The 120,088-nt window shown below is 47.7% G+C and overlaps 5 protein-coding genes, 1 long non-coding RNA gene and 2 other non-coding genes across 14 annotated transcripts; 5 read left to right on the top strand and 3 right to left on the bottom strand.

The window, feature by feature from the left end:
• Positions 1-761: 761 nt before the first annotated feature.
• Positions 762-7,487, top strand: ppp1caa (protein phosphatase 1, catalytic subunit, alpha isozyme a). The gene is made up of 8 exons (XM_037476422.2): positions 762-988; positions 1,277-1,387; positions 4,881-5,012; positions 5,187-5,417; positions 5,505-5,609; positions 5,712-5,935; positions 6,345-6,479; positions 6,563-7,487. Exons 2-8 carry the CDS (start codon positions 1,333-1,335, stop codon positions 6,677-6,679), a joined length of 999 nt encoding a protein of 332 aa, XP_037332319.1. The 5' UTR covers positions 762-988; positions 1,277-1,332; the 3' UTR covers positions 6,680-7,487.
• Positions 7,488-11,582: 4,095 nt separating this feature from the next.
• On the top strand, positions 11,583-24,114 carry kmt5c (lysine methyltransferase 5C). 2 transcript variants are annotated; one of them, XM_037476885.2, is made up of 9 exons: positions 11,583-11,714; positions 12,177-12,309; positions 13,048-13,213; positions 13,377-13,486; positions 13,610-13,773; positions 15,305-15,324; positions 15,542-15,678; positions 15,778-15,923; positions 17,345-24,114. In XM_037476885.2, exons 2-9 carry the CDS (start codon positions 12,197-12,199, stop codon positions 22,576-22,578), a joined length of 6,090 nt encoding a protein of 2,029 aa, XP_037332782.2. In that variant the 5' UTR covers positions 11,583-11,714; positions 12,177-12,196; the 3' UTR covers positions 22,579-24,114. The 2 variants fall into 2 exon arrangements, with proteins under 2 accessions (XP_037332782.2, XP_037332781.2); XM_037476884.2 differs by having other exon boundaries at positions 15,778-15,935.
• Positions 24,115-28,849: 4,735 nt separating this feature from the next.
• Positions 28,850-76,206, top strand: shank1 (SH3 and multiple ankyrin repeat domains 1). The gene is made up of 27 exons (XM_062566155.1): positions 28,850-29,256; positions 39,883-40,437; positions 47,639-47,842; positions 48,078-48,149; positions 48,323-48,431; positions 49,206-49,360; positions 49,959-50,126; positions 51,271-51,387; positions 51,789-51,866; positions 52,267-52,333; positions 52,497-52,666; positions 53,411-53,532; positions 54,243-54,391; positions 55,122-55,235; positions 56,099-56,174; positions 62,876-62,958; positions 63,078-63,202; positions 63,317-63,452; positions 63,556-63,636; positions 65,947-65,955; positions 66,220-66,246; positions 66,354-66,410; positions 66,611-66,726; positions 67,293-67,416; positions 68,005-71,437; positions 71,771-72,661; positions 73,310-76,206. Exons 2-27 carry the CDS (start codon positions 39,934-39,936, stop codon positions 73,395-73,397), a joined length of 7,275 nt encoding a protein of 2,424 aa, XP_062422139.1. The 5' UTR covers positions 28,850-29,256; positions 39,883-39,933; the 3' UTR covers positions 73,398-76,206.
• A 133-nt stretch (positions 76,207-76,339) lies between these two features.
• On the bottom strand, positions 76,340-78,274 carry LOC119220932 (uncharacterized). The gene is made up of 3 exons (XR_005120630.2): positions 77,422-78,274; positions 76,663-76,709; positions 76,340-76,452 (listed from the first exon to the last, which is right to left on the bottom strand). It is a non-coding gene; the product is annotated as an uncharacterized LOC119220932 (long non-coding RNA).
• LOC119221163 (small nucleolar RNA SNORD88) lies at positions 76,522-76,611 on the bottom strand. The gene has a single exon (XR_005120666.1). It is a non-coding gene; the product is annotated as a small nucleolar RNA SNORD88 (small nucleolar RNA).
• LOC119221161 (small nucleolar RNA SNORD88) lies at positions 76,783-76,873 on the bottom strand. Its single transcript, XR_005120664.1, has one exon. It is a non-coding gene; the product is annotated as a small nucleolar RNA SNORD88 (small nucleolar RNA).
• A 575-nt stretch (positions 78,275-78,849) lies between the features above and the next one.
• si:ch211-51c14.1 (protein kinase C and casein kinase substrate in neurons protein 2) lies at positions 78,850-86,497 on the top strand. 5 transcript variants are annotated; one of them, XM_062566152.1, is made up of 11 exons: positions 78,850-79,113; positions 80,785-80,905; positions 81,063-81,130; positions 83,189-83,345; positions 83,451-83,686; positions 83,778-83,933; positions 84,335-84,537; positions 84,629-84,749; positions 84,828-84,898; positions 84,981-85,060; positions 85,443-86,497. In XM_062566152.1, the coding sequence occupies exons 3-11, from the start codon at positions 81,071-81,073 to the stop codon at positions 85,550-85,552; spliced, it is 1,194 nt and encodes a 397-aa protein (XP_062422136.1). In that variant the 5' UTR covers positions 78,850-79,113; positions 80,785-80,905; positions 81,063-81,070; the 3' UTR covers positions 85,553-86,497. The 5 variants fall into 5 exon arrangements, with proteins under 5 accessions (XP_062422136.1, XP_037333173.2, XP_037333179.2 ...); XM_037477276.2 differs by lacking the exon at positions 80,785-80,905; XM_037477282.2 differs by lacking the exon at positions 80,785-80,905 and having other exon boundaries at positions 84,362-84,537; positions 85,443-86,495.
• Positions 86,498-101,923: 15,426 nt separating this feature from the next.
• On the top strand, positions 101,924-118,644 carry syt3 (synaptotagmin III). 2 transcript variants are annotated; one of them, XM_062566058.1, is made up of 11 exons: positions 101,924-102,139; positions 105,637-106,032; positions 107,010-107,118; positions 107,462-107,638; positions 111,319-111,445; positions 112,745-112,963; positions 114,954-115,074; positions 116,187-116,358; positions 116,651-116,780; positions 117,054-117,147; positions 117,510-118,644. In XM_062566058.1, exons 1-10 carry the CDS (start codon positions 101,989-101,991, stop codon positions 117,141-117,143), a joined length of 1,692 nt encoding a protein of 563 aa, XP_062422042.1. In that variant the 5' UTR covers positions 101,924-101,988; the 3' UTR covers positions 117,144-117,147; positions 117,510-118,644. The 2 variants fall into 2 exon arrangements, with proteins under 2 accessions (XP_062422042.1, XP_062422041.1); XM_062566057.1 differs by having other exon boundaries at positions 117,054-117,164.
• The last annotated feature ends 1,444 nt before the right edge of the window (positions 118,645-120,088 follow it).

Raw genomic sequence — 120,088 nt, 5'->3', positions numbered from 1 at the left:
AGAATTTATTTTGAAAGAGGGTTCAGTGATGGAGAGGCTCACAGACAACTCACCTATTTTGCTATTGCATGGATATTAACAGCATTTTAGCATATGCTCGAGATCGACTGCTGTGGGTTTTACACGGGATTTCATTTGGCTAATCCCACGTCAAATACATACAAATACATATATATATATATATATATATACACACACACATATATATTCACTAGGTAGTATCTCGTTGTTCCGGAGCATATGGGATTTTTTAGCGAGATGCTATTGACTTTATATAGTTAATTTACTGTTGTTCAAAATACTGCTGTCAATATTTAGTTATCTTGAAATTATATATCTGTCAATCAAACACAACCAAAGGAAATCATTCAGTCTTTTTAAGAAGAACATTGTGCTGAGAAGAGTAGCTCCTAATAATATCGTGAAGACACTTATACACAGGTGAGGGACACCCATAAAGTAATAGGTGAACCGATGATGTTCGTAAATGATACCTCACCACTAGGTGGCACCACAGCTCACACACTGTCTTCCAACAACTTTAACCTAAAACCAAAAACTGTTAACATCGACTGTAGGCGGTTAAACAGTTAGACATTAAAAAACACACCATTCGTGTAACTAAACACATTCTCCATATGAATACAGTGAAAGAGTTGATTTATTTATCTGACACTTTGCCCGCCAACTACTTCCTGGAACGATCTGAAGCCCGGGTGAATCACGTGACAACACGCAATTCGTTTTTCTACTTCCGTTGCCGCGACTCTCTTTTTCTACGGCTCTGTAGTGACGCGTGCAGAGCTCGTTGTGATACAGCCTACGTAACCGTAGACACTTCACTAGCCACGGCCCTCTTTTAAAGTTCCTGGGGGACGAGTGAAGGAACCCGGACGAATCGAAGGAACGGGGCCACGATTGAGCTCGAAGAATAAATACAATTACATTTTATTCACCCCAGAAAGACCATCGTCAAACCAACGACAAGGTACGGAGACATTTAATCTGTTGGCAAGTTTATTTAGCTAACGTTGGCTAACTAGCCGTTCGGTTTTGTATGTGTAAGTGTTAGCTTAACGTTACGTTACTTGGCTAGTAGCTACCTAGCTGGCTTGGCTAGCGTTAGGTTGCTTAAACTCATTCATTATTTTAGTCTACTAATATTGCCCAATTATGTTGTGCGAGGCATTTTTTCAAGATAAGCGATGTGACTCGAGACGTATTTTACAATAATGACTCCGTACGTGTCTCGTTCTTTCTGTTCCTGAAATCTAAGGTGCAACACGGAAAACCAAGGTCTTGACTGCCCGAGATCGTCAGAAAATAAAGAAAATGGCGGAGCCAGACAAATTAAACATCGACTCTATAATTCAGCGTCTGTTGGAAGGTGAGAAGGACCAAAACCCCACTGCGCAGCAATGCGCTCCATTTAGATGCCGTGCCGGAGGCGAATGTATGTTTTTATGTGCCCGGCTCACCGGCTTAAGGTAAAGGCGGACACGGTGTATCGTAGTAGCCTACCGGCGGTAGTTGTGCTCTCCGGCTCGATAGTGGGCTTTTTGGATGAAGCGCTGGAGCAGCATCAGCCCTGCTGTTTGTTTGAAGAGCTCCTCTTTTTTTTTTTTTTAAGCATAGCGACCTGTTTCTGTTTTGATAGAAATGCATGCTTGTTACTGTATTGTCTTTCAAATGAGTTGTGAATGGATGTCGTTACAGAGTGGCCGAGGAGAACCGCTCACATTTTACACTAAACCAAAACAAACGTCCTCCTACACACGTTTTTGATTACCGGTTTTCAACAGTGGACGTGATTTGTTTTTCAGTTCATAATATTCAGGCTATTTGTTTGATTCGTAAACATTCCTTGACGGTATATTTTTTTCCCATCCTAAATATCTCCTTTTCCACCAGAACCTCTGTTGCATGAATGCTTTCTCTTATGTTGTGCTTTCTGTTTTTTTCCCCCCCCAGTTAAGAGTCTGATAAGAATTTGTAGGTATAATCTTTCGTTAGCCACTTGTTAACAAGGTGTACAAACGGATGCTTCGATTAGCACAGAGTCAAACTGCAAAACCCTCATCGTTCACCCTGCGTGCTCACCTTGAAAAGCTCCTTTGCATAAGTGCCGTTGTTGGGATGTTGCTGAGGGTAATTTGAATATTGTAACTGTGTTGTGCTGATGAGCGATTCGAGTTGAGGAAAAAGTGCCCCAAGTTTTGCCAGAAGCAAATTTGTAGACAGAAGGCCTTTTTAAGGCAGACATGTAATAGCTCTTCAAATGTGACGTGAACCATTAACTCTATTCCCACTGTACAGGAGTAATGGTTCGCTGGGGACAACGCTTTGTAAGAGTTGCGTGCGTGTGTGTGTGTGTGTGTCTGAGGGAAAACGGGGCCATTTCGTCTTTGCCTCGACATGAAGATTGCGCAAGAGCTGCCGTGACAACTTTAAACGGAAGGATACGTCTTCAGGCCCAACGTTCGGTGCATCTAAAGAGCCCCGCAAATGAGGTTGTGACCTCTGTAGTTGTCCTTGAGCTGCAGATGCACCCTGCTCACACCTACCTCTCCGTGTGTTTTCCCATATGGAGCTGCTGCTATACCGACTTCTCTGACTGTTTTGTCTATTCATTCCAATTCCGCCTTTTTTATCAGCACTGTATTGGCGGACCGGCTGCGTGGCAAAAACCTTTCCCAAACCAAACACTCGTAACTCATTTGAACGCAGCCCTCCGTTTATTCACCCTCTTAAAGGGCGGTCGTGATGGATTCCTGAGCCTAAACTGAGCTGGTTGAGGTGATTTTTCACGAAAATGCGTTTGCAGTTGGGGACTTTGACTTTGGCTGTGGAGCCTGACGGCTGTGTTTTGTACATAGATCGTTCTACTCCGGGCCACGATAAGGTTGTCTGCTAAACCCAGGGGAAGACAAACAAGCCTGATAATGGCAGTATTTATATCCTCTTATGTAACTCTCATGACCTTTTTAAACGGCAATTGAGGTTCCACTGCTGAGAATAACCCGTTGCCAGATATTATTGTCGTGTAGGTTTGCTCTCTCTGCAGACTAGTGAAGAACACCTGCCTCACTGCAGGTGCTGCATCAAGAGATTTCTAACTTTCACCGCGCTACAGCTCAGTCTCCGATGGAGACAACAAGGTAACCCTCATGCTTGCTGACCGTTTCGAGACCAAACCAATTAAATGTGTTTGGATAATGAGCAGTTTCAATTGGATTACTTGTACCGATCCAGAGCCAGGTGAACCCTGGGAGTGTGTGTGTGTGTGTGTGTGTGTGTTAGTTGCTAACAGCTTGTCTAGAGAGCCTGACGTCACATGAGCTCAGCCAGAACACCCAGCAGCACTGAGTCAGGAGTGTTGGACCAAACCAACTGTTGAATCATGCACCCCCCCCCACCCTCTCCTGCTATTCTGTTGTGCTGGTCCAGCTCTTTGTTTGCTGCACCCTCATCGGCGTAGTGGAAAGCCTACTATTGTGTGCCTACTGGCTATGTGGCTAACTTTGGAGTAAGCTCTGTCGGGGCTTAGCCTTCTGTAATCCAGGTTTAAAGTGACAAGCAGTACTGCAGTATTTATACCCACTTTTCACTCTTTACTCAGGCCTTTTTGCTTTTAGTTTCTGCTTTGGAGGAAGCATCCATTTGTTGATTTGTACTCTCACCCTCTGGGTGCTTTGCAAGCATTCTATAAACTGGACCTGGTTTTTTAGTGATTACATGTCAGGTTCTCTGCCTGTAACACCAATTTTAGTCAATGACTTGCTGCACTGTGATCCAATAGTTTACTATATTTCTCAAAGTTTGTTGTGATAATCTGCTTCAGGTTGAGATTCCGATTCCCAAATCTTGATGGAAAATTCGAATCATCCTTTCTTTAAAGTGGTGTCCATATTTGTATATCAATAGTAATCTAAGTATTGACTAAAGGACTATCCACTTATTGAGTTTGAACGGAGCTATAGTTGCTATTAATCACCTTTTCTATCTGTGAATGTTCAACATTTAAAGGTGAATGAATGGTTGGAAGCAAGATTTCATCATCTACAAAGTAGCTGTGATGGTCTGTTTGGTGGGAATGAGACTCGACGTCAGTAATCTACTTTGGCATACACTTGCATATGTAGGAATGGGAGTATGATTTACTTTGTCAGTGATACAAACGAACCAGATTCCAAACTCCAAGGGCATTCTTGCATAAGCCAGCAGTAGACACACAGTTATGGCCTCATGTATGCCTGGCACGTCGATGTGGAAATATTTTAAATGTCTTGTGAATGCATATTTAACCCCTTTTTTCTAAGGGGGGATTTTTCTTTTGAACTCCTGTGCATCATACTTGTAAAACACTTCTGTTCTTAATGAGTTGTCCGCCAAACGAATCTTACTCAGCTCTTCATGATTTGCGTTTGGCTCCATTTCCTGTGTGTGTGGTAGGTGTAAAAAAAGGAAAAAAAACGCCACACTTGGGGACGTGACAAACATGCAGAATGTTGCAGATAGCATCAGTGTAAGAAACTGGATGCTATTTGATTTGCAAGCCTTTTCCCTTTCCTTGTTCTTGGTTTCTAAACATCAAGTGAGTCCCAAATGCATGTTTGTTACATTGGGTAGATGGGGAAGTGGGTTTCATAACTTCCTCATGGCAGTTCGAACTCCGCCAAACAAGGTTGCTTTGGGGCCGACGGCGTCGGCTACGTTTCCACTGACGGGCTTTTCTCGGGCGCTGCATCGCTCTGAATACTGAACCGACTCGTCTTGCTGCTCCTTATGTCCTTCATCTAAAGCTCCGATAATAGGCGTGTCTTCGAGGTTCTCCCTTAAAACCTCCTGTTCCCTTTTTTTTTTTTTTTTTTCCCTCCCAGTCAAGGGCTCTCGACCGGGGAAGAATGTCCAGCTGACGGAGGGTGAGATCCGCGGCCTCTGCCTGAAGTCCCGTGAAATCTTCCTGAGCCAGCCCATCCTGCTGGAACTAGAGGCGCCCCTCAAAATCTGTGGTGAGTTTTAATGTATTATGTAGTGGGCAATGAGTTTCAAAAACCCAGTGTGATGTACCGTGAAGTCACGAAGAGGCCGTGCTGGGGAAGAGCGTGATTTCATTTGAAAGCTGCTCATTTGTGACTGCCAGTTGAGTGAAGGAATTGTTTCCGCTGCTCTGCTGCCCCCTGCAGGCGATGTCCACGGTCAGTACTACGATCTGCTTCGGCTCTTTGAATACGGAGGCTTCCCCCCAGAGAGCAACTACCTGTTCTTGGGGGACTATGTGGACCGAGGGAAGCAGTCACTGGAGACCATCTGCCTGCTCCTAGCCTACAAAATCAAATACCCCGAGAACTTCTTCCTGCTGCGTGGGAACCACGAATGCGCCTCCATTAATCGAATCTACGGCTTTTATGACGAGTGTAAGTGGACTATCTTTATAAACGGGCAACGCTGTCTGCTATGTTGCCTCGACCACTAACCCGAGTTCACATCTGTGTCCTGGGCAGGCAAGCGAAGGTACAACATAAAGCTGTGGAAGACCTTCACAGACTGCTTCAACTGTTTACCTGTGGCTGCCATCGTAGATGAGAAAATCTTCTGCTGTCACGGCGGTAGGTCTTCGTAGATTCAAGGCGTTTGCGAGGATTCGTCGAGTCGCATTGGATGGAAAAAAAAAAAACCCCAACCACGATGTCTGCACGTTCTCTCCGCAGGCCTCTCTCCCGACCTTCAGTCCATGGAGCAGATCCGCAGAGTCATGCGGCCCACAGACGTGCCCGACCAGGGTCTGCTGTGCGACCTGCTGTGGGCGGATCCAGACAAAGACGTGCTGGGCTGGGGCGAGAACGACCGCGGCGTCTCCTTCACCTTCGGGGCGGATGTGGTGGCCAAATTTTTGCACAAACACGACATGGACCTAATATGCAGGGCACATCAGGTAAGGTTTAGCCAGCAGTCACTCGTGGGACGTTTTGTACTTTCTCAAAAGGACTTGATGTGCCATTATTCAAATTCGAATTTAATATATTTGGCATATTTAAAGGGCAACATATTGAAGCCCAGAAATGTTCAATAATTGCATGTCAACGTGCGCTTCCCTCCTTGATCGTTTACTTAATCGTGGGATGTGTGGAAATGACCTTGACCTCGCGCTCGCCTCGGGATCCGGCGGCTCCGGCGTTAGCGTGCGCGTTTCTTCAGTGTCACCAACATGAGGCCAGAATAAACGGCGCCGCCATTACCAGGCGCACATTTAGCTTCATTGAAGCGGCAGCAACCATCGAGTCCCGGGCCGACGTGGCCGTCCCATCGGCCGCGGCGTTGACGGCCTCCTTCCTGTCCTCCAGGTGGTGGAAGACGGTTATGAGTTTTTCGCCAAGAGGCAGCTCGTCACCTTGTTCTCTGCGCCCAACTACTGTGGCGAGTTCGACAATGCCGGTGCCATGATGAGCGTGGACGAGACCCTCATGTGCTCCTTCCAGGTATGTCAAGTCCGCCCGTGTGGATCATTGACAGATTCAAGAGAGCGCCATGGTTTCAACGAGCATTTCTGTTTCTCTCACAGATTCTGAAGCCAGCAGATAAGAAACTGTATCCTTACGGCGGAGGGGGAGGGATGGGATCTGGGAGGCCGGTCACCCCGCCGCGAAATTCGGCCAAGGCCGCCAAGGCCAAGAAATAACAGCCGCTGGATTCTGCTCCCCCCCGCTGTCCGCATCACACTTTTACCCCCCCCCCCCCCCCCCCCCCACACCCCATTCCTTTCAAACTTATTTCTGCCGTGGAAACACAGCAGACAAAGTGTCCAGGGTTCAATCATGCTTTATTTCGCTCTCTAAAACAAATTTTACCTGTTAATTTGGTTGTTTTGCGTGTGCAATTTTGGTTTGTGTGAGTGTAGAAAGTGGGAATGATTCAGAGGGAATTGCTGTGTTCCGTATGTATGTTTATGTTTTTATTTTTTTTTAATTTTCTTTCTCCTGTACCCTGTTTTGTTTTCCTATCATTTTTGTAGAGGCAGAGTTCTTGCCCCATCTGTGATGTTATTTCAACCCTGGGGGGCAGGGTGGGAGGCGGAGAGAGGAGTCTTAACTGTTTGTTAGGGCTCTGCACTGTTTAATGCTAAACGCAAGCCTTTGTACATCCTGTTTCAGAGGTCGGTCGGTCTGATGATGATGATGATGATGATGATGGGGGGGGGGCGGGGTTTGGGATAAATTTGCACGGTCAAACGATAACGGCACATACCACACGTACTGGGCACACAGGTGCATTTATGTGCGGCTGAATTCCTCCAGAAATGGATTCACAATGTTTTTTTTTTGTTGTTGTTTTTTTTTTTCCCCTTCGTAAACCAATGACTTGAACAGTCATGAAGTTTTGCTTTTCTTTCTTCTTTTGTAGATACATGAAACCTACGTGGTTTGACTTCTTTCTTGTTTTTAGTTCACTGCAGGTTGAAGATGAATAAAAATATCCATTTATTTGAATCACGCCATCATGCTGATCACCTTGTGTTTGCCATTGCTTGTCAGCCTTGTGCCATGGATGTTGGCTGTGCTTTTTCCTTTTTGAGTGGGTTGGCGTGAATGACAATGCAGCAGCTGGAGGAGTCTTTGACGGAGACTCGATCAACATAGAAGCAGTCCAGGGTTATTTTGGCCTACTTTTTTATATTTTATTGAAACAAAGGGGGCATTTCACAGGTTTGCTTCAGAGTGAGTCAGCCAAAGATGAGGTCTGGTGACTGTGGGCGAGGACGGAGCTGGTCTCAACCAGAAGTCTCCTTGTGAACAAATGTATTCTATTTGGATGGTCTTCATGCTGATTTCGGGTGACCAGGAGGAACATCTAGCAAACGGCTCGGTTACGTAGCTGCTGTCGCCCAAGCGTCCTCACGTGTAATGCAAAGTCACCATGTGCCATTTATGTTCCACATGTAGATACCACTATTTATCTGGCATTTCATTAATATCCTACTTGAACAAGCATTTACGAGACCAGACGCCCACTGAGGTCAAAGTGGCTTGACGGTGTTCCTTTTTTTTTTCTTTCTTTCTGTTGGATGAGATGATGAATGATTGCTCTGACCTTTCCGGTTTGAAGGGCTCTATTCACAACCAGTTGAGTCCATATTTAAAATGAGTGGGTTTATTTAAATCTAATCCCACACCAAATGCAGGTCACATGCAAGCTAGAGCTGGCAACATGAGAGCATAGACAAAACTAGACTCCTCAATCTCTGCCCCAAATCATTGCTTTATTGCAGACATAATGTTTAAGGTAACCCGCCTTTTGGTGAATTTAGTATTAAGTTTTTTTTCTTTTTTTTTGTGAAATCAAGTGATTCCCAGTTTAAAAGCTACCACTTAATAGCGATCAGTACATTTTGTACGCTTTTTAAATTGTGCTGTGAAATGATATTTGCCAACAATGGGGAAGTCCTGGTGACAGCAGTCATTGTTCTTAGGTGCTTTTTATTTGAGTTAAGCATAAAGAGGGAGAGAATCAAAATAGAAATAAAATAATACAAATCTGTGTATCCTGGGAAAACTGTGAACCCCCCCCCACCCCCCCCCAAACATCACATTCCCTCCCCCACAAAATTCACATTGAAAAGTCACCTTTTGCCTGTTCATACAAAACGAACCGTCACAAACTGTCCATTGCGGTGGCATACAGGGTCTCCCCCGGTGAAGCAGCTCACACGTCATCATCACAGGCTGTCTAACAACTGGTGGAAAAAAATACATCCCCCCCCCCCCCCCTCCCTCCCCATTACATAAATGGTGGGAAGTTGGAACACGGCTGTCATCTCCGGGCCCCCACCAACGTGAGGTTTTTCAGCTCAGTACCTCAGAAATATAAATGTTTTTAAATAAATCTAATCTATAAAAGTAAGTTTTAGTCAAAATCCTGGGTGGCTTTCTAACAAACTTGCGTACAGTGCAACTAACTGCATCGAATATTATGTACTGTAGCAGAGGGCAGGGTGAAAAATAAAAAGATCAACTCAGGAAGTGACATTAAAATGAAAACAAGAAGAGGACATCATATTTCTATTCATGTAGTAAATGAATACACCGATAAACACCATAATGACAGGATATTCACAAGTCAGGTGACTTGCAGTTTGAGTCCTGTCTGATGGGAAGGAGTTGAGCCCGGATGGGGACCGAGGGATCTGCTGCTCTGAAGGTCCTTTTGATTTGAATCGTAAATGACGCAGGTCCACCTTTTTAAGTGGATAAAGTTGATCGTGTCAAAAGAGATCTAAAAATGTACAGAAATGTATGCTGTTGTTTTTAGAGCTTGAGATTGGGTCTTCAATAAATTAAAAACTAGGAGGTGGCTCCTGTTAAAGAAAATGTGTAGTGTTGCAACATGGAACTTGTAGATCTGTCTTCTGAATAAACGGTCCAATAAAGGCCAATCTCATGCTCATTTTCATAGCTGTATAAATATCTGCTTACAACATTTGTCACTAAATATATACTGTTATTACCTTTAAGAATCTGGTCTTTAACATTATTTTGTTCTGTTTCTACTGATAAATTTAAGGCTAGACACTGCAAGCTTATTAGGATTTTTTAATCAATCAGGGATGCTTGCACCATGCACTGTTGCTGGGTGCATATGAAATGATTAGATTATGACGGTTTAGGAAAAGAAACCACAAATTAACAGTATTTTTTATTTGCATTTAATTGGTTTTCAAATCAATCACAATTTGTCTCTGTTACAACATAAAAAATAAAACATAGAATTTGTATATTTGTGTCTCGTTTTCTTTTCAAATATGTCTGACTGCAATGTGACACAGTGTTAGAAGCACTCACACATTGGCACAGGGCGTGGAGTCCTTCGCTTTGTTTTCCCCTTCTCTCTCTCTCTCGCTTCCTCTCAATTTGCAGAGGCCAACTCTACTTTCTGTCAAACGGTTTTGCAGGAGTCAGCAGGATGGGCGACCTCTTCTTCATCCCTGCGTGTTGCGTTTACTTATTTAATTATTAAATGTCACCTGGCTCGGGCAGCACACAAACACGGACTCAAACGGAGACATTGAGCATGTTGCCTACCTCTTATAACAATGTACTGCATGCATGCCTTTGGAATTTGTATTAATATGACAATATACTTATTTTTAGTAAACATTCTGATAAAAAAGCTAAAGCATTTTTTTGTAGCACCAAATTCATAGAGAACACAATGCAGTAGTAGTTTCTGTTGGAACTTGCAGCACAAGCTGCCATCCTCTCTGGAATAGTTCTGCATATTTAAGAGCAATCAATGAGGGCAACATTCCTTACAGCAAAGTCACCACATGTCAGCTCGTTAATCCTCTTTTTGATTCATGAATCAGACTTTCGTGCGAGACTTTGCTGAACAGCAACACCACATTTGATATTTTCAGAGTGAAAGCTGAACATTGTGTGGCTGGTAAAGAGAAATAGTAATGTAATTATATTGGTTTTCACTATTAGTCCTTAGTAGTTGTTGTCGGTTAACGCTTTTTCAAATATTCAGTAGCACAATTATGGATTGTTTTCCTCTTGGTCTTCTTTATTTCCAGCAGATCTGAACACGGATTGTTCAACTTCCCCTTTCAGGCAGGTTCAAATGTACCTTATTTCGAATGGTATAAATTTACAAGCATGAATGTATTTGTACATCTTAAAATTTGCTAATTTGACTGGCTTTACGGCAGACGCTAATGCAGAACGAAAATTGTAATTTTATAATATACGAACACTACAGAACAACTCAGAATCTCACAAATACGGATGACGTCAAATTTAAAAAACAGAGGAGGTTTGCTGTTGAAATTTAAAAAGAATGACGACTTTTGACTGGCTCTCAAAAAATCGAATTGCTTAAGCCTTAATTAACCTCTGTCATTTGTAACAAACTGTCACAGGAATTTGTACTTCTCCGAAACAGACCCATGTTGAGTTATACACTAATAATGGAAATAAAGTGTGCTCAACAATCCCATTCGTAGCCATTTCATTTTCAGGGAATGAATAAAACGAAATCCTCATTATCAAATTATTAAAACAATTTGCTTCTCTTTTGAAGGAAAACAATGTTCAAATAAAATGTCATAATATACAGACATTTGATATTCACATTATCAACAGACCGATTGCAATATGTCACAATATTTGGAACAGAGACAACGTACAGCATGACGAGTTAGCTGTGCTTGAAAAAGATCCGTCTCGGTGAAATAAATACTCACCTCTCCTCTGTCCCAACATTGTAAATCTGAATGCTTGGACCCACCCATAAAAGATCTGATCAATCATAGAGCCTAAAACAAATCAACATGACAATTGAAATTTGCCTCAGCCAATAGCGGTGTACGTGGGCGTGGTCAACCCTAGTTCGGTTGCACCGGACATTGCCGATCAACTTTTGCTATCAGAAGAGCGTTGTGCAAAGCTAGTTAGCAAGCTACATAACATACCGGGTTTTGAGATTGTGTGTCGTAATTTGTTGTGCGTTTCTGCATTTTCTAATTCATCTTGGGATTAGCAGTTGTCAACAAACCCACAAATTCCAGAAGTGACGGGGGGTGGGGGGGGGACTCCATTTTTCTACGCGGCAGCCTGCAAGACGGCGGAAAGCTAGGCGCTTGTGTTGCTAGGCTAACTTCCCCTGCCAGATAAATTGTCTTCCTGGCGACCCTTTCGTAGAATACAAAAGACTCCCAGGTACGTTTTCGTAAAATAAAACGCCCCTATGCATCACCGGGAATGCATATTGCTTCACAGTTTGGCAGCTGTCTGATGCAGTTCATGTTACGTTAGCTGCTAGTGCTCCCATAATCTTAGTCTCGTCCCTCAGCTGATAACACTGCATATTTCCCCAGCGAGCTGACATGCTAAGCTAATGTGCTATGTAAGCTAATGTGCTATGTAAGCTAATGTGCTACGTAAGCTAATGTACGCTAGGTCACATTTCGCACTTTAACTTAGCGTCGTCATTGTAAACAGTATATCGATACGTAATAAAACATGCATTGCACCATAGGGGTTGAAAGCCTACTTAAACAAGTGCGACTGCCGCTAATGTTGTGTTAATTGCAGACTGGATCTGCTACGCTGCACAGCTGATGTATGATTGAGGTTTGTTGTTGTTGTTGTTATAGCGTTGCTTTGACCCTGTGACTGTAGCATGCTGATGGTGGGAGGCAATGGACGGATGCACTAGAATGAGTGTGAAGGAGCTGTGTGAGACCGATGACCTGGCCACCGGCTTGGTGCTGGACCCTCTGCTGGGCTTCAGCACCCACAAGATGAACATCAGGTAATCTGTCACTCAAGACATGGATGGATTCAATCAACATCAGAGTTCACATCGGTATCCAACCAATTGGTTATGAATTATTCCTGCTTTGTTATTACAAACATTTTCCCTACCTAATTAATCTGACAATAGTTGTTCAATCATTTACCCTCAGATAAATTACGGTCACAGACAAATGTGACCAATAATTCAAATGCGCTAAACAAATTGAGGTTACTATCATGTACGGCAATACAAAGCACTGATTTGATTTTGCAAAGGTTCTCATTTAAGAGGCTTCAACTAATTGTTCTAGCTCAAAAGAGTACATACTGTAATAGCTTTTAAGACTTTGATATCAGGATAAATAAACAAGATACTTGTGCCGTCCCTCCTTATTCACATGTCAGACCAATATTGGTCTTTGTTTTGATCATATTCACCTTGATGTTTTGCTTTTTCCACCTGCATGTGTGAAATGATCTACTATTTGAGGATAATTGATTAGTCATTTTAAAAAAGTGGTGTATTTGAGGCAGTCAGCAGAATATGCCCACAGATGGGTTGGCAGTGTGCTTCTAAATATCTTGAAATAGCAACGAAAAACATATATTTTTTAAATATATTGTCTGCTACTCTAAATTGAAGATAAAAAAAATGCATCCTTACAGCCTTACCTGAGATTAACACTGGGATTAGATCTTGTCCCTGTTCCTGCTCTTCTAATTTGTCAATTTCTACTTTTTTCGTCCTCTTTAGTCCCCCACCAGAGATCCGGCGTTGGGGTAACCTGAAAGAGACCCTGTTGCGCTTCCAGCGTACGCATGACTTCAATGCTACGTTTGAGGCACTGACCGTGGGTGAACCGGCTGGGGACTACTTTATTGCTTTGGGAAGCCATCGACAGGAGCTGCTGAGACAACACGTAAGCTAATGTATAAGCTTAAAAATCAGTGTAGATATAGAATAATCACAAGTTAAATGAGGAAGAAATGCATAGAACTTCGTGCCTGGAAGGCTCCTTTTTTTTTTTAGTTTCACTTTAGTGAGTGTGAGACCACAGTCCAAAACCTCTATGATGTCCGCAGGTGTACCGTTACCTCAGTGCCTTCCTGTTGGATAACGGTGTCAAGATAGAGTCCTGCGACAGATACTCCTCGGAGACCAACGGAGCAAAGATAACCTCCACAAGGCAATGGTAATCACTCGCGCATTGCATCGGTCACGCTTGCATGATGCGGAACAACAGCAGCTCCACCTCCGTGGCTGCGTGTGACTCCCCGAATTGCAGCTGTGTGACACTTGAACTGTCGCTCCGTAGGTTCGCGGGAGAGCGGGTGGAGGTCCTGCTCGGCTGCATAGCGGAGCTGAGCCCCGCTGACGGCACAGTGTTAAGGGCGGGAGTCAATGACTTCAGCGTGATGTATTCTACGCGCAAACGCTGCACTCAGCTTTGGCTTGGGCCGGCAGCTTTCATTAACCATGGTGAGCTCGTCGTCATACGCTACTCATTCTTTCCCAGCATGCACATGCAAACACACAGACACACACAGTAATCCAGTCGGAAAGAAAAAAAAACTATTTTCAAAACACAAATCATCCATCAACCGCAAACTTATTCCTATTTTTTTTATTAGTGTTTGACAGCAGTGTAAAATCATTGAACATGTATTAAATTATTCATTTATTAAATGCTTTCCTTCTACAGCTTTGAGTTCTATAGTCTGAGGTGACAAACATCAGAGCCTTCATCATCAGTACAGGAGAGGGGGCCTGATCATTTTCTCACCAGTCACCTCCACACTAAAATTGATCGTATTCATTCATGATAAATTGTGATGAAAGAGAACAATTTGTTTACAATAATAACTTATAAACCTTGGGAAACCAGATCCTCTTTCACAAATCACCCCAAACATCTGTTTATCTTAAAAGACTGTGTTCATTCGAAAGGTCACAAACTAAGACGGGCCATTATTTGAATTTTCCAAACATTAAGTTACTTTCCATCTATGACAAATAGTCTTGTGTAAGTGTGTCGCACAACGTCTTACTTCCATCAGCAATTCTTTTCTCAACAGGGAAAACCTATTTTGTCCATTAGGTTGTTAATAAAGCATTTTATTTAGTTTTCCTGTGTCTGTTGTTTTAAAAATCAGCACATTTCTGGTAAATCTGAAGCTACGACCAATTGTTAAGTTACTGATTTAAAGAGTTGAAGTTTCAAATTCCAAGAAAAGCCAATGTGTTTCAAAGTTATTTATCTTTTTCAGAAATCACAAAAATCCTTCCTTATGATTTATGAACAAGACTAAGACTGCTTTGTGTATTCAAGACTTCAGCAATTATCTTTCATCTTGGCAACTCTTACTTGTTCCCTGCAGCATCAGCAGAGTTTGTTGAAACCAAATGTATCATAAACTAATTTAGCATTAAAAAGAAAATGTTCCTTGATTATCATAAATAATACAAATGCATGCTCTTAAATACTGTCACAAATCCTAAATAGCCCAGTGCAGAGCTGAAATTGCTAATTTATTAATCATTATTCTCCTTGTATTGATTAGCAGGAAATTAGTCCACAACAGTCTGATGACTTGATAAATTGATTATGCGAAACGTCACTGGTTTCAGCTTCTAAAAGTTCAATGCTGAATTCTGGTTTCTTTTATCTTCAATTGAAAATGTACTATGTTTTGGGATTAGGACTCTTTAAAAAAGAAAAGACATCCAAGGAAACGGTCAAATAAATTTCTACAGATGAGCAAAAGCAGCCTGCTCTTCATGTAAAATGTAATATGATTTACAGAATTGTGAGTTAATTCTTCCACTAAGAAAAGAAAGATCTTTTCATAATGTTTCAGAGTTAACCTCTAGGCCTTTGAGCCTTTTGCTAAACACGTTGTCACATGTCAGCTGATCAACAAAAGACACAATTCATTGCTACGATTTGATTTTAATCATTTCAATCTTTTTATCTGTTTTTCCTATTATTGCCTGGTCTTCTGCGATGAAGACTGCAAACCAAACTGCAAGGTAAACAGCCATGTTTGTTCATCACCTGCACTAAAGACATTTGACAATTGGATGTGATTGTTGTAAAACTCCAAGTCCAAATCTAGTAACTGCCATTGTGACATCTTGAGAATTGCACTCTCTTCACGTTTAGCTGCTCTGTCTTAATGTATCCCATGGGCCAACCAACCTTTTGTCTTTGTCTTTTTTTTTTTTTTTTTTTTTTTACCCGCCCTAGTTCGTCCCCGGGGAGAAGAATATCGCGTGTGTCGAAGCCATTCGACCAATCTCACCTGGGGAGGAGATCACGTGTTACTATGGTGCCAGCTTTTTTGGGGAAGGCAATGAAATGTGTGAATGCTGCACCTGTGAGAGGTGTGTCCATCATTTTATTCTGACATTGCCTTTATTGTAGATGGCACGTACTTGACGCTAAAGACTTTGTTCATCACATCCATTTGGACTGTGCTTTAGGAATGGAGAGGGTCACTTCAAACACAGGGGGAAGCAGCCCGAATGTGAAGAAACAAAGGATCCTGTGGAGCAAAAGTACCGCCTGAGAGAGAGATATCTTCGTCATCACAAAGAGAAGAGGCCGATAATACAAGGAATCCACTCAGGTATTTTTAAAGGTAACCACTATAGAATTTGCTTTCTCAAATCAGTCAAAAAAGCAGTGCAATGATAACTTAAATATTCTATGTACTGTGCAACAAAGCAGATATCAAAGTGAGTTAATTCAAACAGAAGAGCGGCATTTCCTGCTTCCTAAAAGTCCTTTTGGCTCCTCAGAAGTTGCTCTAAATCAACCAATATGAATATTAACTGTACACTGCAAATACAATTCTAAACATCATGATCAGCTGACACCTCTGCTGTTTTACACCTCAAACGAGATCAAGCCGATGCACTGAGTGAGATGTTAAGTGAGGGATAATGCACTACAGGGTGTCCATTATCAAGAATAATTTAATAAAATGCCTTCGTGCTGTACATGCCTTCCTAATTATGGACACCCGAAAGAGCAGAAATGCTTTAATGTAATGGTTACCTGCAGAACACATTCATTGATATTATTTATTTATATTATTATATTTTCATGCGTTTTGCAACAAAATTCTAAAGTTTTTCACAATGCATTGACTCTGTTTCCCTGTTAACCAGGAGGCGTTGCTAACCCCTGGAAAAATGAGTACCATCCCATAATATTCTTATGCAGTGCATGGGAGTCAAGTGCCCTGATTAACTTTGGTTCACTTCTTGGAAACACAGAGGAGGGTTCAATGGTTCTGACATTGCTGTGATTTAGTCATCCAGAGACTGTTTGAGTATTTTGGGCCCGTTTTGGGAAGCAGATTGTGTTGCTTCCTCATGACCCAATAATTCAATGTAGCATGTAATCTGGCAACATGTTTCATCGTTTACTGCAATGTTGCATAATCCTGAGGAAGCACTTTGGTCCCTAAAAAGACCATTTGTAATTTTAATACTCAACTTAAGTTGCCTTGACTTCCTGAAACTTTAATTTTCTCGCATGCCTTCAAGGATAAAAAAAAAGGATTTAACAACAGTAAAACAAAAGATCCATTTACAAACTCTCACACAACTCGTGCAGTATAATGCAAGAGATCATCTATTGAGGATAAATTGCTCTGTTCTTATCTGGCATGAGAGCTGGACATTTTATTTACAAAAAACATAATTTCCTTTGCTTCAAACTTCACTTACTGTTAATTTTCCAAGGTGTTGTAATGTAAGTTCAGGTTGTATACGGATAAATAATAGAACATTTGATTTTTTTGTTTTTATTAAACCCATTTAGTGTCTGGAAACTCCTATTTCACTGCTAACTGTGATGTGTTTTGGGTCTAAGGTCATTCATTATGTGTTACTTCCTGGTAAAGATTCACATCCATTGAATTGATTAGAAATGTCATTCTGGTCATTATTTTACTGCACTGCTTATGATAAACAAACATGCACACTAGCAAAATAAATGATTCAAGTTTAACTGCTTCCTTTGTTGTCTTCTTTCCAACAGCCATCCCCTCAAGGAATTCCTTCACCCAGCAGATGAGGAGAAACGCCTTAAAGAACAGAAAATTTAGTCAAACGAAGAAGTGGAGACGAGAGAAGCACAGGCGATCGGGAAAGAACCCATTGAAATCCTTCACAGTCCAACAGTATCAGACACTTCTGTCCCAATTCACCCTGAGGGACCTCAGAATCAAAGTACGCCGCCACTCGGTGGACTTCTTGCTCAAGTGTAAGGATCCAAAAAGCAAAGAAAGAGCTTACCTTCGACGCTTGGAAGAAGGGAATCCAAAAGACAACATTCTTAATTCGAATGGTGACGCGAACAACAAGGTCAACGTGAAGCCTTTCTCCCCAAAATCCTCCATGTCGGTCCAGCAGAGGAGTGGACCTGCAGCCAGCAGCTCAGGCCCCGATGAGACGTCTGTCCGGGTGGCGGCGAGACGGGCAGTTCCCCAGAGGTGCTCTTCGAGAACCAGAAGCATGGTTCAAACCTCGCTCGCACGCCCAGCGGGGTCCAGGGACGCGGCCGGCGCCACGGCTGAAATCGACAAAACCTGCGGCGCGACAGGACACGACGGCAGCGTCGAACCCCGCGTCGCCGACGGGGCTCAAGACCCAGCAGCCGCGCCCCCGGGGCCCAGGGTCACCAGAGCGTCGTCCACGGCGGAACCCGCCCGCGGAGCAAAGCGGGCCGGGGACGGCCCGCCGGTCTCGCTGAAGCAATACCTCACCGTCCGCCTAACCAGGCTGTCAAGTGTGCCAAGTGTGAAAAAAGAGGAGATCCCCGAAGGCCGGGCCGGCAGAGCGGAGTTAAGCGGGAGGGCCAGGCAGAGCCGGTGTACCGCGCCGACGGTAGAGTCAGGGAACAAAAGGGTGTCCAGATCTCGGCGGCGGCGGCGGCGGGGAGGAGGAAGTAGTTCAGACGCCGGCACAGCGGAAGGTAACGGAGGGGTGAGGGAAATGTTTTTCAAGGCCGTCGATGCGGCGAATTTAGAGGCGGTGCGAGCCAGCGGGTCGCCGGGCGGTTCATCCCACGGAGAGACTGGGGGGAACGGCGAGGTTATCGGAGTGCAGACGAAGGAGGAAACCGATGACACGCCGAGGGGGCAGCCGCACATCGAGCAGAAAGAGGAGAAAGACGCTGAAGTTGCAATTGTGGAATGTAAAAGTAAGATGGTGATGGAGGAGGTGAAAGAGTCGGCGTGTAAAATAGTCCCCAGTGAAAAAACAAGAGCAGAAAATTACCAACAACGTGTTAAAGATCTAGTCGAGGACGGAGTTGTGGAATTATCAGAACAAATTGCGAGGAGTGTAAGTAAAGAGCCGGCAAGTAGGCAGGAAGAGGATGTTGTCATAAAGCAGGCGAAGGTTTTGCTATCTGATATTTTAAGAAAAGATAAATCCTTCATAGATAAAACATTACAGGGAGACCTCGTAGGAAGATTGTTTTCTCCTCCTGCTTCCAAGAAGACGCAAAGTGCCGAGGACGAAGACAAACGGACTGAACTCAACGGAGGCTCAACGCAGAGGAGGATCACGCGTCGGCGAAAGGTGAGGCCGAGGGCGGCGAAAACGAAAGGCAAGCAAAGCACCGGCGGACGCTTCAGCAAAGAGGCCGCAGCCGCAGGGAAGACGGAGTCGAGCGAGGGCCGTCTGCAGCTGGAGGCCCCGCGGCGGGACGGTGACCCGCCGGCCAGCCGCCTTACCCAACTACCTCACGGGTCGCCCGTCTCTACGAAAGCTGTGACGAAACCGCTGTCGGACGCCAGCCCACAGCCGCACACCCAGTCCAACATACCTCTGAAGAAACGCACGTTTCGAAGCTCTGTGGAAATAGACTCTGAACAAGGTTTGACTTCTGATTTGGCGTCAGATCAAGCTTCCAAAGGAGCCGCGGCGCTGAAGCCGGCGCCATCGGCGGCGGCGGAGCAGAAGCAGCAGCAGCAGCAGCAGAAGCAGGTCACGTGTTCGGGGGAGAGGCCCAACGGGAAAAGACACGTCAAACGCAGGAGAAGGACTACCGAAATCCAGAGGCTAAACCCCCAGAAGATCAGCAAGCAGAACTGCTTCAGGCGAGTGCTGCGGTCCCGAGCGGCTGAAGCTCAGCGAGGCCACCTGTTGAAGAAAGTTAAAAAGTGTAAAACGGAGAGGCCGGAAGAGGACGACCCCCGTCGGGATGGAGCGCCACGGTGTGACCCGCTCGCAGGGGAGAAAAAAGCCGCCGGCCCGGGGCCCCGGGAGGAAGCTGAGGGGGCCACGTTAATCCAGCAGAGTGGTTTGGGGGAGACGAAGCCAGGCATCGATTTAAAGATCCGGTTCAAGAGGAGGAGAGGCAGAGTGTGGGAGATGCAACGGGCAGGATTGGAAAACATGGCGTTAAAAACGGAAAGGGGAGACGAGTTGCTGACCTGCGACCCGTTCAAAGCTATTATGGATTCTGTATCAATCTTAAACCTGGAGATGGAGGCGGCCCAGGCGCACGTGCACGCTAGTAAGAAGTCAAAGAGCCGGTTGCACCATTTGAAAAGAAGGGGCCAGAGGCTGTCCGAAAGGAAGGCAACTATCGCAGCGTCGAGCGTCAAATCCGACAAAGACCTGAGAAGCGCGCGCCCGGCCGGCGACACGCCCGGCCACAGAGTAGAGGCTAAAGAGAAGCTCGACAAGGAACTTCTTCCAGGTGGAGCCAAGCTGCTGGCAGAAAAACCCGAGAGCTGTAAAACGGACGTCGACGCGTCCGTCGTAGGGAGAGAAACCAAAACGGAGGATTGCTTCACGAGGAGTTGCTGCTTGTTTGGATCCGAGTCGCTGCACAAACTGGAGCCTGAACTGGATCCAGATGGTCTTTTGTTACCAGTGATGAAACTGCGCAGAAAGACCGAGGACATTTGGGAGGTGGACAGCAAAGGGGGGCTTTTACAAACCGAACTTAAAGTGAAAAAAGAGCCAAAAGGTCCACATTTAGGGAAACAAAACAAAGGAGGCCTCGACATCAGCAAGCTCAAAGAAGAGTTCCCGTCGCAGAGGGCGAACGGCAGCGCGTCCCCCCTGAAAGCCGAGCCGCCGCCCTTCTGCCTGTCCCTGTCCCCGCTGTCCCTGTCCTCCCCCATCAACAACGACAAACCCGACGCGACGTCCTCGGCGCCGGACGCGATCCCCCCCGAGCGGCCGGAGGCCAACTGCGGCGGGAGGAAACCTCGGCACAAACCGGAGAGGCCGCGGAACCGCGGCGCCGCCGAGGCGCCCGCCGGCAGCCTCGGCCACACCCTCCAGCAGATCGACAACAGCCTCTTCAGGCTCTGCGAGGGCCTCTGCTCGTCCCAGACCCTGGAGAAGCCGGCGGCGTGTCCCGGCGCTCCGAGTTGCGTCGTCCAGCCCCCGTCCCACTCCACCCCCCCTCCCTTTGCGGCGGCGGACAACATGCTCTCCGGGGAGCCCAGCTTCACCAACTGCTGCGACGACCTCCTGGACTTCCAGTGCCTCAACTTCGAGGGCTACTACCAACCGCAGAACATCCTCCCCTCGTCCCCGTCGGACCTGTGCTCGCTCGACCCGCCCACGGACCCCTTCAGCAGCCCCCTCTCGCACAGCCCGTCCGACACGTGGGCGACCGAGACGCCGTACCTCGGCCCCCCCAGCCCGGGGAACAACTTCACCAGCGAAGACCTGCAGTTCTTCCCGGGTCTGATTTCTTCCAAAAGCGAGTCGGCCCCGGCGGAATGCGAAGCGAAGGACGGCGCCGCCGCCGCGCCCCCCAAAGACAGGATCCAAGTCAACCCCGCTTTCGCGTTTTCGGCACCGGGCGTCTCGGACTTCACCGCCAAGGATCGACTGCTGAGCAAGAATCCGGGAATGAGGCTGCCCCGGGACGACCTCAGGAGCCAGTCCTACGCCGTGGTCGGCAAGCCTCGGGCGTTCGGCGCCCCGCCCTCCTCCTCCTCGGCCGCGCCGTCGCACCAGCAGCAGCAGCATCAGCAGCCGCCGGGCGGCGCCAGGGCGGGCGCCGGTCAACCCAAGTCCCAGCCGAGCTTCAAAACCCAGGGCCCCTTCCACCGCACCATTCCCAGTAAGCCGCAGTCGTTTTCCAGCGTGCAGCCGGGCGCGCCCCGAGGGATGGCGCCGAGCTGCTTGGGTAAACCCGCCCCGCCGTCCCAGGTGTCCAACCGGTTCCTCGCCCCGCAACTCTTCACTGTGAAAACCCCCCCCGACAACCCCTTCAAGTTCCACGAGAAAGCCTCGACGGTGATCCACAGGGTGCTCAAGTATCAGGGCGGGAACCCGACTCCCAACTTGTACAGCGCGCCGTGCAAAGACGCCACGGCCGACTCGTCCAGAACGCTCGGCGCCAAGCCGGGCGGCGGCGCCGCCGAGAGGACGCCGCAGAGTCAAAAAGTAGACGGCCGTCACAAAGACCACGTCCCCGTACCGGGGTTTGGAAAAGACGTCGGCCACCTTGGTTCCTTCGGCAGGTCCAGTTCTCATTTCAACAGTTCCTCTTTCCCCCAGTCGTTCCTCAGGAGTAAGGCGTCCTCCGACCGGCTCGACGGCGCCGAAGCCAACGCGGCGTACAAAAACCTCCCGCCGCTGCCGAGACCGTTCTTCTTCCCCAGCAAGCTGTCCGACGGCTACCCGCCACCCCAAGACAAAAAGTCCAACCCGTCGACCTCCGACAAACACCAGCCATGTTACACCCAGCACGACCCGTTTGACTTCAGCTTCGGCCCGTCTCCTTCGCCGGCGCCGCAGCACAACAACCCGCAGGTGGGCCACGGCGCACCTTCCGCCACGCCAGCACCAGCAAACAAGCCTCAGCCCTCGGCCGCCTCCTTCCCTTACGGCTGTCAAGGTCCTCCTTACGTGCTGAACTTCAGTGGCGACCATTCCCTGACCCTGGGCTTGAGGGACGGGGTCGAGGGCTACCCGGGACTGGGCTCCGCCAACTACACCTACCACTGTCTGATGGAGCCGTCGGGCACCCAGGGGAGGCTGGTCCTCGAGCCCTGCGGGCCCCAGGTGTCCAACCCGGGCTCCTTTGCCATGGGCGGATTTTCGGGGCTCAGGGGTCAAGACGAGCAGTGCAGGAAGGACCCGCAGCCGCCGTGCCACCCCGGGGAGCACCAGGGCGCGTCCCACTACGGCCCGGCGCCGTCCTCCCACTCCATGGGTGCCTCCAAACCCAAGAGGGTGAGGTTAGTGGTGACGGACGGCACTGTAGACTTGGACCTTCAGTACTCGGATTGAGTACCTGTTCTCACTGGATCCCGGGTTTCAATATGTTTTTTTTTTTTTTTTTGTTAACACTGTACTTCATGGTCCAGGTCATTGTTTTTGATGGACTGTTAGTGTATGAATGGATTGTACAGAGTTTTGTGTAAAACAAGCCTATTAGTGTGTTTTAGCTACTGTATCGTTTTTTTTTTAAAGAAATTAAATATCCACTACGATTTGCTGAGCATACCAAATTCATGCATTAAAGATGCATAAAGGAAAAAAAAAATCTATTTGTGACTAGGAGTTTGAAGTGGCCCTGTAAGCCCTCTTACTGTACTGTAACATAGCTGTATTACCTTCCTACTCCACGTGTGGCAGTAGAGAGGAGAGCCAGCTTCGCCCCTTGGTACTTGAAATCGGTGGGATTTAAAAAGGCAGCTTTGTGCCTCGTTCTTTAACATGTTCTTGTGACTTTTTGAAGCACCCGTTTAAAGTGTCCACCCCACGATTTTGTACTCCGTAGGATCTTTTCTCATTTTGTGTGTAACTCAAGTGTGTGTGTGTGTGCGTGCGTGCATGCGTGTCTCGAGGGATCAAAGCTAAGTGTGTTGTAGTGCTGTGACAGATTTTTAGTAAGATCATTAGTCATTAGTGCATTAATGAAATGGGTCGTGCATGAACAGTAAAGTGTCACCCTGACTGAAGTGATATATTTATACTCAAGGAAAGCTCTACTGGGTGAAGACATGAATGGCAGCTTTCAACAGCTGCTCCTTGAGGACTTTTGTGGATGAGTGAGTGTGAGAAACTACAGCATGTGTTGTTGTTTTTTTTCTTGTTTTGTTTTAAGCCAGTTGTGCTTAAATAATTGAGGTATAGTACAATGTATTTGTAATGGGATTTCTCCCAGTTGGAAATATTTCAATTTCACTCAAGAAATCTGACAATCTTCTCACAGAGTAACTCGACGTTTGTCCGTTTCTATTTGGTCTTTTTCCAAAGGAATTTATCATTATTGTTATTATTATTGTTATTACACATAAAGAACAGACGTATAAGTTACGCATCACCTGCAATAGTTCCTGCTACGTTGTCGGCGATGGACATACGAACTCTAGAGTACAGAGGTCTCTGCTGTAGGTTGTCCCCGCAGCAGAGACGTTGTCCCGACGTCTGTCCACCCCGTTTGACGTCGGTCGGGAGGAGAGCGACTGCACAGCCTTTCATTACCACCCTGTCCTGTCTTGATAAGGAAAGGCCAATTATTTATTTTAATATCCTCGTCCTTGAAATGGTGCTTTAATGTAATTTATATTTCACATTGATTGTTCCAACTATTAAATGTTTTTTATTCTTATTTAATGGGAATAGTACTGAACAGAATATTTACATTGAGTATTTAATTTCACAGCCATTGACATTTTATCCAATGTTTCAATTGTTACAGGTATAAACTATCTCGGTTTTGTTTTTTTTCTAATTGGCAATTGGTCTTGCTGAAAATATGCTGTACAAATGTACAAATGTAGCCTATATCATTAAAGACAATTAATTCTTTTTTTTGTATTTTGTGTCCATGACTGCTTAATACCTCCCAGAGACCACAAAATGGGATTTTTATTTGACATATTATAACATGTTGACGTGATTGATCATGTAATAATTAATTTGATTAGTTTGAGGCATTCCATTATGTCTACTACCATTTAGAGGCTGCACCATATTTCATTTCTACATCTGCCCAAACCTAAAGACGTATCCTTTGATAGTAATTATGTCTGGAATAATCTATGCTGCATTCTTCTTTTAATTCTGTTTAGGGCTTCTCATAATCCGGTGCATCCATCTCATAATGCAAAATAGCCCTTAATTTGAGTTCATTTTATTTGTCTGTTACATGACCCCGTTGCAAAAGCACTGTATGCACATCACGCCGTTTTCTCTGGTCTTCCTTCCTGCTGTGATGTCTCTGAATTCTAAAGTCTAACCTTGTTCATCCTCCTGGATTAGTGCTCAAACCTTCGCCTCCTTCCTCACTCCCTTCACTTTGATTCTACGTAACCGGCGTTCCTTTTTCTTCTTCCCCTCGATTGCGCTGCTCTCTGCGTGACCCACTTTGGATTTTCTTTCTAGCTCTCAGCAGCAGCTGAGCAGTCAATTCTGATGCCAAATTTAACAGTCTTCTCATGATGAGGACAGAGAGAGAGTGGGATTATTTATTTTAGTGAGTGAGGGCGTCTCGGAGATTGCTACTGTAAAAATACATGTTTATTTTACTTGGTCTGATGTGACCATTAATCATGCATTGATTTTGCTTGAAGCATCATAAAAACATTACTTTTATTTCCTTTTAACCAGTGGTGGAAGAGACAGAGTGCTGGTTGTGCAATAAACAAGTCTCCTGTGACTGATACCTTATTAAATTGGATATAATTAACTTGTTAAAACTAATGCTTCATTGGATTAGACAGATTTGAGGGAAAGCAATAATAATTGCAATCATTTCCACTATTGAATTTACACAAATTATGGAACTTTCGACAAAGTTCAGGAAAAATAGCATGTTAATATGATATTTAAATGTAACCCAAGATTCCATCCTGCTAAACTCTCAGTATTATTTCATTCATTGTCTTCAGTAACAGAGAAATTAAATCAGGATTTACATTTAATGAAGTTAAGCTCTTGTTGCTACGCACCACATCGGCCTTTAAAGGATGCTCATTGTGGTTGCCATGGCACCAGGATGATCTGCTAAAGACAAAGTATGTATGAGATGTGGAGCGAAGTAGGACAAATTGGGTCGAAACCCACTGGTTTAATCTTAAAAGTAAGAAAAGATTAACTGTACTGTCCTGTTGGGAAAAGAAAAGGGGCTCCATCCCCAGACACACAGCCAATATGTCATATGTCATTAACTCAAATTCGTGTGTCACGTGTCACGATCGTAGCCCGCCACGTGACGGTTGCGCTGTGGCAGCGGCCCTGGGAAATGGCTGACGCCGCTGTGGAGTGCTTGGACCACCGTCAGCAGTGCAGCAGTCATCCTCGTGACGAAGGAGCAACGAGACACACAAAAGAGTTTGTAACCCCTAGGAAAGAAGAAGAAAAAAAAAGGCTGGTTTTTGGGAGGAGAGAGGCCTCAGAAAAAGGGAGGTTCATTATTTGCCATGTGACGGATAGCAGAGGCTCCGGATGCCCTGCTGCTGGCTGAGGTGCATTAGAGTAAATGATGACTGTAACAAAACCCTGTGTGTGTGTGTGTGTGTGTGTGTGTGTGTGTGTGTGTGTGTGTGTGTGTGTGTGTGTGTGTGTGACAGAGGGGGCTGAATAAATATGTCGGCTGCACAAGCGGGGGATATTGCTCTTGTGATTATTATAGCAATCCTTCTTTATTAGGTCTGACTGGCTGCTATTAAGGCGACTCCCCCTCCTTCTCCTTGTATAACCCGCAGTTTCTCGGGGTGTTTTTTTTTTTTTTGATGAAGCCTGGCAATCGTTTCCACCTTCCTGCCACCTGTTTAACAACTGGGGGTCCTGCTTGAACACAACCTCAACGCAAACCAGATGTAAAGGACAGAGGTGGGATCAAGTCACTGTTAGGCAAGTCACAAGCAAGTCTCAAGTCATTGCCCTCGAGTCCCGAGTCAAGTCGAGTCAAAGACGAAGCAAGTCCCAAGTCGAGTCACAAGTCGTACCATTTTAGTTTCGAGTCATTTCGAGTCCTTTTATTATAGTGGGGACGGGGAACCCTGGGTGATGGTGCGCTGCCTCACAGACCTAGACTACGAAGGGAAGGGCAATGGTGGATCGACTGTGACTGTGTTATAGTACTGTAACGCTCACCCCAATGCTGCAGCGTAAATAAGGAGGCGATGACTGGCTTGCAACTCCGCTGCATTTATTTATATAAAACAACTCAACTTCGGTCACTTGGCCGTCACCACGCCGAACGAACACTTCCGCATACACGGCCCCCCAAAACTCGGGTTGTCTCGCGTAACTACAGCTGGTAACGGAGCATAACGTGAACACATGCAACATCTGCATAACTGATTAACTAATAACTTTAACTCAGCTCATTACACTACTTTAAAACGGACGTTGACATAATGTTGGCGAGGATTTCCATCGGAGTCTGAATCCGGGTTCAAAAATCCCGATTTTTGTAACCATGGACGAGCTGTCTCGTTGATACGGTCAAATGGACTGCAGTGATTGGATGTTGTGCAGGCAGCGCGCGCTCTCTGCATACAGGTGGCGCACATTTTTTTGACTGATGCAGATAAACAGAGCGGCGCGGTGGTGTGAAAATGTTTTCCCCCAGTTTTCATGGGAAGTAGCAAGTCTTCTCGAGTCAAAGGGCTCGAGTCCAAGTCAAGTCACGAGTCATCGGTACTCAAGTCCAAGTCGAGTTGCAAGTCTTTGTACGTTTTGTCGAGTCGAGTCTCAAGTCATCAAATTCATGACTCGAGTCTGACTCGAGTCCAAGTCACATGACTCGAGTCCACACCTCTGGTAAAGGAACCCGATAGATCAGCTCAATGCTTTTGGTACCCCTGCGAGAACGGTACCTGCTCGTGAGTCATTGGCTGGAGGAGGAGGAGGTGGTGGACGGGCCCCCGCCGTGCGAGGTTTTTCGTTTCGTTGGCGTCACTTTCTAAAAGGCCAGCTCGGAGCTGATGGAGGTAAAGTGACAGGTGGCGACGAAACCTGTAATTATTCACACCACTTTCGCGGGCGAAGAAGTCAGGGGGGGGGGGGGGGGGGTTCGCCATGTGGTGGAGTCATTCGCTTTACTGAAACACGCAGCCGCCTCGGCGTTTGTTAGCGACGTTATGTAAATCCAGGTGTGGATGGAGCCAGATGTTATTTAGAGCTGCTAAGAATCAGTTGACTGACAAAAAGGAAAAACACCCAGCTTCTCTTTCGTGATATTTATGCTTTGTGTCTTTGTTTTACAATTTGGTAGATTTAATATGTTTACGGGTGAAGTCATACCATTGTGACACCCCCTTGTGCTGAAGGACGCTGATTTCCTGTGTTTCATTGAGCAATGAAGCCCTGTATGATTATTAGATTAGATTAGATTATTAACCAATACCAACATTTCAACCTAGATCTAGACCTCTAGAACATAGAGGACCGACAACATAAGAGTTAAATGACCGTCTGCAAGATCAAATGGACCGGCATAAATCTGGACATTCTTCAGCAGAATAAAAATCAAATAAAGATTTAGAAGAAGGCACATGGGGACAGAGAAAAAACATCCCAAGAGGTTTGTGTTGGAAAAGTCCTGCTTCATGTTATAATTATAATAATTCAAACAACCAGAAGCTGTAGGACCTGGCATCATCATGGATCTAGTTACACTTCATCCACGTGTCACCATGTGACAAGCGGAGCGATTGCAGGAAACAGACAGTTTCACAGCAGATGTTTCCCCTGAAGGTCTTTTCACTGAAGCTTCTGACTAACCGAGGCCCACCAGCTCAGACAGGTTGTAACTGCATCATTGACCCCGATACATGATGACCCCTCCCCTCTTCTGCACCCTCATCCCCGACAATGAAAAGGGCTTTTTAGTCCACGAAGAGCCGCGAGGCGAGTTCCACACGCTTCACTCCTCGCTGATGGAGGAGTAGGTTTCTACAGGCGAAGGCTCCCTCTCCGCCCACAGTCCCCCCTTCCCTCTCCCTTCTCTACGTATGGTAATAAGCATTGCAGCAAGTGGCTTCCCTCCTCCTTCTCATACACATCTCTTTCATTCCTAACTCATACATCCGTGTGTGTGTGTGTGTGTGTGTGTGTGAGAGAGGACACACATGTTGGCTGCACTACTTCAGATTGTGCTGTTCTGTATCTTTCGATTTAGGAAACAACCTTTTGGGTCGTGGATGCAATGTGTTCAAAATGAGAAATGCCGCTGTAGTTGTAAGAGTGTGTTTTTTTGTGGTTGTTGCATGATAATTGTAGGACAATCTTTTTCGCGTGTGTGTGTGTGTGTGTGTGTGTGTGTGTGTATGTGTGTGTGTTTAGCGTGTGTGTCTTCTTTGGTGCTCTCAGTTCAGACAGAAGGAAAGACAACTGAGTTTTTAACAGCCAAGAGACTGACTCTAAAACATCAAAGAGGGGGGGGGGGGTAGATAAAGAGAGGGAGGGGTGTGCACTGTAACCGGGTAATCATGGAGGAGACGGAGATGGTGGGAGGATGAGGGGGGGGGGGGTAAGAGAGAGCGAGAGGTATGGATGGGAGGGCTGTAGGAGAGGAAATAACCAACCAGTACGCATGGAAAAGAGGGAGAGTGAGGGACTGTGAGCGAGCCGAAGGGAGGGAGGGGGGAGGGTGAGGATAGCAAGTCAGGGATGGGGGAGATCGCCGAGTGGTTGGAAGTGTTACTACAGAGCTGCTGGAGGACGGGCTGGGAGCCGAAGGATAATGCTCCTCTCCTCGGCGTGCCGGACGCCTCCTGACGCCTCGCGGCGGCGGCGCTCTTCATCCTTGCAGCAGTGACTGTCTTTTCTTCCCCTCCTCCTCTTCGCCACAGCCTTCTTCTTCTTCATCATCAGATTCCCACTCTCTCGCTCACTCCGTATTCCTCTGCAACCGCTGGACTCCCCCCCCCTCCTCCCCTTTTCTACTTCTGTCCCCCCTTTTTCCCCAGAGGACGGATTTCTGTATTTCATCAGGGACTGTAGAAGAAAGTAAGAATGTCTTCTGTCTTTTTCAGCTTACCCTTTCCTCTTCCCTGGTACTTGCATGGTGGATGGAGGGCGGTGCGTGGCAGAGTACAATTTAATGTTTGTAGAGAGATAGTATTGAAGTCAAAAGGGGGAAACCTGTGTGTGTGTGTGTGTGTGTGTGTGTGCAGCACGGGGGTTGAATGTTCAAGTTTACTGCATTGATGTAATACATTAACTGTTCCCTCACATGGCTGTGCCAGCTTTGCATTCACATACACATATACAGCTCTTAATGGATTGGGGAGGCACGGCCACGAGTGCTTTGCTTGTGGAATTCTCCTTGATGCCAGCGGATGAATACTCTCCCCCAGCTTCAGAGATGCTGCAGAAAGGGGGAGAATGCGGGAGGAGGAGGAGGAGAAGGAGGAGGAGGAGAAGGAGGAGGAGGAGGCAGCTATGATGAGGGGCACAGATGTGTAGACGAAGCACGACAAGTCAAGGGGAGGCAGGGAGACGTATGGTGACGGTTCCCCCGGGGGGGGGGGGGGTTCAATTGTGGCGTCAAAACCAATAAACCCGCCCACGTACATTTGTGATGGTCCGGAGAGGCTCGCCGCTCAGCGCTCACATCAAAAGGTTTAACTAGTGCATAAAATCATCCAGTAAATCACACGCTGAGCACCGGGAGAGACTGTAGCGTTAGAAATGGTGTGGAATAATGCACCCGGGAGCAGACGAGGGTTCCGCCATGTGCTAAACAGCGGATTCTTCTGGAGTGGATTTTCTCTCGGGCTGCTGCCTCTGCAACAGGAAAAGGGTCACGGTGAGCTTTGCACCGCTCGTTACCTCTGCACCTGAGTTTAGTGCATTTACAGATGCCTGCAGGGGGGGGGGGGGGGGGCGACGCCGGGTCACTACGCGGGGAACACATAACCACACGCCACACACACACACACACAGAGAGTCCTAGTGACCAGCCCATGCACACGCCAACCATCCCCTGTATGGTTTGTATCGCCTCGGGCGCGTGGAGGCAGAGGACGGCTGAGTGGATGAAACTCTCAACACAAGTTGTCTAACGACGGATGGGGAGCAGCGCACACTCCGCACTGACGTGTAACACTCGACGCGCCCGGTGTGAAACACACGTGACTCGACCTCTGCTCGGAGTGGTGCTCCGAGTTCAAACGCGCTCTTCAAACGCTGCGCGTCAAGCCGTCTCTTGAACGTGATGCGGCAGGCTGTCCTCAGATCAGATTCACGGGCACTTTCCTGTCTCAATTTTTACTGCCTGACTTCTTCGATTTCACACGTTGGGTAGAATCGTGTTTTGGGCCTTTTGGGGTTCAGCGTCTTCTTCGGGAAAATAATTCAAATTTAACCCACGTTGAAGCAAGGAAATGCCATTAATTCCTTGTTGGTTGGAAGGTGTGAGGGAACGACACCCTTTAGTTCCACCGCACACACACACACACACACACACACACACACACACACACACACACACACACACACACACACACACACACACACGCACACACATGACATTTCCACATGTGTAGGTCCCTCTTCGGAAATGAATAGACATAGATCTCATGTAATTCTAAAAGTGGCTTCTCTATCCAACAATCAGCTTCTGTGCCTTTGTAGTTTTTCAGTTGCTCTCCTGTAATATTGTGCAGGGAGGGAAGCTTAACTTCCTTTTTCAATATTTGCCACGCTGCAAAGGGGGGGGGGGTAGATCATAACTCCAGATGAACTCATCTCGCTTGCGTTCTCACTCCTTTCTCTCTCTCTATTTTTCTGCTTCTCCCTCCTCCTTGCCGGCGGTAGACCACTGATCTGGGACAGACAGCCCTCCCCTGTGCTCTGTCCCACTTCAGCGCTGTGCCCTCTCTGCTGCTTCTCCTCGCTTCCCTTCCATTGTCGCTTGGCTCCGTCCACCCAGAGACACCAGAGTGATGGTCCTGTCCCGGGGAGAAAGGCTGCTGGGGTTGGGAGATGGAGGTGGCGTCATTAACGGCACATTAGCGTTACATAGAAAATGAATGCTTGTCTGCCATGAAAATGCTTTTTTTTTTTTAACTAAAAGAAGACGAAGGTTAGGAGCGAGCGAAGCTGTGTTAAAATGGAAGGTCATAACCACTCACAACCCATGGTAGTATGTAGTAGTTTGGTCGTGTATGTCTGTGTATGTGTGTCTGTGTGAGTGTGGGTGCGTGGGTTCCCGTGTGGATGATTTGGTGTATCCCGTTTGGTTTCCCAATGGGATTCACCCCCCTCGCTCCATCTCCCCCCTCCTCCCCCCCCCCCCCCACTCGCACTCACAGCCTTTTCTTTCACACTACATCTGTAGCGCTATGTTCCTCTCCCTCTTCATTCACCCTCCGTCCCGCCGCAGAGCCCCCGTCCAATAGGGAGGATTCATGCATCGTGATTCTACTCTCAGTTCGATTCAGGCCGTTTGCAGCACCGAGTCCCTGAAGTCACCGCTGCATCGCCGCTGTGGCTTCTCTATGTTCAACTGCAGCAGATGAACGGCACCAGCGGAGCAGTGATGATGATCAGAGTGTAGATAGGGGTGTGATTTGTGTGTTTGCACAATTGAAGGCTTCAGCATAAGCATCAGCCCCTGGATCTAACGCTGCATTCAGGTCCCGTGGGAATGACAGTAGAGGTGTGAATTTCTTAATTGAATGCATTGCTCAGCGTTTAGGTGGTAAATACAAGTCGGAAAAGAAGAGATTTAAATATATACAGTTGACAGAAAAGAGTTTATGTCTTTGTGGTGCAATGATTCCTTTGCTACATAAAGTTGAACTCCGATGTGTCAATACAATAATGGCAGATTTTGATTAGTTATGTGAACTATTACTATAGTATCGATCCAAAACATGTGTTTCATTTTTTGATCAAACCAAACAGTAAAATGTGTAAGATGTGCGTGAGCTGATTTCGTCATTTTGGATTAGCAAGTGACTCTCATTTGGAAAGTTCAAATTGATATTCATGAAGATTCTTGCAAATAGAAATGTCTTCAAAACAAACGATCGTAATTTGATTTGAAACACCGGGTTGTGATGATGTGGTGTGAGTAGTCAAAGCTCTCCTAACCCCTGAAATGAAAGCGTGTCAGCACAGTCCAGGAGCTCTGGGGTGTTGTTGAGATTTCACGCCTCTGTTTGCAATCGATTGGTGTCAGGTTTGCTCCTCGTGATTGAAAGGTGTCAAGCAGCGTGTCTTTGTTTGTGTCGTCCCTGTCAGAAAACAGCTGCAGCTGATGGAGAAATGTGGTCTTTCGACTCTACATTTTCCATTATGATTAGCTGCGAGGTTACAACCCCCCCCCCCCCCCCTGACAGCATTACATCTGCATCTCAGTGAAAAAGAGCCTAATTCAATTTGCCTCCTCTGAGCTACAGCCCTCTGCGTCCGTATTGCATTGCAGTCTTTTCCAAACAGTAACTGATCTGTCCTCAAGACGCAATGGGTTATTTTCGGTTTCCAAGCCTATCCCCCCCCCCCCCGGCTCGCCTCCTCCTCTTCCTCCAACAAGGAACTTGCCACGGACAGAAGTGTGCGTGCGTTGGTGCACGCGCCTCAGTAGGCAGCGGTGGGTGTTTTAAAGTTCATGGGAGATGATGAGTCGCTGATGTTCTTCGGGGGGAGCCAGGAGGGGTTTTGGGCTTTCCCCCCCCCCCCCCCCCCCGCTGCATTAATAGTGGAAGCCCAGCTGGCGGTATTTATGCTGGAACGGCGTTGAAGGGGGTGAATGGCGGTGAGATGTATGAGATGCAGCGTCCCCCGGGCATCAGACAGTGTGAGTTCCCACACAGGAAGGCGGTGCTGGATGGGAAATTTGCTGACAGGGAGCAAGGGGGGGGGGGGGGGGGGGCTCCGACAGCGACGTGTGCCACGGACGCACTCTCGTACACATCCACCGTAGCACGCTGGGTTCTTAAATGTAGACCTTTCCAGGCGCGTTGAGCCACAGGAGGAGAATGAGTAGGAGGCGTTTAACTTTCAAATCTATTGATTGGCCCATAGAGCTTAGATTGAAATAGTCAAATAGTGGTTTTCCCCCTCAGAGTTTGGACTTTATGGAGTCTTATTTAATCGGGCAGTCGTGCAGCTCCTCTTTCTTCTTTATCTGTCACTCTGTGGGCCGATAACAAGACGCACGCGGAATTCTTCATTTGAAGGACAAGGAGGTGAAGCTGTGCTTTTGTTGAAGATGGGAGGAGATCTGATTCATCAGTTGCAAAGTGCTTTCCCATGACACCATGTGACTTCTCCCCAAACAGAACAGGGGGGGGGGGTCGAAGTGTGTATCCCTTAGACATCTGCTTGATTTTCTGCTTGAGTCCCTTTGTGCAGGTTTGTCCTTCTGGTGTGTATTAAAGCTTAGATTAAGTAATGCACTCAATCACTCACAAGCTCATGATACTTTATCGTTAGACGTTATCCACTAATTTCCACCCCACAAAGCAGCCAAATGAATGTATATGAGTAAACAGTATCTGAAATATAAGTATTAAGTAGTATGAAATCCAAATACTCTGTTGTACTTACTTTCCACCATATGTCACTTGTTACCTTTATTTATCACAGTCACAATGACATGTGACTGTGAATGCAACTTAAGAGAGCACAAATATGCTGATAAATTGTGCCAGATTTTGACTTTATTGTTAATTCCATCCCCAAGAATTGCACAATGGTAATTATGATAATTGAAAGTCCAGTTTGGGAGAAAGAAGCATTTGAGTGACGTGTCTATTTGGGATAGTGCTTCTGTCTGAGGAAATAGATTTTTCCGCATAAAAGCTTTGAAACGTGAAACCACGGAGCCTGCTGGGGAAAAAAAGCGCTGATTCAGCCGCCGCTGATCCGCAGGAAGCTAAAAAAAAATGTCCCTTTTACTCTGAATCTTTCTGAAACCCCGTCCATCATGTTGGCCCTCTGCTCCCTCCACCTCGTTCTGTTAAACACGAGCGAGCATGAATCACAGCTCTCCTGCTTCAAGGTGTCCCGCACACGCTTTGGTCAACTCCCAGCCGGGTCGCGATCAAAACCCAACGTCGGCCCTGGTTGTCAGGCGCCCGTTTGGCACCACGCAGCCACGGAACAGCATCCACCTTTAATATTTCACAGCCCCTCGTATGTTCAGGCAGTATCCCCTCGAGCAAACCCCCCCCCCCCCCCCTCCTCCCCTCCCATTGTGGCTGATTTATTCATGAGCCCAATAATAGTCCAATCTAATGCGGCCCCAGATACCAGCGAGTGGGCTGCGGCCCTCCGAGTCGGCGGCACGTGGACAAACGGAGGCTCAGAGCGGCTCCGCCGGGGTTCAGTAGCGATGAGGAACACACAATGCAGCTGTTTAATGAGCGCCCGGGCTGTTTGAACGGGATCCGGGCTCTCCGTCTCCTGCGCGCGGTGACGAGGGGCTTTCTGCAAACGCCGCGGCCTCCTGAAAATGCCGTTTGCGCTCACACGAGATGACTTTGTTATGATGTAAATCCGTTGGTTAATCGCGTGCAATGAATTACGAATCAAATTGAAGCTCATTAGCATCCGAGAGGAGAATGCGGAGATTACAAAGCAATGCATACTAATTCTGGGATATCTTGTTCACATGCTATCGCTGCACAAAGGCTTTTCAAAATAAGAGTCATGCTTTGCGTGTGGTTCTGACATTCATCTGCTGTCAAGCTTCAGCAGCTCATCGTAAACAACTCAATCAACTGTTTAATAAGTAGTTAAGCAAATGAGCTACGTCACCAAAGTAGCATTTGGTTACAAATACATTTTACATGTGAGAACAGAGAACAGAGGTTTTAATGAATTCCTTTTTGCTTTTTAGAATCTTTCTTATTTAACTTGCCCGGCTTCAAGCCAATCATTTTCGTGTGTTGCGTGCGGCTTGGTAGCCTGAAGAAGCATCATGTTAAACCACAGGGAAATAGGCTACGAGGTCACTCTTACGCCTCAGGAAGAGCTTGCACGCTCAGTTCTTTCTTGTCTTCATGTGGCTCCACACACCCACTCACATTTTCACTATAATTTAATGTTGACTATATATAGGGAGCCCTGTGGGAATCGGTCTAATTGTTTTTCCCCCCAACATGTCTCCAAATCCTCTTCCTGTACTACAGTAGCGTTTCATTTGATGCTCACCAATCAAAGAAGCAGCGCTGGTTCGATTTCTTTGGGCTCATTGTCAGCACGAAAGCTTTTTGATTTCAATGTGTGTCGGAGAGAGTTTGGCAGCTGGAGTGTTTTGGCCTTTCGTGTACATTACAATGAGCCTTTGAGTCACTTCACAGCTTCAGAGACGAATGTTTGAGTGCACGGAGACCGAGCTTTATGACACATTGTGTTTTTTGAGTCACTCCGTCCACTGTTTTGGTCTAGATGGAGACATTTGGCACAGATATCGATCGTGCCCCATATGAGCCTCCTGAAAAAAAAGTTTAGACATTCACATTCACGGATTCCTAAATGTACAGCTTTAGTGATGGCCTCGTCTTCGGTTCAAAGGTCGTTCAATGACCACGTCCCCGAGCTCCCACCGGTACGTATGATGAGGTCGGTGAGTTTCGGGGACACAAGAAGGCGAGAATATCAGTGACGCTGTCGAGCACCCCGCCCTTTCCTCTCAAGCTCAAACCACGTCCCCGCCCCCCCCGCTGCTGGCGCTCATCCTATTTAAGTAACACAAGGGGATGGTTACATCAGAACATGTGTAGAGCAAAGGCTCCATTCTGGTTTGGGCCGAGCCCTTCTGGGTCCCTGCGGGGTTTCGATTGATTTGCTCTGTGACGTACGGCCCCAACTTGAGCGCTTCGGGGCTTCGGAGGAAGATCGCGTTTTGCTCAATTGACCAGAGGGTCAAAGTTTTAAACCCATTACTAGTCTTCGTCCACCCCCGTCAGGCACAGCTGGAGGTTTGTGTCCGCGTGGGGGGGGCGGCGCGCCGGAGGGCCATTTTGTGTCTCAGATGTCAAACAAGGAGGAAAGAAAATTGTCCGTTCCAGTTTAGCGGCGGCAAAGTGGGGCGATCTGTTCTTTGGAAGTTTCCCAGTGAAATTTCCTGGGGACCGAGACACTGAAAAGATCTATCTTTGTACACTGTCCTACATAGAGGGTGAACCGGAGAGGGAGAGATGGAAATGGGAGCTGTTTGGATGAGATAAAAAAAAAAAAAGAAGAAAAAAAAGGAGCGAGGCAGGGAGGTTAAGAGTCAAGATGCTGGTGCGATATCCGTCTTCGGTTGGCATCACGCAGATAAGATGGACGGAAGCTTAGCAGAACCAGGCCAAGGCTCTACCAAGTCACACCAGAAAGGGACCTCATCACCTTCGGCACCAAACGGCAGGCTCGATTGATGGGCTGAATGATTATTTTGGATTACATTTACACCTGGTTAAATCCATCTTTCCCTTTGCCAAAACACAGATTTGCTAAACATGTCACTTCTTCCAGAGGGGGCTTTCCCATCTTTTCAAACAGATGTTAAATGGCCTCCTCTCGTTCCCCGTGCTTGAATATCTTAACATTTCCCTTCTGACAAGTGTGTTGCCACCTAAATCACCAGCCCACCTGTTACATTTGCTGATTTGAGTGCACATCGGGCACATTTATCGACAGACGAAAGGAACAATGCACACCAGGATGCATCTGATCAGCAAGCGCAAGGTGTCTACAGGGAAGCAAAACACAACAAATTGTGACAACCATGGGAAAACATGTCAACCATGTGATTTATAACGGCCAATAGATGTGACAATCAATCAATTGTCAGATGCTGTAAAAAAGTGGGTGATTGAGATTGAGAAAAACCTTTACATAAACACCGCAGCATTTGAACGCATCATAAGAAGCAAGAATAGCCTTTGGGTCAACGACAAACAGATGGAACAGATTAATACAAAAGCTATCCGATGTCAATCAAATGAATTTATAACAAATGTGCCAGAACAGGGGCCCGCAGTCCAACACAACACTGCGGGTCAAATTCAAAGTTTTTAAAGGGGCCGTATTGCTCAGCACGCATGCTCAGTTTGGGAGACATACGTAATAAAACAGTCACTTAAATACATCTGTCAGAAGCTGTAAATAACTCCATTGTCATGAATCAACAGAAAATGTATTGATGCGATGGGTCTAAAAATGGACAAACAGATGGAGAGGCACAGAGACACATCTCATGGCAGAGATAATATCAGAATGTTTGATAGATCCCGCTAAACCACATTCTGTTTCCGTGGGGTTAGCGCCTCTGATTTTCTCGGGGGAAGTGAGGGCGAAAGTGATAATGATACGACCCGAATCTGAAACAGCCCTCCGAGGGCAAAGTTGCAAACCAGAGATAAAGAGCGTGAGATGATTATTGGCATTAGGAGAACGTCTAATCGCTCCATCGCCCTCTTCATCTTCACAAAGTCACGCGCGCGTGAGCTCCTGCATTCGCTGCGACGGCCTTTAAGGTGTGAGTCATGACTTTTCTCTCAGGTACTAATTATCACTTTCCCTCTCATCATTTTCCCTACCTGTTCGAGATGAACCGCTTGTTTAACAGTACGATTTTTCTTTTAGTATTTTGGGAACTTGATTTCTAGGAGACAGGGCTGCTAATATTCCTCTTTTCCCTCTCTAATCACCCCCCCCCCCCTTACTCCATGTCCTCTCCCCTTCCCTTCTAGCTTCCCTTATCTTTGATTACTCAGCATTATGCAAAAATATAGATTGTTCATTTCATATCTGCGCTGGCACCTCCAGGTTGCTCCTCACTGTCTTTGTGCCCTTGTCTCTTTTGTTCATAATTTCCATTCATAAAGGTGGTTTCCAGCCCTCTTTTCCTCCCCAGTCGTTTATTCCCTCTTTCTAAATATTCTCACAAGCCTCCTTTATTTTTCTATTTTTTCTTCCATTCCTCCAGCTCTCCTCTCAATCTTCAGAAACAGCTTTAAACGGGAGTCCTCGTTAATTTTAATTTACATTCAAGGGAGGCTTTTAAACCTTTTTTTCCGAAGCTTTAGAAATACAATGTAGCTCTAGAAACTCAATAGCATAGAGTTCAGTTCATGCCGTTTTATATTTAAAATACTTTCACAGTGATTCATGTCCTTGGATGTCAAGTCTCCTCTCGGCTTCTTGTCTAGAGGTTGACACGGTGGGATTGTCTGTTAATCGTCTACAGCTTGTCTGCCGTCTCTTTCCTTTTTTCCCGGCTAACAAGCTTTCCAGAAGTCGGAGGCCGAATCGCTGCCAGAGAGCCGGTAATTGTCACACACGGCCCGTGTGCTTGTGTGAGAAGTGGAGAAAAGGAAAAGTCCGAGAGAGGCGTCAGATAAATGATTCCCGACGGTTGCGTCAAAGAGACTTGTAACAATTGGGGCGGTGCTTTTATATTACGAGCAGATAACCATGTGAAAGATAAAAGGCTCCTTTCCACATGCCAGGTCCAGCCTTTCCTTTTCATTCTTCATTTCTCATTCTCCCTTCCTCTTTCTTGCTGAGCTGCACTGCTTTTTTTTATCTCACGAGGACTCTCTGCGTCATTTTGTGTCAAACGCTCGTTTCCCCTTTAACAACGTGGCTCTCAGTCCAAACTCAAGTCACTATTTAAAGCACTCTCATTATTGTTGTACCTGATATCCAAGTAAAAACAAAAAAACAGCAATTTGAGGCAACCTTTTTCTTTCCAGATGTGGCCCATCTGGTCTGAACCGCGTTTCACTTTCTGCCGTTTGGCTCCGTGTGGAGCTGTCCACAGCGAGCCGGTGCTGAAACACACCCAAGCTGGGGCGCAGGTTGCCACCAGGAGCCACCGGGGACAGAGAGTGTTTTGGTGCTCAGTTGGTACTTGAAGGGAGTGACGATCGCCACTCGATACGCCCTGAAGTGACTTCTGGCTTCTCTCGGGGGGGGCGATGGCAGGAATAAGAGCGTGTTTAGCTCTTCACAGGCAGAGCTGTAGTCTGCTACAAGCGTAAGTGTACAACATGCAGCGATGAACGTGTCTCCTGTGGAGTGTCGGACCAATATTTTAGTCTACCGAGGCGGACGGTCGATTCCTCACGCAGCTTTTAATGGATAAATAATAATAACCGAGCAGCTGTGGAACAAGATTTGTGGAAACATTTAAATAGAAAGTACGGTCCTCCAGGGAGCGGTGTGCTTGTGTAAAATTTAAATAAAATTGTGTGGCAAAGTTCAACATTTTGGCCAAAGGTGTCACACAGAGAGCTTTGAAAATGTCTTAATGGGACGAGTGAATGAGTGGTATTTTGTGTTGAGCTGAAGGTCAGGAGGTCGCTCACACAAAACCATTTCATGACTGGGGAGCAAACCTTCTGACAACCAACCCAGTAATTGTTTTAAATTGGGAATTTTCCAGATGAAAAGAAGGACCAGTTGATATAATTATCACGGGTACAACGAGGGACACTTTCAAAAATCAACACGTTTGTCTTTTATATCTACTTTTTAGTTTAAAGCTAATGTTGTAGAAATACCTCTGTAATAAAGTTAGTACACAGCGTGTTGGTTCCCATGGAGACCAGAGTTTCAAACTGTTCAAACTTCCTCTGCAGTTTTACTTTGTCTCATCACGTCTTCTCTCTCCTCGCCACATTGCAGTGTCTCTCTGGGAATGATGGCGTTGCCGCGAGTGCCGCCCTCTCTGTCGCCATGACGATGCCGTTCAGCCCCCTGTCCAGCGACGAGGAGCAACTGAGGATGCTGGGAAGTCGGCATCTCTACCCAGGGGCAGAGGAGGAGGAGGAGGAGGAAGAGGAGGAGGAGGAAATGGACGAAGATGAGGGTGATGTTGACCAGGAGGAGGAGGAGAACGGCGAGCTGGACGGGGAAGAGGAAGATGAGGAGGAGGAGGAGGTGGTCGAGGAAGTCAGGCGGGGCGGCCTGTCGCGTGTGGGCAGGGGGGAGGGACACAGGCAGCCAGGTAAACCGGCCGGAAGACCCCCCGGGGACAGACAGATCCGTTCCGGAAACCCCGGACACGCCACCAACCCCTACTCGTCCAATCCCGCACCCGCGCACCAACCGCCGGCCAATCACGTACAGCAGCAGCCGCAGAGGAGGTCGAAGGAGCGCAACACCGGCGCCACGTCATCAGAGGACGCTCACGTCGCCATGATGGTGTTTCGCATCGGCATCCCGGACATCAAGCAAACAGTCAGTGCTTTCTCACACACACACACACACACACACACACAAACACACATACCCTGAAGATCTCAGGGGCCTCGGGCATGACCCTGCACACCATGATGATTGGGTGAGTGGGGCCCATCGTCTCGTGACCTGATCGAGTGGTCAGTCAATTTAAACTCTCAGAGGTCATGTCCCGTTTTTACACCGATTAGATTGTCCTTCCTTGTCCCTCCACCTGTCTCCTGTCTCACTGCATCGCAAGCAAAGAAAGATCTGAGCGGGCGAGGGGAGACGTTTCAAGGTGACCCCCCTCCAGAGAGAAAGGGACGGAGAGACAGAACCAGGTCGTACGAGCATTCCCAGGGAGAACATGCAGGCGATGCTTCGATTGTAAAAACATCACAAGAAGGATTTAGAGAGCAGGGAAGTTGAGCTTCTAAACGGTGCAATAAAGCCCCTTATTGTTGTTGTTGGTGTGGCATTTCCCGCCGCTACGCCCTCATTTCCTCCATCTCCCCCGCGCTTTTCTGACGAGTGACCCGTTGAAGTGAATCATCTCGGTCGTCGCTGCAATTCTAAGGATGAGGAAGCTGCCTTTGTGTTTGACAAACAGCAGGCCGTTTGGTTTCCTCCTCCGTCTTCTTTCTCTTTTCCATCAAGCCAGCCGGGCCTCCGTGATGTGTCGGCTTTATACCATCAGCCAAAAAAAAAAACCAAACTGCTAATTAGTGGAATGCATCTGTGGGGGCCTGTTTGTGTGCGTGTCTTTGATATTTACCATCCAGTGCACTATAAAAGCCTCGCTCGACGCTTCTTCCTCCCTCTTGCTGCCGTGTGATTTATTATTGATCTGCGCATGGGTCTTTTCAGCAGTGTGTGTGTGTTTGTTTGTGTGTGTGTGTGTGTGTGTGTGTCCACGTGTGCTTGATTCAGTACTTTCAAAAACCGCCCATGAATGATGTAACTTTCCCTATTTATTCTAACAAATCGGCATTAATGTTTACTTGTAAGAATATGGATAAATGGCCTCCGATGAGAACGCTCAGTCAAGCTAGGGGTAAAAAAACTCAGATACTGGACAACGGTCACATGAAGACACGGAGGGAGACGGGATGGGGCAGAAAGAGGCAGCGTAGATAGAAGCACGAAGACGAGGACAGCGATGAAGGATCAACGGAGGCAGAGAGAAGCTGATCAAAGTAGACGGATGCAGGATCAAGGCCATTTAAACGACACGACTGTAGATGGGGAAAAGACGGAGTTTATTAAACGGAAGCCGCCTGAAAAAAATAAAGGTGTAAGAAATTAAATCCTCACGAACCGGAGTGGCCAGTGAAGAAATTGTTGGGTTGCTGATTGATATTGACCTTTAAGGCTGAAGCACTATTTTATGCCAATTACCTGTATCCTTTAATTAAATATCCCTTAAAATGGTTAATATTCCACGTTCTGTGTACTCCAAATGATTCCAAATTTCTTCAAGAAATCCACCTTACAGAAAAGTGTGATCCACACAGTTCCACCACTATTACACATATTCTGGACTGATCTTACACATTGAATCTTCAATCGTCACATTTGCATTGCACATTTATTTTGTCAAAAAAATCCAGCCACTCTTGGTCTACTCCTGCCGCTTCAAATCTTTTAACAAAATAAAAACCAAATTCTGAAATGAAGAACAAGTTCAAGAATCTTGTTCTTGTGTACATTATACACGTATTATTGATCAATAAGTTTAATCAGATGAGTGAGACTTTTGTCATTTGTCATTCCAACTCTACAGCATGTTCAGTACGGTGTGTTTGAGCCCTTTTAGCTTCTTTTGAAAAAAGAAGAATGCATAAATTGACATACAAAAGCACTGAAACATGACTGTAACGACCTCAACACACCTCTGACCCTCTGACATTTGACCTTTTCTCACTTCCTGTCCCCCATTCTCATCCTGCACATTGACAACAAAAACCCTCGGATCTTCTTTTCTTCTTTTTCCCACTGATTCATCTCATGTCCCAGTCCTCCTCCTTCACTCACTGGTGGTGGGTAATATCGTGTTACACTCCCAGTACATTAGGTTTGTTCTACATGTCAGCTAATTCAGCCTCAATAAAATCTAATTGCTCGTTAATTGTGTGGTAATGAGACCAGGGAGTGACTCTACAACGCAAATGCGATAGTTGTGAAGTGAGGGGGGGAGGATTTTGTGCGACGTACAATGAGTGACTCAAACAAACACTGTGAAATCGGCCTCATGTTTACGCTTTGGCAGAATATTTAGCAGTACGGCTCGATGTCAGGTCTCATTTGATGGAGCTTCATTACAGAATCACCATCGCCACCTTTCATTAAAATGAAATGTAATATATGCTATTTTCGCATGTAATGTTTAGGTCTGTAAACCGCATCCATCGGATTAGCACAATGCAACTTGTAGTTTCTGTGAGAAAAATATTACACACGTTTTTAATCTTTTGCAGGAAATGTGAAAACGGCATGAATCTTTTCATCTTTTCATGCTATCAACTGATCAGCCAATCAAGGATTAACACACACACATCGGGCAGATTGAGCAGCTCTGCTTTCGGCATTCATAAAAAAAAAAAAAAAAAAAAAAAGCGTTTTGTTGTGTTAGGTGAGCGTTAGTTACGCTCCCCTGAGACGCTTCCACGGAGCCCCCAGAGGGGAAACATCTGGTCTCGGAGGGTCTTCCCCCTCGCTGCGTTGAAGCTCCCTGAGCAGATCTGTACGAGCCTGCATGGCGGTGGGGATGGAGCTGCCTGTTCATCGCCACATGGAGCCACGGGCGTCTGGGCCCGTGTGGAAAGCATCCAGGGGCTTAGTAAGTTTTGTTTTTAGTAGGTCAGGCTGTAATGCGGCTGGTCGGGTATCTCCTCAAGCCCGAAGATGGGGGGGGAAAGATGCGGATGAAAGATAAACTGCACGGTTGACGTTCTGTCCCATTTTATCTCCTGGAGGTCAGGGAACGTGCACTTAGAATTCGATCGCTCAGTGCAGCTGAATATTTTACCTGCTCTGAGTTGTGTTAGTGGATCCGCCCACAAAACATAAGGAAACTGGTCCATTAATTCGGCGACAGTCTGATATCTGGATCACAAAGACCCGAAATGTTCCTCTCACGGCGGGACGTCGATGTCAGTTTAGTTTGAGGTTCATTAAACTGTCAAACCGCTGCGTGTGTGCACTCGAGTCGGCGTTCGCATTAAACAGCGCCAAACAAATTATGTTCGGCAAACTCCGAAGGGCAAGCAGCGGCCTCTCGGGCAGTATTTGGCTCTCACAAACTGTTTGGAAACACACACACACACACACGCACGCACGCACACATCAGGGCCGACATAAGACAGGTGAACTTCTCAGACTGCAACGCGGTGTCCAGCTGTGAAGAGGTCGCATGTCGGTGAAATGGTGACATAGCCGACGTGTGTGTTTGTGAGTGTGTCTGTCAGTGGAGGAGATGTGTGTGTGTGTGTGTGGGGGGGGGGGGGTTATTATTTCCCCATAGATCTCATTAAAGGCTTCTAGTCCCCCTGCACTTTGCCTGCAGGAGAAGACCAGAGGGAGGCAGAGAGAGGGAGGGAAGGAGGAGTCAGAATAAGACAGAGACAGGGAAGATGGACGGAGCGAGTGGGCGTGTGTGAGTGGGAAAGTGTGATCACAGCTTCGGGAGACGAGACAGAATTTTGGTCTACATGATAAAAAAAAAAAAAAAAAAACCCACAAGAGAAACAGAAGGGCTTAACGCTGCATTGATATACCACCACATTATCTAAAAGTTTGTAGTAGATAACTGTGGCTTTAGCTTTTAGCTCCAATAGACCCTTTTTAAAGCCAACGTCAACATTAAAACGCATGTTTATAGTAAGTCAAAGTTGTGCATTCAGAATCAGGACATGCAGAAAGAAATAGAGATTTTACTGAGTGTTGTTGTCTGGTTTTCAACACAAATGATCCAAAGGAGAAGCTTAATAAATAAAATATTCCACATATAGAAGACTGGAGAAGAGTCGTGCTGTATTATGGGCTAATATCATTTCAGTCGTCTTTCATCATGATCAATCACTTCTTTTAATGGTTAAATTAAATTCAGATGATAATACTAAGCACCGATCAACCAGAATACGAGCTTGAAGTGTGAATTTAAGGGAAAAACATCTGGCGTTTGTGGCTTTATGTTTTTCCCAGTGAAAGAATGTCATTATACAGCGACTACAAACCATTAGTGGGATATTCATTAAGACGCTAAGCTCCCTGAGCAGTGGAGAGCACCGAAAACACTCAACCACTGAGCACATTCCAGGTTTATTACAAGTCGCAATGCTGTCTATGAATATATAGCCTTGATTTTAAATAAAGCACAGTCTATAATATTGCATTACTAACATAACAAACATGTTTTTAATACAGGATCATGTAGCATTGTGAGGAACCATGTGAATCTGTGATGAGCCCTAATTGGCCAATTTGAAGCCGTAGGATCAATCGTGTTCCTGTATGTATCCAGATCAATAAGCCTCTTGTCGACCTCGGTAAAATCCTCTATCTGAAACTTCTCAAGAAAAAAGGACAAGTCATCACACACATTGAAATCTCAATTGCTTTACGTGTTTCGGATTTAAAGTTTGAATATGTGGGAATATTCCTGCAGCAAGATGACAGAATCCTTAACATTCATGACACCCAGCTGGTCTTGTGTTTAACTTGAGATCATTTGACTCCATCCTTCATGGGGGCCCTGAGTGCAGCGTGTAGGGGTTCATCTTTGATATTTAATACAAACAGACACATCGTTTAATCCTCTTTTGCTGTCATAATCAAAGTCTTATAGATATTTGCCTCCCTTTTACTCCACTCTGGTTCAGCCTGTGTTGTAACACACACACACACAAAAATCCATCCAATCTGATGCACACAGGCTTACACGCGAGCACATGCACACCCTTCCAGTACCCCATCTCCTAGGGAACACAGGGACGTCTCCTAGGCAACAAGCTGCTTGCTCCACTAATGAACCGGTTGCCGTGGCGACCGGGTTGGCTGTGCAGGAACGGAGACACTGAATAAAATAGAGGGTGAAATGTTACTCCTCTGCAAAAAGACCCACCTATGCAGGGTTTTATCTCTGGGAAACACACACACACACACACACACACACACACACACACATTACGTGTCTATTTTGTGTATAATTTGTAGAATGATTTGATATTGTATATATGTGCATGATATGTATTTAAGAGATTTAAGAGATTAAGATGAAGTGAATCTTCTGGGTTCTAAGACTTATTGGTCATGCAGCAATGCAGTAAGGGGTTGGGATCCTTGCAGCTGCATCAGCCAATCACCCTGCTGCTGCCTCAAGGTCAGAGAACAGCCCAAATCCACTGTGGGCAATAACCGAGAGAGAGACAGAGAGAGAGAGACAGAGAGACAGAGAGAGAGAGAGAGAGAGAGAGAGAGAGAGAGAGGTGCCAAAAAACCTTCCGTCAGCCACAGTGAGTGAAGTGAGCCGCTGTGCATTTGGCCGTTGACGACCCCGGCGGAGACGCAGTAAAAGCTGCACCAAATTGTCCGGTGGAACCTGGGAACCACCAACTTGCCTCTGAGGCTGTCTCCCCCTGCTGACTCACGGGGGGGAAGAACGCCGGCGTGCAGCGGTCACCGAGGTTAGAGCCTCGGGATCGTGTCTGAGGCCGTGAAAAGACAAATTCAGCACTGTTGCTTGCTTTGTAAAGACATCGTCGGGTGATGTGTACCTGGCTGTTTGAGGGGTAGAGAGTGACACAGCGGGTGCCACCTTCAAAGTTATATTTAGAAAACAATGAATTCTTTTACCTCTCAGGGCCTTGGGTCCTCTGATTAAAACCACCCGATGCGTTCCTGGAGTAAATCTGTTTGAGAACAGAAGCGTTTGCCGGTTCACGTCCGCTTTGTTGCTTCCAGCGTGTGAAACGTATTTCTGTGGTTCAAGTTTGCAACATTCTCATTTAGCAGCATGTGTGGCGGCTTGCAGCCTGAGGTCTGTGTAATTTAGCCTTTTTCTCCAGGTTCCTTTACGTTGTTTTTAAATTTATTTCAGAACAGCTGTTTCTTAGTTTAGATCAGGGGTCTTCAACTAAAATGTGAAGAGGTCCAGTTAGAGAACATTTATAGAAGCAAGGTCCGATCAGAATGTGACTACTTAGTGTGATTGAATAGAGGGATAGAGTTGTATCAACGTTTGCATGTAATCAATACACGGCTGACAAATCAAATGAATTCAGTACGATTCTAAAACTCCTTTGACAATACGTAACAAAGAACTGAACATATGTGTGACTGCAAATAAAAATAATGTTCCCCCAATTGACTAAATAAAAGTAGGGCTGCATTTAAAAATGACAATAAATAAAATATAATTTTCTGCATGTTCAAATAAAGTGCTATATAGTAATAAAAATAACGGCAAGATAAGCTTGAATTTCCCCCTTTCTGCTTCACATTTCCAGAAGTGGAAGAATTAAGATCTAGTTTTCCCTGCCAGGACTTTACACCTGTACCTGAATGCATCAGGAGCTCATTGCGCCTCATGATGACGTTTCAACGGGTCCTGGCAGTGGGAAGTATGAACAGAAACCAGTCCGTCCATTGTGGATTAAATGCCCTACTTTCGCTGTCCATTTTTCTCACCCGTCTCTTTCTCTCGCCATCTCCGTCTCGCTCGTCTTTATCTCAAATTTTGATCTTTCTTAAATCTTTTTTTTTCTTCCTACCGTCTTTTTATTTGTAATGTGCCGCTACCTCTCTCGTCCGTCCGCAGTGTGGAGACGATGCCGTCGTCCTGCCCGGCTGGCGAAGACTCGATTGGTCGAATGGTTTAACTCGAATGCAATTGGTCAGCGCCTAAAGTCACAACCGTAAAGACGACCAAAGCTGCGCAGTGGAAAATTGCGCTGTCACGGTTAAATCACAACCGTCTTTTTTTAAATGTATTTAGCTTTTGGTCCGGTTCCGGATGGGACTGCGGTCCGCCAGTTAGTGACCTCGGGTTGAGATGAACAAAAACCGATCAGGTGGTTTCTATGGTAGCCTTGAGTCCGGCTGCTGCTGCATCTTCATTATCATTAATCAAACACTTTCATTCCTTCACTGGTTCCAGTTCAACCAATTCTCTGTGGACTTAGAGCTGACCTACGTCTCTTCTCCGTTCCTTCTCCGGCAGAAATGTTTGCGGTTCAACCCAGATGCCACGGTGTGGAAGGCCAAGCAGCAGGTGCTCTGCTCCCTGACCGAATCTCTGCGGGACGTCCTGAACTACGGTCTGTTCCAGCCCGCCACGGACGGCCACGACGCCATGTTCCTGGAGGAGGAGAGGCTGCTCAGGGAGTACCCGCAGTCCTTTGAGAAAGGCGTGCCATATTTGGAGGTGCTATTCCAGAGCTCCCTTAAAGAATACATAATAGAGAAATGATGTCGGCTGCGTGTTCTCATGTCGCTTTTTGTTCAGTAATTCAAAGTCAGTGTTTGACCCCGTTAAAGCACATCTGGAGTCCCCATTTTTATGCATCTAGGCCAAAAAGAGGAGAAGGGAATTAAGGACGAATGCCCTCTGCGTGAGGATTAACTCTTGGTTTCTTTCCGTTCTCCGTTGCCGGGTTCAGTTTCGATACAAAACCAGGGTGTACAAACAGACCAATCTGGATGAGAAGCAGCTGGCCAAACTGCACACTAAGGTAAGAAGCCACATAGACATACCTGTACACAGTATTTGTGCCTGTGTGTGTATATATATATATATGTATATATATATATATATATATATCCTACCATACTTTAGTGCACTGTTCCATCGCTTGCAGTGCACACACACACATAATAAACGCTGCACGTTTCTCTCTGCATGCAGGCCAGCCTGAAGAAATTCATGGATTATATTCAAACCAGCGCTGTGGACAAGATGGCCAAGTTCTTAGACAAGGGCCTCGATCCCAACTACCAGGATGCCGACACCGGTGGTAACGAGGACTCTTCACCCTCAGCCTTCCTCCCCGTCCATCATCAGTCAATCCATCCATCATACACACCGCGCTCGTACGGCAGTCGCTTGAAAGTAAAAAAAAAAAAAAAAAAAAAAACGTGGTGTCTTTTCTCAGGCCCCGTTGGTGCCTTAGGGGACGGCTCATTTTCAGTCTGTGTGCGCTCGCTCGCTCGCTCCAGCCGCTGCGGGAGCAAAGTGTCGCAACACAAAAACACGGCGCCATCACGGGCGTGAAACGCACTTCCACGCGAGAAGCCGACGGACCCGACTCACTAACGCGCTCGGTTCGCGCGACACGTGGAAAAGATGCAGCACGCGACACCTCGAAATGGTACATGACGTGACATGAGGGACATGAGGGTTTGACTTTGAACCCTTAGTGGTGTGATACCAACACAAATCTCCGGAGTCAGGGGTAGGAAATGAATCGTTTTAAATGAATTAATATCAAAATGAATTATTTTGTTAAAATAACCTTTAAGTTAAACAACTTTTTCCACGTGTTTAAAATCGCTGTTTAATCTAAATCTACTAAGGCCTGTGCAGAGAGGCCATTAAACGTTGATTAATTGAGCTGTACAGAAGCTGTTCCACGATTAAAGCCCTCAGTCGTTTTCCTCTTCGTCGCCATGGCAGCCCACTCTCCCCCAAACCACTTTTTTTTTAAACTGAGAAGACTTTTGCGTCTTCCTGACCATTAAACACTGTGTTTTACTGTGTGTGTGTGTGTGTGTGTGTGTGTGTCTGCCAGAGACTGCCCTGTCCTTGGCGGTGCAGTGTGAACCGGGCGGAGGTGAGGCCATCCGGGTCCTGGTGGAGGGAGGCGCTCACATTGACTTCCGCGCCAAAGACGGACTCACACCTGTTCACAAAGCTGTGCGAGGCCACCGCCATACAGCCCTCCTGGTAACAACACGTTGTCCTTTTATAGAAAGTTCACAGGTGAATCGCTTTCATTGTCATGCCATAAAAAGGCCAAAAACCGTCCTCCACAACCGTGTCTACCTGCAGGAGGGAGACTTGCCCTGAGACTGACGCAGTAATATCTTTATTCTATTTATTTGTGTGTAATTCAATTGAACCAAAGAGAGAAAAACGTTCTGACATCTTCGTTCAAAGCATTTGCCCAGAGCGCCCATATCTTAAAGTGGACAGGATCGGTTGAAGGGAAACTCCTTCGGTGGGAAGTAATTGCTTGTGTTACACTGCCGCTCCACATTTTCCACAACGGTAAAGAAACAGCTGCTAAACGGCGTGAAGATTTCCTGCAGAGTCTGATTCCGTGCCCGCGTAGCCTGAGGTGTCGCACGACCCCTCTGAGCCGCCGGCTGTGGGTTCTCCTTCTCATTTTAAATCCCATGAATATTCGTTAGCTTAAAGTTGCAAACCGCTGTCACATATTTCTCCTTGCTGCCTTTTTACTTGGATGATTCCAGCTGATAAAAGTCATCATTCCTTTATGGCATTGTAATGCTTGCATACTTTGTTCCTCTCATCGCTGCAGGTCCTTTTGTCCCTGGGTGCGTCTCCGGACTACAAGGACCGGCGAGGGCTGACGCCGCTCTACCACACTGTGCTGACGGGGGGGGACACCTCCTGCTGCGAAACACTGCTTTACCACCACGCCAAACTAGGCATCAGGGACGAGAACGGCTGGGACGAGACACATCAGGTGGGGTAGACGTATAAACTCTAATGGGGACAGTGGCCCCATTTGTGTCTGTCTGGGGGTGTTTGCGTTTTCTCTTGCCTCTGTTTGTATTGTGCATGCGTCCTTCTTGTAATGCAGCTGCATCCTCTGTGTTCCAGCGTCTGTGTAAGTGCCGCCTCTGTGTCCACGTCAAAAAAAAAAACATTCATGCCACGAAACACTCCGCCTCCCTCCCATTCATCTCGGACACCTTTCACCCTTCATCCCACCCGCCTCCTGGTCCAGGCAGTGAGGTGGACAGGAACAAATCAAGGTATCAGCCTCCTCCTCTTCCTCCTCCTCCTCCTCCCTGCGTCATCCCCCCCACACTTCATCAGAGACTCTTCAGCTCTCCCGGCCACTCGTGACCTCCATCTTATTCTGTCTGTGCGTGTGCGTGTGTGTGTGTGTGTGTGTGTTGAGTGGGATTTGACTCATAAATCATGCTGATCATTTTCTATGGGTCAGACCCACCATGAGCTATTTTAAAGGCTTAACCTTTTCTGTTTCATTTCGGACGAATTGTAAATAATAGCGAAGCAACGAGCAAAGCCCGGTGATATTCCTCTTCGAGGCTTCCCTGTGATGGAACAGGATGGATGGGATTTGTTATGTTCTCTGACCGCGTTAAACAGAAGTGCTCTTGCCATGATTACCTGTTGTGTTACCCACATGCTGATTTACATCCGGTTATAGACTCAACATGGGCTCACCCTGCGCTGATGTGTGATTGGAATGGAAAACTCCCGGCTTTTCTAATGTCAGTATTTAACGTGGCCATAGGAACATAAATTGACTAAATGGTAATAACTGTGTGATGTGGCTGTTAGTGTGTGTCGTTATCACTGGATGTCACCTTTTGCTCGCCCTCTGAGTTTTAGCGGTGGTGTTAATTAAATGTGGTCTCACCTAATGACGGTCACCTTCTGCCCCCTCTCCTCGTCACTGCCTTTCCTTCATCCTTGTTTCCTTTTCCACCTTTTCTCTCCTCGATATCAAACATCCACATGAATCCTTCCTCTTTTTTGCTCTTTTCTTTTACTTTTACCTCAATAAACTCTGTGCCTTTTTTTTTTTTCCCCCTCTCCTCCCATCGCTCCCCCACAATCTGTTCCTCCCCTCTCAGGCCTGTCAGCACGGGAACTCGCAGCATCTGGAGCACCTCCTCTTCTACGGGGCGGATTCTTCCTCCCAGAACGCCTCTGGAAACACTGCCTTGCACATCTGTGCTTTGTACAACAAGGTAGACGCACGGGTCACTTTTGTGAACAGATCAAATGTCAGCTGAGGTTCTCCATCCCAGAAAACAGCCGTAATCTAATCAGAATATTTATTTTCCCCCCAAAAATACGAAATCAGAAAGAAATATTAAAGGATTAATATACAAGCTGAATTATGTTTTGTTTATCAATTATTCATCCAGGTGGAGTGAATATTTGAATTATTCAAGAAAAACTATTTTCTGTCATTCCTCCAAAGTCAACAATGAATACACAAAATGAACAAACATGACGCATAAACTTAATCATCAAAACCCTTTTTCATTTTTTTTCCCCCTCAGCGTACACCTACTTGATCACAATGTTACTGCACACATGAATGCAGTCATCATTCCAATGAATGCGTTGTGCTGTTTTGTTGCAGGAAAGCTGTTCACGAATTCTGCTCTATCGGGGAGCAAATAAAGAAACAAAGAACAACAATGGGCAGACCTGCTTTCAGGTAACGACGGCGTGCTCGGCTGGGTAATCACACGCAGTTTGTGTGGTTCAGCGTCCTGTTGACTTAACGCAGCAGAAAGGGCCACAGCCTCATTTCACTCTGAGCCGTTGTTGCGCTGCGATGCACACGGAGGGTCCGGGTGGCAGGAATGTGTGTGACCCCTGAATCGAAATATATTCACTCCGTGTCGGGCCAGAAGGGGCCAGCTGAGACAATCTGCTGTGTTTGTGCGTGTGAGAGAGGAAACGAGAGGAGGAGGCGCTGGAATTTGCCTCATTGGGTGAAACAAAAAGGTCAAAAGTGTTTGTGCAACAGTGGAAAGAATAAAGAAATAGTAGCTAATAGTTAATGTTTTGTGAATTCAGTGGATCCCAAAAGATTGCATGTGTGTTTCTATCAGGTGGCTGTTATGTCCGGCCATTTTGAACTGGGAGAAATTATCAAAAACCACCGGGACACCGATGTGGGTGAGTAACGGAGGGGTGGGAATCCCTCGTGTTGTGTCATGTTTTTTTTAAATTCTATAACGATGCATTGGATCCTTGTATTAGGCCATGAATTAGGCTGAAGGGGTGAAAAGGAAAATAAACTGCAGCAAAAAAAGGTTCACTTCACTCTTTCACCTTCCAGTTCCCTTTGTGGAGTCTCCAAAGTTTGCCCCCCAGAGGCGGGAGAGCACCCGCACTCTGACAATACCCCACCCTCACCCTTTCCTCCGGGCCAACAGTGACAGCAGCATGAACCTTCCCGACTGGATGGCGGTGCCCAACGCCCCAGGGACCAACATCGTCTCCGTGCAGGTGTGTGTGTGTGTGTGTGTGTGTCGTCTCACCTCAGAGTGCAGGTAGTGGTTGTCCACGAGCACCTGTAGGAAGTTCCATCCAATGACGTCCCAGGGGGAGCTTTTGAACACTAGAAAGAATGAATACCTCACCGCACGTCACTGGTTGTGTTACTATCACAAAACCGCCAAACTGCTCCGTGATTTGATTGACTGCGGAAGTCATTTTTTTCCTAAGCAGAGAACGAATAGGATTGACTTGAGGAATGGTTGATACTCAGGCGATGAATTATATCGATGTTTTTGGACGAGTTTGATCAGCATCTAGTGGTGAACAATCCTCATTGCAGCATCCTGCACTCTGAGCTATCCCTGTACATCTCTTTTAGTCATGGCCAATGTTGTAAATAAGCAATCATGCTGAGTAATATCCGTTAAACACATGCTGTGGAATCATTTAGGAGGCATTTAATAGCAATGCATGCATAATATTATCTAATAATAATAATATATCTTTTAACCCTATGTGAACATTATGAGCTCTTGATGGTACAACCAGGAGCATTAGGAGACGTTTTGGATTCTAGACTCATGGATATAGAAGTTCAGTTTGTTAGAAGAAGATACTGTGGTTAAAAACTGCTGAAACCTTTTACAGGGAGGAAAAATGAGACATTAAAGGAGAATATGACAAAAGTATGTCACAAATGATTCATTTGAGAACCCCCTCCGCCCCCCCCCCCATCCCGGTCTGTCCCCTTAGGGCTACAAGCACACAGGAGCCCTGCGGAGCTCCAGCAGTCCCAGAGGGGCGAGGACACGTTCCCCGTCCCGGGGGAGGATCGGAGACAAGGAGGACCGGAGCAGGCAGAGCCGGAGACAAGCGTGAGAAAAAGAACCTCTCCTCCACTTTTCTGTCTTTGCAATGTCGTCGGTTTAATTCCTTTTGATTTAAAGGGGTTGTAGAGTAATAAACATTAATGTCACTATTTAATACCACGTACCAGATTAATCCTTAATATGACATGCCATCTGCCGTCCTCTGTCGTCAGAAACCGACAGGAGTAGCAGCATGGAGGCAAAGCTTTTTACTCCTCAGGACGGAGGCAGCAGCAAAATCCTTAAAGAATCAACACCTGTTACGGAGTAGTTTTAATTTACACCGTATTACCGTATTACCTTTAGCTTCCCTGCCCTTTTTGACAGGGCAAAGAAGCTGTTGCTTCCACTTAAGCTCTCTTTTTTTTTTCTTCCACTGCAATGAACAAACGAGCCATTACTTTTGCCTGCTTGGAGAAGTTCTTCATGCAACGTTTGAAGCCCCTCATTCAAGCACTTAGTACCAGTGAATTACTTGAGTCAAGGCCTTAAAGGTTTATCAGTTTGATTAAATATGGTTTCTTCGGGTTAGTCAATCATCCACCAGTGTGAAATGGTCTTGTAGGGTTGTGTGTGTGTGTGTGGGGGGGGGTGTAACAGGTTGTAATATATTATTACTTCTGATAAGGACATGTACATGCTGCATTCGGCGCCTTAGACCTTTACCTTTAGGGAGCTTTGTCTCAGGTCCGCCTGCTTCCTAACGCCCCCCCCAGGCCGGCCCCCGCCAGCGCAGCCGGGCAAACCGCGGGCCAGCGGAGGCGCCTCTACAGCGCGCTGCCAGGACGGGTCTTTGTGGCCACGCGATCGCACTCGGCCCAGGGAGAGCGGGAAATCAGCTTCAGTAAGGGAGACCGGGTCAAAGGTGGGTATGTGCATTTTCATGTCATGATACACACACACACTGTGCGTGTGTGTGTGTGTGTGTGTGTGCGCTGGGGCACAATACTGCTTTTTGTCTTTCTTGTGAGTCCAAAGTGGTTTTGTAGTTTTGTGGACGTCCACACACTTGTAGATGGGAATTGAACGGACATTTAGAAACGTGAAAAGCTGCAACTTCTTAAAAGATGTCAGTGAATCAAAAGCTGCCGACTGCGATTCCCAGAGTTGGTATTTCCACACTTTGGAGCTGAGAGAATGTACCAAAGCATTTTAAACCCAAAGTTATTATTATTATTATTAGCAGCCCTTTGACATTTAGTGCATTTTAGCAGGTGGACTTCTATCCAACATAACTTAATAAGAGATTTATATGAACAAGTCCCAGCTTGGTTCGGGTCAGACCCAAGTGTTGTCAGGTGACTTGTTGAGTGTCCTCACACGGGTGTAAGGTCTCTGTATGTGTTTGTGTTCAATGTCTGCAGGTATGAATATGTGTGTGTTTGTGAGTGATACTAAAGTGTCGCCAGGTATGTATGTCTCGGTGAGTATGAAGGCGGTTTGCATGTCTGTGTGTGTGTGTCTACCTTTTATTTGCGTTCTGTCCTGATAATCTTATTGTCTTTTTGCGTCGGTGTTTGTGTTTTGTGTTTTGTATTTTGCTTCTTTCTCCCTGACGCGTCGCTCTTTCCTGAACCCCCCCCCCCCCCCTCTAGTGCTGAGTGTTGGCGAGGGCGGGTACTGGGAGGGAACGGTCAGGGGTCGCACGGGTTGGTTCCCCTCCGACTGCGTGGAGGAAGTGATGCTTCGGAGCCAAGACAACCGATCAGGTGATCACACACACACACACACACACACACACACACACACACACACACACACAGCAGGCTTAATCTGAAACAAAACACCCAAAGGCATTTAAAAGGGAAAATAGCTTTTAGCCAGAAGTCTCATGTTTTCACCAAAGGTCTGATGATGCAAGATTATGTAACATGTGACAATGACTTAAGATACTGCTGGTTGTAGTTTTATTCTCACTGTACAGATACAAAAAAGGTTTAAATGTTTTCATCAATGTATTCACTGTCAAACTGTTACTTTGAACTATTCATTAGTTCTGTAGTAAATTCAGAAATATTGATTCTGATAAATAATAATTTGATTAAATTGTTCTCTGACCAGCAGTCAAAAACAACTTTTTTCAATTCATTATGATAAACTGGAAGGGAAAGTAAAGTAAGTATAAACAAGCAAATATTCAGATTATTTTCAAGCAATACATTACAAACCTAATTATACACACATAATTATCAAGAAATGTGTACTTCATTGTAATCTATGTATAGCATTGTATATAATTATTGTAGCTAAAAGCTCCCAGAAATATTCAGAAGGTTGTACAAAAAAACACATTACATTACATTATAATGCATTCTGTAATAATTTCCTGATGACACAAACAATACAGTTTAACAAGCAGATTATAACGTTGAAAGTATGATTTTGATGTATTACAGGTAACTGTTTCACCACTGATACACATATCAGTCGTAGGTTTTAAGTTGCAGCTCTGGTGTCAGATCATTTTCATCAGTAGTTCATATTTTGATGCATTATTACAGTCACAGTACTCAGAATCTGAACTTGCATTCAGCGTAAACGTAGCTGACGTATCTGTGATTTTGCGTTTCAGAGAGCCGCGGAGAACGAGCCAAAAGGCTTTTCCGCCACTACACCGTGGGATCCTACGACAGCTTCGACGCCCCCAGGCAAGAGTCACTTTACTGTATCGCTGGCCGACACCGATGGGCTCATCCGATCCGAAACAAGCAGCCGCTCGAACGCATCCCCTCAGCAGCAGGCCTCACTGGACGAGGGGACAGTAGGGATTGATGTAGCGTCAGGTCACTCCAGAACGGCACTTGGCTCCCACCGGAGGGCTGTGTGATATCAACGCAAGGACACTTTTGGGGCACTCGGGGCGACTAAAGAGGCATTTGGATGCTTCAGTGTCTGTTTGACGTGACGTTAGGACCAGAATGAAGCGTGAGAGGGATCATTTTTATGACACGGACGCACCCCGGTTGAAGGAAGGTCAAGGGGAGGGCGGCTTGACATTCAGAAAAATTGCTCTGCTGCGGCAAAAAAAAAAAAAAAGGGGGGGGGCTTAACCGCCCGGAGGATGGGAGGAGATGGTTCATTTAGGGGATCCATTCGATTCCAGTGGTGCCGCTCACGCTGGGCCGGGTTTCAGAGGCGGTGTCTTCTTCTGGCGTGTCTGCCTCTTGGCTTTTAGGCGCGAAGCTTCACTTTGTGAGGTTGCAATTTTAAGGTCGGTTGAACTCGTCGGCGATGGCGCACATGCAATCACACCGATCTGATGACTAAGATCCGTTAACACAAGGGGGAAATGCTCTTTGTTGGAGTGTGACTTTCCCTCATTTACTCGGGCTAATATAATTACCTTTAATGCCTTGCATCTGTTTCACGAGAACCGCTTTGACGCAAACTCATTTCCGCATTCCACGACTCGCAGTGAGTAACGAGAGAATTAGTAACAATGAAGCCAATATCATGTATGTATTATGTATTATTCACACGAAGCCCCGCCTTCCCCCCAATTTGTTGTTCTTTTGGTCGGCATCATTCTTTATCATTCCTCAACTTTCATTCCTCAAGTCTCCTTATTTCATTTATACTCTTCCTGTCAGAATCATTTATTAATACATGCATTTCGTCAAAAGCGACGTTTAATGCAAGCAAGGCACTCCATGGCGAGGCCATGCAGACTCACACATGTTCTACACACATACCAATTAAAACCATTTACTGCAGCATAGACGGAGGCAGGGACTATTTGTTTGTTTTCTGCACCCCCCCCCCCCCCCCCCCTGTGCCTTCTATTTGCCACCGTGTTGCTAACCCCGCCCCCTGTGCACTTTTAATCTTCTTTCTATCACTCGTTCTCCCCTGCGGTGTCTCCATCTGGAGGTCAAACAACGAAGGTCGCTCTGAAGGGAGAGCAGGCCCCGGGGAAAGGTACCAAGGGGTTGGATGATGGAAGGAGGCCGTTCTGTGCCGTGTCAACTTTTCTCCTAAGAGAGTCTGAATTTTTCTATTGAGAATAGTAATATCAGATTGAACTGACATCCAAGACGATGAATAATGAGGTCTAAGACCCCATGACTTTATGAATTTGGTAGTCTGGCTTTTTGCAGCAAAGGTACAAGCCTTGACATTAAAGCGAGACGTGACAACCGAAACCCGGCAGTCAGTGAGATGAGCTGCATTAATTGGGTAATATAGTGTGGACATTCACTTAATACGTACCCGAGTGAGTGATGTGATGACTTGGGAACCAGCAGTGACAAGCAGTGAACTTTTTACAAACTGTCTGCTACACCTCTGCCCGCATGTTTCCTCTTTCCTCCTCCTTAAACCCAGACAGGACAACTTGCCCTTCCATGGTATAAATGGCATTTGTTCCTCCTACCTTCGGCGTTGTTAGCAGTATGTTCTAGCTGACAAAACACCTCACGCCTCGTTTCATAATGAATTAGATCAAAAAGCCGCGTTTCTCGTGTCATCAGATCTCTGTGTCGTCGCCACAGCTTGGACGTGGCAATTAAACGCTACATAATCTGTACTCGCTGCTGCTCCTCTGCTGGCCCACACGAGATCATCTGTGCGCCAACGTTAGGTCAGATAAGGACAAGTGAGCTCACAGAGTTTGGGGCAGCGATGCAGAACACCGCCACCACTGCTGGGGTGGTTGCATCGCCTCTTTGCTTGCGCATAGGCAACAGGAAAGTCTTCTCCTTGAATTTTTTAAAAATATTTCTCCCAACAAGTAGGACTTTATTTTATCAAGCTTTATGCTGACATTTGCAAAAAGAGAGACAACAGTACTAATGAGTGTGTTCGGGTGTATGAAAGACGCGCAAACACACTGCAGAATGCAGATACACAAAACCACACAATAATCTGGACCTTCTGTCAACATTTGTGCTTCTGCTCCCTCCCCCTTCTCTCTCCCTCTCTCTCTCTCTCTCTCTCTCTCTCTCTCTCTACCTCCCTCACTTCCGCTTTCCCTCATGTCCTCTCTTTATCTCGCTCTCTCTCTCCTCACTCATGCATGCACACACAGAGACACACACTGTACACAGAATCACAGCGGTGTAGCCTGACATGCAGGGAGAAAAACAAAAAGGCAGAGATGTGAGAAGAGAGGGGAACAAGAGCTGTGATCATCCTCAAAGGCAGGAGGGAGGCAAGAGAGAGAGACGTAGAAGGGAAAGGAAGGAAGGAAGGAAGGAGGGAGGGAGAGAGGGCAAGTTGATGGAGGAGGAATGCTTCGACATACATGGAAGGAGGCTCGGACTGAGAAATGATGTGAGTGGCAATTTGAGAGAATCTGTTCTCTCTCTCTCTTTCTGTCTATCTCTCCTTGTCCTCCTGCTCTTCCTTCTTCCGCCACTCACCCACCAGCTGTTTCTCTGTCCTCTCTCCTCTTCCTGTCTGCATCGATGTGCCTCTTTCCCCCCCCCCCCCCCTTCACCTCGCTGTACCCTCTCATTCACGCTTTATTTACAGCAAACGTGAGGCCACTTTTGTCTTTGTGAATGTGCTCCTGTTTGTGTGTGCATGCAATTTAAAGGATTTGTAACGATGCCTCATAGTAATAATTTGACTTGGCTTTTTATCATGGTGTCACATGACGATACTGGTTCACTTAAACTTCGAGACCAGCATGTCCTGCAGCTCGCACTGTACACAGCACAGACTTGTCTCAGTCGCGTCCAATTTCATGAATGGGAAACCATGACAGTGACAGATGGGCAGAGTCAATTCTACATTCAAATCACACAGTAGAAACGGCAGGAGTTATGAGAAAGAGGGGAGACAGAAGTGTTGTTTGTGAGTTGTCGTATCGATGCACGTCTGGACTGTGTGTGTTTGGACGTTCGTCCCCTGCGAAAAAACAAACCCAATCACCTCCCACTCGCTCTTTCTCCAAATTACCTAATTTCTCTCTCTACTTTTCTTAAACCACCTTATTCCCCCTCCCGCTCGCCTTGCTCCTGTACTCACCCTCTACTCTCTCTCTCTCTCTCTCTCTCTCCCCCTCTCTGTGTCGCAGTCACAATGAACCATCTCCATCTCTCCCTCTCCCATTCCTCCTCTCTCTCTCTGTCTTAAGTATGAAGGGGTTGGGAGAGCTCGGCCCTCTCCCTTTCCCTTCTCCCATTTCTCTCTCCTCCTCCTCCTCCTCCTCCTCCTCTTCTTCCTCTCCTCCTCCTCTTCTCTCGCGGCTCGCGCTCGCTGCTGTCTCGCTGGAAGACGGGAAGGAGCAGGAGCAGGAGCAGGAGAAGGAGGAGGAGGGGAGGGAGGGGAGGAAATGGCGATGGGGGCATGCGGCGAGGAGGATCTCTCCCTCTCCCTCTCCCTCTCTTCTTCCTGGCCGTCGCTCGGCCCTGTGAACAGGAGCGTCTGGTTCATTTACAGGTACCTGGCATGGCTTTCATTACCCTCCTCCCGTCAACTCCCTCACTCCCTCCCTCCCTCCATCTCTCCCTCCAGAGACGAATGCATGTGGACGTTACGAATGTCAGGCCAGGAGCTATGCGATAGATTGGCAGATGTTGCAATGCATGCCTGCAGACGGTGATGTGTTTGATTCAGTGTGCCTCCATGTGAGCGCGTGTGTGTGTGTGTGATGTATGTGTGCGCCGCTGCTGCACAGCCCGGCGTATGAGCAGTGCAGCCGTTCTGTGTTTCGCTGTGTGAACATCTGTGTGTGTGTGTGTGTGTCGTTTTATTTCTCTCTGCTTTGAATCGTAGAACAAACGTCCTCTAGCAGCGCTGCACCGAAGCTTTTACTGATGCGCAGATTGATTGTGTGTTTGTGTGCGTGCATTCCTAATGTTTGCGTGTGTGTGTGTGTGTGTGTGTGTGTGTGTGTGTGGATGTGCATGGATGATGTGTTTGCTGTTGTCCATCAAAAGCTTAAAGGTCGGCTGGGACATTTCTCTTTCACTCTCGACTGGTTGATTGCATGTGTTCTTGTGTCCTGCGTATTGTGCGGCGCGCGTACGTTAACTGGTGTGTATGTGAGAGAAGCAGAGAGAGAGAGAGGCAGAGAGAGAGAGAGAGAGGCTGCCGACAAATTGGAAACAGTGAGTTTTAACGATGCAGCATGCATGACAAGTTGCAGTTTCTTTCTGACACCTCTACGGAAGCCTGCGCGGCCAAACCGCTGCTTTTGGAAGGAAATGGCAGTATTGGGCTGTGCGACGTGACGCTCTGTCCAGCTCAGTTGAACGTATTTGGTGCACTGATGACAGTATTTGTTCGCTAATGCTCAGGAAGCGGCGCGGTTGCCGTGTTCCACGGTTCCTCTGAAGGACGCAGTGCACACAGGTAGGCCCCAGTGGCTGAACCTGCTCTGCTCTCTGCATAAGCCGATGTAGCGTCACAAACGGTTCAATGAATGCTTTGTTTAGTTGTCCACTTGTAAAGTTTAAAAGTTCATCCCTTTCTCTCAAAAGCCCAACACAAGTATAAATACTGGTGATGTACTGTTATTAGATGTTATTAGATGTAGTGACTAATTATACCAGAAGTTGCATTTCAAAATGCTAAAGAAATAGTGTCAATGTTTAAGTTGTGTTTGAGCACCCTGTGTTTTACAACGTGGACCGGACAGATTTGGGGACAATGGGATGGGGATGGGGATGAGGGGGGAGGGGTGCTGATTCTGATTAATGAAAGATGCATTTCAGAGCTGCACTTTGAGGAGCTTTCGGTCCAGAAATGATTCAGCATTCAGGGGAATTCAACTCACTTAAAGTTGATGACATCTTCGAGACGACAACGCCGCAGTCAGTGGCATGCGGTGGTCGGATGGGATTTTAGTGATTATTACCGTGACTGAATAGTAGAAGCAGTGCAACAAAAACACGATAGAAGTGACCTCATGCCAGGTCATTCGCGCCAGAGTTATGAACGACTTCACCTTGTTCTCCCTCGTGACTCTGAGTGCATCGCAGCAGTGCTCCATAAAGTTTTCATCAGGCATATTCTGCATTTATTGCTGCCTTTTGGTGTCCCCTCTCAGAGCGGTTTGTCATTCGGATGAGTTCATATCGCCGGGTTCCCAGCACTTGGCCTCATTAGGCGCTGAGTGGAGTAAAGAAGTTATCACCGGCTTTGGATGTAATAGTCGTTTGAATGTAGTCTTTGAGATGTTAACGATTCTGACCCTCAAATAAACTATTTGAGTAGTAATCCATAATATTTTAGCGGAGACTAAACAACATCAGTAGAAGAACAAGAGCAAAAATGTGATTGTAACCAATGTGTTTGTTGTCTTTAAGCATGCCGCGTTTCCATGGTGACTTGTTGCTTGTGTTGCAGACTTACAACCTACAGCGCGACAGTTTCTTATTCAATGCATCTATTTTCCAATAGTAACACACGTCTACTCCGTCCTACCTTAAGGCTCGTTTGAATGGTACGTGCTCAGGTATTCCCCCCCCCCCCACTGAGCGTTTGAGATCAACGACAAGAACGACAACGAGAGAGCGCCTTGGCAGAGACGGAGGGGCTTACGCGGCCAGCGGAGAGAATCACACACTCAATAGACCGAACTAACGAGATCATGAGAGGAAAATGTGATCAGAAAGGAAAGAGTAGAAGTTTTGAAGAACAAGGCAGGGAACACAGAGAGGTACGGAGGAGGCGGGGCCCCATCGGGATGGAGAGACGCCAGTGAAGAGCGAGGGGGGGGAGGGATGAACAGATGGAGTGGGCTGGCACTATTTGGCTGCACGGCGGATTTATGAGCATGTGGTTACAGTGTGTTACAGCTGACACGCAACATAAACCCCTCGGACTCACTGACGGACTGAATCGCCTCTTTTTCACAACAGCATTCGGCATCCCTGAGAAGTGGTGCCGTTATGGACCAAAGGGTCACCGTGGCTCTGGAAGAACAGCACAACAGCCCTGTGGGGCGTTTTGTGTTGGTTGGAGCTTAACTGTAGTTTGGGGTCGAAGCGGCAACATTTTAAAATGTAATATTCAGATTTAGAATTTGATCACTGAAGCATTTTGTGGTTTCTATTTCCGAAATGTATTGTCTTCTTTTCTGAAAAGCAATAAAAATTTAGAACACATTGCTATTTAGAACACATTGCTATCTATTGCTACTGTTTCTATTATAGATCATTATAAAACAACGATATAATTGAGGGTACATAAACTGTCTGCTGAATCAGGCTTACCAAGATATCAGATTAATATCAACCATATGGAAGCTTACAGTATAGGGAGGGACAAAAAACTGAAATGAGTTTCCTAATGTTACTGATGATGAAACAGGAAGGATGCACATTACACGTCCATCTTTTGTCTTTTATTCATGCCTTGTGTTATTTATCTGTGTGTGTGTCTCTCTTCTCTCTGATAGTGACTATATAATCAAGGAGAAGTCAGTGCTCCTGCAGAAAAAAGACAGCGAGGGTTTCGGCTTTGTGTTGCGAGGTGCCAAAGGTAAGACATATATATATATATGTGTGTGTATATGTATGCATAAAGCTCCTATGTATATGGACCGGTGGATCAAATCCCACTTCATCGCGTTCATAATATTTTTTTCACGGTGCCTCCAGCTCAGACTCCTATTGAGGAGTTCACCCCGACCCCGGCCTTCCCCGCCCTGCAGTACCTGGAGTCAGTGGACGAGGGAGGCGTCGCCTGGAGGGCGGGTCTCAGGATGGGGGATTTCCTGATAGAGGTGCTGCCACGATTCACCGTTGCATTATGGGTCGCATGATGTTTATATTTCAGTCAAATGAATGAATTGTATTGATAAACGGTAGCAAACGCTGTCTCTGTGTGTCTTTACAAGGTCAACGGACAGAATGTGGTGAAAGTCGGTCACCGACAAGTTGTCAACATGATCCGGCAAGGTGGCAACAGCCTCATGGTGAAGGTAGTCATGGTAACCCGAAACCCTGACATGGAGGAGGGTTCGAGGAAGAAAAGTAAGAGTCTTGTCTCGCGCTACTGTAGGTGAACGCCGGGGGGGGGGGGGGGGGACTGATCCAGCTCAAATGCCTTTCTTTTTTGTCCATCTCCCCCCTCCAGTCCCCCAGCAGAGTAAGAGGCTGAACACTCCCGCCATCGCCCTAAGATCCAAATCCATGACTTCAGAGCTGGAGGAGATGGGTAAGAAATTGGCGGGAATTAGGGGGGGGGGGAGTAAAGGAATGTAAAGAACGAAGAGACAGACGGGGAAGATACGGACAAATAAACTAAGTGCGTTAAAGCTGAAGAGGGGGAGAAAAAAAGTGACTGTGATGAATAGATTTAGGTGATACGAGATGATGGGAAAAAAACCAGTGTGAAACCAGAGTGTGAGGAGTTGGATATAGATGCTGAAAGTGTGGAGGGGGACTTAGGCCAGGTCTAATTTTAGATAGCCACTCAGTGAAAAGAGAGGGACAGGAAAAAAAAAAAAAAAGAAGATTCCGATGGCGATGACGGTCTCAACGCATTTCACTGTGACTGTGCTTTCAGAGGTTCCACTCTGTCACTACCAGCACCCTCACTACAGGTAACCCCACCCAGGAAAAAGTGTCCGCTATCCACCCTGTGATTCCTCTCTCACTGCCCGCATCTCTTACCTCTTATCCTCCTGCACCCCACCTCCCTCCTCCCCCCCCCCAACCCCACCCCACGCTGCTCCCCCCCCCCCCCCCCCCCCACAGCTTTAACCCCAGCGCCCACAGAGCAGTGTACCCCAAAACACACACACACACACTCAGCAAGTGTTTGTCGTCACGGTAACGCTGCAGGGGAATGGCATCGCCTGAGAAGGGTTTTTCAGGTCCATCATGTATTTGCGAGCAAGTTGCACAGTAGGTCCTTGGTATCTTTTTGTTGAGAATGTCTTTCATTCATTCAGACAAAGTCACAGCCAGGATAAAATTATTGAGATGAGCAATAATATTCAATGTTCCGGTCCGTTGCTGTGGTTACAAATCAAGTGTGCCCAGGCCAATGCCATCTCTATCTGAGGCAAAGCACTGGGAGGTCAGTGCATGGTGATGGTGGACTGAATCCCTGACACCTGCAGTCAGCATTGTTGCGCTTCTGTTCCCTCTTCTCCATTTAAAAAAAAAAAAGCCTAAAAATAAGTTCTGTAGTTTAAACAAGGTTAAGAAATGTCAAGGTTTTTTTTCCATTAGTAGATACCCACCACTCCAAAATGTTTAGCTTCTTTGTGTAAGGTAAATGCGTAAGGCATTTGCTAACTGGAATGAAACGTCATCATGACTGAACTATATCCAGAGTGTAGGAATCAGCCCTTTGTGGCCTCGCCAGCACAAAGCGTGTTTAAAACAAAGGTGCCAGTTTCCAGCATCCCAGCAACGCCACCTCCCTTCCAACATTAGACCTTACTCTACTCACTATTGTCTAACCACTAGACCTCTACGTATGCAGTGATACTGTTTTAATGATCTCCGTGCATAGAAGATCCCTCCAGCAGACCTAAAGGTGCTCGTGTTCACTAGAGACATCGGCTCGAGAGCTTAATAGCGAAACGCCATCATTTTAGAGGGTGGGCTCAGTGTTGCTATTTTGCACTGTGTGTACAAGCAACATCGTCACAACAAGGTATTGAGATGAACGGAAGTGATATAGAGTGCATGTGGTTTGAGGTAATTCAGAAACATTACATTACATATTTTGTCCCCAAGAGAGCATTTTAAATTTGATTCATTTGTCCCTCTTAGTGTGTATCTTGTTCAAAATTACAGGAAAATATGTATCAATATTATGTGTTTTATGTGAAATAACATTACTCTCAGCTAAGTGTGCATAACAATAAATATGCCGAGATCCTTGAGATGTGGGTTTTTAAGTTTACTGAGATTGTCTTTTGCTGCCTTGTGGATCAAGGTGAGAGGAGCCGATTGTGGGACGAGGCCTTGTCAGCCCGACCATATGCTCATTCCAGTCCTTCAGAATTCATTTGGATGTGACGACGACTCGGTCTCACCTCTGTGATTGGTGCAGGGTCCCAGTTCACCTAAAAGTCATGCTGCAAGATAACAAGGACACTAATTAAAACGGAAACAATCCTGCAGGAAACTCGAGTCCACAAGAAGGTGGTTTTCAAGAGAATAATTTCAGGCGGCTGCTGTTTGTGAAAATGAAGTGGCCAATTCATTTTGAAACTATTAGTGTAGTGCAGAAGTAAATAAAAGATGAACTGTGGGAAAGTTCTGAACTATTTCAGCCTTGTTTTAACATTGGACAAAACATTTAATTCAAACTATTGCAGATAACTGTATTCCCATTCAGTCCCCACACACAGGCTCACTCCCACTAGTGGATGCAAACACTAAAGGGTCACCTTTTAATTCTTCCTCTTGACTCCTTTACTGGTCACTGGAGGAAACACTAACTCTCTTGTTGTCTTTTCTCCTTTGTCTCCACCGCACCGCTGGCTGCATCCTGACTGTTGGACAGTGGAGAGAGGTGGGAGTCCGCTTCAGACTCATTCCACATATACGTGTGTGTGTGTGTTAGAGAGAGTAGCAAGAGGCAGACTGTGTGTGTGTGTGTGTGAGACATATTCACTGTAACATGTGCGTGCATCAGCTGTCTCAAAGCGTGGCTGTGATGGAAGACGGAGCGAGGCCTGGCGGGGTGACTCAGTTTGCCGGATTAGCATTCACTGTAACGACACTATCTCACTTTCACTGCTGCCAAACCTTATGTCTCCCTTTGTCCTCCTTCCAGCTGCTACCCCGTGGAAAAAAAAATCAGGTATGCTCCGGTACTCTCTCGCTTCAGGCGTCGCATTCACGGCGCTCCAACGTGACTCGGCATTCGGTCACTTTCATGGTGCTCATTTTGAATTTCTTCTCTTTTAGAATTCGAATCCTCACAAGTTACAGAGAAGAAGAGGACAGTCTATCAGATGGCTTTGAGTAAGGGAGCTCATGTTTGCCAGTGGATGTTTACTCAATGTCTTTTTCTTATCCACGTTCATCAAGTGCGTCCTTTCCCCCCCCCCCCCCCCTCGCTTTCAACCTTCGCTTTGTCGCTGTCCATTTTTCTGTTTCATTGCCGTGTGTGTGTGTGTGTGTGCGCGTCTCTTTCTCTCTCTCTCCCTCTCCTCTAATCTCAGATAAACTAGATGAAATTCTTGCAGCAGCTCAGCAGACAATCAGCACCAATGAGGCACCGGGGACACGGGGACAGGGGCCAAAGAGAGACAGAGGACGGAGTTTCTACGGCAATGAGGTGTGTGCCGTGAGACCTACACACCACGTGGGTGTGTGTGTGTGTACGCGTCCTGAGGCAGTGTGCTGCTTATGTGAGCATCAAAAAGTATGAGGCAGGTAGAATCCTCCAAGCGCTACGAAGAACACTCGGACCGGCGTGAAGGTCAAGACGAGGGACACACGAGGGGCTGCGTTTAACCAACCGTCACATGACTCGTGCAGTTTAACCCAACACCGGCGTCACTGCAAAATCTCTACAATCCTTACATCCCTTTTTTGTAAAAACACGGGAGTACCGTTTGTGTGTTTTGAGGTTTTAATTAATAAAATGCTTTATATATATTAATATTATGTTTAAACATTTTCTGCAGTTAAACGCAGCGGCCATTTATTCAGAGTTTACTTGAATTCATCCATCATGAAAGGGCATTTATTCCTTTTTGTATTCTTTGTTCACCGTGGAGGCAAAAGCGAGAAAAGCTAAGTTGGCGCCACGAAGCTGCACGAGTGAGTCTCGCGTCGCTCTCCACCTTCCGCTCGAATGATTTCTTTTCTCTGCTTTTTTTTTTTTTTTTTTTTTTGCAGCCGAACTACGCCGATACGTCCGGGATGGGGATGGTGCCGTCGGGGCTGGGCCTCGGCTACGACCGCGGCCTGTACAACTCAGGTCACGGCCCAAAGCACGGTATGCGGCGGCAGAAATCCATCGGTGAGGCTGTCTGTTTTTTTTTCTGTCTGCCCCTCCGTTGGCCTGTCTGTCTGTCCTCGGGGACCGGTGGAGGTCCTCCCTGTGCTGACGTGTTTGTCCGTGGCCAACGATGTCTCGTCTCCAACCAAAAAAAACACTTTGTTTCTGTAGCTGAACGTGTGTTTTCCCACACTGTAAAGTAAATATGTTTGTTTGTCTTTTACTACTATCTGGTTTATTAGTGCCACTTATCTCTGTTTTATTCTGGTGCATATTTCTCGTGCTGGTTGCTCACTAAAGCTTTGCTCACTGAAATAGTAAAATGTTCTTTGGCGACCAGCGAAACAAATGCTGTGTGATGCTGCCCGGTTGCTTCTTGTTTGTAAAAATACAACACATGGCACTAACCGACTTACTGACAGAAGAACTGAGGACAGACCCGCTGGCAGGTAGATGGGCAGTCAGACGTAGACAGACACTCTCATAGAATAACCTTCAGCTTTCACTTTTTCTGGCTCTATTTCCTCTACTCTTACACCATCCGTAAGACCTGCACATCTCGTTCCCGTTCTAATTGGGTTTCTCCATTTGCCAATACTTCTGCTCTAGGCGTGCCTGAGGAGGAGAGGCAGTCGCTGCACCCTCCGGCCGTGAAGTTCGCCCGCAGTCTGTCTGTGCCCGGCCCGGACGACATCCCTCCCCCTCCCACCACGGCGCCGCCAGAGCCTCCGTTCTCCTCCGCTCCGCCGCTGGGCTGGAGGGCAAAGCCGTCCCAGCAGCCCGTCTCCGTGTCCCAGTCCACCTCGGCGCCCGCCCACTACCAGCCGTACTCCCAGGCGGCGCATTTCGCCCATGGCGGGAGGGAAAGGTCGGGCAGTTCCGGCACGGGCCCCGGTGGTGGAGCGGTGGACCACGGCACCGCTTACGCACACGCGACCGGCCACACTGTTCAAAGCAGGGCTGCTTCGCGAAAAGTCGCCTACTCGGGGGAGGCCGGCGGAGCCGGCGCGGGGGCCGGCGGGGGGGCAAAGAGCGCGGGGCTCAGGAGAGGCTACAGCAACGCCGTCCTCCCGTCCAGCGTTGCCACCGCGATGCCCCAGCAGACTACGCAGAGCCAACCCCAGCGCGCCGACCGCGGCGCTGGAGCGGCAGGCGGCGGTCCCAGGGGAGGGGCCAGGAGAGGCAAGGGACCACTGGTGAAACAGTCCAAGGTGGAGGACCTGCGCGCGGGCCAGGGCACCCTCGGGGGGAAAGGCCCGGTGGAGAAAAGCTCCATCCCCATCCCCACCATTATCGTCAAGGCGCCCTCGACCAGCAGCAGCGGACGCAGCAGCCAGGGCAGCAGCGTGGAGGCCGACGCTCCTGCATCAGGAGAGGCGGACGACGCCAAAGCACCCTACGGCCCTCCTCCCTCGGCGCCCGGTCCACAGCCCCCGGCCCCGCCCTCCGTCCCGGCGCCGCCGCCTCCCTACCTGCCTTCTGTGCGAGCCTCCCAGGACAACCTGGACTTCACGAGCCAGTTTGGGGCGGCCATTGTCGGCGCCGCTCGCCGGGACAGGGAGCGGCTGCACGAAGCTCGCCGAAAGAGTGCCTCCTTGTTCATGTCCGCCGAGGAGGACGTGAGCGTCGGGGCGAGCGACGGGACGACGAGGACTCAAGTGTCACAGCAGCAGCAGCTCGGCGCGCAGCCCGAGGGTTCATCCACGCGGCTCCGCCCGTCCAAGTCCATCGACGAGGGCATGTTCTCCGGGGACACTTTCATCCACCACACCCGCAGTATGCCCCCCGCCTTCGGCCTCCCCGAGTACTCCTCGCCTGCCCTGGACTATCAACCCAAGTCGATGCCCACCGACTTGTACACGGCGGCGGGCAGGCAGCCGGCGTCCTCCGGCACGACCACCTTCATTCACCCGCTGACCGGGAAGGCCCTCGACCCCACGTCGCCGCTCGGCCTCGCCCTGGCCGCCAGGGAGCGCGCCCTGCGGGACGACAGCAGGCTGAGGAGGGGGACCGAACACCACTTCAGCCGCCAGATGTCGAGCGCCGCGTTCCCCTCGTCGACGGTCAACTCCCAGCCGGTGTCGTCCACCGCCCAGTCCTCCAGCTCCTCTTACCTGGTCACCTCGTCCTCTCTGGCCGCCACCACGGCCTCCGTCGGTCGCCCGCCGTCGCCCAGGATCCTCAGAGGAGGCGGCGGCAGCGTGTGGAGTGAGGAAGGCGGCGGCGGGGACAGGGAGCGCGAGGGAGGAGGGGCTCGCGAGGGGCTCCGAGTTCGCTTCTCCGAGGACAAAACGGTCCACACGCACCACTACCAGTCGCAACCGTACCAGCCGACGTACAAGGAGAGGGAGCGGGACAGGTCGAGGGAGCGGGACAGGTCGAGGGAGCGGGACAAAGAAAGAGAGGATTACATGAGGAGGGCGGAGCAAGCTGCCGCCGACGCGTCCCTCCCCCATCCGCCCGGGAGACCCTCCTTTCTCAGGATGGAAAATCAAGCGGACGCCTACATCCTGTCCCTCACCCCTCCCTCGCCTCCACCTAATGGTTCTCAGCCGACAGCGAACACCACCGGGAGCGCTGGGACTGGGCTGATGGTCCTCCCCCCCCCCGCCCCCTCGATTGACGCCGACGACGAGTTCGTCTACGCCGACCCTCTCCCGCCTCCGCTGCAGTTTGCCAACAGCTTCGACCGGGGCACGGGGGGGTTGTCCGGGTACTCGCCACACGGGATGCGCGCAAACAGCTCGACGTCCCGCCAGCAGCCGGTCCCTCCGCCTCCTCCTCCCCCACCCCCTCCCCCGGCCCCCATTAAAGACTCATTTGGAGGTGGGTTTCACGCTCACACCCCCTTGCCCTCCCCTCAGGCAGGAGACTCCACCGCCTCCAGCCTCACGTCGTACGACAGCGAGGTGGCGAACCTCACGCAATCCGCTGCCTCCCCATACCAAACGTCGCCCAACCCCCTCCCGCCGCCGCCTCACTCGCCCTCCACCCTGCAGCCCACCTCGTCAACGGGACCTCCACCTCCACCGTCGGTCTCCCCGCCACCCCCGCCGGGGTCCTATCACAGGCCCTTCTCCGTGTCCCACCCCCACCACCTTTACAACAGCTCACACGCCCCTGGGCGCTCTTCGCCCACGCCTCTCCCGCACACCGTCGCACCTCCCCCGGGCTACCGCGGTACCCCGGCACCGGCCTCGACCGCCGCCGCCGCCACCTCCGCCGCGCACCGGGGCACCTTCTCGCACGCCGTGACCGCTAGCTGTGCCGCTGCCACAACGTGCACCTCCGCTCAGCTCTACCAGGAGCGCGCACACGCCGCACACGCCGCATCCTCCACTGCCACCACGGGGAGTCGCAGGTCAGGGGAGCACCACCGTCCTCACCCTGCTGCCACGAAAGGAGAGTCCCAGGAGACGGTGGTGGACTCTGGGATCGAGGAGCTGGACAGCCGCAGCAGCAGCGACCACCACCTGGACAGCATCCTGGCCAGTGTCCGGGGAGACAGGCTGGACCGGGCGGAGAGGGGAGGACGGACGGGAGGAGGGGGGACGGGGGAATCACAAAGGGGAGGGGATTTTCTGGAGTCTTACATGAGCTACCTGGACGGACAAACCTTCGAGATGCAGAACGCCACGGCAGCGGCGTCCACCTACCCGAAGGCGAACAGGTTCAGAGAGGGAGGTCGGACCAGCACCGCCCCCGCTTCCTTCCACTCCCACAGGCGCAGGGACGAGCAGGACGACGACGAGGAGGGGGTGGACGACAGCAGCCGCGACGGGTACACGGGGAGGGACGTGCAGAACCTGGGACGTCCAATATCGCCGTACTTTGATCGCCCCCGCACCCCGGAGACGAAGCCCCACTGGGGCGACGGGCAAATGGCGGCTGACCAGTCCGCGGCGATTCTAGAGGGGAAAAAGGTTTACCCCCCCGCGTCCAGTATGAAGCCCAGCATCATAAATGAGCTGAGCAGCAAACTGCAGCAGAGAACCAAGGACGGCTGGAGCAGCCAGAGCCCTCTGGGCCGACACAGGTACACGTCAGCGAACCAGAACCCGGCACGGGCGGCAGTATTCGTCTCGTTCTCGGTGTTCGCACATGTGTATGTTTGCCACCTGTTCTGTGAAAACTGCGTACTGTGCTGTGTGGATGTTTTGTCTATACTGTGTAAACTCTCCTCTTCTTTTATTTCTCTGGATTTTTCCATGTGTTTCTCTCAGAGCCAGAAACAGGTAATGGAGCCACCTCTACACTCTTTTTTTTTTCTTCTGTCAGGGAGAACACAAACACTTTTGATTGAATGTACAACATGTTGTGAGACACTAGAGAATTTTTAAACCTTATTATTATACTCAACCCTCTCCATTCACAGATTCTCAGAAGATTCGGCCTCGGCTTTGAGTCCTCCGTCGGCTCGATCCCTGTCCCCGTCTCCGATTTCGTTATCGCAGCCGTCGCTGTCCCCGTCCCCCACCCCCGCCTCCCAGTACCCCAACTGGGGACGCTCGCCGTCCCCTCAGCCCCCAGCTGCGTCTCAGCCTCCTCGTTCGCATTCCCCGATTTCCCCCACGTCCTACGCCCCGTATCCCACTTCCCCGAAACACAGGCCCGTCTACCGGACCAAAGCCCTGGAATTCCAGTTCATCCCCAGCCGCGAGTCCCGCAAAGCAGAGTCGCACATGTTCCAGCGCCGCAGGGCGCCGAGTCCCCTCATCTCCCCGTCGGAGAGGCCCAAGCTGGGTCCGCCGCGGCCGTCGTCCCTCCCGCTGCTGCCCACCACACCCCTCTACAGCGCCATGTACGACCTGCGGGGCTCGATCACGCCGCCGTCCCCGGGGAACCCGCTCGGGGACCCGTACTTCTCGCCCTCCCCTCCGCTGTTCGCGCCCTCGGGCGCGCCGCCTCCTCCCAACTCGGCCCTGGTCGTCTCTCGATCCCTTTCTCCCACTCACTTCCTGTCCGGGGCCTCCTCTCCGCCGATGCACCCCCACCCTCCGCCCACATGCCTGAGTTACCCCCACCTGCCGCCACCTTCCCCCACAAAGCCTTTCGCCTCCAAGCCGCTGCCGTACTGGACCAAGTACGACGTCGCAGACTGGCTGGGGTACCTGAACCTGGGGGAGCACAGGGAGCGTTTCCTGGACAACGAGATTGACGGCACCCACCTGCCCTCCCTCACCAAGGACGACTTTCTGGATCTGGGCGTGACTCGCGTTGGCCACCGAATGAACATAGAGCGGGCCCTCAGGACCGTATTGGACAGGTATGGCTGACATCCTTTTTCATCAATCTATTCACAATACTATACTATGACTTGTTTGATGTGCTTTTTCATCACTTATTTTCGATATGCTGTGATTTGAATGGCTTCAATTGAAATACTATGACATTTTTTCCAACCCTTCATGATATGCTATGCTACAACTCTTTTATATATATAGAATAATCATATTATTAATATAATTCCTTTTTTCATAACTTTTTTGACAATATGCTGTTGATTATTTTGTCCGTGCTATACTAAGACTTTTTGATGAAAAAATAAAGTGATGAGAAAAGAGCGATCTCTTTTTTTAAACAACTAAATCATAATCATAAATATATAGCAACATTTGTCATTACATCTCCATTACAAACTATTCCTTTCCCATTTCCATTTTTCTGAAATATATGTATATATTTTATAATATTTGATGAAATTATATTTGATGACAGTGTGTTATGACATCTTTTAATACTTGTATAAATAATTATATATTGTACTATATAATATATAATTATTTTATGGCTTACTATTTTATACCATTTTCATGGTATTCTATAATACCATTATAGTGATACCATTTTATATATATCTAAAGAAAAAACACCAAAGATAACCTTTGTCTTACGTCTGTGCTTCCGTCCTCAGGCTGGCCAGTAGCCCGTTTCCCATTTTGGTTCTGTCCCCTCGGGAAGGTCCGACTGAGAGGAGGAGGGATGACGGGAGCCGCAGCTGAGGTTGCAGAAGGCAGAAAAACGTCGAGATGGAGAGTTGGAAAGGGGGTCGGAGTCAAAGAGGGAGGAAGACACAACTGCTACTATCCATCGTGGATTCACACAACAAGTGTGTCTGTGTGTGTGTATGGGGGGGGGCAGATTTCACACAGAGAGCGACAGTGAGAGGGAATTAAGGCCCAAAGGGAGACGGAGACACAGGGATGGAAAAAGGGCTGAGGATCCTCAACAACTCCCGCTGTGGCAGGCTGACAGACGCGAGTACGTCCCCCACATGCATGCACTGTCACGCAGACACACACACACCTATCTAAAACGTGCGCGAGGACACTGTGGCTGCAGCAGATCTTCCAAGTAAAGAACAGCGATGAAATCGAGCCAAATACTAAAGCGGAGCGATCGTAGGCCGGCTGGATTCAAACACCCCTCTCACCCGTCAGCTGGCGGGTAGAATCCGTTTGAGCCACCAACGATACTTTGATCAGTGAAAACTCCAATGTGAAGTCCCGAAACGTGTCTGAACATCACTGCGGATGAACTGAGAGCGAACGCTGGCGGGTGTCTGTACGTGCAAAGCTTTTTTGTGCCTGGATGGCGGATGTACAGCACGACGCGAGGTCAGAAACGTCGTGGCCGCGTCCCCGTCTGTCACCGGAGGGGACGAGGGCGCAGACGGATGACTCTGACTGGCTCTGCGTTCCCATGGGTTACGTCTCCTCACTGCAGGTCCTGTGCTCAGAATCGTTTGTTTCTCTCTAGCTCTTTATCATCTTAAGTCTTATCATGAAATACATATATACATATATGTGTACAGGATATATGTATATATGTATGTGTATATGCAGACTGGTCACTGTATCACACATTTGTAGCAAAAATAAGTGCCCAGACCGACAGAATAATAAAAAATAAAAAAAAGAATCACAGTTACACTCACAGACACCTGAGTTACGACTTTACCTGCCTGCATGCATACACCAACATATAGACACACACACACAAGTGATTGCATTAAGAGTTAATGGGACACGTATATAGACACACTGTATGTTTGGATCTAAAATACACGTATACAAAAGGAGACATACTGTGCTTTCACCTGTGAGACCGCTCACGTGACCATTTGAAGAGACCCCCCCCCCCTTAAGTCCACAAAGACCTTCCATCTGAAGGAGACCGCAAAGGAGAGGGGAGGGGAAGAGGAAAAACTGCCATTTTCTTGCTTTTCCCCACTAACCCCCCCCCCTCGACAGAATCCCCAAGGAAACAAGCAGCCACCTGTCTCGAGGGGATTGGAGAAAAAGGCTTATATCAAGTTTTAATACTATGATTCTTCTTACAATTTTTAAACTTTAAAATGAGAAATGGATTACTAATATTGATATGAAGAGATTTATTGTTACTGTTTATCATGACTTTCATCGTCCTTACTGTTATTTTGACTTCAGAGTTCCTGCCCCCTGCCTTTGGTTGCTGAGGCTGTCAAGGTGTTTTCTGACTTTGTGACAGACGTAACGGCTGTTGATATAAAAAAATGTGTTCTTATATATATATAAGTATTTTTGAACTGAAAGATGCATATTATTTTGTGCACAGAACCCTTGACGTCGTCTCTGTCCAGAAGCATTGCAGCTTTTGACATGAAGCACATTTCACACGCTGCTTTATTCATGGCCTCAAATGATTTCCTCCGTTTGAAGTGATTTGTCACTTGATCTCATGCGGATACTGAAAGTGTCGCAGCCGGGAAGGGAAAACAATGTATTCATTTATTTAAAGCAAGGCTATAACATGTATTGGATGCTGCCCCCCTTCCGTTTAACTGATCACATAAATCACTCCTTTTCCATATCTGAATGGGTCTTAAGACACTGCACATCCACGTCTCATCAGGAATGATTATATTCTCACTGTTGATCAAATATAAGGGCTCTCCCATGACCCCCCCCCACCGTTCACACGTCACCTCTCCTACTGCTTTGGAGTCCTCCAACACGTCGCGTGTCAGATTAGTTTAATCTGCCCATAGATCATGTGCACGTAAACAAGGGCGTGTGAATGAGTAAAAGTGATGTTTAAATACAAAGGAAATAGCAACAAGGACGATAAAAACAGTGGTTATCTAATGGTTTAAGATGTTTAAAAAAGTCAAAAGTTCTAAACAATCTCTGTCTTCCAAAGGTTTAACATGAAAAGGTACGATGTATTTAACCGATGTGCTTTCTATACAGTTTGACCTTTTCTCCACACCGTGTCCCTTCCTGTCAAGAGACCAGACAGCATCAACCATGTGCTTCTCATTTTGTTTGTACAACACACCTGTTCATAACAGTATTATGCAAAGGCCCTTTTTACATTAGTAACTGGCTTTTCACGTTTCCCTTTAAATGGTTTTGAAGCAAGCGTTCAGCCAAAGGAAGAGTTTCTGCAAGGACGGACGAGCAGAATGTGGCTTCTTTCCTCATCGCACTGCCAAATTCTGCTTGTCCTTCAGGGCTTTAAAAGGTCTGCTGGCGTGAATGAGGTGAAACAGTAAACTTACAGAAAGTCTGGATATTACATTATGAGATTCATTTAGAAGGTTAAAATATGGTGGCTGTTAATTGCCAACGAGAGCAATCGGTCAGACTCTATAGAAAACATTTTTCCTTTCAAGAGATCTTTAAAAGAAAGTATGAATTGATGAAAGCTAATTTACAGAATATATGTATATGAAATGCATATACACATTCATATAGATGTATATGAATTTCAAATGTTTTAAGAGATAATACATTGTTAGAATTATAATAAAGATACATAAAGTTCTAATTTGTTATTTCTGGAATGAAATTATTGTTGATTGGAGTTTATTTTACACAATGTTTCGGTTCTCGCTGCTTTGTCTACACTAAATCAAGGAAAAAGTCAAAAATGGAGAATACAGGATACAGTACCTTAAAAATTTGGGAAAATTGTATTTAATGTTTCAGATTTATTTCACAGGACAATATTCAAATAACGTTACATAAGCAAACTGGCATTTCCTTGGTGCAAGATGTGGTGCCTTCAGGGAACCTGAAACAGCAGAGGGGACAAGGTCAGAACAATCCTACGCAGCTCTAAGGAACAAGGTGTTTCTGCAGGAGTCTCCTCAGAGTCTGCCTTGTCAGGGGCAGACCTGCACTTTTATCACCACTGATATTCTGAGCCCAGTGCTAAACATCCCAGGAGACACCACCCCCCCCTGCACACGGTGTGCTAAAAGATGCACATGTCTTGACTGACCTGTTTTTAAGTCCGCTTTAGATAAGTTACGTCACTTCGTCTGATAACTGAAAGGGGGAAGAAAGAAAAATAAAGTTAGTGCGTTGTCACTTTTAGCACTTTAGACGAGCTTTGGTTCATTTTCTCCTCAGAAACTCCGGCTTGTCAGGGCCAAAGATGCACGTTTGTCTTCAGAAGACTCAGAGCCCAGTGCAAGTCATCAGGGGAGACCTCTTCCAATGTGGACCATGAGAAGAACACACACGTGTGTGTGTGTGAGACCGTGATAGCATTAGCTACCATGCTAACCGGAACTGGTGACTATTGCAGACCACGTGGCGGCAGGCCCCGCGAGCCAGAGGTTTCGCAACTAAATATGACGCATTTACTTGGTAAGGGTCGAGAATAAAATCCCAATCCATGTACCGCTACGTGCCAATTATAAAGAGACATAAAGACGACACGAACGCTGCAGGTAGCGGCCACGTGCAGTTTTGGGGAAAATGAAAGGACAACGTAAAACCAAAATCGGTGGTTTACGTTGATACAGTTTTAAGACAATATAACCTGGCGAGCTGCGTCACAATGATCCAACAGAAGGGTTTACACGCAGAGTTACTGTTTTTACGCGGCGTTGGTAAAAAAAAAAATCACACGCAGCAGCGAAGGCTCGCTATAAACGGAAATATTTGGTGACGTCATCAGTTGAGTTGCAACACTAACTAAACACGATAATATAAAGAACACTTTTCACATAGGCGAAATTCCGCGTGTACTTACCAGTACAACCAACGCCATCCCAGTGGAGGAAGAACAAGAAATGACTCCACATCCGCTTCTTCGTGATTTAAACGCAGATTTTCTTCTGTTTTTATATTCGCGGGTAAAAAGGCGCCATTGAGGAACATTACCGCCGCCTGGTGGACCGGGAGGGAGCCGACAGGAGAAATTAATCACAGGCAGTCTCCAAGAAAAATGATTTCTCCTTCAACCTGTAATCATCGTATTAGGGGAACTTTTAATAATAAATACTCAACTGGGCACACGCTTTGAGAGGAACCGGAATAAAAGTGTCTATTGCGCGTGAGGGATGTGGATTTAAGGACTGTCAAAATAATGTATGGCAGAGATACTATTAAACGAATGTTGACACTGTCAGAATCCAATTAAGGTAAAATGTAGGATAATTGCTGAATCATTTTAGAGTAACTTTCAAGGACGCTAGTTTAATCAGTATTACATCTCTTGCATTTTAATAGTCATGAGTATTACGCCCTCTCGTGGCTATAGTGAGGAACGGCAGCTGCACTTTGGCTTTAAAGCAACAAAAGACAATAGTGTTTCCAAATGATACTTTCAAAACAAAACGGTTACACAGTTGTCCCCGGTCATTGTGGACGCAAGATGACTGAAATACTCAATTATAAACACGTCCTACCCTCTATTTTATTTGACTACAACTGCATCTAGGATTAATGTTGACATTACGGCTACCAACATTTAATCACAGAACCTGCATTGTTGTGATGACATCTGTCTGCTATCCATCCAGATGTGGTTACACAGGAATGGTGTTTCCTAACAGCAGGGTGCAGCTGGGCGTTAACAGTTGCCTCGCTGCTGTCACCGCAAGTCCTGGCAAGGCAAAGTTTTACAAGCTCAGCAAGGCGAGCAGCAAGAGCGGCACATGTGAGTGTGTGAACAATTCTTCTTCTGAGGTCTCTGACTTCAAAGAATCTCACAACACACACACACACACACACACACACACACCGGATGTGTCCTCCAGCTATGGAGGGAGGCTTCTTACTGAACTATCCCAGAGGAGCGTTGGGGGGAGGAAGAGGATGAGCTTTCCTTATCTGGTCATGCTTCTTTTGTGGCTCTTTGTGAAATTGGAAAACAGCTCAGATCGCTCCATTGACTCACAAACGCACACTCACACAGACTATAAGTGGCGACCAGGCCACTGTCTGACTCTTATAAACACACACACACTTACTAACACAACACAGCGTGCCTCATTGAGACGCCTCCGAGGGAGGTGAAGTCAGTGAATGTAGGAGGGAAAAAAAAGAGCCGATCTTCAACAAGTGGTGGAGTACAAAGAACAAGAGTTTCCTGCCGCTGTTTTGGAGAGACAGGGTAAGAAAGCGCTGCAGGGAGGGAGGAAGGGGGGGGGGGGGCAGGGGTGGAGGAGTGGGAGCGAGCGAGAGAAAAGGAGGGAAGGAAAAAAATAATAAAAAAAGAAGCCAACTCATCTGACACTAGACAGTGGGCCAAAGAAAAGGGAAGAGCCGTCCAGGACGAGTGGAAAATCAGGAGAGGACGGGGAGACTTTCAGAGAAGACGACACGGAGGCAGGAAAGGAGCTTCGGCTGAGAGACGGACCTGGAAAAATAAAAACTTTAAGCAGCACGGCAAAAGAATAAAAGGGAATTAGCAGCAGAGGGGGCCCCAACATTCACAGAGGTAAGCAACTGGTTAGCCTCCCGCCGATGTAGCTGCATCCCACAGAGGTCTAATGGAGAGATCCAGCTCCTATTTCTGCTCCGTGGGTTCATTTGTTACTATATATTTCCTCTCTGCAATGTGTGTGTGTGTGTGTGTGAGAGAGCTATGTCTGACAGATGAAACGGGGGCAGGGGGAGGAGTGAGAGTGGGGGGCCCGACTGGGTGCAGGATACAGGGGTGAAAGAGTTGGTTGGTTGGAAACTCCAGATGGAATCTGCATAGCAGCTCTTACGCACGTTTTACATGAAAACGTTGAGAGTTTGAGACACTGGGGGGACTTTTGAAAGCTTTGGGAAACATTTCTTCTGTCCGACCTGCCCAGGAGTTTGTGAGAGGTCTGCAGGACCGATGGTGGAGTTAGATCGTTCTACACCCTTCTCGTAGGGCTGCGTGTGTGCTGACGTAAGTATGGGATTCTTCTTTAGTCTTCAAAGATCTTCAGGATGCAGAGGCCCAGGCGTGTGCAGGATGTTTAAAGCGATTATAAAGTCTATGAGATGATTTCCAGAAGAGCATGGCATGCTTTGTTTCTCTCACACGGACGGATCACGCGGCGTGCGCAGGGTTTAAAGTCAAATATTCGAGAGGCGAGCAGATCACAGCTCAGTGACTCCCATGTGGACTTGGAGCCTAAATCTTGGGATCAAATTCCCACGGGCCTCCTTGCTCGTGTCATGAGATCGGAGCTCGCAGGAATGCACGACATTACTTGGTATTAGGGAAGGGACAGCGGAGCTCCCCCCTCCCGCTCTGGAAACTGAAACACAGTCCTCCCCCCCCCGGAGGAGAGCGAAGGGGGACAGGAAGTCCAGGTCAAGGGTCGAGAGGGAGGCCGTTCATTATTTTTTTCCGACCTGCAGCGGACCGCTGGGTTGTGTAGTCTGCGAGACCTCGGCCCCAAACCCAAAGTAACACGACAGCAAGCGGGGGGGAGATGGAGGCGGGGGGGGGGGGGATAGAGGCGGGGGAGGGAGGAGGCGCGGCGGCGTCCTGCTACTGGAGCATGTGACGCCCCGTGAACAGCAGGATGCAGAAGGAGATCATTGAATGTAATTGTGCGCCACGAGGAGACGGCTGCGGGGGGGGGGGGGGGGTTGAGGGGGGGGTTGAGAGACGAGGGGACAAAATGCTTGAATATCCAACCGGAGTCGAGATTTTTTTTTCTTCTTTTTTTAAAGTGGAACCAGACGAGCGGCCGAGCCGTTGGAGACAGAACCTTTCGCTTGTTTATTTCCTAAATGAGCGTGAACGATAGGATGGGATGGCATTTACCCCCCCCCCCCCCCCACACACTCCCCCGCCCCCTCCCTATTTATTCCAGGACAGCTCATGTTTCAAAGGCGGATTGCTGGGAGAAGGTTCATCCTCAGTGAGGTTGTTAGGCCTCGATTTACCGTGCAGCAGCAGCTGGGGCCCTTTGACGGGTCTGCAGAGAGCCGCCGATGAATGACAGCACGTTTATTTTGAGGGCGCATTTAATGCTGGATCATTAAAACCAGTGATTCACGACCAGTGGTGCTGAAAGAGATGTTGCTGAGGTTGTACCCTTAAAATGCAATTGATTTTTTCATTAATAATGAAATGGGGCTAAAACGAGTTCCTCTGCCATTGGGCGCCACGTGTCACAAGGAAAAGGTTCCTGGTGGATTCGGGCTCCCCGCTGACTCCTGAGTCTCTGTGGATGAAAAGAGTCACATGGTCTCCAACCGGAATAAGTTACTAACTGAAAAGTAGCTTCACGGTCAGGCCAGTAAGGCAGATTTTATAATAAATGTATTACATGCTTATTGCGTTTCTCATTGAAAAAGCACGTCACAGTTGATCCAGATCCTCACATCACGGACAGATCTCCACAACGACGCGTCTCTCTCTCTCTCTCTCTCTCTCTCTCTCTCTCTCTCTCTCAGACAGCAGGATGTCGACGCCGTCATCGCAGAGCAGCATCGAGGGCGCCAACAATCACAGCTTCTGGATGGTAAGGCTGCGTGTGTGCGTGTGTGTGTGTGTGTGTGGCCACGGTTTGTATCTTCTGCTGGATGAGGGATGTGTGGAGATCCTCTTTTCCTCTTTCCTTTCCGATGTTGCTGATGACCGTCCGATGGGACTTCAAGTGAGTTTGAGGTGTGCTGCTGAGTGGACCTCGTTATCTTCCGATGGATTCACAGTTCTCATCGGCATAATGAAGAAAAGGATGAGAAGGAACGAGCGATGTAGTAAACAGATGATGTAAATGATGCCTTTTTTTATACGTTTATTTCAACACAAGCTTTGAGAAAGCGCCGTGCGCCCTGTTTACCAAACACAGCTCTGCTCACCCTCCCTTGTTTTATGAAGCCGTAAACACTTCCACAACATCCAAAGCGGGCTAATTTGAGTCCGTGCTACCGCTTTATTACCGGCTTTGTCTCCTCTCCATCTCTCTCCCCTCCTGTCATTTTGGCGGCCTGCAGACGTGCCTCACTGGCTGTCTGTCATTACCAGGCACTACTCTTTCGGTTGTTCTGGGGTTTGCTTTGAGATTTGTGCACCTGTAGAAGTGCACCATGCTGCTAGATGCACGCCGGCCCACGGAGCCGTTGGGGCTCGCGCGCAAAAGAGACGGCGATGTTCTTTTTGGGGAAATCTGGGGAATGGCAACTGCTAACTGATTTCTTCTGCGAGGGGGGGGGTCCTTCGTGGTTTGGATTGGTTGTAGACGGCGAATTGGGAATTTTCTGCCGAAGTGGCCATTTCCTTGGAAAGCTGGTTTGAGTGCGCGGGCGGAGCCTCCAGCAGCCGAGCTGCATGAGCCTCAGAGATTGGCCAAGTGGGCCTCTGCAGTGATGCCGACGGCCTCAAACTGGATTCCTCAGCTGTTTCTGTTTAATTCTCAGCGAGGAGAGTCAGTGCAACCCCCCCCCCCTCAGCGGGCAGATAGAAAGAAAGACCAGAGAGAGGAAGAGAGATAGGAGGATATAAATATATATTCTAACTATCTGACAACTGGGTCGAATCCAAAATATTTCCTTGAAAGTGTGAACATCAAAGAGAGGGATGAATACACTAAACACAGCCAATCTGTCACAAATAACACGTCCAACACGTTGATAATCTGACATCTAGCGACGCGTAGCACCTGAACTTCACAGTGTGCTGTTCATACAGTACGCAGACAGTGTTAGCTTCAATGTATTGTTATCACTTGCGCATTTGGCACAGATGATTAAATTAAACATGACAGCATATGGTTGCAGGAACCTTCGAGCAGCTGTCTAAGAGCGGCAGTGACGAACCCACGGCGTCTGACACAGAGTGAAAAGCAGCGTAGGAGCGTAGGAGGGAGATGGAGCTCACGCCGGCTGCCAGGAAAATCGGGAGAGAGATTTCCAAACAGCACATCCTCAAACAACACTTTTGCTCCAGATTTTGTTGCTAAACTCGGGGGGGGGGGGAGGGCCCTTCTCCCTCGCCCCCTGCAACCTTCTAGATATCACCGCAAAGGAAACCTAATGCCAGCAAAGCGTCACTTGTGGCACGTGGCGCTCGACCGCAAGGCGGCTGCGGCGGGTTGACAGTCCCGAGAAAAAGTGGGGGCTGGCACTGGTTCTGGACCTTGTTGGGACTGACTGACGGGAGAAATATTGGCCACATTGGGGTAAATCATCACATTAATAATGGCCGCACACCCGCTCAAAGATTTGTGCGGCTAATGGGCAGAGATTGAGAGACAGAAATACTATTATTAATAGAAGTAACCATAGCAGCAATGTTATCAGCAACACAGATGTTGACAGTGGTAGCGAGAGCCGACTTAAACCGCTTTAGCCTCAGTTTATGTTGGCATGTGACTTGGTCTACGTGATTTATTAGTAGATGACATTTTTGCTATTCACCAGCATTGAAATGGTAAAGCTGAAACTAAACTACACTCTGGGTTTAAAAAAAACAAAACAGAACGTCTGTGGCTCCTCTTGTTTATCTGTGTGAACGGCAGATCTTCCCTCTCTCCTTGTGCCCCCCCACACCCCCCCCACCCCACCCCACCCCCCTCCAGCCGGGGAACTATCAGCCCACTGTGAAGCGAACAGAAGACGCCTTCCAGGCCTGCAACGACATCGTGGCGTGCTTCCAGGAGCGAGCTCGCGTGGAGCGGCAGTACGCCCAGCAGCTCGGAGAGTGGAGCAACAAGTGGAAGCCGGTGGTGGACTCCAGTAAGCACCCCCCCCCCCCCCCCCCCACCCCCCCCGGCTCATTTCACCGCGGACTGAACCAGTGATGTGAACACCCTGACCCCCCCCCCCCCCCCCTTCCCTCAGGTCCCCTGTACGGGTCCCTTCTGAAGGCCTGGCAGTGCTTCATGTCCTCGGCCGAGCGGCTGGCCTCCCTTCACGCCTCCATCTGCCGCTCCCTGGTGTCGGAAGACGGCGACCGGGTCAGGACCTGGCAGAAGGACACCTTCCACAAGAAGCTGTTTGGCGGCTTCAAGGAGTCCCAGGACATCGAGACGGGCTTCGCGCGCGCTCAGAAGCCGTGGGCCAAGCGGCTCAAGAAGGTCCGTGTTGGTTCCGCGGTTCCAAAGGGGGGGGGGGGGGAAGAGAGAGAGGCGCCAAAAACTGCTGACGCTGTGGTTCCTTCCCATCCAGCTGGACAAGGCCAGGAGGGCGTACCACAAGGTGAGCCGCAAGCAGCAGGCCGCCAGGGAGCGCGAGGTCCACGCTCACGGAAACCCGGACGTCGCCATCGACAAACAGAAGAAGCTCCAGGAGGAGCGAGAGCTGGCTCAGCAGGGGGCCGAGAAGGTACATGTTCTCTCCGTCTGACTGGTCTCCGTTTGCTCCACGTGATTGAAGGCACTCGGCGGAGTCCTTGAACCACTCGTTGTGCCGCCCAAGTCGTGTATTTGAGGGTGTTTGAGACAATGCGGCACAGTTTCCTGCATCCTGTTTCAGGATATCTGATGCAGAACTTTGAACCTCAACAAATCTGCGGTTACAAGTGTACAATTGCCAACACTTTGTCCTGAACTGGGGCCGGCAAACGGGCCGTTAGCGCCAATAACCTTGGAATGCCGACAAATTCTTCTTCTTCATATTTAGGCTCAACCAATCAAGTTGAACTTTTGTCTAGAATGAGGGTCAGGACAGCCTACACCTTTGTGCGAGTGTCTATCCACGTGCATGTCTAACGGGACCCTGGGCAGCGTGTGAATCTGCCTCCGGGTGTCCAGGTGCGCGGCCGCTACAAGAAGGTCCTGGAGGAGGTGAACCGCTACGCGCCGCGCTACATGGAGGAGATGGAGTCCATCTTCGACCAGTCGCAGGACGAGGAGCGAAAGAGGATCGTCTTCCTCAAGCAGGCGTTTCTGTCCGTCCACAAACACCTGGACGTCACCAACGACGAGGCGTGAGCGCCGGCTTTGTGTGCAGCCAAGTATCCAAAGGTCTGTAATCGGATTTATTAAAAAAGCCCCCCCCCCCCCCTTTCCCATGTTTAGCGTGCGGGCCGTGTACAACGAGCTCAACGACACCCTGATGGCCATCGATGAGCACGAGGACCTCCGCTGGTGGAAGAACACGTACGGGCCCGGCATGGCCACCGACTGGCCTCACTTCCAGGTACCTTTAACCCCAAAATGGTTGGTTTGAGGTTCATTTCTATTGGTGACACTTTTAAACGTTTTTTTTTTTTTAAAGGAATGGATGCCGGAGAAGAAAAACAAAAGAGGGAAGAAAGAAGTCGAGAAGAAAGCAACAATAGAAAGAAGGTGAGTATTTATTGTATGTTCTTTATAATGATTTGATGCTGAACAGACTTTCATCTCTTTCTGTCCCTTTTTTCGCCTCTAGTGTGATCATCGGAGGAGTGAGAGTCAGAGCCATGTATGATTATGTTGGCCAGGAGACAGATGAGCTCTCTTTTAAAGCAGGTAAACTGGAAATGATCACATTTGTAAAAATGAAATTTTTCAAAATATCAGATACTTTTGGTTTGCTTTTCAATTGTCTTTTTAGAGGCGGAATGATTTGTTGATTCATCAGGTAGTCGATAACGTAATCATTTGTCATGAGTCAATTCGATTAGAAAAACAAGGCGTTTTTTTTTTAGCTTTAATGCATGTAAACACGTTACAAACGTGAGTCAAGATAAAAAAAAATATGCAACCCGAAAAACAATAATAGGTCCTGTTTAAGTAATTCAAACAGCGGTAATCAGTAATCTGAAGGCGACGACATTCACCGGGGCCTTTTTTATTTAAACTAAATAAATAAAAATTGCTAGGTGCAATCCTAATTCATGTCTCCCTGCAGGTGAGGAGTTTTTGAAGATCGAGGAAGAGGATGATCAGGGCTGGTGTCGGGGGATGAAGGACGACGGGTGCGAGGGGCTTTACCCAGCCAACTACGTGGAGGCGGTGTAGATATAATGCACCATACTTCATACTTAGTTTCACGGTGTAAATTGCAACCTGGTTTAAACTACATGTAAGAAACATCAAATCATTGCTGTACAGAGAAACACCAAAGATCTCAGTAATGATGAGATGATCCCACTTAAAGAGGATATTTTATCATGCAGATATTTTTAAAAACAATCCAGGTTCTCTTGAAGGATTTTGATAAATGTTTTAATATATACAGTATGCATAGACACTCTTACTAAAGCCATATAATAAACAATGCTTTAATGTGCTCTTAAGGAATATAACTAGCCGTTTGGTGCTGACGTTGCATTACAGGACTGCTATTTTACTTATTTCTTACTTATTTCAAAGCCTCTCAACCTAAGCAAGTAAAATGAAATAATGTGATTCTAATTAATCAGCAAAGCACAAGTGGAGTTAGCTTGATGATAAATAACCACGAGACCCGTATTTCTCTTTTTCACCACTATAGTTTTCTGTCAAATAAAAGGCGCAATAAAATGTGAAGATTCATTTCATGTTCATCTCTGTGTGTCAGGTACACCATCAAAACACATTAAAGAAACACCAGTGCTAGAAGCAATGCACTAACAACTTATGCTATTAAACGTATGTGAAAGGTGAAACAATGTTTGCTTATTTTACCCTTTTTCTTAACTGTCTTTGTACTAAAGCAGGTCACATGTCACATTCATCTACTAACCCCTCTCTAACTCTGCAGAGAGGGTTCAGAGATATTTCCTCATCACCCTCTCACACATTTCTGAGCATGTCGGACTGTTTCATTTAAGCATCTGTTGGTGTGAGGCTAATAATGGAGGTTAATCAAAGTAAAGGAACTGCTGGTTCCCCCCCCCCCCTGCTTCTTCCTTCCTCCCGTGTGCCTTGTAAAGACGATGCATTTTCAACTCTGTCTTTTGGAAATAAAATGTAAAACTGTTAAACAATCAAAACATGTCCTCATGGATTTAAGAGGGAAAGAACGATGTGTGTGGGATTGTGTGTTTGACAGATTGTTGTTTGAGTTTGTGAATCACTATGAAATCATCCTCTCGAGTCCTGAAGTCCGGCCTGTGGATGTGTAGAGCTGTCACATTCTCTTTCACACACACACACACACACACACACACACACACACACACACACACACACACACACACACACACACACACACACACACAGTTAAACCTTGTGTCCGTGTCAAGCGAATTGCGTCCGGGTCAAACGCTGCTCTTTATCTCAATGATGTCATCACAGACTCAGATCCAGCCGTATATATATCAACACATTGCCAACACACACACACACACACACACACACACACACACACACACACACACACACAGAGACACACACGCACACACCACTGTGTGTGTTTGAGATAACCGATAAATCTCGGCATATTGTTACACTCTAAACAAACACAGGAGTCCTGCAGTAAATCCAAGCAGCCGAGTATGACAGCGATGTCTGTTTCCAACAGGAGAGGTGGAAATAATGATGTCTACCTGGAAGGAATGTTCTCACCTGATGATGGATTTCTTGCTTGCAGCAGATATGAACAGAAGCTGACGTCTTTCCCCGTGCTGCCGGTGCCGCTCTGGACAGTGACCTAAAAACAAAAAGCTTCAATCGAGTTAGAAATAGCAGAACAATTGACCAAACGCTACAATTAAAATGACTCTAACCTTTATCCTACCATTTTCTGAATGTGACACAATATCTGTCAGTTTAAACCTGCAAATTTACACTCATTCTTTGCCATATCTGAACATGTGCATGGTAGGCATTGTCACTGCAGGGACTGCAGCCTGCGATAGAAGTTTGCATTTGTCATTTTTATTATAGAAAAATGTAATAATAGATACCATCATCAATCGTCATTTAGATGTTTCGTATCCACTTTAGACGCGAAGCCGCAGACGCGGTTGTTGTTGCAGGTGCTCCCGTGTTTCCTTTCAGGAGGCTCTGACATCACTTTGCCACTGCGACAGGCGGCTTCCTCATTTCATTTCAATTTAAAGGAAAATTCAATTTAAATTGTAAATTTGTAAATGGAACATGTTGTGTTTGCTGCACCGTGTCATTTGTCTTGTTTTCCGTTGTCTCATTGTCTTACTTTACTTCCAACTTTTGCAATAAATGTTCCTGATTCCTGAAGTTGCCCCAAGACTATCTGCCAAAAAGAAGTTCTAAACCGTTCTTAAAAAATATGCTTCAGCGTGAGGAAGTACTCTGCAAGGACTCTGGTCCCTGTTTTTTTTTTTTCGTCTTAGTGCACAAAACAACCAGCAGAGGGAGCTAAAAGACCAGCAGGGGAACCCTCAACAGGCCTGTCTTGAGGAGAAATATGCACACAGGGAAAAGGGGGGGGGGCAGCATAATGTCTTTATTCCCTCATCTCTCATGTGGTGACAGGCAGAACTTTCGGGTTGCCATGGAGAGAGAGCTGAAACGGGGACATAATTAACAGAGCCACAGAACTTGGTTCAATGACACATCACGAAGCTCCAAATGGCTGCATGTGCACCGCGTGTAGACATGACAAATGCTCCAAGTCACGCCACGGGCTGGATGTCACGGTGCAGCGCTGCGGCCCCCGTTACCGCGGGGGGGGGGCGGCTAACGAGCATGTGATCTGGGCCCCTGTGCAGGCGCCCGGAGATGCGATGACTGACCTCCTCGTCAAGAGACACAAACCGTGTGGACACACACACGCTGCAGACTCTCCAGCTCATTGCCCCCCCCCCCCCCCCCCCCGCCGCTGTACTTTAGCTTCTCTCTCTCTCTGTTGGCTGCCTTGGAGGAGCCTTCTGTTGCAGGTTAGGGCCTTTCTGCTGTGGGGACAACAGAGTAGCTGAGCACGGGGGGGGGGGGGGAAGTCATCCCACCACCTGTAGCACCTAAGCACAATCCGCTTCACTCTCCTGAATAACACCAGAGCCCCCAGTGGGGGGGGGGGGGGGGGTTGTGAATGCTAAAGTTGCAAAGGAGTCGCAGAAGCAGAGCAGCCTTTCAGCCTCTGAATGTAGGCCTTTAAAGCACGGCTTCTTCCATTAAAATAACAGAGAAAAAAAAAAGGAAAAAAGAAGAGGTTATTCTAGCGTTTCAATTAGCCTGATTAAAGAGAGGGCAGCGGGCGACTCGGAAGAATGGCGAGCACTACGGCACAGTCTGCGAGTGAGAGAGACTCTCGCAGGGCTTCGGCTTGAACACCGCAGCAGCAGTCAGAGATGGATGAGGAATTAACCATTTGCGTCCTCCCCTTTCAACGGGCCTGAAGCGGAGAAAACACAATCTGGTCAGCGCGCTGGCCCGCCAGAGAAGACGCCGTGCCTCCAATTTCGTCTTTCGTCAACCATTCATACAGCTGGTTTCTGTGGTCTGGGACCAGTGGGACACTTGTTTTATCCTACGCGGGTGAAGGGATGCTGGCAGTGAACGAGTTAAGCGTACGTTCAGCATCCACTCTGACAGCGAGAGCCAGATGGTCATGTAGAGCACTTGCATTGAGATGGGCCTACACAGCTCCCCCTGCTGGAACACACACACACACACACCCCTCAGCACCCACGAACACTCATTTGCATGCAAACACACACACACACACACACACACACACACACACACACACATGAACATCAGATAACGGCGGCTGTGATTCCCAGGTCGTTTACCCGTCTATCTCCCCTCCCCTTTGCATCGCTTCCTCGCTCCTCCTCTTTCCATTTCCCCCGGTCTCAGTCTGATGGTCAGAGTTAATTGGCTGCTGTCTAATTGCTGCTCATTAGCCTGAGTAAACCAAACATGTGAGACGCAGCAAACGAAACCGTCCTCCGGCTCTCCCTCAGCTCTGCGCTGCTGTTGCATCCCCCCCCCCCCCCCCCCCGCCCCCCTCCCACCCCCCCTTTTCCCAGACCCCGTGCCTCTGTTTGTCCCGTATTCTTTTCACTTTGTTGCTTCCAGTCTGAACTGGAAAACATTTCAAAGGCGTGTGAAATGAGTTCAAGGACAAATCAGAGTGCTGTGTGATCACTGCCTGCAGGAACCTTCAAAACCAACCAACACCCACCTGGGGAGACACGCTGGGAAAAGGCTCCTCACCCACACTGGTTGTCATTCGGCACGTTCCCTGTATTTGGGCATGTCCGCTCCCATAAGCCAACCCTCCTCAACTCCTCTCCCTATTTAATCTTAGAAAGAAAAAAAAAAAAAAGAAATGCGGGGGGGGGGGTTTAATTCCTTTCAGAAGGCAAAGTGTTTTTCTGGCACAGCGGCCGAATCCATACACAAGGAGTGCATCAAGCCCTTAAAGTGGACATCTCAACGAGGCGGAGCAGTCTGGTCGCAGCGACGTGAAATATAGACCAGGGTGCGTTTCTGTATAACGAGACACAAAAGAACAGGAACCGGTCCAGGGCCGCTGCTGCTGTCCTCGGGGGGGGGGGGGTGGGGGGGCAGCGGTGAAGAAACACACCACATGAGGAGAATCAGACGCTGCTCGTTAATGCACTCACTTACACAGACACGCACAATGACACACACACACACACACACTCACACTCACTTCCAAACTAAATGCCAAGAAAAAGATTTACTACTCAAAAACAGGCCCCAAATGATTAGATTGGCTCCTGTGGCACGCAGAGGCCGAATGTGACGAGACATCACTTACGTTCGGGATACATCGTGAGAAAGTATGGAACAGGAAAAGATAAATAAAGAAAGGCCGAAAAAACTTTAACAACCCCCAGCAGACTCTGTGAGTCAGACCCCCCCCCCCCCCCCTCTCCCCCCCCCTTCTTCAGACTGACATTTGCAGTCCCCAATTATTCATAACTCTCATTCACCGACGTATATATATCACCCAGCACGACGATCATTTAGGGATCTCTAGCCACTCGCTTTGATGGGTGCACTAAACTAATGAATTACATCAAGGACAAGAGCACCTTCTGTTAAGTTCAGTGAACAAATGCATTCAGTTCAAGTAACTGGAGTCGGCCAGTCCAGTGTAAACATGTGACAGTTTGAAAGGTGTCTGCTTGCACTAAAAGAGACGGACCATTACACTTATATTCATCGTTCAAATGCATGTTAAAGCACCCTCGAACAGGCCCAAAAACAACTGTCTGCGGCGATGCATTTTTCACTTGTTTCCTTTATCCCCCCCAAAGCGGCAAAACAGATCTGTTAGTTTGCAGATGAAATGCCAGAAAAAAAGGGCAAATCGTGAGTCATGGATACCCTCTTGATTCATTTGGAGTGTGTTTTTGGTCGTTGCCTCATGTACCAGCAGTCCTGTGTTTCATTGTTCACTAACGACAACGATCCAACACACCGAGGTGCCGAGCAGCAGTAAGACTCTGAGGTTCCTGACCGCAACACATCCGGCACACTGGGCCTGTCCAAACTGCCTCAGGCTAAGGGCAAGGAGCCTGGAACCCCCCCACCCTACCCCCCCACCCCCTGACCTCGCTGAGTTGCTGGAGGGGTTTTCTGCCAGATGTGCTGACTGCGCTGGCTGAGGGGATGTTACAGAGTCTTCCTCCGCTGACGGTGGCGATCACTTCAAAAGTATATTTTGGTGAAAGGAGCGAATGAGAACTCAGACAGTAATGAGGAAAAAGAAGAATGAGAGACAGCGAGAGGCAGAAGAGAAAGATGGAGGTGGGCGATTGGTCCTGTGACAGAGTTGTCATGGTAACAAGTCATCATGATGAGGCTGAAAATGATCAGAGAAGACTTTTGGAAAGAAAAAGCAAATATTTAAACAAGATATATAATTGGATAAGACAGGGCAATGGAGGACAGAATTGCACCAGAGTTGACGACGACGTGTGATGGAAACTAATTTAAAAGTTAAGTTCCACAGTGAAGTTTTAAAATTTAATTTAAAGCTGAAGTACAGCAAATCACCTCTCGTGGGAAACATTGTTTCATTAAATAATCAACAGTCTCATTTATTAAGTGCGCTGCTTTTTGTGCTTTAATCAGTAGATTCAGCCGAAATATTTAGACTCAGAGATAAAGTGTGAGCAGAATTCCTTTATGTTGATTCTGCGCTGGTCTTCAAGGTCTCTGCCCATGCAGTCCATGCTGCAGCCACACAGTTGATTTATATGATGCTAATAGCACTGCGCCAGGCTCTTTCATATTTCTTTTCATGAAATAGGATGACCCTGTGAAGAGAGGCATGATACGTTGCCTTCACACACTTTAGTTTGACATACATAATTCATTATTTTCTCCTCATTTCTCCTCAGAACTTTAATAGAGGAAAAGGCCATTCAGAATGTACCAATGTACCAGGGACAGGGAGTTATATTTTAAAGATTGTCTTTATTTCTTCAGACCTGAAGGTGCATTTATGTTGGTCTATTACGGAAATATCTAACTCATTCTCAGTGATGCATTTATTTTTTTTATTAACTATTAGGGGAGATGCACTAACTCTATGTCATGGAAGGCATACGCAAAATTACACAATCCTGAAAAATTCCAAAACAACACGCACCCTGGACATCAAATTAACGAGATTTGTCATTTTAGATTTGTAATAACCAACCTCCTTTACGTCCGTCAATCCCTTGTGGAGACGATTTCCCAAAAAGCCACAACTGCGACACGGTGAGGTAACTAATCCGGCCTCCATCGCCCATCGTCCGTTTTGTGTGGTTCTAATAACAACAGCGATTGCTGAGAGAGTAAAAGCCGGTGAGCCGTGGGCAACTATTAACGTCCGTCCCCACTGGCAGGACGAGACAGAGAAGACATACAGGGACACTGCTTTCTAAGGGATGTCTTTGTCTTTCCTTCCCTTCTCATCTTTTGGCGGAAGACCAGGCTGTGTTGCAAACCTTTTTATTTTTAACTTTTAGTGCGTATTGCAGCGGCAGCATGCTGTTGCGTGCAGTATGCAAATCATTGTGACACTTTATCACGTCACAACACTGTGTTTATAACATTGTGCTCTGAGCTGACTTCTGTCACTCAGGTTTCTCTTGTCTGTGCTCTGTGGGCGGCTCGATCGATGTGACTCCTCGGTTATTTTCTGGTGCAAAACAGAATGTGAAAACCAGCTCCTTTGAGATTGCAACAGGTGATCTTTGCCTGCAACCTACAACCGAGCTGCAAGCATTGTCATTATGGGTTATACTTTTAGAAACTAGGGCGACCAATCAGAGATGAATCCCAGCAGAAAAGCCGGCCTCCTGTGTTCTGGTCTGATGCGTCTGTTGATCCAGAGGAGGAGGATGGGGACACGAGAGAGGTCCTCCAGCAGTGAGACCTGCTCTCATCGGACCCTGCTGTGCTTCAGGAGCCCGGCTCGAGGTCCTTGTGGATGTTGATGCTCCTTAAGGTGCAACAAACCATTCAATGTCACATTTAATCCCAACGCGCCAAACCTCCGTTTAGCGCCGAAAATGTTACGTTGTCCACGTGACGCATTGGAGGAAAAGCTGGCCTCCTTTGCTTTCCGTCTTTCTCCCAACGTTCGACACTAACAAACACTTTTGATTTGTTTTGCCTTGTGAAAATGAACACCATGGTCTTTGTGACTCTAAATCTGTGTGTGTGTGTGTGTGTGTGTGTGTGTGTGTGTGTGGGTTCTTTCCCCCTGCGGCGTCTCTCGGTCTACTTTCTTTAAAATGTCTCAACATGTGACGTGTTTAGATGGCCTGCAGCCGCTGAAAGAGCCGCACAGCATCAGCGCAGCGGGTTTTTTGTGGTGCACAATCCGCCCGATGCACGTGGAGGGATCAATGTGCCGTCGGCCCGGGCCTCGAAATCATCTCGATCCCCTTTTGTTTATCTTTGTCCTTCCCTCCGCTCCCCCCCCCCCCCCCTCTGCATCCTGATTCCCTCTCTACAAGTCCCTGTCCTCTTCGGTTATGTGCCTCAGCTTCCCCCCCCGTGCTCCGCGGTGACAGTTAGCAGAGGTCACTGTTTACTCTCATTTATCAGTCAATCATCGGCGGGGCCGCGGGGTTCCAAACATGTTTTTTTTTTTTTTTTCCCACCCTCCGTCCTTCTTTCTACCAGAACGATGAGGAAGACAATGGCAAATAATTACGACGTGTTAAGTCGAAATGATAATTTCTGACATCTGTCTCGCAGAAATTGGGCGACTGACAAGATGTCATTTTTTTTTGGTCAAATCATCAGCAATGCTGTTGGAAATGAATGATTATGTGGCAGGATAATAAGGGACTCTCTGTATATTTCTCATATGTATTTATAGATATTTGTTGGATACAGCGACATTAGTCTCTCTTAATGAGGCATTTTTTGGATGAGGATTATAAATGTTTTTCTAAACCTCTTTCTTGATCTTTGCTCCTCTTTATCATAATAAAAAGCACAAGATCAAATTGGGGTTCACTTAAGCTGAGGTAATTGAAGTGCCCCTCCATTATCATTTGCCACTCTAATGCCTGTAATTTGCATTTTTATGAATGAATGGTACTGAGTATTATAATATTTGATTTGCCAGATGCTCTGTTGCAGAGTTTAGGATGGGACCTGGATGTCCTCCGTGCCATTAGGTGTCGTTTGGCACAGACTGTGAGAGTGATTCAATCGTCACTGTGCTGTCTTCAAATATGAAGGTGCCATGACTTGCAGTAGACTTTCTTTTTTGACAAAAAGTGATGAATTCTCAAGCTTCCCGTTTAGCAGCCACAAACTATTTCTTGCTGTGCAGGTGAACATCAGAACGTGCAGAAGTTGGGGATAAAAAAAAATGAGGAAATGCCACCAGTCGTTGACGATAGTGAAAAACTCACAACGCTGGAGAACAAGAGTCAAAAGCACAGACGTTTTAACCGTTTTTATTTATGATGGAAGCGAACCCATGTGCAATGAAAAGGGAGCAATTACCTGCCTTACAGGTTGGGGTTGTAACTTTCTCACACCTGTTTTCAGTTAGTTTTCCCCCGAAGGATCATGAACAGACCTTCCAGCTGGTTCGGGGGCCTTCAATCCAAAGGGTGACGACGGCTGGAGAAGCAACGTTCCCATCAGACAGGAGGTTGGGGTGGACGCACACTGCTGTCTATGTCAAAAAGTCAGACTCATTTCCAGTCAGGCCACGTAGCTTTGTTGCTTGCCGAGCTGCTATGTTTGCAGAATTGGAAGAGACGACGTGTCCGACTAATTATCTTGTCTTATGTTTTATGGATGTGAATCCGTAATCATTGAATTACAGTTTTCTTCATTTTATTGGGCTTCTCCCCTTCGGGGACAAGAAGGGTCCTCATTATCGTGCTGTTTCCATAAGAAATTATGCTGTCGGAATATTATAATCTAATATAAAATATATAAAATGTTTCATTCTAACTACCCCACGGACTGTGTACACCTCAGCTGCTCTTTGATGTTTCCAAGGCGCGTGCACACACACACACACACACACACACACAATCAGGCTAAGAGTTATGTCCTTTTTTTTGGCTCAGAGCCGAACACTGGCCCTCTATTCCATCTCTGCTCTCCACCGCCTGACATCCAAGCAGCACCTCCGCCCCCCCCCCCACCGCCTCTCATCCCAGGGATGGGTTCATAGAAAGGAGTACCACCAGCACGCTCCCAGTGGCATATGCAGGAGTATTATGATCTAATCACAGCGCTAATACTAAAGACCCCTGGGCCCATCCATGTGCCCTCCAGGCTGAAAGTGGCCAAAGCCATTCCCAGAGCCCCCCCCCCCCCCCATAACCCCTCCCCCCAATACACACACACACACACCATCTCTCCCCATGACTTTCTAGCAACACGCCCCACATACATCAGTGTGTCTTTAGCTCTGGCCGCTGTATACAGGCAGTGCGAGGACAGAGTATTAGTATTCAGAGCACAGGGGAAAGGGAGAGAGAGAGAGAGAGAGGGGGGGGGGGTCGTGAAATAGAGAGAAGGAAAAGGCTCAAGGAGGGTTGGGGTGGGTGGGTGGCGGGGGGAGGGGGGGGGGAGCTATAACAGAAGAACACAGGAAACGGGCAGGAAGAGACATCGAATCGCTCGCTCCTCTCTTCCACCGTGCCATCCCGGTCGCGGGGGCTTCTTTTTTTTTTTTTTTTTTTCTGGGCTCCGTGCGTCTCCCGGAGAAGAGAGAGGAGGGGGCGGCACGGCCAAACAGGGCGGAATGCCCCTTTACAAGCGACGCATCTTGACCAAAACAGCGGAGAGGGGCTCGTAAATCCCACGTTGGTACCCGAGAGACACAGCGGTTTCTGCGCCGCCAAGGTAGGACCATTTTCCCTTTGTCACCCCCGGAACCAGCCCGGCTCCGGCTCTGTGATGTCTACGGAATGTACGTTCCTTGCATCATGGTCCGCTTTGATCCAGCACCCCGCACTGAATATGCCCTACATCTAGCAGCATGTGTCTGTTTGCCATAAATATTGAATGCATGTTATTTGTGCATCAGCCAAGCTCTTCATTATTGCATTCTGCATTGGCAGGTATATTATATATAAATATAAATAAATATATGTATATTGGGTTGAGATAATTTGACAGTCATTGGCCTGTGCAGCATATCACAGTATCAATGACAGCTTTCCTCACAGATCAAGATGATTTAACTTTGGATATAAGACGAACAGACATCGGGGCGCGCGCACGAGCACGCAGAAAAACACACCGAAGACAGGTTGATGTGCGTAAGACGCGCGTAATTCAACCCACCGCCCCACCCACAACCCCGCCACCAAAGGCACAGTTGCTCACACCACAGAGGATCATATTCATGCAAATGGTAGAAAAAAGACTAAAAAAAAAACCCCACTGAGACACACACTGAGTCACTGACTCACCGACTCGGTTGGTAAGAAATAAAGTGAGGACGGCCTGCTCTGTGTGTGTGTGTGTGTGTGTGCGTGTGTGATTACGCCCCCTATATGTGAATCGGTCCCTCTGCAGCTCCACTGGCAGTGCAAGAGACAGGAAGAGCAGGACCAGTATCCCAGGGTTCTTGGCCGGTGGCTTGCTCTCTATTTCCTGTCCCATGCTATTTACTACTCAGACACTTGCAGCTCCAATACGCCCTGAGCGCCAGAAAAGTGGCAACAGCGAACCTCTGATGCGTGTGAACGTGGGACAGGATCAGATGTGGATGTTTTTTTTTGTGTTTTTTTTTTAGATGTACAGTCTTAAGCAGATATTAAGGCCTCTCTCCCACCTCGTGTTACTCATTTGCTGAAAGGGTGTCCAGGAGCTATTATAAGGAACAACATCAAAGCGGAGGCCTCGGCAAAGCTAATCCCCCTTACTGTATAGACATGAATGTCCTCTTGTCCTTATACGGCGGCGTCTCTGCACCAGCAAAACCCAGCGGCGCTACACTGGAGTAACCCTAAAAGAGGTGTTGTGTCGGTTCACCCCTGTGCATCGGCAGAGAGGAGCGATGATAGCGTCGTCTCAGACAGACACCGCCGTGGCCCTCGGAGAGGCAGCGGTGCGAGACCAAAAGGAGGATGTTCTAGCATTTCTTCTTTTGGGTGGAGAGAGGTCACGACCTCTGCGAATCCGAGATGGTGCCGACAGACCACGGGTGATCTGAGGGTGCACGCGGATTGATTTGAGATGTTAACCAACATGATTCGTGGCCCAGCAGGGTACGGCGGAGCAGGCGGCATCAAAGTCTGAAGCCGAGAGGAGTCTGTGGAGCATAACAGGCTGGAGAATGAAAAAATAGTGCAGACACGCAGGCAAGTAACAATACATTAAAACAAAAAGATACCGATAACAAAAGCATCGAGGGCAAGGAGGAGAGTTTCAATGAGAGATGATTTCTGGGTAAAAGCCACAGACAGAGAGCAGGGCGGCAGATTGGACGACATGAAAGCAAGTCCAATGAGATCCAACTGAAACATCCCATTAGGCATAACCGACGGATTAGTCTCTTTTGTCAACACAACCATTGTGTCCACATACAAAAACACCTCTGACTGCTCTCAGCTCCATTTTGCAATTACGAAGGTGTTTCTCCCGCCGGAAAATAATAAAAATGTAAAACGATAATTTTTATTAGCGAGAGATGGTGAGAGTGAAAGAGACTTTTATTAAACGAATACCGATATGATCTTAAACCTGCGTGATTGTAAGGTGAAGTCTAAAATTGAATTTTGGGGCAATCTCCAGGTTCTGCTAGTGTCCTACTGCTAAGACGAATGATATTAAGCTGCCTCTAAACTGGAAAAGCTTAAACCACAGCATAGTCCTATTTCACATATTTGATTCAAATGAAAATACACACAGATGTTGACTTGAAAATAAAATCCTGAAGGATGGAAAGGGGTTTGCAATAGATGGCAGGTTTATAGCGAGCATCTGAATGACTTCTGCTTCTTCTCATTCAGGAGACAGCAGTGTTCCATTTTGCCTTATCACCTTAATTCCCGAACCCGGCTGAGGTGTTTGATTCATCCCTCAGAGACAGATCGCACGCAACGATTTCCGTTGATCCGTGTCCCCAAAGCCCCCTGCGCTTTATCGAATTCACTTTTTTTTCCCATCTCAAGGATTTTTTGTTGTTGTTGTCGTCGTTGTTTGCTTGTGTTTCTTTTTAATTTACCTAGAAGAAAATAAATGGCATCCTTGCGTGAGGAGTGAGGAGCGAAAAAAAGAAAAGAAATCCAACACGACTCACGAATAAAAAACCGAGTGGATAAGACGTGAGGTTAATATTCACGGTGTGAATGCTAGCAACAGGAAGTGGTAAAACCGCGTGAACTCTATCCTCACATTCGGGACGTGCTTCCACACCCTATTTCTGTGCTGCTGAATCTGTCTTCCTCTGCTGCCTGTAAACCTGACGGTCTCCCCATCCAGCGCAGATACAACAACGATCCCTTCACTGTGAGAGGACACAAATACAAATGGCTGCTTGGCGCCTGTAAGCCAGACGGAGGATGCCGGACCGCTAAAAAAATGAAACGTTTAGCCGACGCTCTTATCTTTGGTGATTAACAGCATGGGCTGTCGACCGGGGGCTGAGCGGCTATCTCAAGGACACCTGTGTCGGGTCGAGCTCTACAGCCTCTGAATCACTCTTGAACTTCTGATTTATATCCGTTGGCCCTGACGGGGCGTTTGCTCCCTCACTCCGGTTCCAACCCCCCCCCCCACACCCCCACTTTCCCTCCTCGAGATCTATCATGTGATCTAACAGGCTGCCGTATCCCACCATCGAGCGCTGACCGCCTTCCCTTCGGGTTGCGCGATCCGACATTATCTCTGCGTGTACTGATTGTCCTTCCACTGCGGTGCGATTGGGCCGTGACCTTGTCTCCTCCCGTCCGGGTATTGATCCCGGGGGGGGGGGTCCATGTGCGTTGCTGGGCCTGGCGCCTGTGCGAATGTTTTGCCCGTTTCGTAGATCCCTGTGAACCCCCGAAAACCAACCCTTGGCCATTGTTGCTGTGTCACCCCTCCTATGTGTCCTTCTGCCCTTCCCTGCGCCTGTTTCCCCCCCCCCCCCCCCCCCCCCACTCCCTCGTTATCTGTCTCGCCTCCAATTTAACGCCGGCCTCTCTCGCATCCCTCCCTCTCCGACCTCCCGCTTCCTCCGCCTTGCTACGCGATTGTTCTCTCTCCGCTTGTGTCCGTCTCCTACGTTTCTTCCTCTTCCCCCCGCCCCCCCCCCCCCCTCCCTCCCTCCTGATGCTCTCTCGCTGGCGTTCCTGGCGGCCGGTTTTTGTGCCAGAGAGACCCATTCCTCAGATTGAGACGTGCTGGGTTTTCAAAGCCAATCAGGCCGATTCGCCATGGCGCAGTGGTTGAGGGGCGAGCCGGTGCAGGATGTCAGGTCCAGATGGCTTTTGGATTTGCTGATTTCTGGTTCATTTCTGAAAATAGGCCCGGGGGGCGATGGACAGATACGTGCACTCTCGTAGTTTTTTTTTTAGACTGACACACTGTCCTGCAGTGACAATCAACCCGTCAAGCTCAGGACAAAAAAAAAAAGAAGAAGAGAAAGCTCTAAAGGGAGTGGAGGCATTTCCTGTTTCAGGGGGGGGGGGATTACGTCTTCTCCTAATGATTGACTGATTGATTGGCGGGAGAAAGACGGGCACACGAGAAGCGCTTCGCTACGGAGACGCTACTCAATGCACAAAGATTGACGCTGACGTCTCACAGACCCGACACGCATCAAATGATCAATAGTCCTTCCGCCATCTGACAAGCACCTCCCTTGAGAAGCCGCTCCACTGCTTCACAAGGACAAAACAGCTGGCTGGAAGAGTTAGCTCGTCCTCTCCCCATGAACAGTGGTCCAGATTCTAAATATCGAGTATCCGGGGATTGGCGACAAATCCGTACTATTAGGCACAACTTTGCACACACTGTCCTCAGTCTGGGTCCCCGGGAGAAGCTGCAGTTTTGGGTAATGACCTGCTTCTATTGAGACAGAATGAGTTCAAAAAAAAAAAAAAAAGACAATGTGGTAAGAGAGAGTCGGACTTAAGAGAGTCTGACTGCATCTAACCACAGCTCCATCTCATGGGGAGTTTGTAGTCTCCTAAACTGTGAGGCGCTTTGCATTCGTCTCCATCTTGTTGTGTCTGGCCACCCCATTGGCTGATTGATTCTATCTGTGTTTCAGGGGATGTTGGAGACGTTCAAAAGGGTCGACAGTGGATTCGAATGTGACACCGATGTATCGGAGGGACCGGGGAAACGAATGTGTTTGACCGACTCCGGCTGCAACCTCTGGGAAATAACCACCTATTTGTCCACGATTGAAAAAAGAACATTTTACACTTAAAGCTTCTCTGCTCGCAAATTCAACATGGCCTTCGAAGTCAAGAGACAAATCCAGTAAAGGTAAGATACGCAAGAACATTGCACGTCCTCTGAATGTATTTTCAAAAATTGCTGGGTTTTTTGGTCACTGACCTCTAATAAAAAACGTGGAGACCACTGTAAGAAAAATACATTTCACACACAGATTATATAAAATAAACGAATATAGCAAAGAAAAATTCAAGACAAAAGATCTAAAACGTTACATTTGAATATAAAAGAGGAACCGGTACTCGTTCTACTTCATTCTCACCCAGTGTTTGTAGTTCCTTCCCGTATTTGTGTTTTAGCGACTCCACACAAGACAGCTTATAATTATCCAAATTACTCTATAATTACAGTAAAGAGTGTTTTGCTTTGAAAAACTAGGGGAAGTTTCAGCGTTATTGACATATTGGTCAGTTTTAGACACCAAAATGATCATGTATTCCCGAGATGTCATTGACAGTTCAGCTCCTTTCAATTACTGTAAGTATGCACCACGTTGAGTGAGTAAGCGTATGGAATTATTCAAGCGGGAGAAAATTACAATTAGACTTTAACTATATAGCGTGTCCATGTATGCACAATGTCCACAAGGCACACAATATTAATACTGGATATTTACCTCCTTTTCTTCCCAAAGTTGGTGACCTTTAATACTTCATTATAACCTTAAGGCAAGGCTCATCTGCTAACTGGTGTTATGGTGAGTTTATGTGCCCAGAGGCCTTCTGTAGCCTTCCCTTTACAATGGAGGTAAATGAAAACTAATGAGGCCCCTCAAATCATTGAAAATGTGATCTTTAAAAAATGCAGCAGCAATGAGCCCCTGTAAATTAGCATAAACCACCCATTCTACAAAACATCTGCAAATGTACCAATAGTTATGTTGGCAGGTACAGTATGTAAACCTTTGGCCAGAACAAAATAAACCCTAACCAACAACAAGGCTTTTTTCTATCAGCAAAGAGTCTAATAGCTCTGTAGCTAAAACACATAAGTCATGTGTGGATAGTGACGTTGCGTTTTTCATGACCTTTTGAAAAAAAAAGCGTTGCCAATCCCAACCCAATTCTGTCAGGCTTAATCACTTAGTTCTCCTGGCAACGAGATCGAGTTCTCTCACTTCTCACACAACGCCAGTTGTTGCCAGTAACGCTCTCATGGTGCGTACGCTTAAGTGACATTACGAAGCAGTGGAGCCAATGGTCCATCGGACACACACACACACACACACACACACACACACACACACACGCACGCACGGTTTTTGGCGTCAGTGCTCTCACTTAATCGGCAAGGTGACCCAACCTGCCAGAGAGCGGACTTGATTTGCACCCTCTTCCTGTCCTCACGCTCCCTCTGTCCACTTGTCTCCCTTCGTCTCCCTCAGGGGAAGCGAGCGGGGTGGGTGCCGCAACAGCCACGCACGGGCCCAACAACCTGCTCCGCGTGATCCAGACCAAGACCCCTGCCCCCATCCTCCTTTTTCTGAATTCACACCTTGCGAAAGGTGGAACAAGCAGAAACCCCACCCACCTCAGCGCCGTCCGATAGGCGAGGGGGCGGCGAGGGCGGCGAGGGCGGCGAGGGCTGCGCTGTCATTGGCTGGCTGCTGGTGAGAGTGCGATGCGGATTGGAGCATGTCGGGGGACTGGGATGAAGACCTGTGTAAGAAGGCGCTGGTGCTGGTGGAGGAGCTGTGTTTCAACTCGCCGAGGGGCTACAGGCATAGTGAACTGTGCCAGGAGTTCAACTACCTGCGGAGAGGTCGCATGGGACAGCTGGACACAGGTACCCGACACACCGGGGGCTAATCGCCCATCTCTTTTTAGGCTTTCATGCTTTCATGCTAACCATCATTCCCCAATCTGTACATGCTCTCCATCACAAACCCCTTGAAAAGCCCTTATTTATATCATTAGATGCTAATAGTTAGTAGAATACGCCACTGCTTCTGCCTTTCTGCTTTTTCATCATTCAATAACGTTCAGGTCACTATACCCAGACCACATATTCTACTTCAAGAAGGAGCAAACTGTGAACTTAATAGACACCTTTCAAGCCTGCAGGGGGGTCTTTGACACTTAAAAGATTTGGGGAATTGCTTTGAGCAACTGATCCCCCCCCCCCCCCCACTCAAAAGGAATTCTATTAATATGAGCTCCAGAGAAGATTTTTATTATCTCATTTTGCACCAAAGAACAAAAAGATACTCAATTTTAATTGTTTTATGCGTTATTTAAACCGTAACATCCAGATAGCGTATTATCTTTCAAAATCTTGAGCTGGTATTTTTTTTTCTCGTTATCGCCTCAGCAACATACAGTTTGTTTTTTTCGATTTTACGGTCCAAGAATTTCCTTTTCACCAAACCCGAGCGGGCGCATCATGTGCAGCGGAGTGCAGTGTCTGCAGAGAGCCGCGCGCGGGTCCTCGGTGGAGCCATCGGGAGGTGCGACGCGCTGTTACGCAGATTAGCGTTGGCTCATTGTAGATTAACCAGGATCGGCTGCATGTTCCCTCTGGAGACTTGGACGGCTCTGTGAAGAAATGTCACACCGACGGTTTTTTTTTTTAGGCTTTGCCGCCCCCCCCCCCCCTCCCGTTCGCTTACCAGCTGTGATTTTTTACGTTGTTTGCTGACGGAAGTCTCCGAAACCCTCGGAGGGCGGCGACGGCCCGAAGGCTGTCAGCGAGTGGCTTGTGTAAGCAGCAGAGGCGTGTTTGATGTGGAGCGATGGGCGACTCCCGGTGGGCTTGCATCAGTCCCTGATTGACAGGAAAGGGGGGCGGCGCCTCTTCAACGGTGCACTTCAGAGGCCTTCAGAGTGCCGATGGATCTTTTGGCAGGAGCAGTGCTCGTGAAGGTAGAGCGACTGCCCAGAGAGAAAGACGAATGGAGGAGTGTGGTTTGGCCCAGACGGTGCAGGTTGGATCACAGCTGTGTTTTATCACCCCCCCCCCCCCCCCATCTGCCAACCACACAAACTCCTTTTTTGGACTCGTTGCTTTGTGTTTCCCCATCCAGAACCGGATCAATACCTTACCTTTCTCATCCTTAAACCGCTCCCCTCTTTTAAGGTTTTGCTCAAAATCCTTGTCATGTGGTTTCTTCCCAGGCCCTCTGCTTCCCTTTACCACTGCCTCTGGGGTTCCTTCTCTTGCACACATGGATTGGTAGTTGCATCGACACTATCAAGCCTCCTCCCCCTCCCCCCCCGACCTCCTCTGAGGAAACAAAAGACGGGGAATGAACCCAGTCAGCTTATATGTCTGTTTTACATGTGAACCAATCTGTTTTCAGCCCTCTCCCTGTCTTTCTGTGGTTTGGATCGTTTTTCATTTCGCTCCCTTCTCCTTTATCACCTCGGCCCCTTTTTCCACTTCATCCCTTCGCCTTGGTTCCTCTCCTCCTGCTCCATCGCTTTAAGCTCCCGATCTTCATCTTCGTGTTCTGTCTCCTCCTTTTTTCCTCGTCGTCCCAGCCCTTGTTCCTCACTACCTCCCCGTCTTGTTCAGCACCTCGAAAAGATATATGTCCCCCCCCCCCCCCCCCCTCTCCCCTCCCACGGCTCAGCGCCCCCCCCCCCCCCCCAATCATATCTTCGTCCTGATTAATGACATACACAGACTGATGAATAATTCACCAAAGACGGAGCAGGGAGGAAGGAGCAGGGAAGAGGTGGGGGAGGGGGGGGTGGGGGGGGGAGGAGGGTGAGGAGAAGGTGACGAACAGAGAGACAGTCGCTGAGGAGAAAGCGTGCAAAAGGCAGCCAGCAGCGGGGAAAAGAAATGACAGCCAGGAATGAGGAGTATTTTGATTGGATTATACAGAGGAGCGAGTGAAAGAAAAAAAGAATTCTGAGGAGCGGATCTCGTGTTTCACCCATTTGCGCTGCGCCTGTCTGTCAGTCTGTTAAGGAGACAACATTTAACAGTGTTGATTGCACCGCGGTAATGATCGGCCGCCAGCAGAGGGGGAGGGGGGATGGGGGGGTGGGGTAGGGGGGCATTGTTAATTGTCGGCTCTCATCCGGACGGAGCTCAGGACGGGGCGAGATGGCGAGGGGGAAATCTGCACACTGTATCATAAATAGTCCTCACGGTCTACTTACAATCTATGAATAATCATCTTCAGGGATGTGTGCTCTGATTGGTCCTTCTGTCAAGAAGTCTCCACACCCATGAAATGCTATTTATAAAATCCCTCAGAGGAACTGTTATTGGGCATTTTCAAATGTATTTTCATAAATGTATTTAATAAATCCACGAAAACCCCTAACATTGTCTCTGACATGTGCAGTTGTGCGTTTACAAACCATAAAGGAAACTCTTTGCGTTGTGATTTCTGCTCACAAAGAGACTACTGCTGGAACTGTCCAGCTGTCTGGTGCTGAAATTGCGCTTTTCTGATATTCTGTGCACTTTTTCAGTCGGATGAGTCATACCCCACCCTACCCACACACATTCTCTACAGCCCCATATAACCCCCCCCCCCCCCTCCAAACCTCCAATCCCATCCTCCCTATAAAAACATTCCTCCAGTGATCACAGATTAAAAGAGCTAATAACCACAAAGAAATGCAGGATGACATTCCAGCCACTACGTCACGTTTCCACCCATTTTAAGGAGAGTTTAAATGCATCAGCTTAATGGCTGGTTCCTTCTCCTTCACTGTGATTGTTTTATCTGTTGTGTTGATTATTGTGTGTGTGGATTGTTGTTGGCTTGCTGTAGATTTGTTCAACATACCCCTTTATCGACGATGCAAGACCCCGACTTGCTTCACAGGCACTTTCCCGTTTTTTGTAGTATCTGCATTTCCTTTTCTTTGTGCTAATTTACATCCTATTCTGCCTAAATCTGGCATAGCGTGTGACTATGTGGCGAAATTTAAAACAGTCCTATGATGACATCCTTTCTGGCTCACTTCACTGCTATTGGTTTAATGACCAAGTTTTAAGAAAAGAGCCCTGTCCTGCTGTGGTTTGACCTCTGAAGAAAAAAAAGGCAAACTAAATGGGGGACGTTGTCTCAATATGAGGGATGTGAGACAAGGGATGCAAATGCGGTGGGACACCTGCTCTAGTACGAGGCTCAAAGCACCGGTGGGCCTCAGTACACCCTCGTTAAAATCACCAAATGGTTTCTTTCTGTGTGCACACACACTTTGTAATGATGAAGTTAATTAAGGCTTGTGTTTGTCTGTTGACTTGTGTTTTTCATCTCTTCTTTCTTCTTCCTTTTCTCGTCCCTCCCCCTCCACGGTTCCTCTGGTCCTCTTCAGAGATCTCCGTCAGTCTGCTGTCGGTCATTGTCACGTTCTGCGGCATTGTCCTCCTCTCCGTCTCCCTTTTCGTCTCCTGGAAGCTCTGCTGGCTGCCATGGAGGGACAAAGAGGGCGGCGGCCTGAGCCTGACGTCGGGGCTGCTGCCCGGAAGCGCCGGCGTGGGAAGCCTGGGGGGCACCGGGGGCTCGTCGCTCCTGCCGCCCCTGCTGCAGAGGAAGGAGGGACACTCCTCATCCTCGCTCTACCCCTCGCTGGGACAGCAGGGGCAGCACCATCCCCATTTCTCGGACCTGGTGGGGTTGGAGAGGGGGGAGGTCGGGGGTGTGGTCGGGGGGCCACAGGAGTCCCAGGAGCCGTCCTACCTGGACATGGACTCCTACCCCAACAACGCTGGTGAGGGAAGGAAATTAGACACCGAAGCATTGATCAATAACTTCTGATTTTAATGCACTCACATGATACTGAATATAACACTGAAACTTTACCTACACATGCTAAAAATAATCAGTCTGGGCTGCAGGAGAGTGATGAATACTGGCCGTTATGGTATAAATAGCTTTCCCTTCCATTGTGTGCTATTGTACAGGGATATTACTTCTTTCCTGTCACAGGCCTAATCTCTTATTGCACGCGCTTGTTCGCACAGGATTCTGTGACTTTAAGATGAAGTTTCAATTATATCCGTATTCAAAATAGCACACATATCTGTTAATTATCTATTGCTAATATGTTCACACACAGTTAGGTATTTGCTACATTTTGACATCTTATTTTTTCGAATATCACTCTTATACTCACTTCTCATTTAGCTCACTTAATATCGCTATTCTGAGTATCCAACATTCCGCAGCATTTTTCACTGTATGATGTTTTAATAACCCCACAGTTCCAATTTCATTAATTGTCAGCGGCAGACTTAACAGAAATACACAAAACGTATTGATCCACTCAGCGTTAAGAAATCTTTCCCAGAAAGTAAGTGGCTGGAATTGCCCCAGTAATCTCAATAGGAACCTAAATATGCCAAATTTAGGAAGAGAATGTATTGTCACGAATAAGTAAAATAGCTGTGTGTTTTTTACTGTGGGAGTCGGTGCAGGTAGTTGATCCACAGTCAGAGGTTTATGGTATTTCTTTGTGTGTGTTGTTTGCCTTTCATGCTGGCTCATTCGTTCTGCTATTCTAAACATGTCTACTTATTCCCTTCTGTTAATCACTGTACAATCAATGCGATACAATCAATACGATCAATGACGCTGACAGCCATCAAAGGCATTGAAAGGCATCGATCTAAGCCGTCGTGAAACGAGGCCGGCCACATAAACGCCAACAAAGGGAGACATGTTATTTATTGAGGTTTGTGTTGTCAGGAACCCTGAAGCTGTCTCAGACGTCTCCAGATGTCCCCAACTCAGAGGCCGGAGCCCAGCCCCATAAAGACCTGCCCAACGCTCACTCCCAGCAGCAGGTCACCTCCCGGTCAGTATCGAGCGGGTGTTATTGCTCGTATTAAAATATTAAAAGGACTGTGTGAGCACACAGATAACGGCCGTGCTGGTTGGACCATGTTGACTTTAATCTCGCTTGCCTTTAATGAAAAGGTCTCTACCTCATCTTGAACCTCCACATGTTCTTTCAACTGATGCTGCTATTTGTTGTCTATCCAAAGCGCGGCTGAATTTCATTTAATAAATCCAGGAGAGACCCAAGAGATTGTTTTTTTTCACTACAGAAGCGCCACAATAATGTGAACTTTTTTTCCCGGTGTTCCGCCCTCTCTTCACTTCACATTCACCGACTGAGCTCCAATGTGTCCGTTCAGGCCCAAGCCCATGACCCACCAGCTCTCCAGTCCAGACTTCCACGGCGAGGAGAAGGAGCAGGTGACCAGCATCGGGCAGATCAAACCGGAGCTCTACCGGCCCAAGGGCGACCAGGGCGAAGGCAAACAGGGCGACAACTGCGGCAAGATCAGCTTCCTCCTGCGCTACGCCTTCAAGTGAGTGCGAGGGCCTTTTGTCCTTTCAGGTGAATCACTGCGACTCGCGTACAGCCCCGGGCCCGAGGGGAAGCCAGGGGATGTTGTGTGAAGAGCAACGAAGTCCGCATTGGGAGGATGCTGGGATGGATGGAGGGGTCAATTAACACGGGACATTCAGGGAGGAAACAGCTTTTTTACGTACTTAAACCGACGCAATCAATGGAAGTGATACTTATTTTACAACCCCTTGATATTTTCTTAACCAAGAAGTTTTGTTGCACAGCAGGGGATTGCACATGGATTGCTAGTGCTGGTAGACATAAGTAGGGGACTACAGTAAACAAAAAGGAATAACTTTTCGTAAGCTGTCATGCAAATATGAGCATAGGTCGAAAGCAATCCGGTTATTTGAGTCTGGACATAAACGGCTCCAGGAATTAAATTAATAAATATATACATCAATTCTGCATTCTGGGGTGTGGACGTTGTTCAAGTGGACCCACATATACACACGTGGTGTGGACGTTGTTCAAGTGGACCCACATATACACACGTGGTGTAGACGTCGCGTAAGGGGACCCAAATATACACGCGTGGTGTGGACGTTGTTCAAGTGGACCCACATATACACGCGTGGTGTGGACGTTGTGTAAGTGGACCCACAAAAACACGCGTGGTGTGGACGTTGTTCAAGTGGACCCACATATACACGCGTGGTGTGGACGTTGTGTAAGTGGACCCACAAAAACACGCGTGGTGTGGACGTTGTTCAAGTGGACCCACATATACACGCGTGGTGTGGACGTTGTGTAAGTGGACCCACAAAAACACGCGTGGTGTGGACGTTGTGTAAGGGGACCCACATATACACGCGTGGTGTGGACGTTGTTCAAGTGGACCCACATATACACGCGTGGTGTGGACGTTGTGTAAGTGGACCCACAAAAACACGCGTGGTGTGGACGTTGTGTAAGGGGACCCACATATACACGCGTGGTGTGGACGTTGTGTAAGGGGACCCACATATACACGCGTGGTGTGGACGTTGTGTAAGTGGACCCACATATACACGCGTGGTGTGGACGTTGTGTAAGTGGACCCACATATACACGCGTGGTGTGGACGTTGTGTAAGGGGACCCACATATACACACGTGGTGTGGACGTTGTGTAAGTGGACCCACATATACACGCGTGGTGTTGACGTTGTGTAAGTGGACCCACATATACACGCGTGGTGTGGACGTTGTGTAAGTGGACCCACATATACACGCGTGGTGTGGACGTTGTGTAAGTGGACCCACATATACACGCGTGGTGTGGACGTTGTGTAAGTGGACCCACATATACACGCGTGGTGTGGACGTTGTGTAAGTGGACCCACATATACACGCGTGGTGTGGACGTTGTGTAAGTGGACCCACATATACACACGTGGTGTGGACGTTGTGTAAGTGGACCCACATATACACGCGGGGTGGGGACGTTGTGTAAGTGGACCCACATATACACGCGTGGTGTGGACGTTGTGTAAGTGGACCCACATATACACGCGTGGTGTGGACGTTGTGTAAGTGGACCCACATATACACGCGTGGTGTGGACGTTGTGTAAGTGGACCCACATATACACACGTGGTGTGGACGTTGTGTAAGTGGACCCACATATACACGCGGGGTGGGGACGTTGTGTAAGTGGACCCACATTTTTTCTACTGTGGGACTTAAAGCACGTCGCTGGGTAGCGGGAGATGTGTTGTATAGTGAGTCAGGGCGGTTGCGGGTTGTGCGCGTGCAGCTTTGCACGTCTGTCCGTCTGCGGCTCAGCTGGCAGCACCCCCCCCCCCTTCCATCTCTGGCAGCCCCCCCATCTCTGGCATCCCCCCACCTCTCTGGCAGCCCCCCCCCCATCTCTGGCAGTCCCGGCACGGAGAAACAGTACAACAGGCCAAAGTGCTGATGGTCAGAAAAGAGCGTGAGCGGGAGGCTGTTTTAGTCATGAATTATATATGGTGAGGCACTTTACACAGCAGCCCCTGTCAAAGCGTAATAACACCAGACTGTGTGGGCTGTATGTGTGTGTGTGTGTGCGCGCGTGTGTGTGCGTTACAGAGATTAAAGAGACTTGGAAGGACAGAGGTGTTTTTATTAATCCTTTCATCCCGTTAATAAAGTCTCAAGACGATCCACGTTGGACTGCGGTTGGCTTTCATTGCGCTCGACGGAGTTATTTTTAGCGAGAGGAGGGCGAAAGCAGGTGTGACTGAGGGGTGAAGGAGACAGGTGTGGGCATGTTTGCAGGTACGCGTGGAGGTGTGTTAACACCGAAACCCTGGTGAGGTTTGTATGTTAATGTGGGACACCCAGATGTTGGGGCGTACCAGTCGGAACAACAGTGTCAATCTCCCGCGGATCCTCTGGGAAAGCCGTTTCTATTGACAATCCCATTAAAAGCTGACACACTTCCACTGTGGGAGTAACAGCCAGCTTTCGGGCATTGTCATCCAGGCAGTGAATTTCCCTCTTTCCCTGAGCTGTAATATAAATACCTTCCCTGCCGGGTGGATTGAGTGAAAACCTCGATTTGGGTTCGCGCTGCATCTCGTTTGGTTTTAAGACACGGGAGGGCAGGAAAAAATCTAGAGAAATGGAGTGAAATTTTTTATTTTTTTATTTTTACATAATCTGTGAAGAAATGAGCTACACTGAGTTACCACAGCGACCACCGGCACGTCTCAAAGTCATACTGAGTCAAAGACATGTTCAAATCAGTCACGGTTTTCTTGTTAAAATGGCTATCTGGCTGAGATCTAAATGTAATTCCACCCCAGCAACTCGCCCCGTATCTCGTCTCCGTGAACCGATGTGACTGCGCAGTTCATCGTGTTGATGGGATGTTAATCAGAGGTAGACACGGATGCTTCGTAAACACGGGTGTCTCATTGGTCAGAGGATGGTAGAACCTCCAAGGTCACTGTTTGCGTTTGGCCCTCTGCTCACTCCTCAGCCCCTCCCCCCCCCCTTACCCCCCCCGTGGTTAACATGGAGGCACACGGTCCAACGAGGTCTGATCAAAGGCCTCCGAGCCGTCTTCATCTTCTGTTAATTCAACGCGTAATTAACGGTGCGTGATTAGCAGCAATGACACGTGTGCTGTGTGCGCCCACACGTTTGTTAATCCGCGCATATTTGTGTGTGTGTGACAAAGAAAGACCCTTGTGCTTAGGATACATTTATTTGTACATATTCATTCATACATTCATATTCATTGGATATAATCAAAGGCTCTGAGTCTTAGTGGAGGGTCAATATCAGGGTTTAGTGTGGACGCTGCTCTGTGTGTACATACCTGGTCCAACCTTCAAACAAAAGGCTGCTGCGTTGAGGATGATGAGCCAGACGTCGTGCTCACATTTAACATCGCTAACAGTGCAACAACGACACAGCTGCAGGGATGAGACACACAAACACACCAAACCGCGCACGTTATTTTGGTTGTTCCCAGCCTCGGAGACACGGAACCTCCCACACCAGTAAGTGAGTAAAAACGCCTGCAGGTGTGTGTTTGTGTGTGAGGGTTCATCCTGTCTGGGTCTCATCGATTATTTGTGTAAATCTGTGCGATCCCTGCTATGTAATGCCTTTTCTGATAAGCATGTGAAAGTCTAATGGAGTTATTTTGTGTGTGTGTGTGTGTCAGTACGGAGCAACTGGTGGTGAAGATCCTGAAAGCTCTGGACCTGCCGGCGAAGGATGCCAATGGCTTCTCTGACCCATACGTGAAGATCTACCTACTGCCAGACAGGAAGAAGAAGTACCAGACCAAGGTGACTCCCTCTTCCATCACATGTTTCAACACGTGTCTCCTCTGGATTTCACTAACGTCAGCTGATCTGGGGCATTGTTTGTTCACTATAGTGTGGTACAGACGATTACAGGGCCCCGCTAATCTACATCCCCGTGTGTTATTCTGGTGTTTGAGGACAGTAGATTCAATATTTGAGGACATTCCGGGACGTTCAGTACCAGGAAATGTTCTCTCGGCCTTCAAAATATCCTCCTCTGTAATTTACTCCGTCAAGATTTATGACCTCGGAAGCCTGGCGAGTTGTCTTTGCTCTTTGTTTTAAATCCCTGAGTACGCCCCCCTTATATTTCTTTTGCGGCGTTTGACGAAAGTACGAAGCTCTCGGTGACAATGGAGCTGTAGCAGTTTGAAGTGTCTCCCCTCCGGTTTCTCCCCCTCCTTTGTGCGACTGTCTCCCCCGTAGATCACAAAAGACCCTTCAGCCCTTGTAACGGGTGGATGCTTCGCTCATTTGCATAATACTCCTTCCACTTTTGTTTGGAGCGTAGATGATTCCTTCATTTTCAGCCACGCGGAATTTTTATACCTCTCATAATATGTCACGCTTTCATTCGCCTAATTCCAAAAAACGGGGGGGGGGGGGCAGACACTTACCTGATTCATGTTGGCGCTTTTGTGTTTCTGGTTTCCAAAGGCGCATTGTCTCCATCCGCCGCATGTTTAATCCAAAGCTAACAAGTAATCATCAAGTGCTAATAAGCCGGAGTGACAGACCCACTCACGCAGTGACAAAAGTTAGAGTTGGAAAATTTTGTGTGTGTCACATTTTAATTATCACCAGTTCACTGCATGACAGCCTTTCCATCAAATGCTTTCATAGCAAGTTAATCAACAAATAGGGGGAAAAAAATAACTTTGAAAATTGAAAAATTGAAAAGCCGTCTGGAAAGTGTTAAAACTTGTGATGAAGTGGGAAACGGATTGTCAGATGGCGATTTTGGATTTGAAATGATTCATTTGATTTGTCTCGTTATGGAGGTGACGGAGGAAAAAGCCAAATTACCAGATTGTAATAGAAGCAGTTGCCAGTAGGAAATGTTTTAATGAAAGAAAGCCTGTAACTTCTACACATATAAAGGAAGTTTTAGCAAATTGATCAAGACAAGGAGGAAATCGTTGTGGTAGAGGTCAATTATGTTCCTCAAGGTCACTGTGTGGCAAATCAAAGCCTCCTGAAATAAAACAGTGGCCGCAGTTTGTTGTGTTTGAAGCGCGTGTCACTGAACCCCCCCCCCGACTCCCTCCGGACGCCCCTCAGGTCCACAGGAAGACCTTGAACCCCGTGTTCAACGAGACGTTCCAGTTCGGCGTGCCGCTGAACGAGCTACATTCCAGGAAGCTGCACTTCTCCGTGTACGACTTCGACCGCTTCTCCAGACACGACCTGATCGGCCAGGTGGTGGTGGACAACCTGCTGGACTTCAGCGAGGGCAGCGGAGACAAACCTGTGTGGAGGGACATCGTGGAGGGCACCGCGGTAGGTAGGGGGGGGCGGGGGGGGGGGATTGGATCGGAGGTAATTTGGTGCGGCATCGCGGCGATATTGAGTTACGTTGGTGGAGAATAAAATAGAATCAGGGAGTGAGCTTATCAAACATGAAACAAGTGACACTTTCGATGCCAGATTTCAGATAGAAGTTCATGCATTGATTCTCGAAAAACAATCAAATTACTGCTTATGAAATAGAACATTTTAATGAAAAATAAAGATTTATAAAATGTGTTTTGCAGATGGTGGATATGAACACAATGGATTTTTGTGCACACATGGGATACATATAATACCAAAACATGAGACAAAATGTGGGTATGCTGATGTTGACCAAAGAGTTCTTCTCATTAACAGCTGGTCAGATCTACCTACACATATAGACGTCTCCAATTCATATTATAATTTATATTCAATTCACAGATGTATACGACAGATACACACACTGTTGACCTCATACTATCATAGCAACTAAATGAATAACTTCAACTATCAAAAACACTTGAACATTAATCAAAACTTTCAAATTTTAGAGAATGAAGTTCACATGGATTCCAGCTTCATGGAATTGGGGAGTGACCAAAGAAATGATAACTATCCAGGATGCATTTTGGATGAATCCTGCACACAAGACGTCATTTGCTTCGATCTAGTAAAATCATTCCCACACTTTAACTTTGGTTAATTTGCGTGCAAAACAAGTATACAGTGTGAGACGGCACCACACTGCAGCCTTTGAGAATTGGATTCGAGTCCGAACCGATACGCCTGAAGTTCTCCAGGGCTTTCCAATCCATTAAGTCAATAATATCCCCAAAGTCAGCATATTCCAAACCATATTATCCACACGCGGAGCATCTTTCCACAGCAGGGGACACGCGCATTAAGCAGGTGACGGCTGTAAAGGAAGAATTTGCCTCGCACACTGACCCAATTGTGTAGTTATATAATTAGTGGCCACAAAATAATCCAAAATAATTAAAAAAAAACGTGGGATGGTTTTAATTAAATCGAATCATTCTAAGTAAGTTGTTTTTTCTCCCTTTACGCCCCCACTGCCGGGCTTGGTGGAAATAAGACTTCATGCCATGTGAATCCAGAGAGGTGGTGATTTATGAATGCCAATGCCACACCACTCACAACTAATTACATCTTCAAGATCTTGTGCATCTTGTGGCAATTAAGCCTCCTGTTTCCTACAGCAGTGAAACGAGTACGGCCTCTACTGTCACACGCACAGTGTTCCCCGGGGATCAAAACAGAACATGTGTACTTGAGACTGGAAGTGGTCTGCAGTATGGATCCATTCGGGGGGGGGGGGGTCTGGGTTACTGCAGAAAGCGCAGCTCAGGTAGACGGATTACTGGAACGGCTGGCCGCATCCAAACTCTGTATCCTGCAGGGGCCGAGCACATTTATATGAAATATTCATAGAATGCCATTTGTAAATGAGACCAGGCAGAGGCCTGAATGGTTTTGGCGTGGATATTGTATTAAGTTTAATCAGTTTAAAGCATCAACCTCTAAGCACATTTCAACGCTTTACCCGTAGAAGTATTGATTTGCCGAGGTTTTAAAGCCACTAAGGGAGTAATCTTGTCACAGTGTGACCCGAATACTTACCATGTCATTACTGAGGTGGTGCCACGGACACCACAGGCGGCGAGAAGATCAGCAAATGGAAGAGGGGGGGGGGGGGGGGGGGGATCGTTACCTCTACTTAACACTCTCCTTTACCCGGGGGACATCGACAGATCGGCACATGATTCATTTGCAGTGATGGCTGCCTGAGCGCTACGGACGCATTAGGACGCTCAACGTGACCCCTCGTGACCCCTCTGAAGGACATCCGACTGTTTCTGATGTTCTGATGTGTGCGTGATCATTTGTCTGATCCCCTGTCTGTGTGTGTGTGTGTGTGTGTGTGTGTGTGTGTGTGTGTGCGTGCGTGCGTTCGTGCGTGCGTGGTGACCTGCAGGAGAAGGCGGATCTCGGGGAGCTTAATTTCTCGCTGTGCTACCTGCCCACCGCAGGAAGACTTACTGCTACGGTCATCAAGGCCACCAACCTCAAAGCCATGGACCTGACTGGCTTCTCAGGTAGAGGACTGACACACACACACACACACAACATTCGGAAAAAGCTGTGAAGCTATTAAAAGGAGATGACAGAGAACAGCTGTCTGCCGGTGATGCTTGTGGATTCCTTTTTCGAGTTTATTTCACGTTTATGGCTGATCGGATCGGCCCAACAGGCAGAAGGTGTATTTTTCATATGTAAACATAACAGGTAAACACGGGGTCCTTTTTTGAGAAGCAGAGGTTTCTCCACCTTGAACATTATCACCAGAATGCAAATGCAGCTGCAAGATGCAGCACGTTGTGTTCTGTCTCCGCGTCTCTTATTGTTAAACCAACGAGTTTGTTAAGAAAGCAAAAGGCTTCACGGAAAGACGCTTTTAAAAACAGAATAAATCACGGGCTGATTTATGAATTCCTGAAGTGCATCGAGGAACAAACACATTGATTGTTTCTTGTTTTGAATTCAGACAATTCAGAAGTTAGATTGATCCTCTAACACACAGTGGAGTCATGCATAATGAATGCAGCACCCAAAGCAATGAAGTTTATTACTTACAAACTCAACAACCTGTAAAAGTGTGTTACAATGTGTTCTGTCGGCTGCAGGTGCAGCACCAATTACGTCTGCAGTGAACAGACCGAAAGCTGTGAGGCCGATGCTAATGTTGACTTAACAAAGGTCTTATGAAGGGTTCGATCCTTTAGCTACCCCCAGACTTAAAGACTTGATTGCAACGGCAAAGTCCTCTCAGATTAAATGAGATCTCAGATGATAATTGACGCCGTAATTATCGCCACACTGATTCCCGCTGAATTGCATTGCCTCGGAGATGCTTTAAAAAGCAGCTTAAAATGCACGCGTCCAACGGGCAAAGTGATTAAAACCTGTGCCGCTTCTCTCCCTTTGTGTTCTTAATCCAGCTCTTCAAAGGTGACTTGATTTTCTGGCCTTTTTTATGTGCCATAGACGCAGACACCTGTGAGCACAATTACTCTCCGCTCACCTTTGTCTCTCTGCTTCCTCTCTCTCCCTTTTCTTCTTCACATCTTCTCGTCACATTTGCATCCCCCCCCCCCCCCACCACCCCCTACTCTCCTTTCCCCTTCGCCTCTCTAAACCCATCACCCAGACCCGTACGTGAAGGCCTCTTTGGTCTGTGACGGGCGAAGGCTAAAAAAGAGGAAGACCTCCATCAAGAAGAACACGCTGAACCCCACGTACAACGAGGCGCTGGTGTTTGACATCCCCAACGAAAACATCGAGAGCGTTTCCATCATCATCGCCGTGATGGACTATGACTGGTGAGCACGCCGCGCTGCCCCCCCCCCCCCCCCCCCCCCCCCCCGTTTGGCATCTCCGTGGGTGACGGGGGGGGCGTATTCTTGAGCTGCTGTTCAATATCGTTCCTCGGCGGCGAGCTTTTCCTGGTACTCGATGGTGATAAATGGGTCTCTGTCTGTTTCTTACCAGCCTCTCTCTCTCTCTCTCTCTCTCCCCCCCCCTCCCCCCTCCCTCTCTCTCTCTCTCTCTCTCCATGCTTTATTATTACCCTGCTCCCTCTTGTCCTTGCTCTCCTCCCTCGCTGCACGCCAGCATCGGCCATAACGAGGTTATAGGGATGTGTCGGGTGGGCAGCGAAGCCGACGGCCCGGGGAGGGAGCACTGGACGGCCATGCTGGCCAATCCACGCAAACCAATAGAGCACTGGCATCAACTGGTGGAGGTAATGAGCACAGGATTGTGTGTGTGTGTGTGTGTGTGTATTCATCTGTCATGTCCACCTACTGTTACTTTCAATTATTTAGTTTGTTCTGGGGTTAAAACTATTTTTGCAATAACACAATATCTTATAACACTAGATATGTTTAGCGGGTAATTAAGAGGTCACATTTTAAGAGGTGAGATGTAAGGTTGTATTTTTCTTGTTTGTGTGTACAATGCGTCTTGATTGACTCGCTAAGTAAAACAACAATCTGTCTTCTGTGTTACCCTGCAGGAAAAAGCGATCGGTACATTCGTGTCGAAGACGGCTACTGCGTCGTCCCCGAAGCCCAACATCGTGGTGGACAGTCCTCACTCCGATTAAAGCTGTGAGCCGACATACAGTGTATGTATCTATCTATATATGGATAGATATATATATAGATATATACACATATATTGGATTCTGAAAGTACATCCACATACTGTGCAGCAGACACTCTCCAGTCAGATTCATCCTGGGAGCCCTTAAAGGCACGTCCCATGTGATAAGTGGGGGAGCTCTACAGCAGAAGCATCTGTATAATCTTGATGTCACGGGTTATGTAATGCACCCCCCTCCCCTCCCCTCCCCCCCCCTCCCTCCCTCCCACCACACTTACATTACTGCATAGTGTTTATATATTCTCTCGCCCCATGCTGTCGCTCTTGCTTAATCTGCCTCTTCTTTTTCTTTATCCCCTTTCCTCAGGTCATTATCATCGCTCCAGAATTTCCTTTTCTTTCCTGTCATCTGTGAATAATCCTCTCCCCATCAAAGAAAGAGGGACGCGGAGAGACGGCTTGTGTTTCGAGTGCTCGCGCTGTTTAGCTCCTGCTAATGAATCCTTCAAGTCCCGTGCAGAACAAACAGCATCCACCAACACAACGAGCCACACTACGAGACACGGGCCGACACCCGCACGGCACAGCAGGGCGGATCCCTAACTGTCAATTTGGGATTCTAGCTAGGCGGCCGACACACACACACACACACACACACACACACACGCAGGTATGTGCATAGTTCATGTGTGCTTGGGGTTAGCGTGGTGCTTCATCTTAGGAGGCTCACGTGATGTGACAAACTGTACTCTCTTGGGGGAAAAAAAAAAGAAAAAAGAGAAAAGAAAAGCCATCCTCGAATGGCCCTTCCAACCAGGACCAAAGCTTCATGCCCTTGTACAGACTGTAAAAAAGAAGAAAATCACTATGTCGATATTTTTCTTTGCAATGTTGGTGTGCAGCAAATTCGGCCGCGCGGGAACACACGTCTCACGCCGTTCTTGGCAGGACACACACACACAAAAAATTTAAAAAAAGTGAGGTGGATTCTCCCGGCCATTTTGGACGCCTTCTCCAGGCTCCACGTCCTCTTGTTTCAGACTTGAACTCCCTTTTTTTTTCTCCACGGGGGGAAAAGACGACGAAGCGCCAAGTGGTTTTTATTGATGTCAGAAGAGCCAAAAAAGACTCATCGGTTTTAAGCATGTTACGCAACCTCGCAGTGTGTTCCTCGTCCTCGTGCTTTTTTTTGTCGCCATCATCATCATCATCGTCCTCTTCCTCAACCAGTATACATCGTTCAGCATCATTTTGCTTTGTTGTTTTGTGTGACACGACACACACACACACACACGTGTGTAGATTGGTTCCCTTCATACGGTCCACTGAGGGTGCGACGCTTTCTGGCTCCAGACCGGCAGACTCTTCCCCCTGAAGGACTCGGCCTGGAGGACCTGTTTGAGGACGTGTCCCAACGGGGAGGGATTTCACCACTCTCTCTTATTTTGATTGATCATCCCCAGGACGTTTTTTTTTTTTTCTTCTTTTCTCTTCTCGAGAAGTCATCGTCCAGCTTGAACTTTAAAAAAAAAAGTCCACCTCTTGTCCCTGACAAGACTTTAGAAGGACACGCGTGTCCGTATTGCTTTTGTTGGTGTGTTTCCGTGTTTGGTGGGCGTGTTTGTTTTGTATTTGTGTGCGTCTGTGTGTGTATGCCTGTGTGTGTGTGTGTGTGTGTGTGTGTGTGTGTGTCACTGTGACCTTGTGTGTGACGCGTTTCTGTGCTCACTCCTTACCCTCGTCCCTTTTCTGTCCCGGCGTCCACGGGACACAGAAACGCTTGTCTCGGAGCCAAAAGTGTCTCCTGTCCTGTGTCTTTACAAGGAGCCATTGTGTGTGTGCGTGTGTGTGTGTGTGTGTGTGTGTGTGTGTGTGTGTGGGTGTACTATAGGTGCCTCATTGCACTAAGTTGGGAAACACTGTCTTTCATGGACATTAGTTGGTATCGTCTACGTGGTACGTAATCAGAAATCAGCTGCCAATCATCCAGCCCTCTTCTCCTCTCTAACCCTTTGCCTGATGTAAGTAACTGTGTTGATCGTGTACTTCTTTCAGTAATTTGTGTACTGTATGTCTGAAAGAAAAAAAAAAGAAAAAAAAAAGATGGCACAGTGATGGAGAATTGAACGGGTCGGGGGTGGAGCGTTTTTAACGTGAAAGGAATCATTTGAATTCAGACGCCTCTTGAATTGGGCTCTGACAGAAAGGAGGAGGCGTTGTGAGCGAACACTTGGTGTGAGGGGCGATCGATGAAGCCTCGTCTGTCTCCCTCCCTCTCCCCCCCCCCCCCCCCCACCCCCCGCCACCCACCCGCTGCTGTGACATCAGCAGAGCGACAGCCTCGCCGCAGCTCCTCGCTGGCGCCACCGTTGCATTTGCACCAGCGTCGGGGTCTGCATCCGGCGCCCTCCATGCGGTCCGTCAGGTGGGGGGGGGGGGGGGGGGGTTATCGACCGGTTTGCATAGGTGGACATGGTATTGATCCATTGGTCTCAAGGCCCCATAATTCCTTCTTTCCAGGATCCCTCTCTCTCTCTCTCTCTCTCTCTCTCTGCTGGTGTCTACCTCTATTTAGTCCTTGTGTTACTGTCTGGTGATAGATTACAGAGCTCATAGTGGAACCAGCACATTCCTTTATTGTCACCCCCCCCCCCCTCTCCCTCCCTCTCTTTCTGTCTAATTACGCTGTGATAACTCATTCTCTCGTCTTGTCCTGCAGTGATCCCCCCCCCCTACACACACTCTACCTTCCCCCCCCTCACCTATCCATTTCTCCACCTGCTTCTTCTGCTACCACCGTCTCACTTGCCTCCATCTTGCCCTCTTTCCTCCCGTGTGTGTGACACCCTCCTCCCGTCTCTCTCTCTCTCTCCCCCTCTCTCTCTCTCTCTCTCGCTGTCTTGTCGTGTTAGTGCGGTTCTGAATGGTCATGGGGAAACATGTTTG

Source organism: Pungitius pungitius, chromosome 12, assembly GCF_949316345.1.
Source record: "Pungitius pungitius chromosome 12, fPunPun2.1, whole genome shotgun sequence".
Classification (NCBI taxonomy): domain Eukaryota; kingdom Metazoa; phylum Chordata; class Actinopteri; order Perciformes; family Gasterosteidae; genus Pungitius; species Pungitius pungitius.
This window is presented reverse-complemented; position numbering and strand designations above follow the sequence as displayed.

What these genes read in the sequence shown, in the direction of transcription:
- syt3 (XM_062566058.1), top strand. Translation starts at nt 101,989, where the DNA reads ATGTCGGGGGACTGGGATGAAGACCTGTGTAAGAAGGCGCTGGTGCTG. An exon ending in CAGCAGCAGGTCACCTCCCG is followed by an intron (nt 107,119 to 107,461) that starts GTCAGTATCGAG and finishes GTGTCCGTTCAG; the next exon opens with GCCCAAGCCCATGACCCACC. An exon ending in GGACCTGACTGGCTTCTCAG is followed by an intron (nt 115,075 to 116,186) that starts GTAGAGGACTGA and finishes CCCATCACCCAG; the next exon opens with ACCCGTACGTGAAGGCCTCT.
- ppp1caa (XM_037476422.2), top strand. Translation starts at nt 1,333, where the DNA reads ATGGCGGAGCCAGACAAATTAAACATCGACTCTATAATTCAGCGTCTG. An exon ending in AATTCAGCGTCTGTTGGAAG is followed by an intron (nt 1,388 to 4,880) that starts GTGAGAAGGACC and finishes TTTCCCTCCCAG; the next exon opens with TCAAGGGCTCTCGACCGGGG. An exon ending in GGCGCCCCTCAAAATCTGTG is followed by an intron (nt 5,013 to 5,186) that starts GTGAGTTTTAAT and finishes TGCCCCCTGCAG; the next exon opens with GCGATGTCCACGGTCAGTAC.
- kmt5c (XM_037476884.2), top strand. Translation starts at nt 12,197, where the DNA reads ATGGACGGATGCACTAGAATGAGTGTGAAGGAGCTGTGTGAGACCGAT. An exon ending in AGGAGCTGCTGAGACAACAC is followed by an intron (nt 13,214 to 13,376) that starts GTAAGCTAATGT and finishes TGATGTCCGCAG; the next exon opens with GTGTACCGTTACCTCAGTGC. An exon ending in GAATGCTGCACCTGTGAGAG is followed by an intron (nt 15,679 to 15,777) that starts GTGTGTCCATCA and finishes ACTGTGCTTTAG; the next exon opens with GAATGGAGAGGGTCACTTCA.
- si:ch211-51c14.1 (XM_037477276.2), top strand. Translation starts at nt 81,071, where the DNA reads ATGTCGACGCCGTCATCGCAGAGCAGCATCGAGGGCGCCAACAATCAC. An exon ending in GGGCCAAGCGGCTCAAGAAG is followed by an intron (nt 83,687 to 83,777) that starts GTCCGTGTTGGT and finishes CTTCCCATCCAG; the next exon opens with CTGGACAAGGCCAGGAGGGC. An exon ending in TGAGCTCTCTTTTAAAGCAG is followed by an intron (nt 85,061 to 85,442) that starts GTAAACTGGAAA and finishes GTCTCCCTGCAG; the next exon opens with GTGAGGAGTTTTTGAAGATC.
- shank1 (XM_062566155.1), top strand. Translation starts at nt 39,934, where the DNA reads ATGACGATGCCGTTCAGCCCCCTGTCCAGCGACGAGGAGCAACTGAGG. An exon ending in TAAGGGAGACCGGGTCAAAG is followed by an intron (nt 54,392 to 55,121) that starts GTGGGTATGTGC and finishes CCCCCCCTCTAG; the next exon opens with TGCTGAGTGTTGGCGAGGGC. An exon ending in CTCAGGACCGTATTGGACAG is followed by an intron (nt 72,662 to 73,309) that starts GTATGGCTGACA and finishes TTCCGTCCTCAG; the next exon opens with GCTGGCCAGTAGCCCGTTTC.